The sequence below is a fragment of the Neodiprion fabricii genome, chromosome 1 (genome assembly GCF_021155785.1).
Source record: "Neodiprion fabricii isolate iyNeoFabr1 chromosome 1, iyNeoFabr1.1, whole genome shotgun sequence".
Taxonomy (NCBI): domain Eukaryota; kingdom Metazoa; phylum Arthropoda; class Insecta; order Hymenoptera; family Diprionidae; genus Neodiprion; species Neodiprion fabricii.
In genome coordinates, this window is record NC_060239.1 from 28,515,013 (window position 1) to 28,649,794 (window position 134,782).

General features: G+C 37.1%; 10 protein-coding genes and 2 long non-coding RNA genes across 28 annotated transcripts; 7 read left to right on the plus strand and 5 right to left on the minus strand.

Annotated features, from left to right (window-relative positions):
* Positions 1 to 8,853: 8,853 nt before the first annotated feature.
* Positions 8,854 to 18,693, minus strand: LOC124187775 (phosphoglucomutase). Its single transcript, XM_046579911.1, has 7 exons — positions 18,275 to 18,693; positions 16,756 to 17,194; positions 16,398 to 16,600; positions 15,779 to 15,980; positions 15,463 to 15,655; positions 14,966 to 15,149; positions 8,854 to 14,803 (listed from the first exon to the last, which is right to left on the minus strand). Exons 1-7 carry the CDS (start codon positions 18,521 to 18,523, stop codon positions 14,579 to 14,581), a joined length of 1,695 nt encoding a protein of 564 aa, XP_046435867.1. The 5' UTR covers positions 18,524 to 18,693; the 3' UTR covers positions 8,854 to 14,578.
* On the minus strand, positions 17,058 to 29,668 carry LOC124187777 (ATP synthase subunit C lysine N-methyltransferase). 3 transcript variants are annotated; one of them, XM_046579916.1, is made up of 5 exons: positions 29,356 to 29,665; positions 29,054 to 29,226; positions 28,615 to 28,803; positions 27,978 to 28,129; positions 17,058 to 17,194 (listed from the first exon to the last, which is right to left on the minus strand). In XM_046579916.1, the coding sequence occupies exons 1-5, from the start codon at positions 29,444 to 29,446 to the stop codon at positions 17,191 to 17,193; spliced, it is 609 nt and encodes a 202-aa protein (XP_046435872.1). In that variant the 5' UTR covers positions 29,447 to 29,665; the 3' UTR covers positions 17,058 to 17,190. The 3 variants fall into 3 exon arrangements, with proteins under 3 accessions (XP_046435872.1, XP_046435871.1, XP_046435870.1); XM_046579915.1 differs by lacking the exon at positions 17,058 to 17,194 and adding an exon at positions 22,515 to 22,653; XM_046579914.1 differs by lacking the exon at positions 17,058 to 17,194 and adding an exon at positions 27,356 to 27,658 and having other exon boundaries at positions 29,356 to 29,668.
* LOC124187774 (sodium-coupled neutral amino acid transporter 9-like) lies at positions 21,183 to 27,579 on the plus strand. 2 transcript variants are annotated; one of them, XM_046579909.1, is made up of 12 exons: positions 21,183 to 21,709; positions 21,867 to 21,982; positions 22,132 to 22,312; positions 22,485 to 22,656; positions 22,810 to 22,964; positions 24,767 to 24,924; positions 25,012 to 25,176; positions 25,296 to 25,355; positions 25,460 to 25,633; positions 25,830 to 26,032; positions 26,225 to 26,329; positions 26,454 to 27,578. In XM_046579909.1, the coding sequence occupies exons 2-12, from the start codon at positions 21,874 to 21,876 to the stop codon at positions 26,865 to 26,867; spliced, it is 1,896 nt and encodes a 631-aa protein (XP_046435865.1). In that variant the 5' UTR covers positions 21,183 to 21,709; positions 21,867 to 21,873; the 3' UTR covers positions 26,868 to 27,578. The 2 variants fall into 2 exon arrangements, with proteins under 2 accessions (XP_046435865.1, XP_046435866.1); XM_046579910.1 differs by lacking the exon at positions 21,183 to 21,709 and having other exon boundaries at positions 21,856 to 21,982; positions 26,454 to 27,579.
* Positions 29,669 to 29,888: 220 nt separating the features above from the next.
* On the plus strand, positions 29,889 to 32,420 carry LOC124187776 (protein cereblon). Of its 2 annotated transcripts, none has more exons than XM_046579912.1 (7): positions 29,889 to 30,054; positions 30,404 to 30,513; positions 30,671 to 31,000; positions 31,136 to 31,391; positions 31,531 to 31,676; positions 31,822 to 32,018; positions 32,181 to 32,420. In XM_046579912.1, exons 1-7 carry the CDS (start codon positions 30,000 to 30,002, stop codon positions 32,386 to 32,388), a joined length of 1,302 nt encoding a protein of 433 aa, XP_046435868.1. In that variant the 5' UTR covers positions 29,889 to 29,999; the 3' UTR covers positions 32,389 to 32,420. The 2 variants fall into 2 exon arrangements, with proteins under 2 accessions (XP_046435868.1, XP_046435869.1); XM_046579913.1 differs by having other exon boundaries at positions 31,139 to 31,391.
* Positions 32,421 to 36,230: 3,810 nt separating this feature from the next.
* LOC124187773 lies at positions 36,231 to 48,433 on the minus strand. Of its 7 annotated transcripts, none has more exons than XM_046579901.1 (16): positions 48,325 to 48,433; positions 46,553 to 46,635; positions 45,676 to 45,972; positions 45,006 to 45,147; positions 44,569 to 44,688; positions 44,025 to 44,290; positions 43,813 to 43,922; positions 42,374 to 42,988; positions 39,523 to 39,720; positions 38,652 to 38,989; positions 38,287 to 38,586; positions 37,910 to 38,180; positions 37,368 to 37,499; positions 37,006 to 37,259; positions 36,428 to 36,572; positions 36,231 to 36,302 (listed from the first exon to the last, which is right to left on the minus strand). In XM_046579901.1, the coding sequence occupies exons 3-16, from the start codon at positions 45,903 to 45,905 to the stop codon at positions 36,295 to 36,297; spliced, it is 3,129 nt and encodes a 1,042-aa protein (XP_046435857.1). In that variant the 5' UTR covers positions 45,906 to 45,972; positions 46,553 to 46,635; positions 48,325 to 48,433; the 3' UTR covers positions 36,231 to 36,294. The 7 variants fall into 7 exon arrangements, with proteins under 7 accessions (XP_046435857.1, XP_046435864.1, XP_046435863.1 ...); XM_046579908.1 differs by having other exon boundaries at positions 37,368 to 37,481; positions 37,985 to 38,180; positions 48,325 to 48,395; XM_046579907.1 differs by having other exon boundaries at positions 37,985 to 38,180; positions 48,325 to 48,395.
* Positions 48,434 to 49,104: 671 nt separating this feature from the next.
* Positions 49,105 to 51,914, plus strand: LOC124187779 (histone chaperone asf1). The gene is made up of 3 exons (XM_046579917.1): positions 49,105 to 49,446; positions 49,722 to 49,837; positions 50,555 to 51,914. The coding sequence occupies exons 1-3, from the start codon at positions 49,338 to 49,340 to the stop codon at positions 50,924 to 50,926; spliced, it is 597 nt and encodes a 198-aa protein (XP_046435873.1). The 5' UTR covers positions 49,105 to 49,337; the 3' UTR covers positions 50,927 to 51,914.
* Positions 51,915 to 52,665: 751 nt separating this feature from the next.
* On the minus strand, positions 52,666 to 55,412 carry LOC124187780. The gene is made up of 2 exons (XR_006872187.1): positions 55,058 to 55,412; positions 52,666 to 53,776 (listed from the first exon to the last, which is right to left on the minus strand). It is a non-coding gene; the product is annotated as an uncharacterized LOC124187780 (long non-coding RNA).
* Positions 55,413 to 61,511: 6,099 nt separating this feature from the next.
* Positions 61,512 to 63,986, plus strand: LOC124174474. Of its 2 annotated transcripts, none has more exons than XM_046553669.1 (3): positions 61,512 to 61,724; positions 62,305 to 62,796; positions 63,401 to 63,986. In XM_046553669.1, exons 2-3 carry the CDS (start codon positions 62,381 to 62,383, stop codon positions 63,726 to 63,728), a joined length of 744 nt encoding a protein of 247 aa, XP_046409625.1. In that variant the 5' UTR covers positions 61,512 to 61,724; positions 62,305 to 62,380; the 3' UTR covers positions 63,729 to 63,986. The 2 variants fall into 2 exon arrangements, with proteins under 2 accessions (XP_046409625.1, XP_046409626.1); XM_046553670.1 differs by lacking the exon at positions 61,512 to 61,724 and adding an exon at positions 61,745 to 62,027.
* Positions 63,987 to 66,428: 2,442 nt separating this feature from the next.
* LOC124174473 (E3 ubiquitin-protein ligase MARCHF8-like) lies at positions 66,429 to 74,671 on the plus strand. 2 transcript variants are annotated; one of them, XM_046553668.1, is made up of 5 exons: positions 66,429 to 66,458; positions 69,741 to 69,832; positions 71,713 to 71,893; positions 72,564 to 72,829; positions 73,362 to 74,671. In XM_046553668.1, the coding sequence occupies exons 2-5, from the start codon at positions 69,795 to 69,797 to the stop codon at positions 73,639 to 73,641; spliced, it is 765 nt and encodes a 254-aa protein (XP_046409624.1). In that variant the 5' UTR covers positions 66,429 to 66,458; positions 69,741 to 69,794; the 3' UTR covers positions 73,642 to 74,671. The 2 variants fall into 2 exon arrangements, with proteins under 2 accessions (XP_046409624.1, XP_046409623.1); XM_046553667.1 differs by lacking the exon at positions 66,429 to 66,458 and adding an exon at positions 66,467 to 67,905.
* LOC124174475 lies at positions 74,066 to 76,240 on the minus strand. Its single transcript, XR_006868939.1, has 2 exons — positions 75,958 to 76,240; positions 74,066 to 75,414 (listed from the first exon to the last, which is right to left on the minus strand). It is a non-coding gene; the product is annotated as an uncharacterized LOC124174475 (long non-coding RNA).
* Positions 75,404 to 85,323, plus strand: LOC124174472 (phosphatidate cytidylyltransferase, photoreceptor-specific). Of its 4 annotated transcripts, none has more exons than XM_046553662.1 (10): positions 75,404 to 75,657; positions 76,499 to 76,623; positions 77,312 to 77,408; positions 78,194 to 78,370; positions 79,076 to 79,278; positions 79,396 to 79,552; positions 79,729 to 79,884; positions 80,117 to 80,248; positions 80,339 to 80,473; positions 82,006 to 85,323. In XM_046553662.1, the coding sequence occupies exons 1-10, from the start codon at positions 75,586 to 75,588 to the stop codon at positions 82,114 to 82,116; spliced, it is 1,365 nt and encodes a 454-aa protein (XP_046409618.1). In that variant the 5' UTR covers positions 75,404 to 75,585; the 3' UTR covers positions 82,117 to 85,323. The 4 variants fall into 4 exon arrangements, with proteins under 4 accessions (XP_046409618.1, XP_046409620.1, XP_046409621.1 ...); XM_046553664.1 differs by having other exon boundaries at positions 75,405 to 75,657; positions 82,027 to 85,323; XM_046553665.1 differs by lacking the exon at positions 75,404 to 75,657 and adding an exon at positions 75,886 to 75,983.
* Positions 85,324 to 91,934: 6,611 nt separating this feature from the next.
* LOC124182019 (protein spaetzle 5) lies at positions 91,935 to 111,781 on the plus strand. Of its 2 annotated transcripts, XM_046568799.1 has the most exons (8): positions 91,936 to 92,238; positions 92,367 to 92,807; positions 97,705 to 97,859; positions 108,686 to 108,775; positions 109,132 to 109,281; positions 109,403 to 109,597; positions 110,121 to 110,393; positions 110,698 to 111,781. In XM_046568799.1, the coding sequence occupies exons 2-8, from the start codon at positions 92,775 to 92,777 to the stop codon at positions 110,867 to 110,869; spliced, it is 1,068 nt and encodes a 355-aa protein (XP_046424755.1). In that variant the 5' UTR covers positions 91,936 to 92,238; positions 92,367 to 92,774; the 3' UTR covers positions 110,870 to 111,781. The 2 variants fall into 2 exon arrangements, with proteins under 2 accessions (XP_046424763.1, XP_046424755.1); XM_046568807.1 differs by having other exon boundaries at positions 91,935 to 92,807; positions 108,686 to 108,779.
* The last annotated feature ends 23,001 nt before the right edge of the window (positions 111,782 to 134,782 follow it).

Sequence of the window (134,782 nt, forward strand, 5' to 3'; positions counted from 1 at the left end):
AAGTCTTTTGCCCAAAAAAAAAGTAAGGCTAACCCCTTTCCATTTTTGGCGAAAATTTTCGCGATTTTCGAAAGTGCTGGAATTGATTATTTGTGGCACTATTCCGACGTAATTTTGCGAGAAAAATCGATTGGGCGTAGTCCCAATACGCTGCGATCAACGCATCATAAGTTACAGCCAAAAAACCAGAACCTGAACTTTCGACATTTTCCAGCAGGTGCTTTTTCGCTCGCCATTTCTCTCCTGTTGGTCCTACGCTATTTTCGCTGCGATTTCTGAGTTCCTGAGGGTCCAATTGGTCAGCTAAGGGTCATTTGAATCGAATCTGAGACCGAAAGTTTTTTGCCCAAAAAAAAAGTAAGGCTAACCCCTTTGCATTTTTGGGAAAAATTCTAAGCTAAGGGTCATTTGAATCGAATCTGAGACCGAAAGTTTTTTGCCCAAAAAAAAAGTAAGGCTAACCCCTTTGCATTTTTGGGAAAAATTCTCGCGATTTTCAAAAGTGCTGGAATTGATTATTTGTGGCACTATTCCGACGTAATTTTGCGAGATAAATCGATTGGGCGCAGTCCCAATACGCTGCGATCAACGCATCACAAGTTACAGCCAAAAAACCAGAACCTCAATTTTTAACATTTTCAGCAGGTGCTTTTTTGCTCGCCATTTCTCTTCTGTTGATCCTACGCTCTTTTCGCTGCGATTTCTGAGTTCCTGAGGGTCCAATTGGTCAGCTAAGGGTCATTTGAATCGAATCTGAGACCGAAAGTTTTTTGCCCAAAAAAAAAGTAAGGCTAACCCCTTTGCATTTTTGGGAAAAATTCTCGCGATTTTCAAAAGTGCTGGAATTGATTATTTGTGGCACTAATCCGACGTAATTTTGCGAGAAAAATCGATTGGGCGTAGTCCCAATACGCTGCGATCAACGCATCATAAGTTACAGCCAAAAAACCAGAACATGAACTTTCGACATTTTCCAGCAGGTGCTTTTTCGCTCGCCATTTCTCTCCTGTTGGTCCTACGCTCTTTTCGCTGCGATTTCTGAGTTCCTGAGGGTCCAATTGGTCAGATAAGGGTCATTTAAGTCGAATCTGAGACCAAAAGTTTTTTGCCCAAAAAAAAAGTAAGGCTAACCCCTTTCCATTTTTGGCGAAAATTTTCGCGATTTTCAAAAGTGCTGGAATTGATTATTTGTGGCACTATTCCGACGTAATTTTGCGAGAAAAATCGATTGGGCGTAGTCCCAATACGCTGCGATCAACGCATCATAAGTTACAGTCAAAAAACCAGAACCTGAACTTTCGACATTTTCCAGCAGGTGCTTTTTCGCTCGCCATTTCTCTTCTGTTGGTCCTACGCTCTTTTCGCTGCGATTTCTGAGTTCCTGAGGGTCCAATTGGTCAGCTAAGGGTCATTTGAATCGAATCTGAGACCGAAAGTCTTTTGCCCAAAAAAAAAGTAAGGCTAACCCCTTTCCATTTTTGGCGAAAATTTTCGCGATTTTCGAAAGTGCTGGAATTGATTATTTGTGGCATCATTCCGACGTAATTTTGCGAGAAAAATCGATTGGGCGTAGTCCCAATACGCTGCGATCAACGCATCATAAGTTACAGCCAAAAAACCAGAACCTGAACTTTCGACATTTTCCAGCAGGTGCTTTTTCGCTCGCCATTTCTCTCCTGTTGGTCCTACGCTCTTTTCGCTGCGATTTCTGAGTTCCTGAGGGTCCAATTGGTCAGCTAAGGGTCATTTGAATCGAATCTGAGACCGAAAGTTTTTTGCCCAAAAAAAAAGTAAGGCTAACCCCTTTGCATTTTTGGGAAAAATTCTAAGCTAAGGGTCATTTGAATCGAATCTGAGACCGAAAGTTTTTTGCCCAAAAAAAAAGTAAGGCTAACCCCTTTGCATTTTTGGGAAAAATTCTCGCGATTTTCAAAAGTGCTGGAATTGATTATTTGTGGCACTATTCCGACGTAATTTTGCGAGATAAATCGATTGGGCGCAGTCCCAATACGCTGCGATCAACGCATCACAAGTTACAGCCAAAAAACCAGAACCTCAATTTTTAACATTTTCAGCAGGTGCTTTTTTGCTCGCCATTTCTCTTCTGTTGATCCTACGCTCTTTTCGCTGCGATTTCTGAGTTCCTGAGGGTCCAATTGGTCAGCTCAGGGTCATTTGAATCGAATCTGAGACCGAAAGTTTTTTGCCCAAAAAAAAAGTAAGGCTAACCCCTTTGCATTTTTGGGAAAAATTCTCGCGATTTTCAAAAGTGCTGGAATTGATTATTTGTGGCACTAATCCGACGTAATTTTGCGAGAAAAATCGATTGGGCGTAGTCCCAATACGCTGCGATCAACGCATCATAAGTTACAGCCAAAAAACCAGAACATGAACTTTCGACATTTTCCAGCAGGTGCTTTTTCGCTCGCCATTTCTCTCCTGTTGGTCCTACGCTCTTTTCGCTGCGATTTCTGAGTTCCTGAGGGTCCAATTGGTCAGATAAGGGTCATTTAAGTCGAATCTGAGACCAAAAGTTTTTTGCCCAAAAAAAAAGTAAGGCTAACCCCTTTCCATTTTTGGCGAAAATTTTCGCGATTTTCAAAAGTGCTGGAATTGATTATTTGTGGCACTATTCCGACGTAATTTCGCGAGAAAAATCGATTGGGCGTAGTCCCAATACGCTGCGATCAACGCATCATAAGTTACAGCCAAAAAACCAGAACCTGAACTTTCGACATTTTCCAGCCGGTGCTTTTTCGCTCGCTATTTCTCTTCTGTTGATCCTACGCTCTTTTCGCTGCGATTTCTGAGTTCCTGAGGGTCCAATTGGTCAGCTAAGGGTCATTTGAATCGAATCTGAGACCGAAAGTTTTTTGCCCAAAAAAAAAGTAAGGCTAACCCCTTTGCATTTTTGGGAAAAATTCTCGCGATTTTCAAAAGTGCTGGAATTGATTATTTGTGGCACTATTCCAACGTAATTTTGCGAGATAAATCGATTGGGCGCAGTCCCAATACGCTGCGATCAACGCATCACAAGTTACAGCCAAAAAACCAGAACCTCAATTTTTAACATTTTCAGCAGGTGCTTTTTTGCTCGCCATTTCTCTTCTGTTGATCCTACGCTCTTTTCGCTGCGATTTCTGAGTTCCTGAGGGTCCAATTGGTCAGATAAGGGTCATTTAACTCGAATCTGAGACCAAAAGTTTTTTGCTCAAAAAAATAGTAAGGCTAACCCCTTTCCATTTTTGGCGAAAATTTTCGCGATTTTCGAAAGTGCTGGAATTGATTATTTGTGGCACTAATCCGACGTAATTTTGCGAGAAAAATCGATTGGGCGTAGTCCCAATACGCTGCGATCAACGCATCATAAGTTACAGCCAAAAAACCAGAACCTGAACTTTCGACATTTTCCAGCAGGTGCTTTTTCGCTCGCCATTTCTCTCCTGTTGGTCCTACGCTCTTTTCGCTGCGATTTCTGAGTTCCTGAGGGTCCAATTGGTCAGATAAGGGTCATTTAAGTCGAATCTGAGACCAAAAGTTTTTTGCCCAAAAAAAAAGTAAGGCTAACCCCTTTCCATTTTTAACGAAAATTTTCGCGATTTTCAAAAGTGCTGGAATTGATTATTTGTGGCACTATTCCGACGTAATTTTGCGAGAAAAATCGATTGGGCGTAGTCCCAATACGCTGCGATCAACGCATCATAAGTTACAGCCAAAAAACCAGAACCTGAACTTTCGACATTTTCCAGCAGGTGCTTTTTCGCTCGCCATTTCTCTTCTGTTGATCCTACGCTCTTTTCGCTGCGATTTCTGAGTTCCTGAGGGTCCAATTGGTCAGCTAAGGGTCATTTGAATCGAATCTGAGACCGAAAGTTTTTTGCCCAAAAAAAAAGTAAGGCTAACCCCTTTGCATTTTTGGGAAAAATTCCCGCGATTTTCAAAAGTGCTGGAATTGATTATTTGTGGCACTATTCCGACGTAATTTTGCGAGATAAATCGATTGGGCGCAGTCCCAATACGCTGCGATCAACGCATCATAAGTTACAGCCAAAAAACCAGAACCTCAATCTTTAACATTTTCAGCAGGTGCTTTTTCGCTCGCCATTTCTCTCCTGTTGGTCCTACGCTCTTTTCGCTGCGATTTCTGAGTTCCTGAGGGTCCAATTGGTCAGCTAAGGGTCATTTGAATCGAATCTGAGACCGAAAGTTTTTTGCCCAAAAAAAAAGTAAGGCTAACCCCTTTGCATTTTTGGGAAAAATTCTAAGCTAAGGGTCATTTGAATCGAATCTGAGACCGAAAGTTTTTTGCCCAAAAAAAAAGTAAGGCTAACCCCTTTGCATTTTTGGGAAAAATTCTCGCGATTTTCAAAAGTGCTGGAATTGATTATTTGTGGCACTATTCCGACGTAATTTTGCGAGAAAAATCGATTGGGCGTAGTCCCAATACGCTGCGAACAACGCATCATAAGTTACAGCCAAAAAACCAGAACATGAACTTTCGACATTTTCCAGCAGGTGCTTTTTCGCTCGCCATTTCTCTCCTGTTGGTCCTACGCTCTTTTCGCTGCGATTTCTGAGTTCCTGAGGGTCCAATTGGTCAGATAAGGGTCATTTAAGTCGAATCTGAGACCAAAAGTTTTTTGCCCAAAAAAAAAGTAAGGCTAACCCCTTTCCATTTTTCGCGAAAATTTTCGCGATTTTCAAAAGTGCTGGAATTGATTATTTGTGGCACTATTCCGACGTAATTTTGCGAGAAAAATCGATTGGGCGTAGTCCCAATACGCTGCGATCAACGCATCATAAGTTACAGCCAAAAAACCAGAACCTGAACTTTCGACATTTTCCAGCAGGTGCTTTTTCGCTCGCCATTTCTCTTCTGTTGGTCCTACGCTCTTTTCGCTGCGATTTCTGAGTTCCTGAGGGTCCAATTGGTCAGCTAAGGGTCATTTGAATCGAATCTGAGACCGAAAGTTTTTTGCCCAAAAAAAAAGTAAGGCTAACCCCTTTCCATTTTTGGCGAAAATTTTCGCGATTTTCGAAAGTGCTGGAATTGATTATTTGTGGCACTATTCCGACGTAATTTTGCGAGAAAAATCGATTGGGCGTAGTCCCAATACGCTGCGATCAACGCATCATAAGTTACAGCCAAAAAACCAGAACCTGAACTTTCGACATTTTCCAGCAGGTGCTTTTTCGCTCGCCATTTCTCTCCTGTTGGTCCTACGCTCTTTTCGCTGCGATTTCTGAGTTCCTGAGGGTCCAATTGGTCAGCTAAGGGTCATTTGAATCGAATCTGAGACCGAAAGTTTTTTGCCCAAAAAAAAAGTAAGGCTAACCCCTTTGCATTTTGGGGAAAAATTCTCGCGATTTTCAAAAGTGCTGGAATTGATTATTTGTGGCACTATTCCGACGTAATTTTGCGAGAAAAATCGATTGGGCGTAGTCATAATACGCTGCGATCAACGCATCATAAGTTACAGCCAAAAAACCAGAACATGAACTTTCGACATTTTCCAGCAGGTGCTTTTTCGCTCGCCATTTCTCTTCTGTTGATCCTACGCTCTTTTCGCTGCGATTTCTGAGTTCCTGAGGGTCCAATTGGTCAGCTAAGGGTCATTTGAATCGAATCTGAGACCGAAAGTTTTTTGCCCAAAAAAAAAGTAAGGCTAACCCCTTTGCATTTTTGGGAAAAATTCTCGCGATTTTCAAAAGTGCTGGAATTGATTATTTGTGGCACTATTCCGACGTAATTTTGCGAGATAAATCGATTGGGCGCAGTCCCAATACGCTGCGATCAACGCATCACAAGTTACAGCCAAAAAACCAGAACCTCAATTTTTAACATTTTCAGCAGGTGCTTTTTTGCTCGCCATTTCTCTTCTGTTGATCCTACGCTCTTTTCGCTGCGATTTCTGAGTTCCTGAGGGTCCAATTGGTCAGATAAGGGTCATTTAACTCGAATCTGAGACCAAAAGTTTTTTGCTCAAAAAAATAGTAAGGCTAACCCCTTTCCATTTTTGGCGAAAATTTTCGCGATTTTCGAAAGTGCTGGAATTGATTATTTGTGGCACTAATCCGACGTAATTTTGCGAGAAAAATCGATTGGGCGTAGTCCCAATACGCTGCGATCAACGCATCATAAGTTACAGCCAAAAAACCAGAACCTGAACTTTCGACATTTTCCAGCAGGTGCTTTTTCGCTCGCCATTTCTCTCCTGTTGGTCCTACGCTCTTTTCGCTGCGATTTCTGAGTTCCTGAGGGTCCAATTGGTCAGATAAGGGTCATTTAAGTCGAATCCGAGACCAAAAGTTTTTTGCCCAAAAAAAAAGTAAGGCTAACCCCTTTCCATTTTTGGCGAAAATTTTCGCGATTTTCGAAAGTGCTGGAATTGATTATTTGTGGCACTATTCCGACGTAATTTTGCGAGATAAATCGATTGGGCGCAGTCCCAATACGCTGCGATCAACGCATCACAAGTTACAGCCAAAAAACCAGAACCTCAATTTTTAACATTTTCAGCAGGTGCTTTTTTGCTCGCCATTTCTCCTCTGTTGATCCTACGCTCTTTTCGCTGCGATTTCTGAGTTCCTGAGGGTCCAATTGGTCAGCTAAGGGTCATTTGAATCGAATCTGAGACCGAAAGTTTTTTGCCCAAAAAAAAAGTAAGGCTAACCCCTTTGCATTTTTGGGAAAAATTCTCGCGATTTTCAAAAGTGCTGGAATTGATTATTTGTGGCACTATTCCGACGTAATTTTGCGAGAAAAATCGATTGGGCGTAGTCCCAATACGCTGCGATCAACGCATCATATGTTACAGCCAAAAAACCAGAACCTGAATTTCCGACATTTTCCAGCAGGTGCTTTTTCGCTCGCCATTTCTCTCCTGTTGGTCCTACGCTCTTTTCGCTGCGATTTCTGAGTTCCTGAGGGTCCAATTGGTCAGATAAGGGTCATTTAAATCGAATCTGAGACCGAAAGTTTTTTGCCCAATAAAAAAAAAGGCTAACCCCTTTGCATTTTTGGGAAAAATTCTCGCGATTTTCAAAAGTGCTGGAATTGATTATTTGAGGCACTATACCGACGTAATTTTGCGAGATAAATCGATTGGGCGCAGTCCCAATACGCTGCGATCAACGCATCACAAGTTACAGCCAAAAAACCAGAACCTGAATTTCCGACATTTTTCAGCAGGTGCTTTTTCGCTTACCATTTCTCTCCTGTTGGTCCTACGCTCTTTTCGCTGCGATTTCTGAGTTCCTGAGGGTCCAATTGGTCAGATAAGGGTCATTTAAATCGAATCTGAGACCAAAAGTTTTTTGCCCAAAAAAAAAGTAAGGCTAACCCCTTTCCATTTTTGGCGAAAATTTTCGCGATTTTCAAAAGTGCTGGAATTGATTATTTGTGGCACTATTCCGACGTAATTTTGCGAGATAAATCGATTGGGCGCAGTCCCAATACGCTGCGATCAACGCATCACAAGTTACAGCCAAAAAACCAGAACCTGAATTTTCGACATTTTTCAGCAGGTGCTTTTTCGCTCGCCATTTCTCGCCTGTTGGTCCTACGCTCTTTTCGCTGCGATTTCTGAGTTCCTGAGGGTCCAATTGGTCAGATAGGGGTCTTTTAAATCGAATCTGAGACCAAAAGTTTTTTGCCCAAAAAAAAAGTAAGGCTAACCCCTTTCCATTTTTGGCGAAAATTTTCGCGATTTTCAAAAGTGCTGCAATTGATTATTTGTGGCACTATGTCGACGTAATTTTGCGAGAGAAATCGATTGGGCGTAGTCCCAATACGCTGCGATCAACGCATCACAAGTTACAGCCAAAAAACGAGAACCTGTGTTTTCGACATTTTCGGCAGGTGCTTTTCCACCCGCCGTTTTTCTCGTGCTAGTCCCACGCTCTTTTCGCTGCGATTTCTGAGTTCCTGAGTACCTCATAGTGATTACGCAAACAAGTTTTCTCAACAACAATAGGAGCCTGAATCTGATAACATTGACAGTATCTGTCAAAATTTCGAATCTATTGTTCAAACTGTTAAGTGTTACATATCCGTTAACGATTGTAAATTATCTCGAAGAACTGCTAAGAATTGCCTAGAAGCTATCCGGGGCAGATGACCAAATCTCCGCTAAAAACTGCAACCACTATGCATTCATGGCCGCAGGTTATAGGATGGCTTTCTTGGTTGGTCGAGTGCTGCACAGCCAAGCACCTTACCCATTTAGCCTCGGACCATGTTCAACTGGATAATTTGCCATATATAGAAACAAAAAATTGCGAACATGTTGATAAAATGAAATTTCAACATTTCATAGATGCTTAAAACCGAGAGACAAGGTTTTGCAGAAAGTTTCCAGTGATTGCGAGCTCATGAAAGTTGTCAATTATTTTATCTTACTGCCATGCCAAGTAATATCAATCGTTGATGTTTGTGATTTGTTCAGTTACAACTATTATAATGGCATTTTGCTGTGGTAAATATGTACTGCATTCGTGATGCAAAATACGACAGAATAAAGTTGTTTGCCGACATGCATTTATCATCCGTGCACTTCGAAAATGAGTTCCAAAAACTTGTTTCGTGTCGGAAGGCGCTACTATTTTGGGGATATAGAAAACGCAGGCGTGCATTCGCTTAGAGTTTTCTTTGGTTCAGATAAATTTTATTCCAATGCTTATCGAAATCAGCAAAAAAATTTCTGAAAAAATTCGAATTAATTAACGTTCGTTTTGCAGCTTTGGTACTCAAAAACTTTTTATCCTACAATCGATCTATGGAAGGTTTTTCCGACTAATTGGATCCCAAGCAAATTAACAAACACAATCAAAACGTAGAATGAACTGCAAACATACGAGAAACTTTCTGTGGTTGCCGGTTTATTTTTGCAAATCGATTGTTGCAACGGATTACAGCTGATCGCACTCATTTTTCCGTGAACCATCCGAAAACATGTATCGAACAAGTCATCGTAGCATTCTGCAAAAATCAATATTTTTAACTGAGAGGAAAAAGAATTTTTTTTATTATTTTAGTTCAGCAGAAAAGTTCCCATCGTTAAATGAATGGTCGCTAATCTACAACGCTACAAAGCGTACCGCCAACAGTAGTCTTTGCAAAGTACTCATTCAATAAATGGTGACGCACCTCGGGTGTTAAATTTCTTGTGTCGGTAAATCTTAAAAAATTATCAATTACTTAACATGTGGCATCTATATACGTGATGTCTTTATTCTCCAAAATTCAACGGCGTCTAATGTGTAGCAATAATAACAATAAAATACTCAACAAAGAAGTTGAATTTCTCGTGATACGACCATTACCATCAATTAAGAAATCACAGATGTTCACTACCGCATAAAAACACTTACCAAGGAATTCCAATTTATAATCACTACGTTATTCTGGTTTGCAAAAAAATGTACCAAGTATATTATAAAAACATACAGTAATTAGACATACTACTTTGTTAAAATATTCTGACCTTGCGTGATTTATAACTCTCCACTGTATACATTCCGTTGGCTTTATTCCTGGGCATATAGTTATCACTAATCATCATCGAAATATTTCAACAATCAGTCGGATATGAGTTAGGGGAATTGTGTGAAATAATATACAGCAGCTGAGATTTCATCAGGTTTGCATGAATAAGAAAAAGTAACTTCACAAATCGAGATACCCTCCACGCTAACAAGGTGAACCAGAAAAAAATGTTGTTCGCCATTTAGTAAGAGGATCCTGCTCACAGTACATATTCAATACTTGATAATAACAACCAATATTGTCAGGATATACGCATGGAGATACCCAGTCTATAATAATGTACTTAGAAACCTAAAAGTTTCAAGTATTTCACATCTCATAATTAAAGTTATATATTATTCTGACATGATCTCACTTTTTCTGTTAAGTGTGATTGCTGGATTACAACTTCTCTTCTCATCACTCACTTTGTAGAATAAGAAACGAAAAAAATCAGTGCTCGAGTGTTCGAATCCCAAGTAATTTTAAACAGTCTAGTTAGATTTTTTCCCTCTACATCGTACATGGAACTTCAACATCTATTTGCGATGTATAAATGAAGATTCCACAAATGTACCAAGTAGATGGTTAATCAGCAATCATAGCCTCTAATTATATCTTCCACCATTATTAAAGGTACTTAGGGTATGTAGCAATAGTAGAATCAGGATGATCAGCATGATACGATAGTATGTACGTGCATGCTAATGAAATAATAGTACGAGTTTGATTTAACATTCACCGACATGGAAGCGAAGCAATATTTAAGCAATTTACAAAGCAATTTACCAAGATTGGACATATCGTCTGTATTCAATTTCAACCTTTTACAATGAAATTGAAACAAATAGATCTGAATAAAAATTAGTAATAAATTATTCATAGACATTACGAATCATATCAAATGCACATTCCATTTTGCCTAATATTTTGACTTGATAAGTGCACTAATATAACAACTTTGTATCATGACAAAATCTTAGTAACAAATGGAATACGAGAGTCTACTAATGTAATTAAATGAATTGGGTGGAGAAAGAGTAGTTTGTACATCTAGTTAAACAGAAAATAAGTTCACATTAGGGATAATAACACGTATAGCTTTAGGCATTCACTCGAAAACTCTTAGATAGTAATTACTATAGTACAAATGTTATATGTTTATGTTTTATAGTACAATCGGCAGTCATCGCTGGTCTCTTGTGACACAGCTACCACATCACGACCTGAGACCATGTCACATATCTAATGAACAATTTATATAGATAAAAAATAATATATATCGACAACAATATGGATTTAGAACGTCTATCAATTCATTTTTAGATCTTACGTGTTTTCAGTTTCCTGCGTGACATGACAATATTTTTGAAGCTGTAATTACGGTGCAGTTACAAATCTATACATAGAGATGAGAGTGATTAATGAAAAGATAGTCATTTTTTCAGGTCAAGATTCTACAGGTCCACAGACCAACTTTGGAGTTGGAGAATTAGACTTAAGGCGAGAAGCTCATATATCTGACATGACTTCGTGGCAAAATACTATCATAATATTGAAAAGAGAGCATTGCCAATTTCCAATTGTTTTCCCACAATCAGTAGCAAGTTACAGGGTCAAAAACAAACCACAATTTCTGAATAGCAGTAAATAATTCTGAATTTTTAAATTAAGCTTCATAATACTCTATTATATTTTTGGAAACTTCAAAACTTTCCATTACAAAGTTACATAAGATGGAAAATTATCACGATTACTTCTACGGGTTATTTGAACATAGGTACAATTACATGATTAGGGCACCTCTTAATCTTGAGCTCAACAGAAAATAGAACACAGACGTTTGTCGCTTTAACGGCCAGACGTCTTTGCTGTTGAAAAAAATCATTTTTCTCAACCACTTCAAATTTTTCTCAATCAACATATTTGAAAAATTACACTTTTTAAAAATAGTTTTTCAAATTTCATGCCTAAATAAAAAGTTTTTCAAATGAAATTATTCAGTGAAAACTTTCTTTAGAGTGCGTTACTAATTTTCCAATTCGTTCAGGATTTTTAAATTGAATTGAAGTAGATATTTGTAAAAATAACGGTTTCATCATTGTAGCAAATATGCTACAGTGGCAGTTAAAGGGTTAAATACTTTCCAAGACAACTACGTGCAGATTGAATTGTGACATGGAGGTTTTAGTCGGATGGGAGCTTGTGTCGCCTCAGGTCCCCAAGTATCCTCCCGCTCATCATCGATTATTTACAGAATTCCATTGGAATCTTCCAGACGCATAATCTCAAAAAATTTCAGACCCACCTGAAAACGTCGTTTGCAAAAACAAAACAAAAAAGAAAACACAAAAAAATTAATCAAGACCGAAGATGAAAACTAATCAAAAATCTGCTATGTCAAATTGGCCATTGTACTTGAAAACGACGTTTTTCTCTAGGATTCTTCATCTCTTATCAAAACCTACAGTCCTTTACAAATCGAATTTTGACACAATGAAATGATAGTTGCAAACTACACAAGCTATTAACACTACATCATTAAAGGACGTATATTACTTTGTTGTCAAATACTTAGCGCTAAAACAAAATTGTTTGAAAAAAACTTTTAAGAAAGAAAAAGACTAACCTCACATTTATACAAGCAATATAGATCCCATTAGTGTGTTACATGAATGTATATATACATTTTTTTTGTGTTTTTTTTTTACTTATTTTCCATTAGCTGAAGCAACAATTAATAAAAGCAAAAAGTGAACTAAGAATATTTCTATCTGCGATTATACTCGTATAAACTGATTACCATTATACCTCTTTAATTATCATAAAATTGTTTTTTCTTTACGATTACTTAACGCTGTATTCAGTGGACTTTTAAAACTGTAGATAGTTGGTTTTTTGTTTGTACACTTCGTTGTAATGTACATTGCCATACCAATTAAATTTATTTCACAATTTTTCGGTGAATGTCATACTGACATTCACATTTCTTGAAATACTTTTAGTATTAAACTGTTTAGTATAACTTACTCTATGTATAGTTTTGTATGAAGAGACACGAGACATCACAAACAAAATGATGTCATTGTTAATTTTACATCACCATCACATTTTCATAACAAACTTATAGATATCTCTTATATTCAAAACTATGTCCAACCTCAGCGGTGTGGAGGGTCATTTTTTCAAACTTCATAGAAAATTGAAACTTTCAATTTTATCATTTTTCCTAGATCTTTGAAAAATTACTAGTATCCCGCACATCCATGCACTGACTAAAGTTTCCCATACAAATTAACTGAATATATATAATGTAAGCAGTAATTGATAAGGAAATACAAATTGTATGCAGAATAAATTCACTTTACTAGCAAGTTACTGATTGATAGAAAAACGTGATGAAAAATCATAGGTACCTAAGTTCGTAATTGTCTCGTGGATGTTTAAAACAAATAAAATTATATATAATTGTAAAAATAGAGTTGAGCATCTAAAGCATATGAAAAGAAATAAGCAAACTACCCATTTCAATCGTTGGCTTGATAGATTTTTTATCACTGAGCAATTTATGTCGATATACCAGAACAGCAGATCATGTCAGAATGTAGTGTATGCATGTTGATATACTGTTAAGTATTAATGATTAGAATGGTAAGAATGTTTTTCATTCTGAATACTAAAAGGTAAGCTGTATTGAACCCCTGCGGTAAAAATTGTGAGGAACTCATTATTTGCCACGAAGAGCTGGTTTTTGTCGTTCGATAAATTTCAAATTCATGTTGAGGCACTGATATTTGTTCAAATTGATGATTTGACAATTATGTCGTAAATTATTACATTGAATAACTTGTAGAGCTGGTAAACAGCAATATCAAGTTATATCTCAAGTCGCAATTTTTAAATACTAAAAGTAATTCGTATTGATATGATCACAATAGATATCTATCGATCTATGATAACTGTGTCGTTATTTTCTGTACAGTTAAGTTAACGGTAATATAAACTAATAATATTAGACCGCATTGTTCAATTTAGTTCTAAAGCGAATTTTTAACTGAATGTATTCAGCGTTTTTGTTTTATTACTTGGACACTTGAAAAGTTACCCCTTTTCAGGTTCATGTAAGTAAGTGATACTGTTGGTATGTCAAAACTTACAGACAGCCAATGACATTGATTTTTCGCCGATTAAAAATCATCCCTACCATTACTCCGCAATTTATTTGTACGAGAATGTAAAGTAATGTAGTAAAGCGTCTTTATCTTTCGGAGTAAATTTAAACCATCATTCTTTTATCATAAACTGTGCTTTTCGAGTAAGTGATTTATGTTAAGAACATATATAATCGGACTATAAAAATCTATTATTCAGAATATATAAATTTTCAGTATCGGCAAAGTTTGAGAATATAATATTTTAATTGCAGCATTCTCATGGATAAAATTGAGATGCTTCTTGTACATGAAAAATTCGTGTAAAAGTGAAAAAAAAAGTTGAGCAGCAATATTACTTTTCAGACAAATTTTTTTTCAGATGACAACTCAAATATCTAAAGCTATATAACACTTACTTCCTGTATGTAAAATTTCCTCATGTTAATCACTACATTATTGCTTTTTTTTTGGAATAAGAACATTTTGAGGAAAACAACTTTTAAGTTCTATTTCAATCTAATTGCAACATGGTTGTTAGCTGTAATAATCTTGTAGAAAGCATCCTCTTTTATCAAACAGTATTATGCATTTCATTGCAATTCTGCATAATCGAGTATACGATATAAATTCAAGAGGTGTATTTGGCATTGTAAATATCACAAAGGTTGCATTCTGCGGTGAGAAGTTCGGTAAAGAAGTTTATGATCGAGTCTCTGGTAAAATCGGACCTTCTTTTATCATATTGAACTTTAATTCAGAATTTTTTTTGATAAAATTAAAACTATTCAAATATGCATTGTACGTCTAACACAAAATTTGTATAATTAAATATACTATACATACTGCTGCGATGAAAAGTGCTAGGTACTGTAGAAGAATGTGGACTAGCTAATAAGTTTTATGTGATGACAGTTGGAGCGTTACGTCCAGTGTGCTCCTGGAGTTTACTCAATTGAAGAGCAATATTTAGAAGCGGAGCAAGAATTTTTTGGGGATCTTCGTTGTAAGTTGTTGGGTCAGACTCATAACTTTCAACATAAAGACGGATTGTAGCTCCAGAACTACCTGTTCCAGATAAACGAAAGATCACTCGAGAACCATCTTCAAACAACACTCGCAGACCCTGTAGAGAGGAGTTGAAAATAATTATGAAGGGTGGTCTCAACTCATCATATTTAGTAATTAATTTTGGTGCATCAATATATAATCCTCTCAGAGAAGCACATGGATTTCAGAGCGCACTTGAATTCATAACACTACCTACTAGTACATCATATGTCCAAACCTGTTTCTGAGCAACACTTCCATCAATTGGATCCTTGTACGCGTAATTGTCAGCATGTTTAACAACATACGACTTGTCCGCATTTGTAAGTTTTGTTCCTTTGAAACTTGGATTGCTAATATGCTGTTCAAGTTCGAGCATCATTTTATTTGCAGCGTCAGATGCACAATTTTCGTAATCATATCTGTAAAGTGAATCATGGAGATCAATTGAAATTTAAAATTTCATGAATCGTTCGTCTTTTGGGTTGTTAAATTGGTTTTCCGTCTGAAACTAACTCGAAATTCATATGGGAAGGAAAATATTTTGAAAAAGTCATGATTTTCCGTTCAAACAACATGTACCAGCAGTAAGCTATAATGTGACCAATGATGAGATAGATATTTTGACAGACTGTAATGGGATATTTGAAAACGGTGTTTTGTTTGAGGGGCTGATCAATATTTCGTTAAAGTGACAGATATTTCGATCTTCATGTTTACTATATAAAGACATACCTTGTAAAAAAGTTTCTACCATACTTGGTCCAATGTGCTTGCAGAATTTCCTCGACAGATTTACCTGAGTGTGCAATAATGCTGAGCCAAGCAAGACATGCCCAAACTCCATCTTTTTCGCGAATATGGTCAGAACCAGTTCCAAAACTTTCCTCACCACATAAAGAAAGTCTTCCTGCATCCATTAGATTGCCTGTCCACAATATAAAACGTTTAATTAACCATTCCAAATTCCAATCATCGTTTCATTTGATTCAAAATACTGTTTTCAAGTAACTGTAGAATCAAATTTCACACAAGAGATGTTTTCACTCACCAAAATACTTCCATCCTGTTGGCACTTCAAAGAATTCAACACCAGTTGCTGCAGCTACTCGATCAACAGCACCACTTGTAGGCATAGATCGAGCGTAACCTCTTACACCTGTCTTTTTAAAGTATGGAATAGAATCCAAATTCGCAGCTATGACTGCCAAGGAATCTGACGGATTGACAAAGAAGGCCTTCTTGCCTATTATCTAAAAATGCATTCAAATTTGTTGAATAATACACGCAGCCAACATAAATACTGCTATTCACTATACTAATTATGTGAAAAAAAATCATAATATTTAGAAACTTCTGGACACTGTTATTTGAAATACAAGGTAAGTTACATTAAACTTCACAAATAAAAGGAAATTAATTGAACAGTGAGCACCGCCGCATGGCTAGTTAGACAAGTGATCAGGTGTATAGAACCTTTTTACTGTAGAGTATTATTTATTTTCTTATTTATCGCTAATATTGAACCACCAATATTGACGTTACTTCAATGTAGTCTGATAACTCACTGATTACATTTGCCCTGAGGCGGCACCTAACGACCAGCTGAGCTGCATCTATTCTAAAAATTTAAAATGAGGCGCCTCACATGTATGATTTCAAAAACTTGCCATGTTTCTATCTCCATCGCCATCAAAGGCTGCTCCAAGATCGTAAGGGCCGTTTTTAACAGTATTCACAAGATCTACTGCGTAAGTCAAGTTAGGATCAGGATGAAGTCCACCAAAGTCTTCCAATGGAATGATATTTACTGTGTTTGCTTCAGCTGCGCCCAATTCGTCGATAAATATCCGTTTTACATATGGCCCAGTGACTAGTAAGACATTGAATGTAAAATTAATGATGTATAGCAGTGATGTTATTGATCAGTCATTTTACTATGACAGATTAGGACAGTTTTTCGTACGTTATTCCACACTGTAAATTCAGCTGTAGGTTAACAAATTTTTATTAGCAACTATATCTTACCGCCACTCATTGAGTTGATAAGAACTTGAAAAGCAGATCGTTCCGTGCTGCCTTGGATAAGTTTCTTAAGAGCGGCGAAATCAAAAATGCTCTTCATCAGTTCAACGTAATCGTTGACAGAGTCAATAACATCGACAGTAAAATTTCTTCCATCGACTTCTATATTCGTGCTCTGAATTTTAGATATATCAACGTTGATCCCTGAAGCAATTTTGTAGCTTTTCAAAGTTTTGGTTATATCATAAATTTTGTTGGTAACAGCATCAGGTGCAGGTCCGCCGTTTTCACAATTGAACTTTATTCCAAAATCAGCATCTGGACCACCAGGGTTGTGTGATGCGGTTAAAAGAATTCCCCCAAGAGTTTTGTACTTGCGAATAATAGCCGAAACAGCCGGAGTTGATAGGATCCCATTCTGTCCTACTATCAACTTGCCTACCTATTGAAAAACAATTCTCACTTTAATTATTCAGTCAGTTGCTATAGATTTCTCCGTTTACAATTTATTGAAGGTCATACAAGAATAATTCAAGACTTGTGATTTAATTTCCTTCCTATCAAATATAAAATGTCAAGTACAATTTTTGGTAAATGTAATCGAATTGACAAATTTTTTGAACAATATGAACTCATCTGCGTTGTATGTATAAACAATAATTTGCTGAGAAGTAGTTTCAAAATATTGAAAAATAAATTAAAAAGAAATATTCGGATGAAAATCAAAATGAGTCGAAAGATAATAAACAGTTAGAACTCTAATATCTATTATATCAATACTTGCACAAGTTTACAATTGTAATACAAATTTTACATCAGAATTACAAGTTTTCTTTTTAATAAGAAATCTAGGTATTTGAAATATAATCGTAAACCTAACTTATATAACAAAACTGTAGGTAAATACATAGATAATTATTTCGTAATTAAGTAAAAAGTGCTAGCTCATAGTGGCCCACGCCTGTTTTAATAATCTTAATGACCGCAGTATTAGATCTTTATCAATAGCTGATAGGCAAAGACAATACTGTGGTATGGATATACGATATCTGTATGTATATAGGTATAGCCTACGTATCGTGTCACTTTATACACACGTAAATTTCATAGTATGAACTACACGTGTGTATTCACAATTTGTAGTACCTTACAGCATGACTTCTAAAACTCATTATACATGTGTTATGCTGTAATTTTTACGTTCTTAGCAAAAAAAAAAAAGAACTAGAGTAACCATTTCTGAATTTTTATCTCATCTCAACTACACTGTACAAATTGAATAAAGGAACGTATTATTACAGCCCCCCCCCCCCCCCCTTGCCTAGGCAGCGAAGCACTCATACATGACATGCATTGAGATGCAAAGCTGTGAAATACACGTCACTTTTATGTGTGCATGTATATATACATATATATATATATATATATATATATATATATACATGTGTGTGTGTATATATATACACATATACATGACCAACAGAGAATTTTAATAACAGGGCAACTAATTCATTTGACATACCCCGTTAGCTGCAGCGATTCTTATGATTTTTGCAACGGCCTCCTTGCCGTAATATCGGCCGTCACCGCCGACGACCAGCGTGCACCCGGTCAAACGATCGCCAAGAGCTTCCAAAATTGATTGGATAAAATTTTCAGTATAATGCTCCTGTGTGAAGACTTTGACGGCTTTTCGTAGACCCGAAGTACCCGGCTTTTGACCCTCGTGAACCTTCGTGGGTACGCTTACGCTTGAAATATTCCCGGGCATAATATTTTTTTTAATGTAACAATGTTCGATGGTCAAATATACAACGGTGCGATTCGATGTTAAACAACAATTGTAAACATACGATTAAATACCGAGCCCAAAAAATGTTCGGTAGAATCGACCGCCAGTCCCGTCACCGCGGTTGCTAGCAGACTAAATTTTATCTGCCAATGACACACAAGGGCATGGATCCGACAACCCGTGTATTACTCACTCGGAAAACATTCGCCTTCAGGCATCGTGTCAACTGCTATCGCCACGGACTCATGGACGGAGCCACGGTTATCGCACTGATCATACATACATATGATATCGTTCGCAGCTCCGGAATATACATACCAGAATAATTTTCGCAAGCGCAAGAGTTGCTCACTCCCGGCATGAAAAAAATTAGAAACAAATCGATTCATTTATCAAGTTGCATATGCTACTTTTTTCATCACGATAGTACGGCTAAAAGATATTTTCGTCTCGAGAATTTTTAATTCGGATTTTACAGAGCTACTTACTACTTTTATCCTCGTCTCTACTGTTGCGCGGAATTAGATATTACAGTTCAATTTAACTATTTTATATTGTACTGTATTTTTGGTACGTAGAAAAAGCGAAGAAGAAATGTACATCCTTATGTTATTTGCATGTGTGCATGTATTTCTGAACTAGATTTGATTATTGAGCAATATTTAAGTTTAATAACTGCTGGAAGGTTGTAATAGTAAATTTACAAAAACGAGAAATAAAAATACAATGTTACACCCTGTCTCGATACCTACTCATTGTAAGTTATTCTCTTCCAGTTCTTAATTATTCGGTGAAGAATTTTCGTAATTCGAAAAAGAAGTTGCAACGCTTGAATCTATCTGGGCATTTGTGAAAAACTTCCTTATACACACTTCACTATAGCTTTCATGAAAATGTCTTTGAGATTTTATCCGTTTTTGAATAGTACTACCTTTACTTTCCTAAGAATAATTAACAACTCTCACTCTACATTACCGTATTCGACAAATGCATTGTTCTACAATTCTGTGATTGTTACATTACTCCGCATTCTCAGAATTTTATTAACTATACCGTGACACCTGCAATAAGTATGAATTTTGTTTATGCCTCGGCGGTATGTGCATATAGTACACAAATAATAATGTAGATAACCGATTGATTTTGGAGTCAACACAAATATAGGAGTAAACATATAACTATTCGCTTCAATGTGAAATATCTATGTTTACAAAGCAGATACCTCAAAATAACAAATAAGACAATACAGCAGAAAATTGTTTGGAACATGTCACAATGGAATTTTCAACTGTTGGCGTCCGGTTTCAGACGTTTCAAATCACTTTTTTCATGCTATACAGGACTGGAATGACAATGGCAATGATTATCCTTAAATATATTTCTGCTAAAAAATTTGACCTGATTTTCGTATCAAGTTTAAATTGCAACGTATCACACATGTTAATTATAGTTATCGTTATATTTGCAAGGACATGTTTGGAAAATTTTAGCCGTGAACTCTGAGTTATCAATACTTGATATTTGTAATAATATGTTCAAGGTCGATATAAAGTCTGCACGTTTCCGCCAGCTGGATATAGCTATCTAAATCATCTCTATAAATTCATCGAGCCTAATGTGGGTCAATCTGCTACTAACATAAAATTTAGTAGAATCGTATACTCGGTGAGAAACTTGATAACTGTCTACCTTGACTGTTTTACGCGTGGGGAGAGATAATAACGCTCTATTTTGTAACAGTGGATCTCGATCACAAGGTTGACGAAACTTCGAGAAAGCAATCTTTTGATAATAATCTGACGTCAAAAATACAAAACGAAAGATGAAACAGTTTGACCTATAATTCTAACAGTTGCTACTCATGCACAATAAAATCATTCCATAAGCCTTAACTAATACAAACTTAATTTATAGAAACCGTGAAACGTGAATAAATAAATAAAAAGGTAATACAATATTGCGCAACCTTTAAATGTTTTATATTGCAAAAGGATTCCTATCGTCTCATTAATGAGGATGTGAAATTGTTATCGGCATTTAAATAACACATAGTCTCTCGTGGTTTCTGTGCTGCATGAAAAAGCGATACTTTATTTAGCCAAAACAGAATTAAGGTGAACTGCGATTGTCTTGGCTCATGCTATATATGGAAATAAATAAGATAAATAAGATTGTTTTTTAAGAAGTTGTTAAAAGTAGTCGTACTGACTAGCAATTAATGGAAGTTAACTCAGTGCAGCATATTTACGCCACAGTGAGATGCCATAAAAATTGTTTAATGGTGAATTTAATTTGATGAAAAAATTCCGTTTAGATAGTGCAAGCAAAATCGTATGATAAGTTCATAGAAACATGTGTAAATCCAATTTAGTTGATAGTAAATGATAAACTTTCAAATTAATTATATCACATCTTTAGCTACCGACTTCATAGAATATTATTTTTGGCAAAACCTATTAATAAGTCAAATGTTATACTTTTATCGTTTAGTAATTAAATAAGTTTTTCTGTTGCTCAGCAGTTGTGAACGAAAAAGGAGATAATGACCAGCAGAGGGGATGATACTTATTACGTCACAAAACCCAGATATAATCACATGCTGTAGAAAGCATAGAGCTGAAGTTCTGCGAGTAAATCAGTCCGAGTTAAACCTTTAGTCAGGAAGTACGATTCATACAGTAACAAGGACAATACTTGGTTCAAATATTTAAAATCCACCAAATAATACCAAGTTATTTTTTCACCCAACGGGATAGCATAACACATATCATACTTGCGGTAATAAAATAAATTCAAATATGACTACGTACATACTAATGAAAGCCGATAAAAATTTAAACCAAGTACTTGTAGCAATACAAAAAAAATATAAGGTGTGTAAATGTTTTCGTACAATTGTCAGTTGTAAATAATTATTAGTAGAACACCGAATAAATTACTGCATATAACAGAAACAACGTAAAAGTTTGAAACAATAATAGCTTGTGAAGAAAAAAAGTATTCACAAAATGTGTATTTTCATACTCTGCGAGAATTGAACTTACTATCATTTAGGCGACCTTCTTATGTTAAATCATTTTTATAACGAGAACAAGATATTACATATTTGCTACTACCGATATAATCCCATATCAGTGACGAAAGGCAACTAGAATTCAAGAGCTGGTATGTATAAAGCATTATTGGTCTATTATCATTTTACATAGCAAATATTATTCGCTAGGGATTTACTACTACTTGGTAATAAATGCAATTATTAAAAAGTACTTGTTATAATGAATAACAAATGATTCGACGCAATTTCATGCAAATTTTCTATTAGGAGAAAAATGAAACCAAAAAGACAAGCTGAAGTAGCAAAGTTAGAAGCAGGTCTTGAATCTTTATTATCACACGCTACACTCTCCGGTGAAAATGAAACAGCTAAACAACGGCAAGGTAGACAATAGAAATACAGAAATTTGATTGCTAACATCGCTGATTCAAAGAAATTTTTAATGGAAGAATGTGATAAGAATTTCATCTGTTGATACAATTCAATTTAACAAAATGATGCGAAGTCTTGATGAATTATAAAAATAAAACAGGTATGTACGAGCGAAAACCAAGACGTGCGTGGAGTGTAAGTGACACATCTCCACCACAAGACAGTGGATCTGAAAGTGCACCCTTACTAAGCTCTGGAACTCATATGAGCTTCTCACCTATGATTTTTCATGACTCTGATACTAGTGACTTAGACTTCAGTCCTATTGCAGATTCTCCCAGGTAACATTCGTATGAAGTTATCAAAGTCACATCAGAAGACATCTATTTTATTGGCAATGTTTATAATATGGTTTTTGATCCTTCTACTTTGTGTTGCTTCATTTCTACTGTGAGTAACTACTTGTGACATTTGGTAATCGTATTATAGAAAAAATGCTATAAATGTTTATAGATATGGTAGTGCGGGAACTTCAAATTTTAACTCCATGGCAATATTACCAAGAAGAGTACCTCTTTTAGCACACGATAGTCCATTGATAACATTGCACCAAACAAATATTTCACCACCACCACCGTATTGCCGGGAAGGATATTACCAAATTCACAACTCATTGTCAGACCTGGTAAGAAATCAAGGAAAATGAAATCAACTTAAGAGTACAACCACATTTTGAACCTTTCAAGTTCTCATATTTGTAGTCTTTCAAAGATTCTATTGACTTGACAAAAAAATTCATCTGTTTAATTGAGTTATTGATAAAAATCAAATTCTATAGGTCATAGATGATTCAATTTGTAAAGACGGTGGCACACGACCAATCATAAAAGAAGTTGGTCGAGGTTTTTTGCCCGGACCTTTACCCTTAATACAGGATCCTCCGCCAATCACTTCCAAGTCCACAAAGCGAACACAGAGCTCTTTAGTGACAATGTAAGCCCATAACATACAGTGCAAATAAAACCGTATCATTTTGATGAGTGATAAACTTTTAACTCATGTTAACAATCTCGTGTACTTTATCTGCCAAAAATGTTTTAACATTGCCCAGGTGCCAACGGCAACGTTCACTGCATTAAATTGTTAAATCCATAGTCAATCTCGTTTTAGTACCGTCCATTCCTGACTTAAGTGAACTATAGCTGGTAATTCTCGCGAAAAATGTTGCTATTGTGGTAAGAATTTTTTTTTATAATATTCAATATTTAAGAGTCTAACGACTATGAATAAATACGGGAAAATATTTTTTCACACTAATTACGGACTACAGCAAATATAACAGGCTTTGATTTCATACACATATGCAATAAATAAGTATTGTTGCTGTTTTATTCATTATTTTATAGTCCTCTATCAGTATAACTTTAGCTGATGTATGAATCAACAAATGTTTCATCAGAATCACTGGCAGAGTATACAGGGTGTCACTTATTTTACAAATATAGGAAATTTCTAAAATTTTCCTCAACGGCATGTTATTTGTATGAATATGTATTATGTCTAATGATGAATTTTACACAAATAAAAATTTGACGGGTGTCCTGAAGTAAAATTTCATGAAAAATCAATGATAAAATATTTCTCGTATTTGATTGAAGCACAAAAGAACAAAACACAAAGCTTAATGCGTATATTACAGTTGCATAATATGCTTATGGTTCATTTCTAGCGTTTAATAACCTTGACACAACACTGAAATGTTGACGACTGATAAAACCATTAAGGAAAGAGATTAACTTACATTGCTAATCTTGAAGACAGTGTAAAACAATATAAGATGGTGTTTGCAATAGAAGCATTAAAACAGAGATAAGGACATTATTTTTTGCATAGCTAGAGATTTTTACCTTCACTTTGTGATACTTTAAATAGGATTAAACACTAGAATCACGGTATGAAATGCAGTGTAATCCGTTGAAGGAAATTTGAAACAACTTTCATAATCCGATTAGAAAACCACAAATATCGTATTTTCACCAAACATTTTATGAAAAATCTACGCAAAGAATTTAAAAAATAATACTTGTAAGCAGTTCAGACATTTTTCCTTTTGCTTTTACAATCACTCAGAATATGAAAATATCACATCACTGCACATGGTATAGATAATGGGAATTGAATATCAAGTTCTTTTCAAATTAACTATCGCAAATTTTAACACTTATACGCGAAATTATTGCCACACGTTATTTAATAACAATAAAAAATGGATAGATTTTAATGCGTAAAAGAAAACGTTTCTGACAATTTCTGCATATTCTAAAAATGCTTGGACGTAGCTTTGCAGAGGGAGTACAATTCACTGGCTGCTTTAGTTACCTAGATACACGCATATAAACCCCTGCCAAATATCACATCACCTATACTATTGTAAGCAGACTGTGGATAGAAGTTTTACACATTATTTGAATGGGAAACTTGCGAGACTGTAGTATAGTAAGGGGTATTGCTTCGTCTGTTGCCTAGGCAACTGTCTAGTCAGTTCACTGTCCCCTGCTAGGGTGGATACCCTTCTCTAACCAGTCAAGCACACGAGCGCGTTCGTACAAAAGATATACCTATACCAGCATAATGACCTATATTTGTCATATTTACACCCACGATCCGCACTTTCGACATTATTAGTCTTGATAGTTCATGTTTCGAGTAATACTATATGTTATACTATAAAGAAAAAAAGAATGATTACCATGTTACAAATTATGGATATTCAGATTGACAATAATATTTTTCAGATTTTCAATATGGAATACCATTCTAGGTTCCTCATTGTTAACTATGCCATGGGGTATAGCAATGGCAGGATTAATTCCTGGAATAGGACTTATGTTAGCTATGGGAGGTCTTTGCCTTTATACAGCATACAGGTTACTCCAAGTCCACAAGTATCACGGTAAAATTTTGAGATAAAAACTTAAAATGCAATTGAGCTTAAAGAAGTCGGTGTAACTTGTCCATCAATGACTATATTGCATTATAGGAGCAGGAGATAACGGAGAAGTTACTGCACTCAGTCGAACTCTACTGGGCTCCTGGGCAGAATATATTGCCAAAACTTTTAGCATTACAGTTATGCTAGGAGCAAATATTGCATACTGGGTTTTAATGTCAAACTTCTTGTACTATTCAGTGAACTTTTTATACGGTCTGTAATGAAAATGATTATTTTGAATCACAGCCATTGTTGTTCAATCAACGACATGATTATGATTCTTTTCTAAATCTTTATGTTGCCAATTACTAATCACTTTCCACCTGTTACAGATATTATTGCAGGACTGCCAATACACCCACCATTTACAAACGAATCTCATGCAACAGAAGGTGCATTTCTTTAAATTCTATTTTTATAATTAAATATATTTCGTAAAATTCAATTGAATAAAGACATTTTCATAGGTTAAATGGAAATTTTTCTTCTTATACAGTTTTGTGCCCAAAACAAGGATTGTACAATGATAGCAACCTCCACGACCATTCATATGATAACATGGGACCACTCTGGGACTTGTATAAAACAGTGCCTATAGTTTTGGCTATACTTATATTCCCTTTGCTCAACTTCAGCAGTGCAACTTTCTTCATGAAATTCAATTCACTTGGTAAGAGGAAGTACATTAAATAAATAACAGTGAAGTAATTAACCAGAAAGGGATTGAGACAGGATCCAGTGTTCACCATTGGCATGATGTAATACATGGACACAACTTTTACTTGGAACTATTGCATCTATTAGAATCGCATCATTTTACTGTAATGGCGAATTCATTTCATCTGACATGTTTTTACTTTTGATAGGTACAGTATCAATTCTTTATTTGATTGTGTTTGTCATTGTGAAGTCGACCTCCTGGGGTATTAATATGGACAATAAGGCATGGGAAAGTAGTTGGGAACTGAGACCAACTTTTCCTGCATTATCTGGTATGCTCGCGCTATCATTTTTCATACACAACATTATCATCACTATAATGCAGAACAATGAAAATCAAAAGAACAATGTAAGTACTTTGATGTGAAAGACATACAACAAATCTGCCCTGACAAAAACTGTACAGTAATCACAGCAGATTTACAGATAATGTCATGTTTACACAGACAAAGTGATTAATATGAGGATATAAAAACTGTTAATGCGCAACGACTTGCTTGTGTTGAGTGGTATGACAAAAAAAATTTTTCACTGCTTTCAGGGAAGAGATCTGACCATAGCTTATATTTTGGTTATATGCACCTACATTTTAATCGGAATTATGTTCTATGTTTGCTTTCCATTGGCCAAATCATGCATCGAAGATGTAAGTACTCCTTTCCCTTTGAAATACCGAAATATGTTATCATAAAGATCATGACATGACATTACCTAATCAATATGACTTGATAGTTCTTGAAATGTAAACATTAATCATGGTTTGATTTTAGAACTTATTGAACAACTTCCAAAAATGGGATGGTTTGACCATAGGCGCCCGAGTTGTTTTATTCTTCCAGTTATTGACCGTGTATCCACTAATAGCGTATATGTTGCGTATTCAAATATTATCGGCTATATTTAAAACTTCCAACTGTACCAAGAGCTATGTTTTGATTGTAAATATCGTAACGGTACTAATCTGTGTCTTGTTCGCTATATTTATGCCACGGGTAGGTACAATAATCAGATACACAGGTGCAATGAGCGGTTTCATTTACGTTTTCACTTTACCTAGTCTATTGCACCTAATGTCTATGTACAAACAAGGTAAAATGACGATGATATCAGCCATTTTACATTTGACCATACCAATTATTGGTGTATCTAATCTCGCAGCACAATTTCTCATCAGTGAAGACTAACTACAGTTTGCGAATTCAGTTGTGATTGTAGTTTTATTTTAAGGACACATTGTGCGATTCAGTTGTATAATATGTAATATTTTTAACTATCTAATACGTCTTTTAAATAAAGAATATGTAAGCAATCATCTTAATACGCTATTTCACCACTCAAATATTTCTTTATTGTCAAATTTCTGACAGTTGGTTACTAGGAACTTTATTTTGTAAGCTCGTTTAAATTTCAAATTCGGATTTTTGTTAGAAATTATGAGAATTATCCGATACACTACCACAGTTAGTATATGCAATCTTCAAATATCACGTTTGTTATTAACAGATGCAAACGAAAAATATATGTTTCACAATCAGAGAAACAAATAGAAAAATTGTATCTCAATGTGGCTGCTGAAAAATACATAATACCACATACAGAATTCAAAGTACGTATGTTGGAGATGTGTTTAAAAATTTTATGTCCGGGGAACTAAGTTACGTTTTTTAAACCCATACAGCGTGTCATGCCTTTTCTATCTGCATCTCTGAAATGTCTCTCTGAGCTAGGTAGTTTTCATCAGAACCTCTCTTACCCATGTGTCATTATATGCCACAGTTACTGTGTAGAGTCATGGAACAATTTTAAATATAACAATTTCTGTGATTATTAATTGACTTGTTTGTAAGTATCAAGAATTTAATAAAACATTTTTGGTACATTATTATCACAATGTATATATATGTATATTAGGGTGTTTCAAAAAAAGACGAATTTATTTTTTTTTTCTTATGGTGTCCAAAAATTGATAGTATACCTAAAAATAAAAATTTTAGCGCCAATATGAGCTTTAATATCAATAGTAAGGTTTGCCTCTATCCATTTCTTTATTTTCCATTTAAATAACACGGAAAATTTTTTTTTTAATTTTATTTTGTGTGTGTGTGCGCGCGCGCGCGCGCGCGCGCGTGTGTGTGTGTGTGTGTGTGTGTGTACACATATATACATATGTATATAAATTCGTTGAAAGAAAATTTGACTATTGCAAAAAAAAAAAGATATTTTTTATTACCCTCTCCTCATTTGTTGCGATATTAAAGTTATCTACATATTAAGTATAATGTATCTAAACTCACTTTGGTGAAGCTGCACTTTTGTAGACCCAAACAGTATCAACCCCATGTCCGAATATTGCAACAGGTTCCAAGTTGGGTAATGGAAAACGACAAGCTACTATCAAACTATCTCTCTTTAGTTCTGAGTTAAATTTCTCTTCCACTTCGTCCATCTGTACAGAAAGTTCATAACATTAAATTTTCAATTCATTGTCATTCATTAATGTTATTATAAAATAACAGCTTGCAAATAAGAGTGGAGCTATGGTGAAGCTGAAACTAGCAGCCAGAGTTAGAAGCGAAACGTCTTAAACTTGCTGGAAATAGAAAGATGCAGTTCAGTTTCATGCTTGTAATTCTATAAAAACAATGGGAGTTCAAGGCATATGACAAAATTTTTATTTTTGGACGTCACTACGGTATTCGAAAGAATATTAGAACGTTTGGCTAATACTTCTAGCTGCTAGCTTCAGTCTCGTAATGGAGCTCTATACAAGCCTCGCAACAAAATTTAAGGTAAGTATAACGGTTTTTATTTGAAGTTAAATATATGACACATAAGGCAAGATGGATCAAAAAAATGCAATCAATGCATGCAATTTGCATGCAATCAAAAAATTATTTTATGTGCAAATTAAACGATTATATATACACTTACCATTTGCTGCACTCCAAATATAACAACGTTATCGTACTTTTCCAAATTAAATTTCCAAAGATCTTTTCTAAAAAAGGTGACTCTTGATGATAATCCTCGCATTATAGCGGTAAATCGTGAGTACGCTATGAGCCATGGATTTAATTCGATACCATCTGCCTTAAATCCATTTTTTGCAGCTGCGAAAACCTGAAGCAAGCATCCATGTACAGGAATAGATTTATTTTTAAAAATAACTATAATTAATATATTCCCAAATTTTACTACTTTACAAAATTATTTTTATCGTTAAACTACAGGTGGTTAGGGCAAATAACGATTGTATCTGAACTAGATCCACATGGAATAAAATCATAATTTTGATAAAAATAGGACGCACGTTCTTGTTTCTAAAAATTATTTTAGTTCATTTCAAAAATCATCACATGTATTGACATACTATGCGTCCGTCTCCACTACCCAGGTCCACCAAGGTTCCTGAGCGCCCCTTCAATGCTCTTAGAACATTTTCAACTTGCTGAGTGGTTGCCGGCACATACGGTAAACAAACCTTGCGCAGTGCTGGACTCACAAACGGAAGACATACTGCACTGATGGCGACAGCTGCACCGCCTGAAAATATTAATTTCGGTTAATCGTATGAAGAATATTTGAGAATATCAGTACAGATAATGTCTCTAGGTTTGTGCTCGCAGTAAATCTGTTGTTGGTTATCTAATAAATCATGCCACATAACCTCACCAGTAAGTCCAACAAAGATTAAACCGATATTAGAGGTTCGTTTCTCAACGCCACTAGATAACTCTTCATTTCCTAACTGTAGTTCTTTCATAATTATTTGTATTTTTCACCGCGAGACTTAATTATTGAACAATTACTTCACATTTGTAACACGTCGCTGCCGCGAACCGGGAACAACAGGTTACATCTGTTTAGCAGCATGTCTATACCTCCATTGAACATACATATTACCGTACAGCTGAGAATCATCGCTGTGTTTCCCAAAAATACGCAACGCCAATCGTGCGTTGATGCGTACAATGATTCAAGAAACGATTTACAGAATGAGAAAAAATGATCCCGAATAAGACAAAACTATCATAAATCAGAATAATTAATATCCAGCTAATGAAGTCAAAATACGCGCGCTTTTCTAATCAATACCGTTAAAGAGGAATATTATGATTGGCTAGTATTCTCGTGGCATACAAATTTCAACCAATTGAAGTATCTGAACAATTTTTTGACACTTTTTATCATAACCACAAGTGAAACGGTGTGAAGAATTCGGCGTATATGCCGTAAATGAAACTGCTGAATTTAATGCAAGATTTTTCCAATTTTATCCAAAAATATTTACAGTTAACCACATTTAGAACCCAGTTATGAACTTTGTAATGGAGACAGACGAATCCAGTGCTTCTGAAGAGAATAATTCAGGTAAATGCAACAATAATTCTTCTGATCATGAAAATTTCCACTTGACATTCTGCAATAAGTTCAAACTGACGAAAATGTAATTCTGGCAATGAAACATAATTGTTGTCCTTTTGAAAATTCAAAACAAAAGGAATACTCGATGAACGGCTAGAAAATATTTACATCTATGTACCTTAATCTACGTTTTACTTTTAATTACGTTTTACTTTTACCTAAGATCGTCCCAATTCTTACTTCAAATTTCAAAGCATTAGGAATTTTGTAACACTGCATATCTTTCAAATATGTTGTAGACACTTTTACCAGGTTATCTATTTCAATTGTTTTTCCTATATTTATGATTTTACAGATGCATCATACATCGTGGAAGCATCTGATTCCGATGAAACCATCGAAGACGTGGTGTCACTTCCATCCACAGATAGCACGTTTGATTTAACGCTACCTGCAACTCACTCGGTAAAGTGATGCAAGTGAGACATACTCACTTTTAAACTTATGAAATAAATAACAAACACTTCTTTTCAAGAATGAGTGGACTCATAATTGCATGTTTTATTTGCGTCAAGATTTTTATCAGCGTCAATTTTCACCTTCATCTTTTTCACCTTCTCAGTATTTGGGAAATAACTTGGAGGAGCTGAGAGGTCGGACTATTTTGGATGATGGTATATATATGAACCTGCCGTTATTAGTAAAACAATCGGTCATTTTATTCCCTGGTCAAACACTGCCACTAACTGTCCATGGAAGAGATACTATCGAGATGCTCCAAAAGTGTATAGACAAGGATCGAACTTTTGGTGTTGTTTGCTTGGATCGTGACAAAATGATCCCTATTGGAACAACAGCTGAAATTTATCAATACAAATCAGAAATTCAATCATATGGGTTTAGGGTGAAAGCAAAGGGGAGACAACGTTTTAAAATATTGCGTCTAATACAGGTTTGTCTCTACCGAATTAGTCATATTTAACATCTTTACTATCTATGATTTACTGACTTCAATCGGTTTGTATAAAATTGTTTTCTGGCGATTTCACAACATAGATACATTATTGACAACATACTTTTCTTATGAAAGGGCTCGGGCAAGATATCTGCTGATGTTAAAATACTACCAGAAATATCACTTGGACCACCGTTATTCGACGAGCGATTAGTCAGCTTGGATCGCCTGAGAACACCTCCCACTAATAAACATCAAGCAAAAAGACGGCAAATATTAGAAAGATATGACGCAGTAGCAACTCCTTGGCCATCCTGGGTCTATAGACAGTACGATTCAAGAATACTTGCAATCAGAATCAGGCAGTTTTTACAATACATTGAAACACGTTAGTTTCTATGCTATTAGCATATGACAAAAATTATCATAACCTCTGACAGGAATATGATTGTCTTATAAATGGTTATTTGGACTTTATGCAAAGTATTTATGAGTACATCAATGTTGATTAAATTATTCTGGTTTAGAGGGCAGTAGTATTCCGGAAGATACAACAGAATTATCATTTTGGGTTGCTCAAAATCTACCACTGGACGACAGCGAAAGAATTTTATTACTGGCCTATAATTGTGCCATTCCTAGGTTACAATGGGAGATCAAATATCTGGTCAAGGTACATTAATATGGAGTAGTTAGAATTTTAACCAATGGAACATCACTAACCAATTTCCAATCGATATCTGTGAATTAATTCTGTCTCAAACAATTTACTTTTCTTATTCTTTCCATAATTAACGATACTAATTTGATTCATATAGGACCGAGTTTTCACGTGTTCCCAATGCAATGAATTCATTGGAAAACAGTCTGACATATTTCCTATGAGTAAAGAAGGGCCGCAAAATGCTTATTGTAATCCTGCCGGAATTATTCATGATACGGTGACTCTATACAAAGCTCAAGGCCTGGTACTTAGCAGAGAGGAGCCGTGTACAGATTTTAGCTGGTTTCCAGGGTACAACATTTGCTCTTATACTTATTTGTGCCAATCAATATTTTTCATCGGTTAAATAAAACTGCTTGATCTCTAAGTACTATAGATCATTCTGCAGCTCTTGCAACTACATAGGTAAATCCTGTAAATAATTCAAGTGAAATTAATAAAAGTTTTATTCAGGTATGCTTGGACAATAGCTTCATGCAACTGTGGTGTCCACATGGGATGGAAGTTCACAGCAGTTCAGAGTGATCTTAGACCTGTGGCATTTTGGGGACTTACTAGAAAAAGCTTACGATCAAAAAAACTTGGCGCAAAAGGACAACACTGGAAAAGTAGAATTCAAAGATATAACAATTCCGACGATTTTTTGACATGGTCTGAATAGTTAATGACAATCATAACCATAATCATATATGATTTAGTACTCAAAAAATTAATACAGATAATATTATATGTAAGGGTGAAAGCTGTAACTCATTCCGATTTTCCATTGATAAGTTTTTACCGTAATAATTGAAATATTTTTCTAACAAAAACAGAAGCATCAAGTGCAGTTTATTAGTATATACTACAGCAAAGGGTGCACCGTTATGGCACAGTTTATAAAAAGTTACGAATTGTTTTTGCGATAAAACGATGCTGAATGTAGGATAATGAAATATTACATACATTTTAAGCGAATGTTATACGATCAATTTCTAGTTCGCAGCATTGTACAGTACGTTACGATTTCTAGTACAGGTGGTGAAGTTATAACCCACAATTTCTGTAAAATAAAAATAATACTATATTTTTCGTCATAGTAGGCATAAAGTACGTTCAAATATGCACCATTTGCGGGCGTAAAGTTGAATTTTATGCCCTAGGTATGAAACCTATTATTTAACCCATTCGCTTTTTTGTACATTATAGTGTACAATCTTGATTTACGATTTTCTCGATATACATATACTGCATATTAAATAATTGTAAAGTATATGAAATAGACGTCAAATTTTCTGACAAATCGATTCCCGCTATTTATTTTGTAGAATTATTCTCACACTGCAGGAAAATCGCAAATTTGGAACCAAACTAAAGTTCTGAAACATACCAAATCATTTCGAAATCGTCCCCAAAAAGTGTTTCTTTATTTTTCTGTCTCAAATAATGGTATTTTGAGTAAATATTTTCATTTTAAAGGGAACGGGTTGATATATTTTAGGATCTATTCGTTCTGAAATGCTGGATTGAGTATCGCTTAATTTATTGTAGCTGCCGCAAAATATTTAGCCGCTCACAATTAGAACTTCGTTTACTGCAAGTATCTAAAAGTCGATACATTAAAAGTGATTTACGCAATTTGATACTGTTGAAAAACGTATGAAATTGGTGAATCTCAAACCCTTTGTAAAGTTCAATCACGTGGTTCCGTTTGTTAGTAACATATTTGTTAGGAAAGTGTGCAATATTTTGTACACAAAAAATCAATAAAACAACCGGTTTTCATCTGAAACAAGCAGTTACACTTATTAAAATTCTTGGAAAATCGAATAGAAGAGTGCAGATATCATTTTCAATTCTGTACAGCGCCGGGAATGAAGAATTTGTTGAAGTTAAAATTTATATAACAATCATTATAATAAAGTTTTTAAAAGGCCTGTAAACATCCTTGAAACCTTTACAATATAAAGATTTAAATTGTGTTTAGTTTTTCAAGTTTACCAAAAAATAAATCCCAGGAAAACATTCGTTATTCTATCTTATTAAATCCGTCGCTAGTCTACATTTCTCCCGAAAGTCAAATTCCTTTTATTACCTTTTATTGGTGGAAGAAGACGCCACCAGTAATAAAATTACAACATAGTTGCATAATCAATTTCAAGAGTTTGCCCTAAGACTGTTCCTAACAATGGTAGCGAATATAGTGATCTTTGAGTTAGCATAAGTTTTTCATCTACATGTATGTACAATTCGTGACTGTAAATGAACAAAATTTCATTCATCAAGGGTAAAGGTACTTTGACAAATACTTCGAATCAATCGATTAATTTTTGCTCTCGCATATCGTATATTTTTCGATTACCTTAAATCAATCAATAAATTTATAATAATCATATTTCAATTTTTCATTCATTCGCTTGTGTATCTATTCGTTTGCGACATGACATTAGTCATCAAGATCGCTACGCGCTCATTCAATATTGTGTAATTTCAATTTATAATCATATTAATAATTAGACGCTGTCTCTTGTTATTTTAATAATTTTATACAAATTGCGGACCGTGCTGGATGATTGTAGAAAGAAAAAGCTCAGCAGCTGTCCAATCTTTGCATGTCCAAAGTACACATTTGCTTTTTTTAGGTGCTTTTCTTTAATACCATATTTTTAAGAGGTCTTCATTTTGTTTTCGCTCGATTTTAATACTGCACAACTGTCCTTAACGTCCAGTGTGCCAGGTTCAAATAGAGCAAATCAAAACGAAAATTGTACATCGCGAATACAAATTGTGTTTCTGCCCTTAACGTTCAAAATACTCAACTTGAATGCAATTTGACCTCTCTCTTCATGCTCAGCGTGTTTTGTCAGAAACGAGAACACAGGGTAGTGTTTGAAATCAAGGAAAAATTTTCAAATCATAAGCCCAATGATTATCAGCTGTCAAAGTTTATCAAGTCTAAGCCAAAGTATATAGAATAGTGTTGGTTTTTTATAATTTTAAATTATCGTATAAATTTGTAGTGGTTATTTTTCTATGTTCTGTCAAAATTCGCAAAATGTATAACCTTGAGTTAATATCGTGATTCTAATAGTATGGCACTAAGTATCACTAGTGAATTGTTCCAAAATCAATTTTCCTTGATATTGTCCACTATAGCCCTGTGGTTTCCTGTTCACAAAACTTCTCGACAATTCTTTTTAAAATTAAAAATTTTCGGTACATAAATGTACAGTATACATATGCAATGTATATACAATATACACACATACTGTGCCCTCCACCGAATGTCACCACACACAGCTGTCTATATCTTTTCCTTGATCATTGGTGAAATCGCGGATTAAATTGGATAACTACTACATACTCTGATATCTATTATGCCATAATTTTGGATTCACAGGAAGAAGGAAAGGTAGGAGAGATTTTATGTAAACAGTTAGTCTTGATTAATGTCTAGAACCATGAATAAATACAGAAATACCACTAGGCTGCTCTGAATATTAAATCAGGAAAATGAGGGACAGGTACGTAGCAAATTAAATTACAGACTGAACTTATGCAGATCGCCACTGGAAGATGTGATGTTGTGTTACAAAATCAGATATAATAAGTGACCCTTTTTCAACCTTCGACAAATAAGCCAGTGCTTTCACTAACACTGTTATTCAATTCCTGTAATGGCTATACAATTAATTATCATCAATGTTTAGATTGAAATAAGTGCCGTATAACTTACAATTCAATTGTGCTCCTTCTTTACTGTTTTCACTGTTGAAATAGTAAAAATCTATTATACTTCAACTTTCTCTGATACTGAAATTGGCAAATCTGACTAGGTGATAATCTGTTTCGATTCTTTGTTGGCTTGTCACAATCAAAGCCGTGGACGTTCTTCACATTGTCAAAATTGTATCAAGAATTTGAATTTAAAACTGTCTGAAGACACGTTGAATGCGGAAAAAAGTGAATAAATAATCAAAATAAAATCGAATATTACTACTTGTTTCAAATTATGACAACTATTTTCTGGCTCTAGAATAATTTGCTGATTATAATGGGCTGAAAAAGTAATTGTGCTAAGTGTTTTGAGTCACTTGTGGCAATCCTTATTGACTTGAACTTGTGAATTATACTCTATTAATGACTTTTGATCTAGTAAAGAAATGCGAAAGTCTCAAAATGCTTGTAATAATGTCAATACAAACACCACTTTAATATTGCACAATCATCGCAAATGAAATCTCTGTTTCTAAACTTAGTTCGAATACCTTCGAGAATATGCAGTAAAATGTCTCAGGTGTAATATCAGTAATTTTGAATATACATTGTTTAAATATATATATAACCTTATCCGAAGGTGGATCAACATATGCTTGTAAATCAGGAAAAAAAAATTGCTAAAATAGTATTTCTATTATTTTTTGCATTACCAAATACACATTGGCTCGAAGCCAAATCAAATATTTCTGGAAATAGATATAGACATAAGTTAGAAAAGGTACGTCACCAGCCACTGGCTGTTTCTTACACTCTGATGCCTGCACTGTGTATCGCGTGGTATTGGTATGTCCGCCTGTTTTCATGATGTTTACAAGTCTGCAACAAGTGATAAACTCCTTTAATGACATGATATTTGATTCCACTGACCGTTATGTTACTAGGTCTATCCTCAATGGAAATTTTAGTTTCCAGTAGGTACAACATATCGTATAATAACTCACTTTCAATCTCAGATCCAGCAGAAATAAGTTTAGAATGCGATTGTGTCCCTGAGCTTGGTTGCTGACCATTGTGTGGCGCCGAAGACGATGTCGCAGCAAAACCTGGTGGTGGTTGCATTGCCCAGTGTTGGGGCTGGTTCTGCTCCTAAAACGAAGAATAAATTAATGTTTCAATATTTGCAAGAAAGTCATTTTCCAAGATTGGAGCTCAATAGACTCAAGGTGTGAAAAACTAACCATAGACTAGAGAAAATCGAGAGCTAATGTATTTGAGAATATTTTTCTATTCTCTTAACACATTTGGAGAACATTCCATATCATTTTATCTTACAATGATCGAATAGTTTTTAAATTCCGAACTCAGGTACACATATTTGTCAATAAGATCACTTACAAGAATCTCTATTGATTTCAAAATGTAGTAGGCAAGTGATAAGTATAATATTTCTTTGATTAATATCGGTATGTGATTCAATTTTTAATTAAGTTTAGCATTTTATGTGCCAAAATATCAAAGTAATTATTGAAAGCCAGAAGGTTATCAACATTTTTCGGTACATTATAGATTTTCAACAGACCTGTTGTGTTGTATGAGATGATGTGTGCGGAGACTGAACGTGAGGGAATTGCCAAGTAGCTGTCGCCTGGAAAGGAACTGGTCTAGATGAGCTAACAATAGCTGGATCAATTGAAGTCCAGTCAGCATTTGGTCCGATGTTATTCCACCCTGTCTTTTGGTGTAGAAGCTGTTGGTGGTATTGCTGTTGTGGACTGCCCACTTCGCACCAATCTTTTAAGTTATACACAGCATCGCCGGCACATTTACCAACGCCTGAATAAAGAGCATGGTTTTTTATTGTTTGTAAAATCATCATTCCGTAATGTCTACTTTTAGAAAGTTGAGAAGGTGAAAGAGAACAAAATAAGAGACAATCTATACCTTGTGAACGAAGTAGCGGGCCACCATTGGGTAGAAAAGTATTTTGCTGTGGAGTTTGGGCACCAGTGAACAATACCCCAGATGAGTGACTCATGAATGGCAGTATCTTACTACCTGCAGACATAAGCAACTCTGTAACACAAACACGAGTCCATGCCATTGTACATTTTTGCCACATTGTAAATATCTACAACTACAATGGAAATAGCAGTTTATTGTTAAGAGGTAATACCTGTATCTTATTGTCACAGTTTATATCTAAAATCACTTCAAGTATACAGCTTTCTGACTGTTTCAGAGTCGATGATGGAAAATGATGATCAAATAGTTTTCAGCTACAATTTCCAGAACTAAAAATTGATTGCCCGAAAATTTTGATTCTTCATAGTCAAAAGGGTCTGGGTCAGCTATAAAATAGATGCATTCACAGGGACAGAAGAAAAAAAAAACAAAGAAAAAACATGGAGCATGTATCCGTGGAGAATTTGACGATAGTGACGATTTTATTTGACACGCGCTAGCGAAAATTAATTATTATTTACCGGAAAGAACATTGTTTGTGGGAGCCGGTCGCGGTATACCCAAACCAAAGGAGTTCATGTGATTTGGAGCCGAACCTGGAAAGCCTGGTGGTGGTAGACGACTGCGCTGTCCAAGATTGGTTGATGTAGCTGCCGTAGGTGCAGGGCTTTGAGTACCGCTAGGCGGTAACAAATTTGGTGGAAGTCGAGATAACAGGGAATGTGATTGCTGCAATGCTTGAAGGTTCTGCATATGTTGTGCTTGTTGTTGCAAATGAGCAATGTGTGCCACCTATATTGAGAAAAACAAGAACTTTTAATGTTACATAAGAGTTAGAAATGAAAGCAAGAGATATTTCATTAGGTTAAAAAAGGTTTAAACTTTGAGATTTTCTAACCTGGGGGAAGTGTTGTTGGCCTAAGCTCACAAGGCTTTGTTGTTGCACTCTGCTTTGTTCTTCTCGTTCTCTTAGCTGTTGTTGTTGTTGCTGCTGTTGCTGAAACAGTCTCTGGTGCTGCAGCATTTCATTTTCCATCAATTCTGCTAATGCTTTTTGAGTCTCATGAAAAGGATCGAAACCCAAATCATCATCAGCCTTTATCTCTGTATTTACTTCACTATGATGTTTATTTAAGTCATCCAACGACGTCTGACCGTTTTGTTTTATGTAATCACAATTTTCTTGATTTTGTTGCGCCTGCAAATGTATGCAAGTGTCTGTAAGTAATGACCAGACAAATGTTTCGTATTTACAATAATTACCTGCATTACAAGCCTCTGTCTCAACGAATTTTGTTGAAAATCAGCCATAAACTTCGATGCTGGTGAATCTGTGAGAAAATTTGTAGCAAATACAGTTGCATTTTCAGCCAAAGTAGCATATCTCGAATTAGTGAAGACTTCTCCATCAATAAATTCCTCGGGATTGAAAGAGACACCTGGTGAACTAGACGGGCTTGGCTTATGTGTGGGGAGATTTGTCTGAGAAGGTTCGGGTTGAAATCCAAACGCAGCTTGCCAATCTTCACTAGAGTGGACAGTAGGTAGGGAATCAGGTATCGATACCAATCCCGTACTCATCCAATCTAAATTTGTGCTCCCTGTTCAATAAACCAATTTTTGTCATTATTTTCTAAAATCCCTAGAAATATAAACATAAAAGTACTTCTGTATTAAAAAATTAATACCACAATCAAATAATTAAATCTGTATCGTATGCTAGTATTGAATAAATTAGTTATAGTGCTTTTATACAATTACTTTGATTACCCAGATAACAACGTGCGTTCAAATTTGACAGCAAAATGACAGCAATGCTTGTAAGGTGTTGCCAGTAAAATGAGAACAAGGTGTGTCCGAAATTGCTATCAAAATCAGAAAAAACTATTCTGTGCAAGAGTTATCAAGAAAAAGTCGCTCAACACAAGCAAGCCTTGCCATATTACGAGATAACATGATTATTGCTTTACATTTGCTACGTAAAAATTATTCACAACAAACATTCAGTGAATTGGTAAAACGAATTGCAACTAGTGGAATAGACTTATTGTACAGACACACTGAATTATCTGGGTATCTGAATATTCAATATCAGTCTTACAGATAAAATTGGACAAATGCCTGATACGCATACCGGTTTGTGACGTTGGTGGCGTAGATACAGTAGATGATACTTTCTGAAATGTATTCGAACTAAAAAAGCTGTTGTTATCCGTTTGAAAGATGGATCGATGATTCAGTTGTATTTGCGACCCGCCATTATGCACACGGATACCAGGGGGCAGTTGCTGTGAGCCATCCTGAGATGAAGTCGTGCTTGCTGGTGATGTACCTAGACACGACACGTACAACCGCTACACTACGAGATGCGATCTACTTGTTTTAAGGTTCCTCCAGAATGCCAGAATAAACAGCTCCCAACAAAATGATACCAAATAATTTCCTCCATATTTTGTTGTTACCTTGTTTAAATGTTAGAATACTGTAATTGCTTTAATGCTATTGATTGCATCTTTGCCCAGAAAACTAATCATGTGATACAAACAAGGAAAATATGATAAATGCAAGAGAAGACTAGACAGATTTCTTTTATCTTGAGATTTTAGTTCTGAAACAGATACTGAAGTACGTTACAAGAATTAACTTCTTTCAATAACGTGCGACATGTGTCAAATGCAAAAATGGAAGAGAAGCTAATTTTCTGGTTCAAAGCAAAGATAAAAATATCACATATGGGATATCTTTCTCTATATTTTGTAAGAAACATGACTAGGGTAATTTTGGAAAAAATTATCTATAGTCAAATATTAGGATTATACAACAATGACTGAAGTCAGTTAACATCACCAACTCATGGGTATCTCTACGTGCGTGCCTGTGTGTGCGAAAAATTTCTATTTTTCCATTATTTGGATAAATCGGTTTTATTTGCTAAAGTACAGAGACCATTTGCATGTAAATTAAAAATTTTGCTGATGCGACATGAATCACAGTTCTAAATTAGATCGTTATCAATTTGTGTTATTATCTCGATCTAAACAGTGATTTTATTTGGCTGTATACAAAAGTTGACAGAGATCCTCGGATAAACCAATACAATCTGTCTACTTTCAATACTTACCTGACAATTTTGTTAAGAAAAAGAGCAACATGTCTACTAAAATCTCAAAAATTAACGATTTTCTGGGCAAAGTTCACGTTTATCTAACTAGCCTATTCTCTGTGTAGGATAAAAATAAGCACACACGAAGACACAACACGATCAATTTTCTGATTAACTCTCTTTATTTTGGCATATTATATTTTTTTATAGTATGTATCATTCTACACTCTTCAATAGGCACTTGGCATAAGTATTTACTCTTAAAACACATATTCATATTTATAGTATGGCAGTCTTTCCTGACTATTTAGATCATAAGATCCACATTAAAGCGCATAGGTACGTTTATTAGACACTACAGAGTATTTTAAGCTTTAAAGAATAAACTGAACATCATTTTCGGAAGACCATAGATGTTTTTTTAATTATACCCGAAGGCAAAGCCTGATTCTAACCGGAAATACTGATTCTTCAATTTACGAATTTAGGAAAGAGAACGGAGGAAATTTTACTAGTTACTAGTCAGTAATTGGCCAATCGTTTGGTTTTAAAATAACAGGATCATAACTTTAATACATGATTACAGTATTCAAATGTTTTCACAATGAACAAAACGTCTGAATTATTCAGTCAGTCATAACGTATAATTGCGACCAAATACGTTTGATCCAATTACGAGCTTTCAGCTTGCAAAATTGAATATTAATCGAGTTTGCATAGGTCCTATTTCACATTGATTTTTTTTTAAATATTGCGATATATTTCACTGCTATCGAATACAACTTCCCTTGCTCTACTATGAAGAACTGTGATTGAATACTTAAGTGATTCTTATACTGTGTTTCAATAAAATTGTTGTATTTCTTCAGATTGTATAAAAGAATATCAGGAAGATTTCTTTAAAATGTATATATTATATCTATCCTCCCCGTAGTTAGTAGAAATATGCATTTGTATAAATACAAAATTAATAACAATGAAAACTAATACTTTATGTTTTCATAAATAACAGCAAGTTAGTTGGTAAGTTGAGCAAAAAGCGTATTTGAAAATCAATTACCATTAAATAGAAGAAATTCGTGGAAATTGTAAGAAAGTCGACTACCTGTTTCTCACACGGAAATTCACAAGAAGGTTATATTTTATAGTACAGCTGAACAATAATGGCTCAATTTGACTTTATATCATCAAATGGAACTAAAAGCGGAAGTTTTTTTCAACTGCTAACCATTTCTCTGGGTCAAAATATGTGAAAAATGGTAGGTTTGAGAAACTCTTTTTTTTTTAACTTTCCTTAACCAAGTGAATAAACTTTTTATGGAATCTCTGGAATTAAACCTTTCTTAATATTGCCCGAAAATTTAAAAAATTTTTTGGAGTATTTTTTGATTGAATAAGACGAAGATATTAAAAAAAATAGCCAATTCCCTTCATGCCAAATGTGGCATGCTAAGCACTAAACGTTTAAATACTTGAATATCCGCACTTTATGTCCACGTACGCGTCATAGACTTTGAAATTCAATTTTCAATGTTATTTATAAAGTATGTGCAAGTGATTTTTCATATTCAAAATCAAAAATCACCATAAATGTCTAAAAACGTATGCTACTTATTCTACTAGTGTCTGACTAGTTTAAGTAAAAACTAATGCAGATATTTAATAAGGCTTAATTGATGCGTTTTTCAAGTGCTTTGATTACTACGAAAATTATGATCACTTTAATATGGCATTGTTCTGAATTGTTATTAAATCGACGCAATGGAAACCTTATATTTTAAGAAAGTACCCACTATCTGAGAAACCCACAGCGAAATACACAATCAGTTCAATAAAAGACAGTCGAGACAGACAAAAATAACGGCGAGTATAAAGAACTCACCTAACACAGCTACACTGCCAATTTCTTCGGAATCCACTAACCCTGCATTGAGATTTGTAGAATCTTCTGTGCTTGAAACGGTACTAGCTGGCGTACTGCCTTCCCTTGGAGGATCACTTTCGCTCTCAGATTGACTTCTTTCACCATTTTCAAAGACACCATTAATCTTTGGTTCGTCGTTCTGGAATTCCGATGGATTTTGATCCTTACTTTGTGTATTGTGTTGATCCATTTTACTCCTACAGCTCGACATTTGTGTATTTTCACTAACTGAATCGACCGAAGAATCGAGAGACTCCTTTTGCATGTTACTCTGCGTCTGTAAACTAGTTTGACCATTTGTTGAATTTGATTCAGACCGAGAACTTGTCCGTACTCCATGTTTTTCTTTATTCTGTGAGTTTTTGTGTTTGTTGCGTGCAGCCTGTGCTTTACTTTCACTATTACTTTTTCCTCTACGACTCAGACCTCCTTCGCCTTTGTTGTTGTTATTTTGTTGATTTATCGTGACAGCTGGGTGATTTTGCTGTATGCTTACACTTCCGTTTGTGCCATTAGATTGTTGCACCGGCGTATGCACAGGTGGAGATGGTTCTTTACTATTTGTTTGTGTGCCTGTAAACATTTTCCCATTTTAGTGGACAATTTGCATGTAATTATACTCAAAAGTACAAAAACGAAATGAAAACATGATATTTTTAATATCGATTCGACATGTAACGGTAATATAATGGAAATAGAAAAATAAAAGGGGCAAGAGAGGGTGTCATGCTGAGTCAATTGGCCTATAGAACTTGTAGTTTCCAAAGCATTGTTCATGAGATAAGACCAGTTGAAAAGTTGCATTAGGTGCCGGCATGTACCAGTATTGAATACACGGCAGTGATTGTTCAGCAGTCTGGTCGATAGGTGTGCTGGATTACTGATGCGGGTCCTACCACTTTCGAATTTGAGAATTTAAAACAAAAGTAATTTGGAAAAACAATTTACTACAAAAATCAATCGTTACAAGAGGTGCTGAAAGTTATAACCTTTAACTTGGATGCATAGTCGAGCTCAACGAAGTAGTGACTGACGCATTGATTCAAAGACATTATCCACCTAATCTGATGTTTTAAATATTCGTATCATGCGAATGGTATCTCAGAGACCTCATGTTCTATAAGCGAATTTAGTCAACTCGACACCCTCTATTACTTCCCTAAAGGTTTACAGTTAGTTTTGGGATACCCTGTTCATCCCATTTGCTTGTATGTTTTTTTATCAGTCATTCATTCCTTTCTAGCTTTAAAAAATTTTGACATATAATTTAATAGATTTGACATAGTTAGTTTAGACTGCTAGTTAGTTTAGCAATATAAACTCAATAATTATCAGATCACACCTAACTAAAGACAATAATGATAAAAAAATTAAATAACATAAAACGTTCGACTTACTATTTGTCTGCCCAGGTTGTAACGAAGGCCATGCTTCTTTTGTTTGTGTATTCACCGTACCATTCTCGCGAACTGTGCTACCTGTCACTGGTGGCGATGGCGTTGGTTTTCTGAAAAAGATGTATAAAATGTCAATCATAACAAGACGAATCTACTATTTTTTTTTTGCAAAATACCAAGAATGTAAACAAGATGCAAAAATTTTTATTTACCGTTGTATTGCAGATGCATGGGCGTGTAACGACTGTACAAGTTTACGCTCATACTCCTGGTGTTTGCCTTGATGCATTTCTTCCTTTGTAAAAGAGGCTTCCTGGTCACCAAAGTCATGAAGGTACATACAATCTGGTTTCGGACATGCCTGATTACGCATGAAATGCGAACAGTACTTTGTGGTCCCTAGTGACGTTTTGACCGTCCGCCCATCAACTACTATATTATTTACTGCTTCTATAGCACGCAACGCATCTTCTTGTCGCTGAAGTTGTAAAACATAGATAATAAAAAATCAGTTTAAATCGGAATTGATTGCAAAAGCACAGAGTATGATATGAAAGCACAGATAATATGAGACCAGTCGAAACAGTAAAAAGCATAGATAGAAGTCAAAGATTCTATTGATATGTACAGGTTTGGTGTACAATTATTAAACAAGCACATTTTTTTAATAATTGACGCCAGGGTTTCAAGAGTACTTTTGTATTCCTCTTATTTTGCAATGCCCTTTACATAAAACCCTGTAAAGTTGCGACTTACTTGATACGTAACATACGCCGATGCACTAGGACCCTGAGACCCTGCATAAGAGGTACTTTGATTTATTACAACTTTGTGAATCTTCCCAAACTTCCCAAAGTACTCGTGTCGCTTAAGAACCTACAAAAATTAAAGTCATGGCAGATACTGTACACTAATTTATCCCTACAAATAATGCAAAACTAATTAAAACAAATAATAAATCTTAGATGCCCGAGGATAGCACTTTAGGCGATAATATTATTAGAATATCATGAGCACAATATTGAAACACAAATTATTTCAGTTTGAGAAGTAATGACATCTAAATCTTAATTTTAGTAACTATAGACCCATAGATTTTTGTTAGGTGATTGAATAATATCGATTAAACAAAATACCATACTTCCTCGATTCAACCGTTTGTTTTAAGATATCAGGAAATGTTCAGCACTTACGTCAGCATCTGCCAGCCGCATTGGCAAACCAACAACAAAAACAAGATTTTTTTGCACCACCCGAACGTTTGCAAGATGTTTCCTGTTCTCAGTTACGCGTTGTTTTCGCTGCTGGTCTTTCAGTCTTTTCTCCGCCTTCAACCTAAATAAATATCGCTTATGTATCAACGTACATGACAATTTGTATAGAATATAAATAAAACATTGTGTTTTTACCCATTCAAAACTGTTAATTCATAATTCTACCTCATTATTGTAACACGTTTAACTTGCAATCTCGAAAATAATTATCAATGTATATTTAATGTCCTAGTATGTATGAAAATTAATCCAATTGTAACTTTTTTTTAGAGAACTGAGATATCAATCCTATGGTTCACTGGTCTGCTGAAATTTAATCTGACAAGTTCAGGACTTGTGCAAAATATCAAAGATCTTCCAATCAAACTGCAAATGGGGAACAAATAAAATCCAGTTTCAAAAAGAGTATGCTTCAAAGGACTGGTAAGCTGTTGCAATAAAACTGTATTATTCGAAATTTGGTTGCACACACCTATATATGCAGAAAAGCTCTTTTGGAAGTTGGATGTACAGTCATTTACAACATTCAATCATAAATGAAATTACTAAATAATCATCTATGTACTAAATACAAACATAGTTATTATACCTTGCTATTTCTTCCTTAGTTAGAGGCTTAAAGTCTGCAGGGTTTTCAGGATATGCTTTCCGACAAGCAGGACATAAACCATTTTCATCAGTACGGATTCTGTGCCAGCAAAAACGGCAAATTTGGTAACCACATGTGCACGGATAAAAGTTCAGATCGTCCACCTCCAACGGTTCCATGCATAGCGGACATTCAACCGCATCTTCTCCACTTTGATTCAAAACCGACATGCTCCTTATTGGAACTTTGCGTGATAAGTTTGGAAAAAAACTGAAGTACACTTCGAGCCTAGAGTTCCTAAAAAACAGACGCAAAATTAATCTCTTTAAAAAGTTATGAACATCAATATCTAGTTGAAAAATTTGGATTACTATAACAATACTGAAAGGTAGATTGATATATATATAAAGAAGAATAAAAGAAATAGGTGTATTATATGTAGTTATTGCATGATCTAAGGCTGTCTATAAAAATAGAATTCTAAGATTATTGACTACCAAATTATAGGTACGTAACGTACTGTTTAGAATTTCAATTTTGATCGCAATACATCTACCATAGAATGGAGATGTTTAGTAAAGGATGGATCTTTTACTTCGATCTCTCCTGGTCTACATGCACTTATATGTCTACGTAATTCAGTGCTTAGAAATGCTAAAATGTTAAAAAATAAGGCAATTACATTGGATGTACATCCAAATGGAATTGTGATTCTAGAAGTATCATATATTATACCATACCTATGCTCACTTATATGTTTCTCAATAACTTTATTACAATTAATTATATATTACTTTTGCTAACCGTTCAGTTCATCTCAGTAAAAGGCTATCACTCTGACTGCAATGTCTTATGAAATAATAATTTTTTTACTCACGTTAAAACGTATGCCAATTTTTTCTATACTGAGCCAATGGTAAAGCCTAGGATCCTAGATTGAGTTCTATTTCTGATAACTACCTGAAATCAAAAGATTGAATTCTAAGTAACAAAGTAAATTTCATACTATGGTATTTCGTAAATTTTAAACGATCAAGTAATGATTTTAATTAACGATTATTGCTTTTTAGATGTGAAAATATTTCATTCAGAAACAGTCTTTCACCTTGTTCAAGTAGGACATGAAATTACTAGAGAAAGTGAGCAGTTGTATCATTGTGCAACATGCTCTACAGTAAATTTTGATACACGTGGAATAAGAAATAAAACATAACTGGATGAATACTACTTTGTAAAACACCTCGTTATGTTAGGAAATTTAAATGTAAACCATGGTGCGAGTAAACTATTACTAAATCGCTATGGTTCTGGACAAAGTGAATTTCTTGGAAAAAATGTGTCATACCATCGTAGTGAATCATTACATACAAACTAATAATTCCAAGGTAAAATGTCATATTCAGCCTTTTAATTACTTTCAAACATATGACACAATATGACAAAAGTATTTAAAATTTTTTTATACACTTTGACAATATTGAGCAATTTATACGGATTGCTCATGATTGTCACTTGGATCATCATGAATCAAAAATGGGTTACCACAATATCATCATAAAATGCAAGGATTAACTTACAAAGAAATTTTATATTCACAAGAAGCAGCGGTATTACATGGTTCAGTAGCAATGCCTGTTTGTAATAATAAAAAAAATCTGACGAATTGATAGTTATTTCAGAGACTGTTGATTTTCAACTATCACCAACAACAAAGCACTATGTTTTAACACAAGTAGGGATGTGATTAGTGTAAAATCAGCACATTCACATAAAGATTACCAAGAACTGTCAGTTGCTCAGACAAAGGATACTGATCACTAACTGAAGATTTGACAAACACTGGTGGTGTAAAATGAGTCGTAATATGATTACCGAATTTATATTAAAAAACAAGGACGTATAACTCAACTTATTCAACGCATTTGAGACTCAAAGATGAGTTAAGACAACGTAAACAGCTGTTAAAACTGATGGGAAACGTCAAGTGAGAGGCACAGGAGGGGTGATAGGAAAACGGTGGAAAATTATAGAGTGGGGAGTGACACGTAAAAGAAGCGGAGGGCGGGGAAGGTAACCGAATAACACTGTGCAGCATACGAGGATAAGCGAAGGGTGGGAGGGGAACGAGAAGGGAGGGGAGGGTGAGAAAGAGGAGTGGTGGGGAACAGACCAATGTAGCTACGCGAATAACATTAACCCAAAGAAATCTCTACTATTTATTAAGACCATAAATAAATCTTGGCCAATCTATATTCCGTCAATATCCGTTGCGTTACGTTATCTACGCCCTGAATCTACGTCCGAAATCATCATTGGTGAAAATGGAAATAGCCAATGAAAGCCAATTGTTTCATGGAATTTCCAAATTAATATTCAGATATGTACGGGACGTAGTAGAAATAAGTCAAAAGTGGGACCCCTCCCACGAAACGAAAAGCGTAAACTCTTTGAAATACACTATTTTACTCGCAAAACCTTCATTGAGTCTTGAGAGCTCACTGTTTTAACCTTAACTTGGCATTCTTACCCTGAAATTTTCAACTTCTCTAATAATATCCGTGTAAATTTGGAACGGACACTTGCACGATCGTTTACCTCATTTGTATCTACCCTAAGAAAAGTTGTCTTTTCAATCAAATGTTTACTTACGTATCAACTTTTCCACTACAAATCTTTTCTTTACTGGGAAATTTTTATGGTCGACGAAAAATAGCCGTGTGCGCAGTACTGGCGCGCAGGAGCGGACGTTACCCCTCGATGAAGCACGTCAAAGCCCTCTATGGTCAAAACAAATACCAAACTCGACAACGAATAAAATACCGTCGAAATTCTGTGCTATAGTTTTTGCCACGGTCGTTTTTGTACACCTTCGGAGTCGTTGATATTGATAGAATATAACCCGCGAATGAATTGCTACATCGATGCATGTTTTTAAAATTTTCCCGTTCCCTTATTTTATCCACTGTGTTCATAGATTTGTCGATGATATTATTTTTCGTTTGCATTTAGCGCGCAACTCACGCACCAAAGCCGGATATTACTCAACTGATTGATGCGGCTGCGTTCATTGGCAATCTGTCAATTTATATGTGATTTTATTCCTGTTATCTTTCGATCTCAAACACAGCTAATTTGACACAAGAATGGCAATGTTATCACGTAATAACCCTGATTAAACTCTAAATACGGATCACGCCTCAATTTAATTGTAGTTGTGACAACTGTATAATCCTGGGGTACCGACGATTTTGTATCTATGACAAATGAAGAAATTAAATGATTTTTCATAAATGACCGCCATTCCTACTATGATGTTAGCTTAGTAATCTACCAATGAAGTGATTAATTGAAGGCCGTTACTCCAATGCCAGGAATGGCTGGAAGTAAAATGGATCCAATGCCAACCATCTTTTAGGCTGCGTTCACTCTTTAGATTATTCCGTGGACAAAAACAGAAATATATTTTTGTCTCATTTGCCGCCAAACCAACCTCCAAGTAGCGCGAAATAATTATTTGTCTGTTAAATTTATTAAAAAATATCCGAAACTCGTTTGATTTAACTTACCGTCTCACTTGAAATTGTTAGTCTCATCCTTTTGTGAATATCCAGCAAACTTTAACGCCGTTCATACTCAATCATTAGCTTTCTAAAAATTTAATAATGGCCAAGGTACAACTCGCTAATGTAGCCGTTTTGGATAATCCTTCGCCTTTCTTGAATCCTTTCCAATTTGAAGTTACTTTCGAATGCATCGAAGAACTGAAAGAAGGTATGTATTTGAAAACGACACTGACGCTGTTGTTGCATATATAGATAATTCATGAATATCTCAAAGCATGCTAAAGTTGTTTGCAAAAACCTGGCAGAACATAACGATGAAAAGTCAGGCTACAGAAAATCTGAACTCTTGACATTTGGCTGCGAAAGTTCAATCCCTCATTTCTGACATCCTTACTTGAGTCAACTAGGGCGAAAAAATTTTCGAAGCCAACTTTTATTACTGAGCTACTCAATGTGTAATTGATCTATTTCATTTTTCAACAGATTTGGAATGGAAAATGATCTATGTTGGTAGTGCAGAGTCGGAAGAATTTGATCAGGTTCTCGATACAATTTACGTGGGACCCATTCCTGAGGGAAGACATATGTTTGTTTTTCAGGTAAGATTTTGTAAAATTCTTGTTTAAAACCAAATAAACACTCGGATGGGTTATTTTATAATTTTATTCTCCATGCTGAAAGTGATAAACGCTTAAAGCGGCTTACCGTTTGGTAAAAGTTATGAAATAACCACCCTCGGTTGAAACCACAGTACTAATCTGATATCGGTTTTGAATATTTGAAATTTGTCTACCCGTATGTGATTAACAAGATTTATTTTTATGCATCTTTCACAGTAAGTGGCAATATGAATATCCAAAGATTCCTACAGACATGTTTTTGAAATTTTAGATAGATACTTTGTTTGAATGTTCATTGAACCAAAAAAATGTATATGTTTAATAAAAATGGTGTGAAATAATAATCCAATCCTGAACATTTGTCACAATGATAATTGAAGTATATACAATTGCTTATTCAGAATTTCCTGTATAATTGCCTTCCTCATGCGATAAAATAAAGTCCGGAGCCCCCCTTTTTAAGAAATTATATTTTACACTTAGAATGCCTGATATCTTTGAAGAAATTCTTATGACAACATTCTTATTTTATATCGGAACCCTATAAAAATGGTGTTAACTGAAGTGAGTTACTTTCTTAAAAATTGCTACTTCTCAGTTGAATCATTCACATTCAGCAATGGCATGTAATTTGTGTGAAATGAAAACTTGTCGATTCGATGAAGAAGAATCTTAATGCTAAAATGTTTCCTACAGGCGGACCCACCAGATGTCAGTCGAATTCCTGTAAATGACGCCTTAGGAGTGACTGTGGTTCTTTTAACGTGTTCATACCGGGGTCATGAATTTGTTCGTGTTGGTTACTTTATCAACAATGATTACACAGACACAGAATTGCGTGAAAATCCTCCCACCCAACCCCTGTTTGAGAAAGTTCAGAGAAATATACTTGGTGACAAACCACGAGTGACCCGGTTCAAAATAAATTGGGACGATGGAGTGAATTCAACTAGTGCCAATGTCTCCGATAGTATGGCAGAGCAAACAATGGAAGAAACTACGCAAGATACCCCGTCGTCTACCTTAGGTTTCACAGAAAACACACAAAACAGTATGGAAGTGATGTGAAATTGATGCGCTAGAGACAGAACATTTAGGTGTTTATCATTTATCTTTACCAAGCTCTTTATCTGCTAATGTACATTAGTTTCAACTGTTTTCGAATTTCGCGCAACTTTTGTATTGTTTTATTCCATATAGTACTATACATTAACAAACATTGATAGATCTATTCCAGAAAGTTATACGAAACTGAGAAAAACATATTTGAACAGTACAAGGTTTACTAATAAATTGTTAGTCGTAAATATTGAATGCAATGGACAGTTATTTAGCGCAATTGCAATAGCATGTACACATTTGAATTACTGTATGAAACGAAATTTTCTAGTAATCGATGACCGACAAAGTATTAAAATTTGCCTTTCTTTGTAATGAAGAAAAATGGTTTGTTGGTTGGGGCACAGATTATAGTTACCTTAACTTGTCATTGGCCACATCTGCAAAAATTGCCCTAGTCTTATTTGCAGACCCGTCTTATCTAACTGATTGTCAAACAACACCCTTTACTTTTTGGTTTGTCATGTATTCTATCAGAGAATTTCTTGAATGGACCAGAAATCATTTCTTCATAATCAAAAGCACAAGTTTTTCAGTGTTGAAAGGTTACTACGTTTCATCATTTATCAAGGTAATAATTGAATTGGTCGTCAAAATGCTGTGATTCAATAATTTGCAAGTTAGTTCTGGAACGTGGAAGCCATGCAGTGATGATGGAAATGTGAATTTTTGCACCAATTTGGTTTTAGATTCTTCTGTGAAGATATTTCAACCGAGTGGTGTTTATTCTTTATTTCTTTATTTTTTCGAAATATTTGAGCCTGTTGACGCTGTTGAGACAACTTGCTTAAAATACTATTTCCCATTTAAGAAGTAAAGTTTAGTATTTAAGCTATAGTTTTGTTCGTTCATGTAAATACATTGAAATAAAATGTGATGTTATCTTTTCTACTTGAACGTAAGTGATAAACATAATAAAACTATTTTTTATTCTTGAGATGTAGTTGTAAAGGGTAATTTTTTCATGTTCGTTATGATTTCTGCTATTCACAAAAATAAATCGAAAACATCACTGTTACTGCGAACTATTAGATAAAAGTTTATTAAATTTTGAATTCTCCATTGAATTGTTATCAATACACACTTTACATCATCGACTACGAAATATATTTTGAAAATCGGAAGGTTCTCTGACCTGGTAAATTCACCAGATATGAGGGTTTTCCCCAAAACTGGCCTTGGCATCGCATTCGAACATTTGAATATAGAATGTAGCGGTAAGAGAATTTACTATTATAAATATTGAGTTGGTAAATAGCTTAGTTCGGTATTTACTTCGGTCTCGGAATACTAGTTTATTCTTTTTTATATTCGTATTCATACACAAAGATTTACATCATTTGACGCAATTGTTAAATTTAAACAAATTACACATTTGTTAAATAAGTGTATGCGCACTATTGAAAATCTCAAAGTACTATGTAAGTCGATACAGATCGTAAAAGTTAAGACCCTTTGCTGTTGATGTCAATGAAAGACACATTTAGGTATCACGTTGATGCCACCATAGTTTTGAATATTTCACACCGATAAATCTGTACTTTCCAGTCTGTGAAGAAATTTTTTAATTTAATACCGCACTTTTTGCAGTACATCTCGAATCTGGAAATTCTTCACTACGATATATAACAAAATGAAGACAACTAAACATTACTATTATTATACAGGGTGAGTTTTTTGGCTTGAGGCATCAAAATATCTCAAGAAATACGCATTGTACAAAGAAATGTTCGAGACTAAAACTGTTTGATTTTGATGGGGAAAACTAACCCCGTAAAATTCAACCCTCCACCCCAACCCCTGAGGGCGTGAGGGGTAGTAACTTTGAAATCTCAAATGGAAACCACTATTTTTTATTGCAGATTCAAATTGTCCATGAGAAAATACACAAGTTTTATTCGAAATTTTTTTTTTCGATCGGATACAGATGGCGCTGTAATTCTTAAAAATCAAATTTTTCATGAAGCAGTACGTGTTAAACGGTTCCAAGAGTACGATTTGGAAACTATCGGATTACTTGTTTTTGAATGATCTTTCACATCATGTTCTCAAAGGGGTGAAGTTTATCAAGAAGTGCCAACGACTCGTGAGAACATTATTCAGCGAATCAGAAATGCTTGTGCGAAAATAACACCAGAGACACTTCTCAGTTGTGTACAATCATTCGAAGCGCGGATCAACAAATGCATCGAAGTGGAAGGTCACCATTTTGAGAACTTGATGTGAAAGATCACACAAAAACAAGCAATCCGATAGTTTCCAAATCGTACTCTTGGAACCGTTTAACACGTACTACTTCATGAAAAATTTGATTTTCAATAATTACAGCGCCATTTGTATCCGTTGAAATAGAAATTTCGAATAAAACTTGTGTATTTTCTCATGGACAATTTGAATCTGCAATAAAAAATAGTGGTTTCCATTTGAGATTTCAAAGTTACTACCCCTCACGCCCTCAGGGGTTGGGGTGGAGGGTTGAATTTTACGGGGTTAGTTTTCCCCATCAAAATCAAACAGTTTTAGTCTCGAACATTTCTTTGTACAATGCGTATTTCTTGAGATATTTTGATGTCTCAAGATAAAAAACTCACCCTGTATATATGTCCGCCCAGTATTTTTTAACGTGGCATCCCCAGTAGGTCTATTTCACCGAGAAGAATTATAATAGCCGTAAACGTAGATGACGTAGAGCATGAACTGCTCATCTCTTCTACCGTCTATGGTTTGTCTGTTGTACGCCCGGTTTGTAAGACTGAACGTATACCCGGTCAGTCTCAATCCATCTGAATCTCCTATTGCCTGTGTACATAAGAGAAATATAGATATTCTTACCGCGATTCGTTCTATCTTTTGTTACAGTGGCACGCATTTTTTGCCTAGAACAGCAATCTATGCTTACTGCCTGTACCTACTAATAGCATTTTTCGCACAAGATCAGGCAGAGAAACAATAGCTGAAACGCAAAGGTAAACAGTTAGTAGAATAATCTGGCCTGAATCGTTTCAAACCCTCGTTAGCCTTATTTTTCTGTCGGTAAATGCTTTTGCTGGATCCTGAATAGCTCCGATTATTCATTCAGAAATTACAAAAACATTGCGACCAGTTCAGCTTCTGCATTTTGTTTTCAAAAATCAAACGCCAGGGTCAAAACTAATTCAGATATTCACTAACTTTGATCAATCTAGTTGCAATTTATTTCTATAATCAGTTGTAAGATCACATCATTTTATTAATTTTTCGTAATCAAAATCTATATCCCCTGTGTTAAACACCTGCAATTTTAACGTTATATATTATGCCATCATTGGAAAATATTATCGATTACATTATCAAGCGAGAATGATTTGGATTTTTTCATACCTGTTACTGTTCCGCAACAAACTTATTTGTCCAGCTATTGCTGATGTCTTTCAAGATTCATTAATTAACAGGGTCTTTCAATTCAGAGAATCACTACAATCAATCAACGTTATTGCAGTTTGTTCCCGTAATTAGGTATGATATTTTATCCCGTATTTTATTAACAAGGTAACTTTAAAATCGATCGAGTCAGCATTCCAATTAGACTATAGTTTGAATTCGTTTTATCAGAATGTTAGAAAGAAAACCGCAACAGAAGATTATCGGAGAATTAAAAGTCCGCCCGAGAGCAATCTCAATCTGTCAGTAACGCTGAAGCTAAAGTTGCACGAACGAATGAAATTCGGAGACTGTTTTGACTTTAATAATTCGTTTTTTCACAAGCAACACGTCTACGATTCCGATATCAATTACCGAGTGTGAGTTTCTCGATAGTCACTGACTAAATTACGCCAGGAAAGTGCCAGGCGAGTTGTGCGCAAAGTACTCAGATGCTTATCAAATTCGGCTGAATACAAATATGCGTATAAATAAATGAAGAATGAGTAAATATTGTTATGGACCCATAAATATTTTATCTATCCAGTGAAATATATCGGATTCTTTCTCGATACGATTGATTGGAAACGGTGAATCGTTTGGGTAAACCCAGTTCAGCTTTTCGACGGAGATACAACTAGTAGATGATAGACAATTATTTGCAGCAAATTTTGGACTTACAAGGTTCACCAACTTCTTATTCATGCGAAAGTTTGTGATTTGTTCAATTTCGAGCACTACACTGGCACCTTGCTATGGTAAATATGCTCTGCATTGTCCACTGCTTCCGTGATGCTTGACCGAGGATGTACATCGTAAGTGGTAGGAGAATTCAAACTTCGCCTGACGTCGCATGTTGCGGTAATCCTCTAAACATTTGATCGCTTTGCGCGTAGCTTACGTGGTGTTTTCACCCAGTCGTTGAGACCATAGAGATATCTCGAATATTCCTGTAAATGACGCGTTAGGAGCGTAAGCAACGGCGTAAGCATCCCGTAAACGGATTTGAATCGGTTCTCCAAAGGACGGAAGATAATAATTCTCTCGCCCCTCTGTCGCTCTACTCATGGAATGGCGGCCACGAGAGGGGAAAAATAGCTTGGCGGGTGCGTGCAGCTACCCCCACTCCATGGATAGAGCGGCAGAGAGGGCGGGGCGGGAGAATTGTTGTCTTCAGTTCTTCAAAGAACTAACTTAACTCTCTTCTGAGCGCCGTGCGGCATCAGTCGTTTCCAAGGAATCCGAGCGAGATCACGCGCTCTCAGTATCAGTTCGATATTCAGACCGCGTTGTTCAGGTTGTGATACGTTGTTCGATCAGTGTATTTCCACAATACTAATCTGTGAATAACACATGAGAAGCACTGTGTAGCCTGAAGAAAAACCGAGTTACTGAAACAAAAAACATCCTGCAAACTTTGACAGTGAATTTCGTGTCCCGAGTTTTCATTGTTTTGTGTAACTTCAGATTTCAGTGATGTCTCTCTTTGACTCTGTGCGCCGAGTGTAAATTTTCTTATTTTTTAGCTGATTTTCGGCATATGCGCAGCTGCATTCTTTAGCAAGTTTATTCAGTCGGTTCAAACAGACCAGCTACAGCACAAAAAGCAAGTGTAAAATCGAGTGTTATTGTGGTGCGGATTTTTGGATTATAAGAGATTAGTGAAGATCTGAATTATGTAAAAAGTGCGTCACTTCATCAATAAACCTGAGATCCTGCAAGAACCACTACATGTAAAAGTGTGAAGCAGCCCAGAGTTGAGGTAACAATACTTATTTTAATTATTGATTAATAATTCAAAGTGGTACATATAAAGCCGAACTTTTGTTCTTGAATAACATGCAATGCATAAGTATGAAACTAGACAACAGTAATAATTAATTTGAAAACTGAAATGCCAATTTGCTAAATTAATTCAAGTGTTCTGTTTTGTTTTTCCCAGATTTAAGCAGAGACTTCCGAGTAACTTTTCCATTTCTCGGCAACGTAGGTGAGTTTGCACGTATAGGTTACGGGTATTTCCCTGGGATTCCTCTGTCACGTGGCGTGGCGGTAACAATTGTTACACAAATCTTCGATTTCTTAGCTGCATGGATAGGCTCTTTCGCGATCGCAAAGTGCTTTGACTTTTTAAAGTTAGAAATTTTTCACGTTGCTAAAAATGGAATGAGCATCGCGACAGGTAACCATCGCTTACACGGCACTCGCGAGATCAAATTGTGTTTCGTAAGTGATGTAATAATCTACGTTTGAATTTACCGATGATGTCGTTTAAGTGGTGGGTTCACCTCAGGTTTGAACATATTCAATTCTTCACATTATTCTTAAATCGGCCAAATTCCAAAGTCTGGCATAACGTAACGTAATCAATTTGTATCTTATATATCATTTTTAATTTTTTAACAGCCTACAAGTATTGATCAACTGCAGGTTTAGCTCGCTTAGAAAAATGCTACTTGGCATACAGGATGTTTTTAATCAATTTTACAAAATGTTAATGTACCGATAGTCTGCCAATATTTAATAAAATAATACGTACAATATTAGGGTTGGCGGGATACAACCGCTATACTGTATTCTGAGTAGGCAGACTATGATGCAAAAACATTTTGCTCCCAACAGGTAACCAACGAAAATGTAAGTCAGTGACCACGGCGCAAATGATGAAGACTGATGTGTGTTGGAAAAAATGGAGAATCGTTTAGATCGAATATAGGTAACCGGGTAGGTAGGTGGACGTTTTGGGATGCGTCGCGGGGTTTATGCATGTGTGTGTGAGTCTCCTTTCCGTTGGGCGGTTCCGTTGTGGGAAACAGGCAAGGGTAGGAAGGTCGCGATGTGCCGTGATGTTACAAACTTTTGTAATCTACAGCGTCAAACGATCATAGATATTTTTTTCCCAAAAGACTCCGTATTCGAATCTCTCGACTATCTGTAAGCATTTGAATATTAATGAAATTGAATTTCCTATTTCTTGTCACTGCAACCATTTTTCAATGGTTATTCAATTCAATTATTTAGTCATTACCGATCATTATTCCATTAAATTGATCTCTGTGATCGTTTGAATGGGCAAAACGCATCTCTGGACCATCTATCGCGTTCCGTGGTACGCTAGATGGGGAGAGATGCTGAGCTCGAAGACTTCGCGTCGAAGAGGACCGCCGACCGTCACGCCACACAATAATGCATGCCCTCCTCCAACCTCACTCCCAATTTCGATTTGTAATCTGAGAAGAACAATCCACATAGCAATGTATCTAATTCAAAAAGATGCAGATGTGGATTGGGTTTCTACAGAATTTTTGGGACAAGTCCCAGATAGTACAATTTTTTTGACAGTTTAATCTGTCGCGCCTTTTTGCGCGTAGATTAATCACAACAATTGGACGCAGCTTATTGCGCGTAAATTAATAACGGGAATCAGGCACGATTTTTGCGCATCGATTTTGCAACAGATGTGCTGATCTTTCAGCTCATAGGTCAATTTTTTGACGAATAATAATGTTTTCAGGTCCACGCAGCCTTTTTGCGCGTGGACTTGATACCTTTCAGTTATGAGAGAAAGCGCGGCATTCGAAAACCGGCGCTCATCGCGCCGAAATACTCGTTTAACTGATCATATTATTTTCTCTTTCAGGGCTACAAAACCAATTTTTTAACAAATGCACTGAGAATTATAGATTTTTCAGTCGGAAAAGATATTCACTTTAATAACTCAAAGCAGAAAGCGATGTCAATTCAAAAAATTCAGAATTTTTTGATTCATCAACACAATGAATAATTCAAGTAACGAATATTAGAGCGAATATCATGTCGGATTCGACCCATTTTTTGTCATTGTATGGACTTATGTGATTGTGCTAACCATAACTTCGTCTGTTTAAGTTAATGAAATTTTTTCTTGTCTTAGATAATCACTCCTTTGTCCAATCTAGCTAATCGTGTTTCAGCTAACCAAACTTTTTGTTTGTTTCAGCTAATCAAACTTTCGATCCATTTCAGCTAATCAAACCTTTTGTCTATTTCAGCTCGTAAAACCTTTGTCTGTTTCAGCTAACCAAACTTTTTGTCTGTTTCAGCTAATCAAACCTTTTGTCTGTTTCAGCTAATCAAATTTTCTGTTTCTTTCAGCTAATAAACCTTTTGTCTGTTTCAGCTAATCAAATTTTCTGTTTCTTTCAGCTAATAAACCTTTTGTCTGTTTCAGCTAACCAAACTATTGTCTGTTTCAGCTAACCAAACTATTGTCTGTTTCAGCTAACCAAACTATTGTCTGTTTCAGCTAACCAAATTATTGTCTGTTTCAGCTAACCAAACATTTTGACTGTTTCAGCTAATCTAAACCTCTTGCCTGTTTCAGCTAATCGAATCTTATATCTGTTTCAACTGATTAATTTATCTCTTTTTTCGTCAATAATATTTTTTATTTATCTAAGCTAAGTATATTTTTGCCTGTATCGACATATGTCACTAATTGCATTTTCATCCGTTCCAGGTAACTGAATTTTATTGACTATACTGAAAAGTTAAAGTTTCATTTTTTAGACTTAGGTCTCGTTTAGGTCTGGTTCAGGGTCAGTCATCTTGTTCTCAACGATATATAGATTTAGCGATGTAGTTCAGAATAGTCATGATCACAAAGTGTGGTAAAATTTATTAAGCTCTAATTTTTTTTCAATGGTTTTGTAGCCTTTTATTCTCGAACGTTTTAGTGTCAGTCTTTTTTTCTCGAGTCGCTCATAGGTCATGTTCGGTTTGTATTTCACTGTAGAATTATATAGATCTGTCATATTTTGGAGGTTGTGCTTATTCTCTTACGATTTGTTTCCATTTTCTCAAAGATTTCTGCATCGTCTTCCGATAGGGAAATGACAACGTCATACAGCGATTCGTGTTTTCTATCTTGGTTTAGTTGTTAATTGTTTTGCATATGTACCAGGTTTCCCATTTTAGTGATTATCTCATACCTCATAAGAAAAAAAAACTCCTGCTCGAACATCCAAAGTCAATCACCGTTCGCCTACAAGATAAAAACAATTACTCTTTATCCATAATTAAAACGGTCATCTTTCATCGTTATGTTATAAGGTTACATGAACTGAAAAATTTCGAATACACTGCGAATATACGCGAGAACTAATTGATTGTGAAAAACAATTTACCATATTTAACATGTGAAAAAAGCCATCTGCAATTTTTCGAAGAACGTAAGATCGATCTTGCAAGTATTCTTCGTGGAGTAGGCCTACTGGGGATACCACGTAAAAAAAAACGCGCTAGGTGCTCTACCGCTTTCGGTGGTGTGGAAACGAGCATAAGTGAAATTATTTTCACTGGCTAAATACTAACATATTGTAGTTTTTCAAATGACAATTTTATTCTTGCGTGAATTTAACTCATTGTCAATAAAAATCATGCTTCGATAATGTGTAACGCATGTGCAATCGTAATACCTCAGCGGATAGAGTCGCAATCTAACCAGCTAATATGAGTAAAAGTTGAAAAAAGAATCTTGATCATTTAAGGGGTTATATACAGTTAGAATTTTCAAAAAATCGATTTTTTTTTTATTTTATTTTCTTAATGTACATATATTTAAGAATACACACAGAAAATTTCATATCGTTCCGGTGAATATTTCCGAAGTTACACGCAAATTTGAAAAGGCGTTTCAGAGTGCTTGAAAGTGCAAGGCCGGAGCGAAAGGGTTCACCTGGAACGCTGTCCCTTTTATGCACCTGCCTATCGTAAATGTTCCCTTCTAATATATTTAGATGCGTAAAGCAACAGTGTGTTATTGTTTTTTTTTATACCTGAAAGGTAAATTTTTATTTTTCACTCTCCAAACTTTAAACGCGTTTTTCTCAAAATGGTGTTTACAAAGTCGGTGATCAACATTACTCGAAAACGGCTAAACCGATTGGTCTCAAATTTTAACACGAGCTTCTTAAATATATTTTTTAGTAATTAATCGAAGATTTTTTCTCACCGATAAATATATTTTTTTTTATAAACAATTTAGGGCCGAAATTTTGGTCAAAAATCGATTTCTTTTTTTGAGAAACCGCCACATTGTCAAAAAAATTTATTTTGCTTATTCCTTCGATTAATTACTAGATTTAACATTACTTTAACGAAATCTGTTTGGTTTTTTAATTTCTGAGGATCCAGTTCAAAGATATAGTGATCACCGCAAAACGTCTTTTTTGAGAGGAGCTCCCGGAGATCAGCTGTAGCTCTTTTCCAAATAAATATTTTTACTAATAGTAAGTCTTAAAATACAGTTAAAAGAAAGCATAATATGTGTACAAATTTTCAGATCAATAAATTTGAAAGTTTTCTCAGAAAAAAAATCTGAAAAATTCGCTTTTTTCGGCCTTCTAACTGTATATAACCCCTTAAAAAAACTTTTAAAATTAGTTTTGTGCTAATGATTACCTGAGGTTCATCGGGTTTGTTACAGCATGGACTCAAACATTAGTAACGATCGAGTCTTGCATAATTTCCAAAAAATATTTACAAGTAGTATTTTTGTGTAGAAAGGTTTGGGTTCTCCACTGTAAATAAACTGTATTTATCAAGTTAAGAAATAAAAAAAAGTAATATTCAGTTAAGAAATTATATTTATACGTCAGCTGCATCTTCTTTTGGAATGAAGATACGAGCGTTGACTGAAGATACACATTATTATATTCACTTAACGGTACGAGTTAAGCATTAAACATGTGTACTGAAATTACATAAGGTACATACAGGAACAACTATATATCTCCATCCTTTGATCAATTTCTTCGACTATGTCTCCCATCCTTTTTATCAATTAGAAAAGGTTTCTACCTCGGTTAACAGTAAACCAAGTTTATGTTTATTGTGCATCTATTTAGATAAAAATTTTTTTGTCGATCCGTTGGAGTGAAATTGATATTGCTGAATTTTGCTCAAATAAATTTGCGTAGTTGAAAAATATACGGCGTCCATACGGGGTTATATGAAAATTTCAGTCTGTACCTTTCGTCATTCCATAGGCATAATAATATTCGACTCTGCATTATCTCGATACGTATTTCGCGTCAGAGGGCGTTACTAACAATAAGTCGGGGACAAGAAAAACCCAAGTGAGGCTCTCTCAGGCTCTGCACTCGTTCAACACAAACTCTGGTTGTGACACTCCGTTCATACTCCTCCTGACTTTCCTTGTTCAATGCATGTCACATGAAATACGCACACACACACCATATCTGCAGCTGGCTGTTTCGTGAATCCCTACTGAGTCATATTGTATATTTGACAGTTATTGGATGCATGGATTGGATGGATTTGGGATTTTGGACATGACGCAATTTTGGTAACTAAACAATAAAATAAAGACGTTGGAACGTAGATAAGCCATGGAGAATATGCTAACGTTAGAAGCATGTCTAGTGCGCCTGGGGAAGTCTCGTAATAACAGTTATATCATTTCATTTCTAATAACGACAATAACAACGGTAGTCTAACCTCGAAATTCATTGCATGTATTTTTCCGGGTATACTAGTAATTAATGGCTCGAATCACTGCGTGGTTTATTCTGGTCTTATCAGTTACGTATAATTTAGAGCCATTCTTCTACCATATAAAACTGATGAAACAATAATCTCGGACATAGAAGTAAGTATGTTTCTAGTTAATGTCACAATGAGCGTAAGTACATTTATATTTCTTGATTTAGAAATTTCATGCCGTTATCAACAATACAACAAATACACAACCACTGTGCCTTTATTCCTGACCTTCAAAGTTGCTTCGTCTTGTTGCTCATATTGAAAGCATGTTACAGAACTTGGAACAGTGTGTTATGATTTTTTTCCTTAAAGATTAGCTACATTGATCAGGAAGATTCATTTTGGGTAAAATTAAAGTGGAATTATGGCAAATTGTTTTTCAGATTCCAGTTGAGATTGAAGCCATTGACAAGAATTGATCGAAAAGTGATTACAAAGTGACAATTATTACGCACCATAATGGACAGAACAAGGGTATTAGATTTGTCACGCCCACGACTAGATTCCACGAATGAAGTTATTGACCTGACTGGTGATTCTCCAGTTATGAATTCAGTGCAACCGAGAATTATGCATACTCGTAATACCATGCCAAGACCATTACGAACACCATTATCGCACTACTTGCTGGGACGGTTAGGGACATCTGAAAGTCCACCTAATATGCCAAGAAACATGTCTAACTTTGAAGGACACATACCAATATCTCAGAATAATCTTGAGGATCTAACCAGACCGCCGCGAGATGTTATCAATTTCCAAAGGCGCTTGTTGCCACCCCAGGAGCCAACAAGTCTTCCAAGATTTATGCCTCAGCTTCATCTCTATCCATCTTATACAGAAGGAATTTACACGCCGGATGATCCCTTCATTCAGTGAGTTGTTCTATTCAGTCAGTTCAATAAGTCATTGGCAACGAAACTACGGTATAGACATGTATCTAATCATGTTTTTTCTCAGAACTTACACTTATCTTTATTTTTCACCTCAAAAAGAGTTATATAGTGATCAAAGACAATAAAGTTTTGTGAGAAGTTGGAAGCCATAATTAGTGAATAGTTTGCATAACAACAATCAATACTATTTTTGGGTATTACTTTTACCTTGCTTCTGTTACAGATTCAATAAAGACAAAATTTTTTAGCAGAGCTTTCTAATCAATTATAATTCTGTTCCTTTGCGGTATATGTTGGAATCTTAGTCTTCCAAATTTCAAACCTTCAGATCTCATTGATCATGACAAATATTCGAACTAATTTGATCGTTTTCAGAAAATTAACCCTATGAATTCTTACTATGCATATTGTCCTTAATTCAAAAGTAGGCAAAAAAAATTTGTATCTACGTTATGATCTCGTTAAATTTCTTATCAACAAAGCTAGACATCATTAAATTTCTATCCAGTTCTAATTATCTGTATTATATTCACCATTCATTTTATGGTGTCCAGATTACTTACATTCAATATTTTTATTACAGAGTTATTGACCCAGAAGAACCTCAATCAGCAGTTAATTCAATTGCTAATGAAGAAGAGTTCAGAGACATCAACAGTTCACCACCATTTGAAGAATATAGCACAACTGTACCCTGCATAAATGACTCCTCCAGCGGAGAACAAACTGTTTTAAGTTGCCCAATTTGTTTTGAACCATTATGTGCACAGCAAAAACCAATGACTACAACATGTGGGCATATATTTTGCGCAATGTGCCTGAAAAAGACACTCCACGGATCTAGAAATAAAACTTGTCCTAAATGTAATGCACCCGTTAAGATTAAATCTTGTATCAGACTTTATTTTTGAGTATGTTTGCAGGAATGTAATTATAACATTTAAAGTTGCTTCTGAATGATATTAATTGCTATTTGCAGATCTTTATTGTTATTCGTATTATCTTCATATTGACAAAAAAAAAAAATCTTACAGAGATATAATACAAAATTTTATAATGTACATTAAATCGTAAGTTCATCGTTTCTTCGGTATGAATTTTTTTAGAAATATCTTTTCCGCGGTGCAACAAGAAAAAGGGTATTTCTACCGATCTGATTCATTTAGTTGTAAATAAATTGTTTCTTTCTTGAAATTTTTATGTTTTATAATATACCAAGCTGATCGTAAAAATATAATATGTATACTGCATACGGTACTATTTATGTTTATTAAACTTGAGTTTCTGATTGTATTATAGTGAATCCTGATAAATCTATTACGAAATTCAGCTGAAATGAATACACCACAGTGGCCATTCGTCAGGGAAAACCTTAAAATTAGAGAATTTTTTCCTGTTTTTTTGTGGCCACGATGTACACGCCAAGTGTTACCGAATTTCATGTTGCTTTATTATGACTTGTCTGCTTCTTTTAGTTTTGAGATTAACTCGATTTCATCTTTGAAAGATCATTGCGCGAAGTAAAAGTGTACTAGCATATCCGAACTACAAGTATAATTGCTGATAATTCATATTTTTAAAATATTATTTTATACCTTACAACATCACCTGTCTGTAATTATATCCTAGACTGTGCATTACTAACAATAAATTTAACACGTGAATATTGGTTAATAAATTCCTATACATCAAATTTCGCTACACTTAAATATTTCAAGATTCTTGTACCCAGACGTCTCGAATTTTTGCTAATATATTATAGGTCTGAGAAAAACGGATCGGCATGTGTCCTTGCTGTAAAATGTATGTTTATAAAATTCCTGCGTTGCGTCATATTATATTTGAGCAATAGTGTGGTGTTTGCGCAATGGATCATCAATTAATTGGACACGTATATTGCAATGCGAATTTCGTTATATGCATTTGAAATATAGAGTAGTGCAAATTCATTTCACCTTGACATACTAAACTTCGATTCCACGTCTGCGACCCACATTTGACATCTATTTCAGTAAATGGAAAAATATCTCACAATCAAACGTATTGAGAAAAGATAATACCACCTGACCTTCGTCGAATGTAATTTTTCAATTGACTGAATTTGGCAAATTTCTAGCCAACGATTGTAATGATAATGAATCCTGTTGTATCGATAATTTTTTAATACTCAAATTGACTGATCAGCTTCAGTTCGTTGGACTTCGAACTGGATTTATCGGCATCAGATCGATACTATTTTCTCGACTAAATTTATTTCAATATCGAACTGAGATTCGGACGAGATTAACAAGATATTAATCTCATCGACTAGATTTCGGGTAACAAAAGGAGGAGGATGTAGAAAATCACATTTTCTTCGTGCTGACAAGCATTGCAATAATCTTCCAACCAATAAACTGCAGATTCAATCTGATTTAATTGATGTCAATGTTCCGTTGTATATACCACCTTCGATTCATATTCTATAATCGTCTTATTATTACCAGACGCAAAGGAGATAAGAGTTCTTCGTTTTTGCCACTCACCGTTTCGAAATTAGATCTCGCTTGGACCACGATGATATTTGGAGTACGTAACGTACGTCTTCATTTCGGATGTAAATAATACGATATTACACCTGATTTTATAAAACGCGAAATTTTTTATCAAAATCTCCAACTCGAAGTAAAGTTTCTGTTTCAATTAACGACGATTTCCAATAATTTCAGATTTTTGCTAACCAATTGCTTTACGTTTCAAGCTTGTGATTTCGGCACTGAAGATATTTCTAACAAAATATTTTTAATAACGTTTTAGAGTAATTATTCGAAAACAATGCAAATCCAACTTATAATCGGCCGACAAGGTCTCTGAATGTTCGAGTACCTAAGAATATAAATATGAAGTACTTACATTAAAAGTTCAAGTAATGAAGTATATTATGCCTACACGTATCGTCACATATCTTCCTCTCGATAAAAAGATGATAACATAATACGCGCCTTCTGAATTTGCTAATATTCGATCGAGCGAATCAATCTTAACTTAAAATCCGTAGTCCATAATTTTGCAGATGCTTAGTGTATCTGTCTGTAATAATGGTCGTAACGGCGAAAAGCTATCGCAGCATGAGTAATAGCGTTTGACCTTACAGATAGTGAGAAGCACAGGTCAAAGTAACATTTCTCGCAGGTCGTGAAACAGTGGAATTACTATAGGTATATTATTATGTATTTACATAGCGTACGTGTAAATGAGAATAGACTCGTTTAATAGTAATCAAAACGTGACTGTACGCGATCTAAAATCAAGCACGAGTCTTGTAATTTTTCATAACGATTTTTACGAATGAAATATCTATCACAGAAAGTGTACGATCATTGTAGAGAGTGATTTATCAGTCACCGTAACGATCAGCGTCTACGGAATAACAGCTGATGGTCAATAATCAATGTAGGGAACGTGTAGTAGGAGCGCTCTTCAATCCGAATGTCACCGATAATGTTGACTTTGAATAAATGCCGCGTTAGCATCGCGACTTCTAGCGCCATCGTAACCATATCGTAACAGCTGATTGGCGATTGTTTTACCACGCCCACACGCCCTAGCGGTGCAAAGGAATAATATCGTCGCTAAGGAAGGATATTGCTCGCACTTGCGGAGTGAGTGAGCTTGCTTTTATTATCGTTTAATCGTTGCTTCGGCAGACCCTCTGTAAATAATGCGTGCAGATAGCGCCAGTGCCGCTAATTTGGCATTGGAACAAATAATTAATCATTTCATTTAAATGCGAGCCCTGAATATTCAAACCCGTAAATGTCATATCTCTCCGGGGAACCGTGCAGTCATCGACTCTTATTCGTTGTGTCAAATCTGTTTAGAGTCTGTGATGTGTACATACGTATGTACATGCGATACATGCATGCGATACATAATCTGTAATGCATATGCGCGTACGCACGTCTCCGAAGTGAATTTAATGAAGCTGTAAATATCTATTGTGAGGAAATTGTTAAAAAATAAATACAACAAAATCAAAATCAGAAACATCTATTATTAGCTTACGCTTCGTCGTGTGTTGTTCGGTTTGTTCAAAACGCTTAAAAATACATATTGTTGCCAACTGCTCGTTGGTGATATTTCACGTTTTTCCAATAAAACGTCCGGTCAGAGGAAATACAAAAAACAGAACGCAATAAACCAGTGAATACAATGTTTTTTCGCCCTCATCTCGTTCGCGAACGCGCGTTGTGAACGTAAATACGCTTTTTATAAAATTTAATATTGTGTACGAATAAGTGTGTCATGTTCAGACCTTCGTGTCGTTAATTATCCAGCGTTTTGTAATAAATGCAATATAACTGTACTCCGCGGTCAAACAGTCGGCGATACCGACCGAAGTATCCGGGTTTTAATTCTTCGCCGACGACTTGCAGGGGAGCTTCAAGTTTTGTGCCGAAAATTGTGCTTCAAACTTCAAACTACAAACTTGTATACACACTTCACGGAGTTCTCTGACGACTGTACATAGTTTACACATACTGAATGTATAAAAATTTGACAACTCGTTGTCATCTGAAGATCCGGCTTCAACGGCAAAACGTCAAACGTCGGATGATAAATCTATCCGCGTCATATAATGCAGAGGCGGTAAAGCGGTAGAAAAAAAAACCTTATAAAACACCGAACCGTACGGTTCACGGAGAGACGTTGCTGTTGAAATCGATAAAAAGGAAGGTTCAATTCTATCAACGGGTCAGGATACTGCAATAATTAACAATTTCACGACGAGCTGTCGGCCGTTGAAAGGTTATCATTTTCAAAACACGCGCAATTTAAGTTAAAATACGACGACGACGATGACGGTGATGATGAAGCTACGAACAGGGACGAAACGAACGACGAAACGTTCGGCATGATTACCTTGTACTTAAATCGCTATAATACCAACAATAAGTTACACGAATGTTCGTCTGTGGTCGGAGCGCAATGCCAGTGCATCAAATCAATGTTTATCCGCCTGATTGGCAACCCCAACTTCCTCCTCTAGGTCCATCCAGCAACGTCAGTCCGGGAAGCGGGGAGCCTCCTCCGGAATGGATACCAAGGGTATGAACTCGTTTAGTTTGGAGATTTTCTGAAAGCGTGACACCGTCCGAAATGCGCGTTCTTCGACCTCCGATACGATGATTTTCTTTGCGGAAATTTTCCATAACGTCACGTGTTTGGAAATAATTCAAAACAAAATGTTACAAAATCTTCTGTAGGCTATTCTCGGGATAGCTAATTGATGGATGTCTGCATGTACTGTAATTAGATTTTGATTCACACTCTGCGAATCAATTGAAGGGGATTCGTTTGCTTTCAAGTTCAAAGAATGTAAACCCCTTCTGACAAATGACAGTCAGCATCCTTACATATGATGGGGAAGATGTTTGAAACGTTAGAAACGTTAGCAAACAAAAGTTGATATTAAGAATGTCACGGCATAAATAATCAGAGTTGAGTAATGTCTGTTTGCAAAGGTTTCAGCTGAATCCTCACTAGTAAAGATCGCTAGGTTTCATCGTCCTTGATGAGGTTTACTTTGATTGCGTCGCAAATTGGAGAAACTATTTTAGGCTGAAACCAAATCCGGATGCAGAATTTCCTTGTTATGATTCGTGTTATGGCTGTGCTGGTTAAATTCTGACTCAACAGATGTTATCTGCGTCAGTCTGTTTAAATTATTTCAACAAATGTGACGACATGAAAATATTCCATTTTCAGATTTACATTACAAGTGAAAAAACTAATTGGCAAATTGATTTTGATTCATAATATTAAAGAACAAATCTAATTGGATGTTGTCATTATTAAAAGACCAGGTTGTGCTTTGTCAGATATTCGATTCAAGTTTCTTGAGTGGTTAAGAAAAGCTATGAATATATGGCAGTTTAAATTATTTTTAAGAATAGAGGTAGAAAGTATTCGTATTTCTTATGGATACATCATTTTGATAATAGTATGGAAACGTGTTAGATGTTCTCAGAATAAAATTAGAATGTGATTCACATTGGCCAGCTGCAGGCCAAGTCCTACCAAAATAACTGTGCTATGTGAAATTGAGGACTAATGGTCTATCGTAGGTGAACATGTTTTTATCTTTTCAATCCCTTTTCATTTTTCTAATACTGTACGCACAGTAAGTATTTATTTAGCGGAGTATATTTGATCGATTTAAGATGCAGAATTTTTATGATCTATTAAAACTGGTAATTGAAAACAAGGATCAAACACCAAGCAAGTTTCTCGAGTACAAAGTATAAAGTATAAAGGGAATGCTTACAAGATGCTGCTTAAACCTCACTGGTAGATATCTGAACCATTCAGGAGCTGAATAATGTTTGTAATATTTATAAGCAGAAATTGCTTCAGTTGCTATGTTACTCATTACGACTTCATAACTACTCAAGTCCACAGGTTGTTGTGACATCCGGGTCTGCAGTTCCAAATAATTTTTGTCTTTGTACTAGTTGTATACCGTTCACATCTTACTTGCCATGTAACGCAATAAGCGAAGCAAAAACGAATCTACTGTAGAATTACATTTAAGAACAGGTTAGTGGTGTTTTGAAAGGAAGCTGTATCCGTGATCAAATTTGTACCTTGAATAAATGAATGGCATTGATTTGTAGAAACTGATAGGTATGTGCTTGATTTAAATTGTAAAAACGTACACTGTGTGGAAAATTGTGAAAATCATGTGAAGTTTAATCAATTTGAAATTTCGTTGACACATAAAGTATCTTGTACAGTTATAAAATATTTTTCATGCATAACCGACAATATCTTTCCACTTTTATGTAGAAAATATACTTTAGTTTTTTTTCCTTTATATGTATGTTATCTTAATGATAAGCATGCATGTAACATGACTAATGACGATTGTTAATGTCTTTCAGGAACCGGCGTATGCAACAGCCGTCACAGTTATACGTGATCATTCGCATTCTTCGATGAGTACCTTGTCTTCAAACAGTCATGACATTTGCCGGTAAGTTTTCAATAGGTATGAAGTACCTCGAGATTTGTACAAATTACAAACCTGTTGTAAGCATTCGTTACATGAACTTTTAAAAAAATATTTGGATGCATTTTGTATTTATATTTGAGTTGGACGATACATGAGTTTCATATCCATAGATGACTGGTTAAAATGATTCAGGAATAATTTGTAGTTGTGTTGACGAAATATCAGAGGAATAGTTTGCGACAGGTTTTTTCTGCGATTTGAAAATTACGTGTGCCTTTCAATTTGTAGAACTTCCTAAATTTTCTTTATTATTAAACTCCGATTGAGGGATATGTGACACGTAAATGAAAGAATCCGTCAGAAGATATGTATACCAGTACATTAATATTTGATTATCCGAATATCTATATAATATTGTATACATTATCTCTGTGATCTTAAGTACTCTGTGTTAAATTTCTTACGCAGCAATAAAAATGTAGCATTTTTCTATGGTTTGCATCGATATGTTCAAATTTATTTATTTGATGGACCAAAAAACGTATAATGGTGTGGTAAAGGTTTTTAGCAATGTAGCGACCTGTTATGCAAACAGTTTTGATATGTACTATTTTTTTTGCCTTATGCTGACATCACTAGTAAAGCCAAATATAGAGGCTAGCTATAGCAGCGTCTAGGTTAATAGAGAATACAAGATTTTAGATTTTTTATGAGTCGTCTACAAAGTAAAAAGATATCAATGCTATTAGCCATAAGATAAATATAAAAATGACCACAAGTTCAGTAATTCATATTTCATCCTCATTGTTGCTCAGCCAAGAAGTATAAAAATGACATTGGTAGAATTGAACAAAATGTTCGAGATACTGTCATGTTGAAAAGACGAATACTAATTAATCCAATTGAAAATTAACTAAATTTGTCAATGCGCATAATGTTGTGGTGAAATAAATGCATTTTATCACAGAACAGCTTCGTGTTCTTGACCGAAGGTCGAATTGTTATTCGTAACAGACTCATGTCAAATATTTGCCAAAATATTCAATTAATATTTTCGGAGTATTGCCCGAGTACGAAGGGGGCATTCTCATTTTGATTTAAACAGCTGCTTCTTGAATCCTCAACATGCTAAGCTATTTATATCTATCAAGTCTTATTTAGCAAACAGTAGTGTTTGGATGGATTGTGCAATTGTGCGTAGGGCATGAAAACTTTTAATCGCTCATTCTCTTCTTCTCATTGACTTATAGGTTGACGTCAGCTTGTCAGGTTATAAATAAACAATTATCATAGTTCAATGTACGATTCTTTGTTTTGTAATTACGATGATCGAAAAATAGTAATAATAATTCTGAAACAGATGCACATTGCATGCTGAGCTACACTAAAGAAATTATTATCCGTTAACATGCATGCTATACCACACACAACTGAAACGTCATTTAAAAGCAGTAAACATGTTTGTTCAACTGTGGGGGAACTTGCAATTAAAATGAGATAGTCCAGTTGATGTAATTTAATCCGCTTCCAAGTAAAAATATTCCAGAGAAAGATCGCTTTCATTAAAATATGATACAATGAAAGGATTCAATTCAAATTTTGTCATAATAACACCTGGGCTCCACTCAGTTTGCATTTGAATTTAAGTGGTAATCAATCTAGAAACTGCTCTGAATCATACATTTTTGTATTTCTAAGCACTTGAAATAATTTCGGAACACCTATAAATGCTGAAAAAAATATCACAATATCGGCAGTTGTATATTACAGAACGTTGCTTACAAAACTATAATAGGCAATGCAAAAATTTGTGTATAAAAATTCGGGAATTGAAGTTTTACACTCATACATTCGATAGGTTTCAAAAAAGACAGCATTTAATTTTCATTTCTTTTTGCTAGAATATGCCACTGTGAAGGTGAGATCGGCGCTCCTCTGCTGGCACCATGTTATTGTAGTGGAAGTCTACGTTACGTTCACCAAGCTTGTCTTCAACAATGGATAAAGGCTTCCGACACACGCGCCTGTGAATTATGTAAATTCACTTTTATCATGCATGCCAAAACAAAACCATTTTCAGAGGTAAATTATGTGTACATATACTTTTAAAAAACACCTCGCATTTTATATTTATGTCGAACAATTACGATTATCGAGAGTAATTAATTACACTTTGAGCTCTTAGCCCCAAGTGCTTAAATTTGAATAAAACATATGATTCTTATCTGTAAAGATGTTAACATCATTAGTCACCAGATACTAAAAAGAACATATCTTCATTAATTAAGTGATTCATTATCTTTGATTAGTAACGTTGAAAGTTTTCGTCTTTGATCACTATCGGCCAGTTTCTTCATAAGTAAACATTACGCCACACCAAATAATCTATTTCAGTTCTGAAATATCGGTAACATAATAACAAGAACGATATTCTTTCTCTAAGGTTATCACTCTTATCGAATATTTGATTCTCTCATAAATCAGACTATGCAATGAACTTTTTTTCATGAAAAACAAATGTATAATGGGTGAAGACTTTATTCAAATAGAGTTGCATGTAAGAACTCGTATACAAATTTCAAGTTTCTAATAAAATCTACCCCATCTCCATGTACTTATAACTATTGAAATATCATTTGTTCTTACTTTATACCAGTTAATACTTTGAAAGAAGTATTCTAGTACGAATGATTTTTACCGAGCGTATATTTCAGCAACTATTAAATCTCTAATTCCAATTTTCTATTTATAGTGGGAAAAACTTGAAATGTCTGCACTGGAGGTGCGAAAATTATGGTGCGCTGTAGCTTTTAACGCAGTCGCAGCATTATGCATTGCATGGTCGCTGTACGTACTTGTAGAACGTTCTATTGAGGAGGCACGGAGAGGGTCCATGAATTGGCCATTCTGGACAAAAATGATCGTTGTTGTGATTGGCTTTACCGGAGGCCTGGTGTTCATGTATATTCAATGTAAAGCATACATTATGCTTTGCAAAAGATGGCGGGCATTCAACAGGTATAATATTTGATACGAAACAAGCTTTTCCGTGTACTCTGCCTTTTAGAAAATTAATGTTAGTTGAAAGTATTTTACTTAAAAGGAGGTCAACTAAAAACATTCTTGTTATTACTGCTGTGGAAAGTAAAGTCTTGTGGTTTGCTATTTCAGGGTATCGTTATCTGATCGGTTATCTCGGTTATGGTTAATTATGACGACTGTTATTTTTTTTTATACACGTTTGAGTTATACTTAGTATTTTCTTCACATTCAGTTGAAGAAATAATTTTCCTTATTCAAAAGATGTACATTTTAACAAATGTATAAATTTTCATCATATTTCAATTATTACTACTCAGCTTACTATTAGTAGCTTAAATGTGCTACAAGTAAATATGGTTTTTTATTTCTCCCCGAGACTGGTATTAAATTGTGTACAATTAATCATGTTACATTCTAGAAGCATGAATCGATTATCATTTTGTGGACTTGAAGAAATGAAAAGAAAATTAAAAAAATCGTTTATCATTTAATTTCTCATTTGTTACAGAGTGATTTTCATACAGAATGCCCCAGAAAAAGTCGTGCTTCCACCGTCTCCTGCAGATTCGCTCAGAGATGTGACGATGCCCTTAAAAGATCCAACAGTCTCTATGTCTGAGCAGAGTCACACTTTGTTACCGCGCACCGACCCGGCTGGTGCATCACAAACAATGAAATCAGAATCCACACCACCCCCCCAAAAGCATGAAGCTCAACTTAAACTTTACGTATTTGACAAGCTATCTACATCGGAAGACAATTTGTATAACAAAAGTGATAATTGCTAAATAAGTGACAATTTATGAATATATATTTAATCGGTACCTAATTGTGACCCCAAGAATATAGTGAAAAGAACGAATATTCTATCGGAAACTAGATTTGAACAGATCAAAGGGCTGTGTTTATTAATTTGGTAGTTTTGATAGTATAAAATGACAAAATTAGCTATGTATTTATTATTATGATTATTATTATTATTACTGTTGAAAATACTATACGGCGATTTGTTGTTACTTTTTTTTATATAATATAAAAATATCATGAACAAAGTTACCATTTAATACTGTTTAATCTATTCTAAATGCACAATGGATACGTAGGGTGCAAACTAATGGCAATTTTCTGAGAAAATTGTTACGTGTTATTAACGTTCTTACAAGTTATACGTGTATGCATATGCGTATGTACTTGTGATTTTTGTCAGTGCACCTACCATATCGTTATATTAATTATTGCAATCCTAAAAACCATCGTTAACCTTACTACTTGCAAGGAGAATGTCAGACCTCTGAATCACAGATTCTGCTGAAACTGAGGGATGTATCCTTGGCTCAAATTATCGAGTTACTCATGCGTAGTTCCAGCTATTTGGGCCCTCTTTCACTCAATTCACAATAAATAAAATTGTCGAAAATTCGCAATTTATACTTCACTATAGCTCTGAAATAATAATATATCCGTTTACACTAGTATCTATAGTATCTTGTCACTTATAATGGCATTTCGCTCACCAAACTGCTAATTTAATTAGTTTGACCTGGTGTGAAGAGTCCTATGTGATGAAACTACTTATACAGGTTTTATATTTTAGGCCAAAGAATCAACCGTAGAAGTTTGAATACAATTCATGATTCAGAGGTCTGATACTCTCCTTGTTAGTATACATACTTTATACTGTATTCTTAGTCGGAATTTGGTACTTCAGTACTTAGATTGACAGCGAGGTGCTCCAAAGTTCGAAGCGGAGGTCTCGAACAAATATGTACATAATTATTGTATCTGTGATGTTAATAAATAAACTTTAAGACATTTCAATTATTGCATCACGTATTTTTTCGGTGTTTTTATGCCTCGTTGATCGCAAATCAATTTCACCTCGATACAGACCCATTACGGCAAAAATTCTTCTGTTTGCCTATTTCTAATATGGAATAGTGGTAGTTTTCAATGATGAATTTTGCTGCAAAAATGTCATTGAAAGCCACTTATTTCATATTAGAATTACATTTTATAGCTGCATTTTTCGCTTTACATATTTAAACGTCAATAATGAAGACTGTGCCATAAGTTGATGACTTGTGAGTTGAGTCTTATAAATTTGGTAAATTGGAATCCGAGTTTTGTGTACCGATTTGATATTGCCCAACGCCAGAATGAATTTGAAACTAGCACATGTTAATTGCTGATGATATGGTAACCAGCCGTTAACCATTACCGTTGAGGCATATTTCGGCGATAAATGAATAAACCCGTGGATGTTTAATAAAAATCGAAGCATTCCAATAAGGTTGAGCTCTTTCGAACAAATTAGAAAATAATAGCCGAGTGATACAATTATTCGGTCATACAATTATCCCTTGGGTAATTGGTATAACGAGTTGTGGGCGCGTATTGAGTAATTTGGGCTTAGTGGTTTTTTTTTTACAAGCATTTGTAGCTGCTGATTATGTGTACTACGTATTAGTTATAAGTGGGACTTCGGGTAGCTGGTTCAAATCGATATTGAATACCCGAGAGTGCCCGACTGCGTCCCGAAGATCCCCGAATCCGATGTTAACCTGCAATGTGCAAGCCGTGAAGTCGGTAAGCGCGATTTGATGTATCACGTCCGCTCGAGTTGTTTTCGTAATTATTCAAACAATGTAAAGGTATGCAATTAACGTGTACAAGTCAGTGATCACCGGTGCTTGATCAAGATATATAGTTTTACCAAATCGTGAAATATTTTTATGAATAAAATGTCCGAGGTACGAAAACGGGCGATTGGAGATGTGGCAGCGGGAGACGTCAACGACGATCACGTAAGCATGTTTAATCGAATCTCTTGTAACTGAATAATTATTGGCTATTCATGCAGCCGATGAAATAATTTTCAAGCCCGTAAATATCTCCAGGTGCGATTTTTACACACGTACTACTTTTGACGAAAGGTATCCAATTTATTTGAAATTTTGTCTATTCAGTCATCTGTCGTGTTTTGTGTTGAAGAAATGTCAGAGAGCAGGCAACGCACTCGAGTTTCGATTGTATGTTCGAAATAAATGTATTAAGTTTAACGACAAAGTAATCGCATTGAAATAATAAGATGAAACGATACGAACCGATATCAGTTGTTAGACTCAACGAGGTAATAAATTTCACTTCTCGATTAATACAACACTTTATTATTAATTCCCGCGCATGACTTCGCACTTGACGATTCATCAGCGCGTACAAGTTCTTACGTACAATACAACGCGTCATGGTGTATCTTTTGTCATTTTTCGTGAGATAGATATAGCACGTAATGTTTATGTTTACGTGTACGTATGTACATCACAGTGTCCAATGATACTTCTTGACATAAATAAAACAGATTCAATTTATACTACACAGATTGTGGAATTTCATGATATACCTATGCACAAAAACAATTCATGCATTATGCATATGTCATTCGTTACTCAGCATCGGTCATTTTATGGCGATTAAATAGAACAGAGTGCTTTAATTCAGTTGTTTCTCAGTGTCGAAACAATTAAATTATCGGTTTTAAACATTGCTTGGATTAACTTCTGTCATTTTGCATGCCATGAAATATGTAGAAACAATTCTAATAATTGACAGAAAATAAATAACAGTCTGCACGAAATCATGTTGCAGAGGGAAGATGCGGAGTCGGAAGAAGACAATAAGATCGAAGTTGATGAAGTGTCCAAGACTCTGCCTCAAGGGACTAATCATACACCAGATGCGCTCGCTTCCGCTCTCTCTGGCATGTCGGATCGGTAAGTTTGAGGAGTGATAATCGGATCCATTGAAGAAATGATTTCGAACTACCTTCGTGCCACTTTCAACCATATACACTTTTCCTCATGTGTAGTTGTCAAAGAACATCTTGAATGTTAAACCGGATTCTGTCAATATCATAAATATATCAAATGTATTTGCATAATCAAGATATGCATACCTATTGCTTTGTTGCCAAAGCTTTCGCGCCAATTCGTACCTTGTCATTGGTCCAAGCTGATGATCATTTATGACGAGGCAAAGAAAGTGGCGGAGATTGTTTGTCTTCAAATTTATGTCACTGAAGAAGACAATGAAATATTGTTTTGACGTATTCAAATCTGCCCAAATACGTATAGAAAGTAATTGAAATCCATAGCTTCTTCTTTTCTTGATTGTACTTTCACGCTGTTCGAATACTTCAAAGTATTTCAGTGTAACTTTTATAGCTTATGTACTATCTATTGAAAATTCGACTGTGTTGAATTCTGTTAGAGGTGATTCATTTTAAACTGTCATTCTTTTTAGTAGGACAAAGAGTTTCCTCTTTCTGGTAACAGGCACTAAAAGCCCCACAGTCAAAAATTCTTTGACCAATATTATTCACTTTTGGGTGTGTCATTTTCGTTTGATTCACTGTATGCCAAATGTTCATGACATATTATAGTATATATCGTTTCGATGCAGCTGGAGAAACTGGATAATTCGGGGCATTTTTACATGTTTAATGGTGACAGGGTTTGGTATTATTATCTATGGAGGGCCATTAGCACTGATGGTCACGGTACGTATTATGCACACTCTTATAATTATTAAATTTAAAAAAACCACAGAGTTGATTAGTGGTTGCAATAATTCTAATGGTTTTTTGAATAAAAATGTTTGTGTCATTCAATAATTTGCTGCAATATTTTATCAATCCTCCGTTGGCGGCAAGTCATTTCTTGGAGTTTGTACCAATTTTATAATTCAGTCGTTACTTTAGTGAGTTAACCATTCCAGACGTTAATACAAAGTAACAAATATAAAGTATATGTAGGATAATTTTCAGAACATTTATGTTTTCAATACTGCACAACTTGTCTTTATCTCTGTTCAAAGATAGGTGTCTGAACAGTAACTCATAATCAATTTTTGTAGCAAAAAGATCACTCCATTCCTCAATCGCCTTGTTACTCATTACCTCTATTTTACACTTATCTTTTATTTCACGATACATATTTTTGTTTCCATTTTTTTTTTTATAATGTGCAAATTCAATATTAAAGTACAATATATACAATGTAATTAACACTGGTAATCTGTAAACAACACGCTTATTGCGAAATTTACGATGCATAAGTTTTACCGAACGCGTGCTACATACATCCCTGTGAAAGACTGTGATATTGCTTGAAAAAAGTATTTGACAATCGAGGATGATGGATGATTTAATATTTTGCAGAGAATTTAATAATAATAACAACAATAATGATAATTTAAAATGTTTTGAAAAATGCAACTGAGCATATTAAGCTTTCGGGTTAACATACGTTCTGAAATAACACTGCTGTTTTGGTTTATTAACAGACTTTAGTTGTACAAGTGAAATGCTTTGAAGAGATCATTAACATTGGATATACCGTGTATCGAATTCATGGTTTACCTTGGTTCAGATCTCTTTCGTGGTATTTCTTGATTACTTCCAATTATTTCTTCTATGGAGAGAACCTGATGGATTATTTTGCAGTGGTAATAAATCGGACGGTGAGTTATAAGAACAGCTGAGTACTCTTTCAACTATTTTGTAAAACTAGTATTTTATTTATTTTAAACAGAGTATTCATTTAAGTTGAGGAATTTTTGTTTGTTATGAATTCCATGGACCCTAGTCGTTTAATACCTGAGTAGTTTGTGGATTACTCTGAGGGTGTTCCATTTAATCCTAATTGAATCCTTTGGGTTTTAAGGAAGTTTTTATGCATTACCTTATATTAGGCGACGACAGAAATAATCACACTTGATGAACACAGCTGTGGGCAGGGCATAAAATCAATAAGCTTTTCTTGAAAGCAAAGCTTTGCTGTGTTTATATGGCTTCATTTTCCATCAAGGCTTTGAATATCAAAAGTGATAGTTTTAAATGGGTCACTTTAGTCAAAACTTTTTCCCAGCCCTCAAAATCTTCTGGAAAATTGCTAAATTGCGGCTTATATGAATGACCTATAACTTCATAGCGAAAATATTTTGGCATGGAAGCTATCTCGTTTCTGCTGAAATAAAACCTAGTGTAGTAATTGGCTCACTATTCAAATACACGGTATCAATTGGAACACTGTAGTCACATTTAACAATGTCATTGGTAATGCATATATTAAAACCACGAAATACTACTTTAGTTCTTACATCGAATGATTTGTGTCAGTTGTAATTTGAGGCAGTATTACTAACAGTTTAAAAATTTTTCCATAGGACTACCTACGCGTTTTAGTAACGTATCATCGATTCATCTCGTTCTGCCTGTATATTATGGGTTTTGTTTGGTTCGTACTATCTCTTGTCAAAAAATACTACATGAAGCAATTTTCTCTCTTCGCATGGACACACGTTGCGCTATTGATCGTAGTGACGCAAAGCTATTTAATTATACAGAACATATTTGAAGGATTAATATGGTAAGTTTGAGGAAACATCATCGTCTGTTAGTACTAAGATTTAAAGTATGCTTATAATAGGTCCGAATGTTAATATTGGATACATACTGAACAAATATATTTATTTACCTATTTCAGGTTCATTGTACCTGTGAGCATGATTGTCATAAACGATATAATGGCATACGTCTTTGGATTTTTCTTTGGTAGAACTCCATTGATAAAATTGTCCCCAAAGAAAACTTGGGAAGGCTTTGTAGGTGGTGGTATTTCAACGGTCATACTTGGATTATTGGTCAGTAAAACTTTCAACAAAGTTCTTTGTATTAATTTACTAATCAGTTCTAGAAACGCTAATTTTCAGTTCTCCGATTCAAGATTCATATTGTCCCAGAGTGAATATTTCGTTTTCAATGACCCATTTTCCTGCAGAATTATTCTAATATATTTTTATTTCATACATTTTATCAGATGTCGTATGTCATATGCCAGTACCGCTACTTTGTGTGCCCAATTGAGTACAGCGAAGCCTTGGGTCGAATGACTATGGACTGTGAACCATCCTATCTTTTCAGACCGCAAGAATATACTCTGCCTACTGAAACCTTACAAAATTTATCCAATTGGGTAAGTCGGAATCTGGTCATATTTATTCATAACCAGATTTCCCCTGTTGTCACAATGCTAAAGATACTAGGAAATGTACAAAATTGTAAAGTTTTTAATAGTTACACACCTGTTACTACTAGCACTCTTATTTTACATAGAAATGTTAATCAACTTATGAAGTAAAACTAATTTGAAGATACAGAAATACACTTGAATAATTACTAATTCACTGTTTTTAATCTGTTGACAGCTCGGTTGGAAGGGTACAATAACAATGTATCCTTTTTTGCTGCATTCACTGTCAATGTCTGTATTCAGTTCAGTGATCGGGCCGTTTGGAGGATTCTTTGCTAGTGGTTTCAAACGAGCTTTTAAAATCAAGGTGAATGAATAATAGAATTACCAGTAATGTTAGTCCCATAGTCAATTAACTTTTGGCTGTTGAAAAATGATTCATTTTTCATTATCGTAGGATTTTGGTGACGTGATTCCTGGTCACGGAGGAATAATGGATAGATTTGACTGTCAGTATTTAATGGCAACGTTTGTCAATGTTTACATCTCATCATTCATCCACACCGCCTCGCCCCAGAAGCTTCTACAGCAGGTAAGCCTGATGCTTTCTACTTCCCTTGTAAAGTATTCAGTTGAATATTTGAATAATTTATGTTTATTACTTTTTATTTTTATTTCATCGCTGAACTCTAGTCAACTTTAATGAACAAGTAGCTAGCTTAACTCATTAGAGTTGGGATTCTTTTGAACAATTTTTTGGTATCGGATGATAATATGAATAAATAATGAAATACCTAGTTTTGTACACCCGTGCGAATGGTGAAAGAGAGTATAAATTTTATCCATTTCACAATACATACCTAACACTTTAACTACGCCACAAAACACCGTATTGGTCAATTTGTGTCCAATTTTACTCATGTTATTATTCGTGGACAATTATACACATTTTTTTTTTTTGCATGAGTCGTGAAAGCAGTTCCTGAGATAATTTTTCTTTCATTTCCAAATCTTATTTAGAATTCAAATATTTTTTGCACATTGTGAACAATAATGTTTTAACGTCATATGTGGCGGTGACCATCCAGAATCCTCTTGCGACGAAATCTCCGTGAATAAAATCTCGATAAAATCCCCAGGATAAAATTACGCCGGACAAATTCCCCGTTGGACACAATCACCCCTGAAAAAATCGCCCCTGGACAAAATTCCCCCGAATAAAATTTTCCCAAATAAATAGTTATTTAATTGCACGAACATTAATAGACGTATAATAATATTTGGGAACGGGAATTTTGTGGAGGGGAAATTTTGTCCGGGGGATTTTGCCAAGGGAGGATTTTGGCGAGGGGGATTTTGGAAAAAGAGATTCTGGATGGGAACCGATATGCATGTAATAAATTTTGGAACTGGAAGTTTGTGATAATTCGATATCGTAATTCAATTGTCCAAATTATGAAAAAATTTCTCGTAAAACGTGAAGAATTATTTGTAAAACGCATAAAGATAGGAATCTGAAAGACGCCGAAAAAAAATATCATTTTCTGTCTTCACGATCTGTAAAACTGGTTTCATTTGGACACTTACAATTTCGTAACAACCCTAAATTTGAAAAGTGGTGTTTATTTTTGTATGTCATATTTTACTAACGATTTTACTTTTCTTACTAATTTCACAATCATACAAAGGGCTGGCTTGTGCACCGTAAGCACATCCTAATTGTTTAACTTAATATCAGTAATATTTTTTCTGTTTGCACCAATTACCATTTTCACTGATTATCCTTCTTCAATTTCTTTGATTTAATGTCTCCTCCATGGTTTACGCATTCTTTAATTTATATTTACAAGAAGACTCTTTGGATTTTGGATTTGAACTTGTGTCAAATTTTTGCCTAAACGATTTTTTTGTTTCGGGTGGTTACAAAATCATGGCCAAAAATCTAATTGCATTGATACAATCGAATATAATACAATATTATCAGCAGCTTTGCATAAGGTATGAATGTATTGAGTCGATTCTGAGTCTTGTTGTACGCATGGTATTATTTTTGCATGTTTTACGCTTCTAACCAATTAATCTTCAAGCCAGCCCTTAATACAAATTTCTGTACTCCACGTACAGAGCGACGGTATTTTGTCGCAGGTGTACAACTTGAAGCCGGAGCAGCAACTGCAGCTTTTTTACACTTTGCGAGACGCGCTGGAGCACAGAGGTATTCTAAATACGCCCTAAACATTACCACCTACGTCAGGTAGCGTGTGGGTTATTGATTGGGCGCCAATTGCAATGCATTGCTATGGGAATCCGAATAAATTGAGACATATTTTTCTGAGATTTACTTAACATCACTACAAAATACCCTGGTCTATTTCTGTTCACAAAATTGACAAATACAGCGACTGAAACGTTCGTAAAGGACAATATTCCTTGGTAAAAAGGAAGGCAGGTAGCTTCACGCTATCCATTATTACCAAATTTATGAAAAAAAGATGTTACCAATGGTAAATGTCGAATGTGCCACATATTATGCTTTTACTCTCATAGCAAAGCAGGTCATTGGATTAGGAAATTTATATGCTCGTTATTTATTTTGATTAAGTTTCATTCTGAAAGTATGTGCGTGATGTCCCTGTAGAGTATGAATCATACAGAATATAACTTACTTATTAACAATAACTTATTATCTTCACATCACTGAATGAACATTGAATTTTTTTTCACAATTATCGACGTTTTACTATTTTTTTTATTAAGTACGTGAAATTACTTCAACGTCCTGGTTTAAATATAAAGATAAATCATTGGACAATTACAGTCATGTATAGATCGCGCATTCCATTTGCTAGGTAACTACGAAAAGATCCATTTTGCAAGAATTCATCAATTCGTTGTTAAAATAAAAGGCACGAAACAATCAAATAAATTCCATCCTCGTTAAGTCAACTTGACGCTGAAAGGGCGCTTTATCCATCAATTTTTGGAATACAAAAGGCAATCCACGAGTTTTTGCTTCCTGGATAATTTAATTGTTTTGTGCCCATTTCAGAGAAATTGACAACATTAAATGATCATTATATTGGTTAGTATTTTATGTATCACACTAACGTACCTCTTAAGGAATCTAAGTCATTATGTTGTTAATCATTTCCAATTTACTAGAACTCAAAATAACCCTTTTTTTAATTTAAACAAAATTCATACTATAGCGATAGTTTCATATATCTAGTTATCGTTATTACACCTGACTTGAGTCTTTATGTGTCTTTCATCATTCTTATAGTATTTTACGTAAGCAAATGATCATAAATCTCTTACAATTTTCAAGCCACTCGAAATGTTTCCAACAACTCTTTCCATAACATCTATTGATTGAAGATTTAGATCTTACATCCATGTATGTTCACACGCACTTATATTCTGCCGACTTGCCAAGTTGACGCCTGTATAGCTTCAAATATTTCTTTTATAATACGATTTATTACTGTTGAAACAATGAAGATATTTCGAAATAACGCTGTTTTTATTTCACACTTTTCGCAATTATCATTTATTTGTCTACAAACCCACGAGGTGCGGTATTCTCTCGCCATGTCGTGCATTGCTGAAAAAAAAAAATACCACATCATATGTAAAGCATTCAACTACTTTATTATCCCAGATTCATATTACGGCATCAAACAGTTATTTTCTGACGTGAATACATTTTTTTTTTTTTTTGCGAGTACGGTATACACATTTAGTCATAATGAAATAATAAAACGTGTAGGGATTTCACTCCTGCGCGTCTCACGTAGCAATACTTGCGTGTGTAGCATAATTGAATCAACTGATAAGAAAATCCTCTGTCACAAAAAATAATTAAGTACAAATGAATTGAAGAGTAGAAAGAAAATATATCGAGTACGAAAGCATATAGCAAATAAATTGGACTGTAAATTAATCAAAATGCAGAGTGAGAAAGAGAGAGAAAGAAATATTGACGTTTTATGTAATATAATACTTTGTTTTTTGGATTAATTATTTATTGTCGTTTGCCTTTATGATTGAAGCTATAGTTAGTATACTTGAAAAAGAAAAAAAGAAAAATATATATATATATATACATACATACATACACTAGGCACACATGCACACATAGGTACCCTATTATATTGACTTTAATGATGTGTCAAATTGTTGTTGATTTGATCTTTCTAATCGTAAATCAGGATATATGTATGATTGTATTCTGTGTACTACCAATTGAAGTAATATATACATTATATTAAATTAATCGATAAGTATATATTATCAATGGCTTCCAATCAGCGTCTTTTATTTGTGGTATAAGAACAATCACTAGTACCGTTTGAGGGATGCTTCGTCTTACCAGATTTTCAAGAGTTCAGCTTCTGCGTAACGATTTTGAAAAATGTAGAAGCTCTTTACGTAAACGCCATAAGCGCAGCTGGTCAATACCACTTGAATTCGTAATGTTGGCAAACCGGAATTTTTTTTTCGCTCCGGTTTCAGATTAACGATTCGGCAAAAACTTGCTTTACCGTTTTATTATAGTACATCAGATCTCATTCGCTTGAAAAAGTAGAGTTTAAATTAACAAAGAGTCTGCAGTCCGTCAATCGTTACCAAATTAGAACGCAGGCATGTTTCCACGTATCTCGATGATTTGACTAATTTGAATTATATTCATTAATAATTTCAAATCTAATTATAACTCACTCGACTGGACGAGCTGCGCTTGTTGTGATTTGGATCGCTGAATCATACACAATACACGTGCATATATCTAAATATTGTTGACGTATAAACAGGTATATATATATTGGAAATCCTATGAAGTTGCAGCAAATACCGACCATGTTTTTTGGGTGAACCATTGTTGGCGTTTACTCGCCGAAAGTGTATCGTTGAATATTATACTATTAGCGTTTATTGACCAGATTTTGCTTGAAAAGCCAGTCTAAACGGCTTCGTCTCACAGTATAACACAAAGTACTATTTACGACGAGGTGATTTTTACAGAGATATATTTGTGTCGCACCTCTGTGAAATCTATGAGGCGTGTTTAATTCATTTCGTGGAAGAAAACGAGGGAGCTATTGATTCTATTCAGTGTTTCTTAACTAAGTACAGCTAACCAGGAATCCGTTGGATTGAGGGCGTCAGTATTTGCATCAAGGTACGGCGCTATTAAACTGGCGTAGGCAGGGCATTCGACAAATGTTATATAAAAAACATCTGCGTTTTGATTATAATAATGTTATATATTGCACGCGGTTCCAGTGTTAATGTTATGTATAAATTGGTTAAGTATTGTAGGTAAATTAAATTTAATGTTTTTTTTTCAGACGATTTATTCCCCGTTATAAATAAATGTATTGTCTAACAGAAAAAAAAACAGATAAATAAATAAAGAGAGTAAAGAATATACTGACGGATTTCTGGATCACTTAATTTTTTCCATTTTCCTTCATTCTTCGATGTAATTCACGTTAGAAGGCATATCGAGTCGCGTTTTGACTATTCAACCGACTCCAATTCAATCCTATCATTACTGGAATTTTGACATTGCCTTGGTATTCCGGTTCTCGCGATCCGCAATAAGACTATTCGAGAAAAAAAGGAGAAAAATCAAAGAAACAATTATAATGGGGCTAGGGTATTAAACCGATGTTTGTTACGTGAACGTCATTTCGTGTTATATTGCTATCCTGAGCGATTAATCATAACTCTGATTGTTATGCCGCGTCGAACTGACATGACAAAGGCTAAGGAGACCTGATATACTTATTTATCACACTCTCAGATTACGATCAAGATAATATGACGGTTTAATATGTATCCTGGATTACTAACTACTGCCACTTCCTCGAATATCTACTGCACGGTCCTGTTAATTAGTACTCGAACAGAGAACCGACGTTGTAATTTCTGACACTTTATCGAGGTCCCGATCAATTAGGGCGTCGACTATGCAGATCCAGGAAATCCTGGAAACTTTGTGATGATATTAATAGTGCGGAAACATGTGATGTTTCGGTTTATAAGGGTCGATGTAGTTTTGCCAGATACCAATTTTACGCACTCATTCAAGTTTCTTCCGCGTCCCGCGCATCTTCCGTATCTAGAATAAATGTGGTAAAATTTTTTAAATATATAAAGTATGTATAAAGATATGATTGCTTGTATTAACAATGAACGATTGCTGTCTCGGTATTTGAAAAAGCACACAGGTCACAAGGAAATTCGTTTTTTACAAACTTTTGCGAAAGAATCCGAAGTTTGACGTTTCAAATGAAACAGAAGTTTCAAGTTAATCGCTGATCCGAGACCAATTGCTCCATTCTCGAATTGTTCGGTAAAAAAACATCTATTGAATGAACAGAGGAAATTTCGATGAAATTAGTTGAAAAACCACGTGGTTGAAGTTAGAATTATTGTACTATTAAGCAAATTACGACTGTCCGAAATTTAGTAAACAGTAATAAAGCAAAATATACTCATATTTCCAGAACTCAATTCCTTAAAAGTTGTTCGATAATGAAAAAACAGGGATATTATCCTCTGCCGTGCCGTTGCGTTAACGCTCACACGAGCTTCAACCTCGTAGAGGTTTTTTTAAAATTGTTGAAAAAAAAATCCACCTGTCAGCCTTTGCGAAGTATTATTCTCACAAACTTGCCATTCATTGTTAATGAATATTCGGACTACGCTAAGGTCTTAAGTTCACTGTTTATAAGCTCATTTGATCCTACAGCTTGTAAATCTAATCAATAATAGCTACCGGCTGCGAAAATGCGAATATTTATCTATGTAGTTTACATACCACAAGCATTTTATACACGCGTGCCTCTGCTGTCCGTTCCTTACAAACAGTGATCACTAATGACCGAAAAATTGAAGGGAAAAGATGTATCGTACACACGTGTTTAAAAATAGGTATACATGGTCCAATGGTATGTGAACCGGATTAATGTTCGTTTTATTTTGTACCGCAATTTGCAGAATATTGCGTCCGTGATCGGCAATGATTCTGTCTATACGTGTGTCTTGAGTCGTGTTCCGTTTGTTTGATCAGATATAAATAAACGTACAGTTTATATATGTATACCTGTTAAGAACATGTATAGTTATACAATATCTACAAGCTTGCTGCCGGATAAGCGTGGGAGTTGTGGTCTGGTAACAAGTAAGATAAATCCACGCTACGCATGGAATACTTTGTTTATTAATGAGTAATAAGTTGTAACGGGAACGAAGAATGTCGGGGATGGCGTAACTGATGTATTTCGTAGAAATCTAGTGTTCAACCTGTTTTTTTTTTTTTTTTCTTGCAAATTTTACACTTTTTCGTTAGTCGAATAACACCTAAATACAGGCTACAATTTCCTGAATACAGGATCGTCGTGAAAGTCATGGCTGTCATTCGATTGGCACGCAGAATTGGCGAATCTGCATTTATAAGTATTTTATAGTAATTTAATTAATAATCGAACTTGAAATGATTCGGGAATTCCTACCACGTGCACAAAATCCCCAATCACGTCTTACCAATTGTCAGGCTTATTTCGATAAGTTACCACCATTGCGAATTCGTGTCACTTGTAAATGAGCATTCCAGTAATCCTGCATACATTCCTAACGCCCTGCGGCACACGCGTTTCTTCCTTCGTGCGTTTATTTTTCATTATTTCGGTGTTTTCATTTTTTAAATAATTTTTCTTTACTTAATCAGTTAGCAGAATCGCTCGATGAAATACACTAATTTGATTGCGGTGTCTCCAAAACCGGGTGGAATCTCATTTGCCGATTGATTTGCACAATCCTGAATCCGTGTTGAATTTTCGCGAATCAATTGCTTTACCCAGTATTCAAATGCGCCCGTTTTTACACTTTTATCAAATATTATTCATTGTTCATCGCTGGGTTTGCATGTGCAGTGGCCATTATTAACAGAGTAAGATTTTATATGAATAATAAACATGATGGTAAATACAGGAACGGATGACCAATACAGCTTTATTTGATAACGCAGAGAGGTATTTTTGTTGTCACTTTACGTGCTTGGTGGTATTATACACGTTAAATGCTAGCACGAATTTTAATCGGACAACACGTATACCTGTTATAAGTCAAGTTTACTGGCGTAGGTACGGCAAGGCTACTCGTAACGAACAGAGACGTCGGAATATGTCATTACTCGCTCGTTTATCTCTATCTACCAATTCGAACTCAGTTACACCTACCGTCGCTCGATCATACACCACTGCAATGTCGTTTATCTCACATTCCGAGCGTAGGGTACGAAAAAATAAAGAAATTAAAGTATCTCAGAACGTTGTATAGGAAGTTCTGCATATCATTAGCTGCAAATTGTACCGATTTGATCAGAGGATAATTATGTATATTTCATTTATAATATGCCTGCGTACCAAGGTCTTTGACCATTCCTTGCGACGACCTTTTTATCCTTCTGCCTCGCAGACTTTTATCATCGTTAATGACAGGTACGTTGATGGGTAAGTTTTTACAGCGTTTCTGTCGCGAAAAGCATTGAAGATTCAAAAATGCTCAAATCTTGGCACTCGTATCGGTTTCCGGTGACGCCAGGATGTTGTACCTACGCACTCGTAGTGTCCTTGATAATTTCGTAAGTGGGTTTACCTGTACGCGTAGGCAGGAAGTCTCCGGTACTTTTTTTGGTTCAAACTCGATTGAGCCAGCCTTCACGGGCTCATATGTGACTTCGCAATGCAATTCAAGCTTGAAACCAATTCCCTTGGACAGCCAGCGAAGGTCCGAGGCCGGTAATTCTGACTTATGTTGTAGAAACGCAGTTCATCCCTAAAATTCGTCTGCCTATAACAGATCTTTGAATCTTTGAAGGTAACAAGGTTCTGAACTTTGTATGTATAACATTAAGAGATATTGAAATACGAAGATTGACATATCCTCCGAGGTTTTAGCGATCATTGCCATCGGCAGTGACGCGACAAGGTTTCCCTTGATTTTTTCCATTGAATCGATTTATTGTATACCGACAGCTATGATTTGCGGGACTTTCCCACATTCTGTTTACCGAGACGTGACAATTTTCTCCAACGAGGTGTTAGCATTTCGGATTCGCGGAATTAGAGGAGTTTCTTTCTAGCACGCCACCGCAACACTTCCGGCGGGGAGAATATTTTACAGCGTTTGCTCTTTTGCTTGCCCCATGATGTGTAACGCCTGGGACTCGTTAATTGAAGATTGCAGAATGAGTTGAGAGTTTTTTGATCGTTCGATCCTTGAATCAGGATTATTTTTTCAATCGCGACAAGGCTGGTGTCGAATGATTGTTTCAGCGAAAAGCGTTTGAAAATAATAGTAGTAATAATAACGATAATAATATAAATGACAGAGCGGGGACTTCCAGATTCTTAGATCCCGGATGTCATCACTGCGTTCCATTTGTATTTCCGGTTGATATGAAAAAAAGAAGATGAAAACAAACAGTGCATGTAAGCATCCTCGATCGTGAAGCATCATACCCGCAACGTGACGTTGCAGATTGCCCCGAAGTTCAAGTCGTGATGTCGACTATGACTATTTTATTTCACAAGTATGTCCGTGGCCTCTCTATAACGCAGAGCGCCTTTCCGAAGTAGCACTCATTTCCTGTACGCCTATACGTGCAGTAAAGCAAACAATAAGAAGGAAGACAAAAAGAAATCCTGCTTCCCGGCGTTTACTTGACGTTGCAAAAATCTCTCTAATCCGCGATGATTCAGTGTAAATTTCAGAAAATCAGATCTTAAAGACGTGTTCGCTTCTGCTGCAGCTTGCTCTTGCATAAAATCTTTACGTTATGTTGTAAGTTATGCGATCTTTGTGTCTTTATCAGGAGCTCGAAAGCAATTATGTTACAAGTACAGTACTCGTGAGCTTTACGGATCTTCGCATAAACAACAATATTTTAATATAACTTATTTTGAATACACCAATATCAACGAAAAAATTTGCAGTGGAAGCTCAGTATTCACTGAATAACATTTAATTTAACTAAAGACGCCGTATTTTCGTTCTTTCGTTCGGTGCAGATCCTGGGAGATAAGATTTAATTATATGTAAATTAAATAATTTGCGACAAGAGAAACGGTAATATACCTTCTAAACTCAGACAGCCAGTCCGCACGACCGAATCAAAGATTTATTACATCATCAGATCGAGGTATGTGCACACGCGACGAAAAGCAGTGCCCATTCTCTATCGGTTAACAATCAGGGGTGTGTGTCCTTGACGTTTACGGTAACAGTCTTTAAGCAGACCGCGAATGAAAAAGTTACCGACGTATATAGCTTCCATAGATGTAAACGTCGCCGATGCGTTGAAAGATTAATTAGAAATCCAAACGGAGCTTGAGCAATGCGAAAAAAGGTATCAAGGATCCACCTTTAATTTTGCTGTTACTCATATTCTAGCTGTATGGACACAATTCATCGTTGAAATTCACGTCGTATCGATACATCGTTGCAGCTTCGTCAACGATCAGTCGAATCCCGTTGTTTTTTGGAGATCGGATGATTTTCGAGTAAAACAAATAAAACGTAGAAAGCTAATTAGCCAATTAATCTACATCTCCGTTTTTATACAGGACAGGAATGACGCGAATCACAACGTTTGATCTCTTTACTCTGTCATCCCGGGGATGGAGGTCGTTCGGGGAATGAGTTGGTTTCACAGTGCGATGGTTCTCTTCATTCGCCAGAATCCCAGATTTGCCACGCGGAGTTAAGTTCGCTCGATTATACGAAAAATAATGGAAAATAAAACTGGGTCCTACCGTTTAGAAATCATAATAATAGTGAAGTTGCACTTAGCTCGATTGTATCGTAACAACTCATTAGGTTTCTCATACCGTTAATCCAGTTGTCCGTGCAATGAATGACCAAACTGCTGCCCATCATACCGCATCATCGCGTGAAATTAGAGCAAAGTGTATGACAATTTGTAAATACATATATAGAACGACTGAGTCTGACGGTCGAATCTGTTTACCGACGATTAGGATACACATTGACAACTATGCTTGAGTTTTGCAAAAGTGACGATTTCTAACCCGAAAAACAGGTTTCGCTGGATCCGATAATTTCGTCGAGCGTGAGTTGTAAAATGAAACCATTAGAGTAGACGCATGATTGCGTGTCAGCTAAATGAATTAAGTAATTAATGTTCGTTCCTACGAACTAGGTATTGATGATTTAATCGATTGATGTTCACGACACACTCGCTTTACATTTCACTCCTCGGCGACAAAAGTAACACGATAATTAGAAAATCGTTACTTTTCAGATACCGCAGACCCATAGTAGTGAAGTTCGACGTATCTCAACTATTTTAAACGTCATTTCGCAGGTTACACAGACGAACTTTCCGACGTGGAAACTCTCCATAAATATTCCATGGGTGCAGGTTACCTCCTCTAACCTTAGATTTTTCCAAGAGGTGTCTCACCGGAGGAAAAATAAACACCGTGATTACGTATTACTCAAATTTTACAGAGTAATTGCGAGAGATTACTTGGATGAATTTTTCTTTGATCACGTGTTTTCCTCATGATTTCCAACACTAAATTCCTACTTTTCGAAATGATTTCTCACAACCACCAACGATTACCCCGATGCTTATTAACGCAGAATTTTAATTCAACATCAGCGATTTCAGTACAATGATTTCGGAGATTACGAAATGATTTTTTGTAACGTTGACACCTCAATCGCTCCGGTACGACACTCCCTTGAATTTTTTCCGTTTAAATTTTTCGTCCGAACGGGAAAGAAGAAGAAGAAGAAGAAGAAGAGGAACGAGAAGTGGAATCGTAATGCCAGTCGAGGAAAGACGAATCAGTGGAAGTTGACGAAACGAAGAATGGGCCATCGGACACGAATGCGTGAGCACGCGTAAGGCAGCCGGCCGGCGATGGCAGTGAAAGTGCTCGACGTTCAGCCCCACCCTGGGCCTTTGGGCCCCGTCGGACCGGGACAGAGAGCTGTGACGAGGTGCGACCCGGTCGGCTCTCGGCTTCCCGGCTTTGGCCCGTTCGCGAAGGGGCTCAGAAGCACGGCTCTTATACGTTACACGCACAGAATCATCTGGGGCACATCGCGGCAGACCCCGGACATAGTAACATAAGCTCGCCCGGCGTCGCCGATCGTGATTCGCGTATTATCACCGTCGATTTCTCGATCGACACACGTACCTGTAACAAATACACGCCCGGTTCCTACCGCTATTTCGCACGTGGAAAAGGGGATTCCTAGTTATACAAATTCACGCGCGTTTCAAAGTTCGAGCCTGTGTGTTGTAGGCATTCGGTCTGGCTCGGTGTCTAGTCGATCACTTCAGTCACGTTCATTTTCCGTTTCTCTCTCTCTCTCTCTCTCTCTCTCTCTCTCTCTCTCTATATCTCTCTCTTTCTCTCTGTCTCTAATTATAATGACAGTATAGTAACAACGAAGGAATGTCTAAGTGGTGAAGAATTGAAGTAAAAGAAGAAAATCAGTTAGTAAATAACAGCCGGTGAATTTCCTAACTTTTTTATTCAGCCTTCGGCACCGAGTTTAATATTATAGTTGCTAGAGAGTTTATTAACGGGACGTGCAATTGGATACATTGAATAATCCTTTAATTTTTACCGCAAGCCGCAAGTCGCATACCTCATTTAAATCGCCCTAAATCGTAGACTAACTGTCAAGATATGTAACGAATTAAACAAAAAATTTAAAAGAAAACTTTTTCTCCGAGTGTTGTGAACAGGTAACAAACGAACCGACCTAAGGTTTAACCGCTGCATGCGATCAGTGAGTGTTAGTGTTGTGGGTGTAACTCATTTAATCTTCGACCAAGCAACATGATACTGCGACTTACAGGTGTTTTTCTAACGGTAAGCCTGTCCACTTAAAACACACGTGTAGATTAGCCTTAAAAGTTTTACAAAATAAATGATAAAACGGACATATCGCGAGGATGTAATGCGGTGGTTTTGCATTGCGCCCGTAGCACACGCGTAAGTCTCATAATTAGTTAAGAGTTAAGTAACAGTCGGTATGAATTTGCAGATTTAATACTTACAGGGTTGATTGTGCAAGGTTCGTGTCTAGTTGACTATAAATCTGCATGGCAGAAGTATTAGTTAGATTTTTAAGTGACACGTCGAGTGTTTCATCTTCTACGTTGTCATCCGCGTTGCTGAAGAAATTATATTCAACCACATACTAAACAACTTTCATTTACCTGACCTCATAAGTAAGATCACGATTCAAGTCTTCCGGCTACGCACGAACATCGTTTACATACAAGGTACCGTAGGCGAGATGCGATATGCGTTTGTGTATAGATTTTTCTTCGCAAAGACGTAATCTTGGGGAAAACTATTAAACAATTATGCTGGCTACGAAATCAGGCCTGCAGACACCACAGTCAGCCTGAAAACAGTCGTTGACATTGTGCAGCGTGAAACCTTGGCGTTCATATTTCAACCTTCACTTGAAAAGTGGGAGCACTGTGCCGTGCAAGCATGACATATACACACACAAACACACACACACATTGCATTGTCGTGTCTGTATTACCGGTAAATTTATTCAACTCGATCACTTTTCCCGCGCGTTTTTGTCGCCCACTAATTGTATCGAGTTAATCACTATCTGACAGACCACGAATTGGACTTCCCTAATCGCTTACGTTCAGTAAAAGCGGGTTCTAAACCTTCGAATCACAACGCGAGGATATAAAGAAGTAATTTGCTTATTGATAATCTAAGCGTATATGAGTATAATTATAAGAGAACGGGAAATTCTTTGCAATTGAATTTAGTCGCGCTGTCATACGGTCGCTATGTAGTTGGAAATAATTCGTGATAGATGAACGATTGGAAGCTTACGTTGAAAGTCACATGTTATGAAAGCATACTTGTGGTGTACATTCTTCGAATTATTAGCTGCGGTAACTTGTTTAAATGAATTTTGCACATTCCAACACAATTCACGTGTCAAATCAAGATTCTTACCGTTTTCTTTTTGTTTTTTTTCCTTCTTTCAAAATGACACAAAAAGAATTGATAATTGTTTCACTGGTAGGTTACAATAGGGAGTTACCGGATGCTGCTGGAAGCTCAGCGTTCTGGCCACAGAGACAATAGTTGGGCTGTTTTTCGATGTAAGAACAGTATGGAAAAATCTTACCGAACGAGCTTTACTTTTTTCCTTATAACGAGTTTCACTTACATTTTTATCGCACGAAATTATTGTTACGTTTAATCTCTGGCGTATAATATTAATTATACAGTAAAATGTAATTTTATTAATTCCTGCTTTGAGGATAAGACCTTTGTGGAGTTGAAACTTTGGAATCATGTGAAATTTTCAACGCATTCTACTTTCGAAAGTTGTACATGCTTTACCTCCACAGGCTTGTTGGATTGGCAAAAAATTTTCACCGGTCCATTTCAAATATCCAAATAATCACTCGAATCTCACATACATATACGCAGTGTCAAACACGTAATTTCTCAGCTTTGAAATGCGAGTATTATACACATATAATACGAGGTGTCAGAATATCCGTCGTGTCAACGAAAATAACAAACGTCAATTAACGAAGAATGTTGGAAAACGTCCACCCGTACATTAATTTTTTTTTTTTTCTTACTATCAATCTATCTGAAGTAGATTTACACGAGTGAATGCTCTTTAACGGGATTTGACGAGGAGCGTTCCGTGTCAACGTGTCCTACGCATACATCATACTCACGATCGTAAAGTGTGTCCCATTTAAAATGTCTAGTACAATGAATCTGGAGGTAGTTGCATGAAGTACAGAAAAATGTTTCAGGGAAAAGTGACGATTCGTTTAAAAATACACCAAACTAATTCGAAATCGTTCAAATTTCTCTAAGCGTCTTACATGGGATATTTCAATTGGATAATTTGGAGTCAATGACCCGAAAAATAAACGGTTCGTGGACTTCGTGTGAGAATTACTGTACCGAAAGCTATGCAGAACTTTGTTGATTCTACGCAACTGCACTGCCTTGCAACCAAGCAACATTTCCCTGAATCCATGCTACATTTGGAGGCAACCCAGTGGGCCGATCGATTATAATGGGACACCATGCATACATACGCGTAGGTCACACCTCGGTACATATAACATAAACGAGGCGGAATGCCGCGCGACTTGCTGACGAGAAAGTTTCGTACAAGGTGTGTACGATTCACCGAAACACCTGCGAACAGATAATGAAAATTCGTGTTTAACATCGGTTATTAGTAGTGATAATCATACCCGACGTCTGCGCGTGCGTATCGTTTAATTTTGAATGTCAAGGTGGCCTCATCTCCGAACCTCCGAACCTCCGACCAACTATAAATCCTCGCTATCAAGTATAATTGGCGTTGCGCGTCTACGATGCGGATTCGTACGTCCACAATATACGGTATCCATTGCATGGGGCCTGACTCACCGATTTTCGTTTAGAAATATTTCTATCGTCAAGTTAGTGGCAACGCTGCGATGGTCAATGATGCGGTCAATGGAATGACTAGACCAGTTACTTTAGTCGCTCTGGGGTCGCGAGGCTCGTGCCAAGAGGTCAATCGTTTGGCTTTACGGAAAGTAGAAAAAAATGTAATCCAGAGTGAATTCCGAGTGATTGTAAGATAATTTGTTATGCGTAATAGTCGTAAATTATAATTTGTGTCTGTGCAGTTTAGGTTCGTCATTTAAATATTTGTCGATAAATTTTTACCCGATTATCACTAATCGACATACTTTCCCCACTTGTAACATAATATAGGTACCATTTTATTTTTTAGAATTTATTTTTTGCATGGTAGATAGTGGCTTGTCCTGGTGTGAAGTTGGATGTAATTTAATTAATGTTAGAAAAAAAATTGAAAAGAAATTTGCTGACTAGTGTGCATAATACGTACGTGATTCAACTCCGCAATTGGCGGTATAATCTCAGATCTGAGATAAGGGTACCGGCGTTTTGTCCGAATAGCAACTTTCTATGATTCGCAGTATTATATGCGTCTGTGTGGTTCAAGCTGCAAATGTTCTCGAGTACGTAGAATATATACAGTATATACGTCTAGTCGTAATTTCCGTTCCAGATTTAAAGATCATTTGAAGTATGTAATATTTCACGCAACGATTAATATACTTTGCACCATACCGTGTTCATAAATGTATATACGGGGCATTCCGTGCCAACTCGAGTAACGATTAATTTCGAATCTGATGACTTTTTTCCTCCAACAAATATTGTCTCGTAGTTGTTTCAGTAGTCATTTTGGAAACCACAAATTAACATTCGCTAATGGTATTTGCCGGATAACTGCGATCTTCCGCTATTTTCAAAAGTGGAATTAATTTCCTTCCATTTAATGAACCGGTGTCGAATAATGATTTTTTACAACTGTATATTATACGTATATTAGTAAAAAATGGAGAAGTTTTATATCATACTTTAGTAGTGTAGAGAAAAATATTTTGGTCATGTCTTTCCTTTTTGTTTTGAAACAAACTTGATGCAGGTAGAATGTATCATGCAGGTATGCTAAGTATATAAAGTAACTATATAGATATATATAAAACAGCCAAATTGTAAATAAACAATTTCTAAAATATCAAAATTTTCAATCGCAATTAATTATTCATTGTGAACATTAAAAAAACAAAACGATCTTGGAGTACAATGCTTTGGTTTTTTTTTGCAAATCACTCATTTCTAAAATACCATGTATAATTAATTATCTACCAACAAACCAACAATTCGTACATTGATTTAAAACAAAATCGTAGCATCCGTCTGCTTATCAATGGATACAAGAAAGAATAAATTCCATTCTCAGAAATGGCGAAAAATCAGCTAAACGTTGGGGAGTTCGTAGAGAATGCCCCGTATAAAACATTGTGTCCTACGGTGACATTTCTCAGCCGTACGGAAGATTTATTATTATTTAATATAACAATGTGGTAGATATGTACCATGTCTCTTTTCATCATTACATAATATTATCTACACATCTATCTGTAATGTAATTCTTAGTAAGAGTTTTTTCGCTAACTTGATGTTGCCTACGTTTCAATAGTCTCATTAATCATGGTGTTCCATGGCATGTTACCTGTAATCGTGAGAATATAAGTGAAAATCCTATAAATTAGAAAAGAAAAAAACAATCTGAGATAGGATGAAAATTTTTCACACGAACATTAAAAGCCTCGGTGAAGCAACAAAAGTGTTTCATTGTAATATAATTATAGAAAGCATCATATTTCAACACCGAAAGCGTGATGGTGTCATGAATCAATGGAAGATAAAAAAAATTAATCAATAATCAGATGACCTATTTAGGTGTCTTACGAATATCAACAAACAACGTACGTCTGTATCTGTAAATTGAATAGATATCTGTGAATCGGGACATTGAAATTTATCAGTTAACGGATACGAACTGCGTCCCGTACGATGATGGCTTATACAGGAAATAATTAATCCGAATATACGCGATGGGATATTGGTATAAATTTGCAATCGGTAAACATGGATAATCAAGTCAGACTTTCAAAAGTTAATAGGCCCTCCATTTCTTTTTACTCTCTCGGATTATAATTTTTTTTTTCTTTTTTTTTCCATCCCGAGCGTGCAACAAGTATTGAAATAAACGAAAGTTGTCGACTAGCGGGCAACGCTACTTATTACACCGTACGTACCTACAGCTCTGAGGAATGTAGGAAATCTCATTTAATAATGACAAACGTATCCTCGATTACAGGTCCTCGTGATGGCCGCGAATCCTGAGCCCTGCTCGGAATACGGCTGTCCGCACCCTCCTCGACACGAGCCCTTCTTGCCAGCTCTTCCTGGACATACACCAAGATGCGCAAAACCCGGACAAACCTTCTGCGAAAGGCTGGACCACTATCCTCAGTAAGAATATTAAACAGCATAGAGACTAGACGTACACGTTTCAAATTAATCGGTGTATTATGCCCGCAGAGTTTATACTTTTGCATATAGAAACCTGTTCATCTTTGTCTTTGTCACACGCGGGCGTTACAATAAATAAACATTATCTCGATGAAAAGTTCGAACATGAAATTCTGATCAAAATTCAACGCCACGATGCAACGTGTCTTCGGCTTCGTGCCGCGGAAAGTTTTCACTTTTCTAACACACGGAAGGTGACAGAGCTGTTTGTATTATCAAACCTGTCAACAAGGCGTTTATAAATTATCTAATTTATCGGCGGAAGATCGGTCATTAAAAAACAATTATTATATAATAACAAGACATTTGGAATGGAATCCTGAAACATCACAGTGTCGAATTTGCATCGAAGCATGTTAAGAATTTGTGGGATTGAAAGAATCAAAACAATAAAAGAGCTTATAGCTCGTTATAGCTTTGATACCTGCACAGTTCATTTTTAAAAATATGCTTGTCTCGAAACAAACTTTGTTCCTCCGTCATCCCCATTAATTACAAACTTATTCCAGCAAACTGTGTTGAGGTAAATATTGTATATGTAATAGCTCAAGTAGGTCTCAAAAAATTATGTGCCTCTGGTACTCGGTGAATATTATTCAACTATTGGAGGTGACGAATGAAAAAAAAAAGAACATTAATAAGTATTCAATTTCATGAAACTTTCTAAGGTAACCTAAAAGTCCACTTGAAATTGTCATTCGTACGCACAACTTATAATCATGCCGAAAAATTTCGACAGCGGTTGAATAACGAATTTGGTGAGACCGTCTTGCCGACCCTACAAATCGGTTCGTTCATTTTCTCAGATTTTTTGGAAACAGATCGATTGAGATTAGACGTAATTTGAATAATCGAATGACCTCGGATTAACAAACCAATTACAAAACCATTATACTCTTACTGTACATGAGGCATTCCACACCAAGCCGACCTATCCTGTTTTGCTGAGAAAAAAAAAGTATAAAATATAAATTTATATTTTTGAAATTGATATTTAATTCAATTTTTCTCACTTTTTAATCACTTGTTTCGCCTGCAGCTCGCACACGTCTAAAGATTGTCGTTTTTTGGCAAAGAATTCGTGAGAAAAATTCAAAGCCAATCGATTTGGGCTATTCGTTCGAAAATTGGGATTCTGTATTTTTGGGAGCAGTTAAAATCACACCGTGGTCCAAAAAGTCTAAAGCCCGGTGGAAGTTTTTTTTACACTCTACGCCATACTTAAAAATAAATAATATCGCTGATCGTGAGGGTCAGACGTAGGTCAGTTTGGGGTGGAATGCCTCATACGCACCGTGACTCCGCAACATGGGCCACTGATTCACAACACTAGTATCTCTTAATATTTTTCCACTCGACTCGATATTCTCAAATTTACTGTTAACACCCTGAAGTAGTTTCAAAACAAGATAATTATAGAAAACAAACGTTCTCAAGTCGTAGATGAAGTCAATTCCTTGTCATCTAAATTTGATTGAAACAAATAAAATGCAAAGTGCACTTATGGAATACTTTGATCTTTCTACATGGAATCGTGTGAAACTGGGATTTTGTACTTCAATTTTGCAATAACAAATTTTTTTTCCGTGCTGAAAAAACACTTTTTGCAAATCGAATTACCATCGATTATTCTTCAACTTCGCTTTCAGAGTTCTGAATTTCATTTAATTACGCGAAATAAAAACGAATGGATAATATCAGATCTGCAGGATCTGATTCGCGCCCATACATTGTCTGTACAGGATACAAAAAGTTATTCTGTCGATTCATCCGCCCGAAACATAAAAAAAAAAAAAAATCTTTCATTTTGCATTTCCGTAGAGAATAAGCGCATCCGTATAAAAATATGCGAATATTTCCCGTGCGATTATAAAATAATCACAAGCTTTGGCAAAACAAACGGTGATGAATCGCAAGCCTCGATAACCGTTTGAATTGGCGCGAGTTAATCGCAGCCTTAAACTTCCGGTGGTTATAACACCACCCGCCTGATGTGCAGAAAAATCCACGCAAACTTCACAGCGATATTTTACGATACGGATTCACTGGCTTGTTTACGATTTAGCGTGACACAAGATCCACGGTAATTGCGAAAAAATTATCAAGCTCGTGCTAACAGCGGTGAGCACAGCGGCATTTGGGCGATGGTATTATAAGGTGCAGGTACTTAGACCGAAGGTAATGAACTCTCGGCCGAGGCCGACGCTCGGTATTTTAGCGCAGACGGTTTTTAGTTTGCCGCATGACTCCTGGATCTTAATTTTATGTGCATAGCCGGATGATTAAATCAAACGCTTCGGAGCCTCGGGCAGTTTCTTTCATCCTTACGCACATCTTAATGTGCCTTCAACTTGACCCGACGTCCCGAAATATCGCCGATCGAATGGCTAAAGTCTCCGGCTACACGTGTTGATATTGCGCACGGCCAGAACTGTCTTCACCAACGATGAAAGTACGGAGCGCCAATCGCCGCCAGCTTTTTTACACGTGTTCTGCTCAATTCCGAACTCGGGATTCGTTGGAACAAAATCTTACCTCGAAGAGAAAATATCCATTCCTGTTATTTTACTTTCCTCTTCTCTTCGTTACGACCGTCGTGAGTCCGATAAGGAATTAGCTTTTCCCTGTCATACCAATTACCTATTACACATCGAAATTTGCATGTATCAATTTTTAGCTGTTGGACATGACATATTTTGATTGTTACGAAATTTTAGATCGCCGATAGAATGAGCAGAGTAATGACTTTTTCACACCTCGTTTATCCGAGAGTGTACAACGTACTCGGTTTCGACAGAATATCGCCGAGTATTAGAAAAAAAGGATGCATCATATTTGCTTGCGGATGTGCGGAAGGAGAAGGAACGAAATTTCGATAGAATGCCTGCAAGTAAATCGACAATTACCAAATTCGAAAAACCAGTATGAATAAAATAAACATTGAATTCAAACAGACCATCGTGTTCGCCTCGAACCCAGCGGGTCAATAGTCTTCAAGTACCCTGATTTTTTTTTCTCTGATCCCAAGTACAATTGCAAACTTGATAAATTAACAGGACTCACTCAATTTTCGGGCAGTGTAGCATGTATTAGGCAAGCATAAGCGTGAGTGGCATGATGTACGCGTTGACTTGAAAGTGAAATTTAACAACGAAGTTCTCACCATTCAAGAATTTCAAATCCGTACGAGTTACTTCTTTCCCTTGTGCAATAAAAACCCGTTGGTACAGCACACAAATAAACACGAATTGTTTTCGACCGTAATTATAATTATTATTATTATACGGGAGATGGCACGCGTTTCGGGAATACTGCAAGGCAAGCGGTATTTGAGTCGGCGCGGTTAATTACGAAGTTGGCCTTATTTGCGAGTTTGCGAACTAACATATCACAGTCTGGTTTCAGCCGAGTCAAGGAGCCGGGAACAATTAATAACTCGTTCATACGCGACAGGCTCAAGGCTCGCCCCGTAATGTTGTGTCACATTTGCGCGTGTGTAATAATAAGGCCCAGCAAAAACCTTCGAGCGAATACAAGTTCAAATGGCGATTAAGCCGCTTTCAGGGTTGCAGTCTTTGCCTCGCTCCGGCGCCTGGCTCTCAATATTATCCAGGTATGACTTCATACCTCGGAGTGAACAAAAGGGTGAAAAAAATCCGTTCCTCATTACTGCTACCGATTTAATCCGACTTTGTCATATTACGTTTCGTTCATCGTGTGTGCAATGTTCCCGATTCGAAATCACGGTCGCTAATAACAGTCATCGGATTTGCCGGATGTTCTATCGTTCCAATCAAAGTAAACTCTAAGCAGCCGTAAGCTGGCTGGACAATTAAATTCGAGCACACGTCGGATAGTTCGATATTTATCGGTGCATGCTCCGCGTCACTTTCAACTGGGATGATCAAACGGCCCCTTATTAGTACGTAGAAATGGCACGAAAATTCTAGAAAAATGGGTACGCTTCGCAATAATGGTTTAAATATTATTGGAATTACAAGAAGATACAGTACAGGTCACTGTTTAGTTTAATTACTATGGCTGTATGTAGTTACGAGAAAATATAGTTATGGTGAAAAATGTTGATAGTCGAGACTACGTAGTAACGGTGACTACAGATTTTTGTTTGTACAATAGTTGAGGAATAGGTAAACAGGATGTAATGCGAGATGCTTGCTCTACCATAACCGTGGCCTTGCAATCACTGATACATATACAGAGTGAATTCGCAATGACTGCACCTTCCGTCGTCTGCTCAAATGTAACGCGCACGCGCTATAATCTGAGAGCGACTATTTGCCAGGGTGACCAACCGCATAAATTTAGACGATAGTTCGCCGCGTTGTATGTAAGCCTGAAAAGTTTTTACAGTTGTCGGTGTTGAGCACAACTGCCAGCGAGAACTGTCAACGTTTTTGAGGTTACATTTATTACGGTTGGTCACCCTGGCGAACCGCCGCTCTCGGATTGTAGCGCATGCGCATTAAATTTTAGCAGACGACGGAACGTGCAGTAGTTAGGAATTCCCGCGGTAGAATACGTACGAGATGCGTCATGATCTTTAAAGGAATAAATCGATTGAAGTTTGACTGATACTTGTATTCGATGTTATCTCTAACGCATTGCTACGCTCGCCTTTGATCTATCGTACTATTCGTTCGACGGATTTGAAACAAGGATTTGTATTTGTAGGCAAATGTAGACTGAGAGTGAGGACAACTCAAATTCAGTGTTTCAATCCAATCTTGGCAAATTCATGTTTTGTAATTATGGGTGTGCTCCGGGGTGTAATATTTTTATAATAACTTTAGCGGAGATAGGTATTGGATTAGAATGTCTTGGAATGAAATTAGTTAATTCGGGAAAGTTTGGCGTAGCGGAAGCGAGTCGGAACCACGTGCCACGTGACATGGGAATAGAAATGGAAATGACCTAGTTTCCACCTTGAACAAAATACCCAAAGACCCTCCGTATACGTGTACCTGCTGAATTTTTATGCGGAGCAACTGTACAGATTTCAACATCCGTGTTTCAAATGCAATATGTGAGTTGGCTGTGATAATGATATATTTTATAAGATTAAAAAATGTGTGTATTTACACGTGTTGAGGAAAGTTAAAGACGTGATCGGTTACGCGATGAGGCTATTTCGGATGATTTTCGGTACTTTGAAGTTGGAATATCTTTTAAAAGCATGACGCGTGAAGGGCTTGGATAAATAACGAAATATTGGCTTCCACTTTCTTTCGCGCTGAAATCTTGCCTTTTAATGTCTAGAAATATAAAAATTCGGGCATTTTTCATAAGTGAAAACATCAAAGTTCACCGAGTAACTGTGGTAGGATGAATCAATAAAACCGTAATGCGTAATATTCTCGGAAATATAGTAACACTCATTATGCTCTCTAAATCGTTTCAAGTTTTCACTGTCCGTATTAACAGCGTTAGAATTCTTCGATCACACATAATTATAGTGTTACGCTTAGTAGTGTAAGTGTGTATAACTTTTATTGAGAAATGTGTTATTTGAGGGGTCAAAAGGCCGCGGCAGTTACGTGCCGCGTTTATGACTAACAAGCGACTTGTTTCAAGCAGCGTACAACAAATAAAATTTCGTAATTTAGAAATTTGGATAGCATTAGGTACACGCCGCGGCTTTGCGCTTTGGCATCGAGAATATAAAACAAACATCCTTTATCTTGGAATAGAATCAAGGATGCATTATACATCAGAGTTCTTGGACATTCGTGAAAAACGACATCCCGGAGGATGCCCGTATGCGAGAACGAGATGGGCGAGTCGAACGTGCGTAAAATCCCATTTAAATGTACAAACCTGTACGTACGTTTATACTCGTATACAGACAAACCACCTGCAGACATCAGTAATTCACGTTGAATTAAAAGTAGTCGGTATTACGATTCCCGCAGTTTGGTGCGTAGAGTGAAAGTCGCCTATCGATATATCGCGGTTAAAGATGCTCACGAAAACTTTCGACTTCGATTTTGGTACGGTGTCCGCGCGGATGGTCTAAAAATCGGTGAAACCGTATGAAAACCGCGACCCACGCAGCGAGCAAGGATGTAATAATTGATATTGTTTTCGGTTGCCAAATAATTTTCACCCCATTTTTTGTGCTCCGTTCAAATGATATTTCCACGATATATCCGTATTCGCGTTTTCCAGCGCTGATTGTAAAAAAGAAATCAAACAAACATCGAAATGGCAAACGTGATTGTCACGGCTCGCGTTTTAAACGAAAACGAGGATACAGGGGGTTAAAAATTCAGTACGCCGATTGGGGATTGGATGCAATTTAGAAATTTGTTTGTACGAGATACCTACCGCTGGATTGTTTTGCACTGGTGAATAATACTTGAAAGCCATACGCTGGTGAAAGGCGTACGAAGACGGAACAAGAATTTGGTGTTTGGACCGCGCCGGGATTTCCGAACACCAAGAAAAGTCGCTGAGCATTAATGATGCCCGGAGCGCTGTTACACGTGCAGAATGTCCGAGTCTTTGCAATGGTTGTTCAAATGTTGACTTAACGTTTGAGGGGAAAAAAATTAAAGTAAACAATCTTTTCTCGACCCCTTTGCGAAACAGTCGCCACAAGATATTAGGTCAGACTCGTATAATCTACAGACATTGAAAAAGTGCATCTCTGTAGTAAGCCTCACGTTTATTTTTCCTTGAAATGTGCGACTGATGTTATATTTGATATGCACTTACATTATTGTACGATTATTTTCCCGCTTACCTGTCGATTATTTTTTTTTTTGTTCAAACTGTAACAGCTCGTTTGAAAATTAAGAAATATTTTGCCGACACTAAAGCGAACAGAGCAATAAAATTGAGAAAAATTATAGGGAATTGAAATGTCTTCAGTTATAAATTCGAGGATGCGGTATTCATTGATTTTTTTCGTTGTATAACAGCTTTTGGGGCTGCCCAAGTAGTTAATTTCGCTTCTGAGTCTGGGTTCGCCAATTTACCGATGGCTCTATAAATTTCTAATGCTCTTTTAATTTGAATTGGTTCATGTGTGGTATATCACATATTACGACGGGCGATCGAAAGCGGCCGGTAAAACCCGGGAGAGCTCATTATTTGCTACAACGCGGGCTTGGATGATCAGAGAGCGGCACCTGCAGCGATTATTAATATACCATCTCCGATCTACGTCGGGAAAAGAATTATATTGACAAGAAAGATTCGACACATCGTTTGAGTTGGACTGAAGCTAAGAACTTGGAACTGCAGTTCCTTTTATCCAGAAATAATGAATAGCAAATAAGTGTCGTAATGAAGTAATGGTGATGCATCTTATACTCGTTTATGTTTTTTTTCACCTCAAAATCATCGTACAGATCCTTTTTCGTTCCACAATTCCACCAAGTTTCGACGGAACGAATATCGAGTAGTAGTTTTTCACTTTGAAACGAATTGTTTCGAGGACGAGGATCGTAACAATGATGCCACATTTTCGCGAAGAAACGTGTCTCTTGATTAAAAAAAGCGTGACGAGACCCAACGGATCGCAAATTTAGTCGTTGTTAAAAGCAGAAGAATGACCTGTCGACTTTACACGCACGTTTGGTAAACGCATACATGGACAGAAATCGGTGCGTTCAGGAATAAAAGATTCACGCTGCAACTAGGAGTGCTGTTATAATTTTTTGCAATTATACCTATCCCTGAATAAACATTGTTAAAAAAGTAGTTTAAAATATTCAAAATTAGAAATGTCGTCGTAGGGCAAGAAACGTCGTAGGCATTAAACTTCAGATTTGCCTAGCCGGCGTAACGGCGAACCGATTGCGCAAATAAGTTAAAATTCCGCCAGAGCGTCCGAATACGGAAGAGGATCTGCACGATGGAGAGTTCGGAAATGACACACGTATCTTCACGGAGCAAGTGGTTTGCCCATCTCTAAAGGACGTCCGTAAACTTTCACTCAGCCTCGTTGTGACGACTTAACGCAGCATTTGCGCAGGCTTACACCTGCGTTATACCTCCACTTCTGCCTCGATACGTTTTCCCCGCACGAGGCGTTCTTTATATTCAATTCCTACGTATATTACACACTTTGCATATTCCAGCCACGAATCACCGATTCATTAACTTTTACGAGCTTAGTGTCACTTATATCTGTGCAGTTATAGGGTGAGAATCGTTTGATATCTTAATACGTGTAAAAAATTTATTACCTTTATACGGCTGTTTTTTAATGAAGAAACTTTTCACCAAACGGTGCAAAGATTCGGAAATAAGATGTGACGTTCCGCACAATCGATACTTGTGATTCGTACAATCGAACAATCCGTCCATAAATTCGTTTTCAATTACAAGTAAGTTTACTATTCGGGCTTTGTTATTATCACGCCGTAGCTATGGAGTTGACCGTTATAAAGAACTGTTATCCGGACGATATTGGAAGGTGCAGGGTCTGTGCAGAAACCACTCCTGTTTTTCCATTTCAATTTTCTGCTCACATACGCGTCCGGCACATCACGCATTAGTTTTTGGTGGCAGCATTTTTACAACGTGGCACCTGTTTCGTTGCAGACATGCTCTGAATTTCTGAATTTAAATCGTTTGCATTCTGTCCGCGGGTACTGGCAAACAATGACCTTTCTCGCCATTCCTTTGGTACATACAAATTTCTTCTTTCTTTTTTTTTTTTTTTTACGTACATACATACGTGTATATATATACGGACATTATGACGCACGTCAGAATTATATACCTATACATATACATCCATATGGATATAACTAGTGTAAATATATTTGCGCCATACACAAAGACAGATTTTTTCAGGAAATACTAATTATTACTTCTCCCCTTTGTTTCACGGAAAATAATTTTTTTCATAGATATCGTTTTTTTCGGCAAAGTAGGGATTATCAAAGAATATCCCTGTAATTCTGTCAAAGTCACCGAGAAACTTAATAATTCACACAGTATTTGCAGGATCGTATTAAAAACACTGCAAATGTTTTGTAGAAAGATTTTTATCCGTGGTGTTAGATTATTCTATATTACCTTGGCAAATCCATGATTCTGTGTGGATTTAAAAAAGTTGATTACCCAAGTACTGAACTAAAATTAGCTTGTAGGTTTCGCATCATAAACCACTGCAGGTGTTTCGCAACGAATTTCATAGTTACGAAAAAAGACTGTGGAGAAGACTAATATATCGTGAAAATATAATTTCTGCCGCATCTTTGTATATCAGAAAGACGTCAACCACGCCAGTCTTTCGAGCCGTGAAAATGAATCTATTTCTTCCTAATCACGAATAGACGACGAGTAAACATCAGGCTTTTCACAGGTACGTGTGAAACGTAAAGCTCAAACATACGTGCAAGACTGAATGAATTCGTATCGAAAGTAAACATGTGCTCAAAAACCGTAGTCCCGATATGATTACGGTTATCAAATTTTACATAGATTTACATAACTACCGTAACATCAAAGATCGATTTAATTGGTCAGAATTTGAACAAACATATTTTCCGTTCCGTGTACTGCCAAGTTTATGGAATGACGTACGGCAGTTTAGGATTAACGTAGTGACAAGTTAGAAAAAAGCTGAATATTCACCCTGAAACTCTTGATGGGAGATAAATCATTCGCAAACAATCTGCGACCTATCAAATTATTTTAGACATTTTTTAAACTATACATAGATATCCGAGAACGCGAAGATGAATATCTCGACAATCGCTGAACATCACACACGAAATAGTTTCTATGATAATCAGCATTTTCGGATTATTACATCACTATCTTGCACCGCGAATTCAAATCGGATTCACGGTGAGTATCCGGATACACGTACACAGATAATAACGTGATCGAGAATATTCGTTTACGTATGTAGGTGCGTGTAAGGCAGGTGGGAGAGCTTGGTGAACAAGGTGAACTCAGGGAGCACGTGTAATCGGTTAAGGTTAAGGGATGTGGGGTTTATCATCGCGTCCCCCGAGACTTGGTAATAGTTTCAATCGAATAAGCAATTCCTAATTAGCATACAAAGTGTCGTCTTAACCCCGAAAATTAATTAACGTTAACAACTAGGTCGTTCCCGCCACTACGAACAATATCTGTCTCTTATATGTATACCTATAATATACGAAACTAGGTTGTTAGGTATAATGGAATCGGCTCGGATACGTGTTTATCTCCTCGTTCCATCCTTGCTAGTTCGAGCGATCTCGATGCCCCGTATAACAGAAAGCACCGGTGAAATTACTTATTTAATAGATACATAGTGATCGTCCAAAGGATGATTGTGTGATATAAAACTTTACACCCAACCAGAATCCAGGTTTCCATTTTTAAATCCGCAAACTTGAAATCTGATGTCAAAAATAATCAATCATGAAAATTTATGTCCCTGATTATTGTAAAACCTTGAAAAAAGTTTGAGTATGAATTCATTATTCAAAATTAAGTAAGTTAGATCCTTTCAGAATTGTACCAGCATATCGAGAATTGTAAAATGCTGAAATCGATATTCAATGCGAATGTGCGATTTTCTTGTTGTACAATTATAAACTTCGTAGACAATAAGTAATATCGAAAACATTTAAATCCAATCTGTCCCGGTCGTGAAATATATTGCATAAGGTGGTAAGAAGCTGCAGTTGGTAGTGTTTTGAAATAAAATCTTAAGACAGACTTTAGAAATTTTTCTTCAGACTTTAGAAAAGTTCATTGCGATCTAATCGCCATTCGTGTGTTTTCAATTTCAGACAGCTGATCAGGTACCTAATCGACAAATGGAGTTTTGACTACAACACGCTATTAATCGACGAATCTCGGGACGGCTTCAACTCCTACAGGTCGGTGGGTTTCTACTTTTGTACATAATCACTTGTAGGGTATAAAGTATCACCCAAAAACGGCAAATACGGTTGCGCTTGAGAGGTCGAGTCCAGTAAAAAGACTGATTTGTGCCATACCATGATGTATAAGTCACGGATTCTCTGAAAAATCCAATCGTTTAGTAGAGAATTCATTCGAAGTAAATACTATTATAAAATCATCGACGTATACATATATCGCTTCCGGTAACCGCGTATGCAGAAACTAGTATCCACGATTCGGTTGCCTCGCGAGCGAATTTCTCAAGCTCATCTGAATTCGCGGTTCTGTAAAACTGTTAAAATCCGAGCTAACCGCGAACCGCGATTTGAAGAACGGAACCGGAATACCACGGAGGTTACGACTACCAACGACCGGAAGTACCTCAGCTGTATCCACAACCGTTACCGTTCCTCCCATCGCAATACCCCTTCGGACCACCCGCACCAATTTACGGACCTCCGACCAACAAGTCCCAGCAGGGGTAAGTTTTGAGAAGTGGTATCAGAGCTTGGAAGATCAAATCACCCCGCATATCCGCACCCCTCCTTGATTCACCGTGCCTTTCGATTGTCTGTAAAAATGTATGTACCTTTTTGACGCAGGTACAGCTATCCGACACCGTCCAGGTCGCCGAACAACCCGTTCTTGCAGCCGGCTCTAGGAGTTTCGCATCATCCGCTATCGCCGCATCTTCCGCAGCATCGTCATTCCCATCAACAACAAGAAAGTCCGTTCTTGTACTCCCAAGTCCAGGCTCTAGATCCCCTTGGACAGCCTCAAGGCTGGTGGCCAGACAGGTAATGCGTTCACTTACGGTATACCTACGGGAAATTTGACCGTATTCACCGGGATATTCTTCGGAGGAACTTGTTGCAAAACGTCTGTCTATAACGCGACGTGAATTAAAACAGATTTCGAGTGATTTCTACTGATTCCTACATCATCAACGATGATTACCAATAATTTTTTAGAGTTTTACGGGATTTTCAGTGACTTTCCAATTCGACAGAACTAAAGAAAATCGCAACAAATCACAGGAAGCAACAAAATGTTAACGATTCAAAACCATCCGGCGTTTTTCACAAGCCATTCAACGATTTCTGTAACTTCCAACACTCGCCGTGCGATTGCTTCGGACTATCACGTGATTTCAAGTAATTCGCAATGATTTCCGATCATCTTAGTTACCTCGATCGATTCCTCGTTATTCCAAATAATACGTCAGTCGATCAGGTTCCTTGGGTTTACAATTCGATTTCCAATCGTTAAATTTATGACTTCCTTGAACGAATGGCCCCTCGACTCGAACCCAATGTTCAGGTACACTCGGAGCAACGCGAAGAGCGGAGCATTGAGAAAACGTCCTCGTCGATCGCCGCGTGTAAATCCTCTCCTGGAGTTTGCCGCCTCGAAGAAGAGCAGATCTCGTCGTCAGGCGAACGCCTCGAGCCAAGCGACCCCGCTTTGCCTCACCAATTCGCAGTTCATCATGCCCAAAGCAGCGCTGAACAACCGAGGCAACTGGATGTACGTGGTGAACCTACAGGAACAGGGGGACAAGTACACCCAGCTGGTGAAAAGCGAGACGTGCGCGTAAGTCAGAGTTCAGCTGCGGAGAAATAATTTGATTGCAGGTGCTAACGAGGAGGTTCATCGCCTGAGAATTGCTCTTATAATTCAGTCGGGTAAAGAGAAAAGTTTTCAATCGGATTTACCGGCAAACAAACTGGCTAAAATTTATGAAACTTTAACATCGACTTGTTCTCGTCAAAAATTAACCGACGAGAGTTTATTTTGCAAATTTTCGCTGGTCGTCCTCGGCGAAGATGCCGAACCTTATTCAGGCATTATTACGTCTTATCGCGTGCCAACCTCATGCGGATTTTTGCAACTTCAGATCGGATACCTGCAACGGCTTGTGCACGCTACCAACCGGATACACGAGTAGATGTCAACAGCAATACGTGCAGAAGAGGCTTGTAGCTTTAGAAGGCAGCGGGGACCGTCTTTATACCGACGTTTTTTGGTTTCCACATTGCTGCACATGTCAGATCACCTCGAACAACTGATTGTTAGAAATAATTCAATCAATCAACTGCGATGTCTCGAAATGTATAATAAGAATGGGGAAGATTAATGTTCCCGAAGAAAGTTGATTTTATTTTTCCGAGGGGACGTCATTTGCCATCGATCAAATTTCTCCAACTCAATCTGTCCTCCAGAAATTTTAATTTCAATCCTTTTTTTTTTCAATCCTTAGATAGATGTTTCGTTTCAATTCATTGTTTAGCTTTCATTTAACAGATTGCAACCAAACCGAGTAACATCTTCCTACAGTACATTTCCTGTATATACGTTTACTGATTTTGGAAATATTGCAATGATTGATTGAAATGGGACATTCTGTACGTATACGTGATCGTCGATACGGTTGAACGTTTGTCAGAATTAGAATATAAAGACATATAATAATAACAATGTTCCTCAGATACGACACTGTAGAATCTCAAGAGGATTTGCAACTGCGTCTGAGAACTCAAATACGGTGAATCACTAATATTTAAGTATATAATAATTTGACAATACGAAACAAAAATTGGAATGAGAGAAAAATATTACAAATGAGATTTTGGAATTTTATCTGCTTCCGAATTTTTTTTTTTTTTTTGTTTTCTTTTACTCACTTTCTACGGATCAATTCGAAACCAAATTCGAATCACTCAATTTTTACAGTCGGTAAAATGAAAGTCTCATGTTAAATTTTCCGGCGGCTGTCGATAAGTTTGCCCTCAAGTTGTCCTACAGGTTCAACGAAACTTTCCCGTAGATGTCGCTACCGTAGTAGTTTTATCTTGAGCTACGTGAAAAAAGAATCTAGGTAAAAAATACTTCCTGTATTCAATTTGACGAAGAATCCTCAAGTTCATTGGCCTGATTTCCGTAAGTTGTGAAGGGACGAGAGAATTTAGAAAAAATCATAAGAAAAGAAAAATTAATAGATAATTTTTACGAGCGTATATACGAAGCGGGCACAAAAATCGCTAAGCCGCATAGAACGATATTTGAGGTTGTAAAATTCTTTGACTTTCACAGAAACACGCGTGAAGCGCAGATACGTGCATATGATATACGCATATACGTGTATTAAATAAACGAACGCGTGATTAAATTATTATTAATGGTATTATTACGATTATGATTACTTTTTTTTACTCTAATTTAAGAAGATATAACTTTATTGTTCGAACGGATACTACGTGAATATAAATATTCCGTTATCGTATACAATTATTGTAATTGTACTTTTATTATTGGATTTTTATTTTGTAATATGTCGACACGTTATTGCACTTTCGCGCTGATAATTGATAATAAAAATACATGTGTAAAACAAGAAAGGTAATAAAAACGACGAAACGAAATAACAAGTCCGAATAAAGGGAGAATAACCAGACGATCGTCGAACAAAAACATGTTCGCGGTGTAATGTCGCGCAGTCGCAGCTTTGTTACGAAAATTTAACACGTTATAGGTGAATTGTGAATAATTATTTGCGTACCACTCGACACCCAACGAATGAAAATTATTGCATTATGCATCTGAATCATTCCGCACCATTAGAAACCATGCAATGCATCGATTGTGGTAAAAGATGAAAATAATTAAGGACTGAGCGGTAACCGGAACTAAAAATTTCTCTCGGTGTGTGGAAAACGCCGCAAGTATTAGCCTGCTGCATTTTATGCATAGCTACACATGTAGTATCGTATCGGTAGGTGTGCATACAGATGCATAAAAAGAGGCACCTCGTCGGAGGCATTAACGGGTTGCTTTATACGTCGGACAGGTGCCACTGTTCGGGATACGGCATATAGGAGAGAAATTCGAGTCACAAGCCGCACGTAATGTACAAAACATCGCGTGACCGCCGGTAAGTAGGTATAATAACGTTTGATTTAGGCAACGATGACGGATTACGTTGTTATTTCAAGGCTCAAACGTGGTCAACCGCCTCGCTGTTTATAATAAATACTGTACTGGGTTTATAACAATGGGCAAAAATTCGGTTCGAGGAAATTGTTCGGGACCGTTGTGCACGGTTCGCCGGTAAAATATATACGCGAGGTTGTTACCACGGCATTATTTTACTTCCGGATACGGTCTGCAAATCCATTTACACGATATTCTATATTTTACGCGTACACGTGTAACGGTAAATGCGACGTCACTCGATCGAGGTCTGTGATTAAGGATTTTTGTATCGTGTAAAACGATGCCAAAATACGGAAAGAAATACGCAGAGGTTGAAACGCGCGAAATATTTTCATTACGGGACCTGAACCCACGCCAAATTTAGGTAACAATACGTACATTTTTTTCCATCCAATTAATGACATTTTGATTACACCAATTACACGATATCTTGATCTACAAATGGGATTATAATTAAAGTAAAAGAAAACAAAAAACATATAAATATATGTGTATGTATGTATATGTATATATATATATATATATATATATATATATATATGTTGTTCGCAGTTACTAAAAATAATACCAATCATTTTATAACATCACAATATTTCCGGGGATAAAGTGACAACGATTATTTCATTATTCAGGTAGAAATTTTAAACAGTTATTTTATCACTGCGGACAACTTCTCAAAGCAATTTGTGGCCTTATCTCATATTACTCACAGCTCAGATAGTAGAATTTCAAGAAACTGAAAAGAATTAATAAATTTCAAGGTAGTAATGAATGTGAAAGATGACGTGTCGAAAAAAATCCAGATAATATCCACGATTCGAATGATTCTAATGGTGTACGTTCGCGTTTTCATACTCACGCCAACTGTGACTTCTAATAGTTACGAGCGAGGTCTGCTAATTCATATATATAATATTGAAAATATTGAAATTATGTGGAAAGTTTTAAGCCTGTTAAGCAGGGATTAATACCGTCTAGATTTTCATGCCCGGATGCGTTACTCGGTGTAATTCAAATATTTCTCGTAACACTCGCGTCACACTCGCAACAAGAAAACTTCCGAACTGTTTCATTTTCTGCATGCCAAGGTACTTTAAAAGTTCAGTTACTGATAATAAAATAAAATAAAAAAAAAAAACATTGTTCATCACTTTAACGCATCGTCAAAAAACTCGAACAATTTTTGCGTTTAATTTGCAACTAATTTCTTCCGAGCATGTTATTAACATATTTGAATACCGTGTCGATTGATCGAAACGTTCGGAATAGCGAAATTTTGGCATTTATTTTTCACACATGACAACGGCTCGCCTAGAATAGTCGTACCGAAAATAAAAGTGCTCGAGGATTATGTAACGAGGCGTATAAGACCGCGCTGCGAGCGAATCTTCGAAGAGCAAGGGGCTAATGTCCTCGTTAGAGTCACGTGGAAATATTGAACTCTCGGAAAAGCAAATGTACTACGAAAGAAACGTGATAGCGTAATAACAGCCCTCGTCGTAATGCGGAAGAACGAGAGAATAAGAGCGGGGAGAGAGAGAGAGAGGGAGAGAGAGTGCAAGAGGCGACGAACGAGGAAGTAGCTTCGCATTTTGCAAAGAGGTCAGACACGCGCATATGCCGTGGCGCACGTCGTTCCACGCATCAAAACAAGCCGAAGACCCTAGGTTTTAGGTACGTACCTACACCTCTTCATCTCAGGCGCCTCTTCCTCCTCTCCTACTTACTTACAACCTGAGCCTGCAAAAGCTACCGAGAAATTCATTATTCAAATGTGCTAAATACCTGACGAAAATTTGCTACGCAGCGGCAGCTGTGCACTGCTCGATTCTAACATGTTGCTCCGTTCGAGGGGATCGTTGGGAAAATGCAGTTTTTCATTTTCTACTGATTTTATCAATAATGTTCCTCAGTTGACGAAAAACTGGAGCGCGGCTGGTTTTTTGTTTAAATTTTAGGCTTCTCCGACTGGTTTGTCTTTTTTCAAAAAAGTTATTTGACGGATTACCGGAGTCACTTTAACGTTATTGCAATTATGGGTTATATTACCTTAAATTAAGGCCGATTGCAATTTTTACCCTTTTTTTTCTATCGGTGTACAGTCGCGCGAAGAAGAATATTATCGTTTATCTTTATGGTATAAAATGATCTAATCATTCGGACCATTTTAGTTAAAACTTTCGCGTTGCATTCTGCAATCGATGATATTCAGCACTAAACTGAAATAAAAGGATTGTGCGGTAGGTAACGAATGACAATTGCCATACTGGTGGACAGTTGATTTTATGCGAATAATTTTTCCTGGCACTTGTCCTCTCTTTTACCAACTACTTGCCACATCTGCTACATTCGGTTTGAGAAATTCTTTAGATCGGCCTACGTATCACAATTTTCTGCTGTTTGGATAGCGCGTGAAACGGTTGGCCATTTTTCATCCAGCGAAACTTTGTTAGCAACAATAAATCGCGAAGGAATTTACAAGAGAGTATTAAAGAGCTTAATATATTTCCCTCTTACATAATATCCTTTTTTCAATAGATATAAAATATTTATTGAAAAAGTTTCGTTCGCTGTTACTAAACTAAACTCATTATTCTGAAAATCGTTGAAAAGCAAATAGGGAAATTCACAGGCGCGATTAAGAAACACGTAGAGAAAAAATTTATTTTCGGTGTTCCACGTATTGCAATCTGCAGAAACGCACGAGTTGATTGAAAATGTCTTAAAAATTTGATCGATGACTCGGGCAACGAAAAGTAAGGCAAAAAAAAAATTCTCATATCGTACTTGGGTATTACTCCGAAGCACGCTAACGAATTTCAAGATGGACAATGCAGCGAGGAACGTAGAACAGGATGGGAAATGTGCGTTCCTCGATCTGCGGCTGCTGCCATCTTCTCCCTCGCCGAAACATCCGCCTTCTCGTTTTTCGACAGGCAACGCGAGACTAGCTTGGTTTCCGGGCGTCACGACGCCCGTTCTAGCTCCCGGCATGCACTTGTCGGCGTCCCTCCCCTACTCGCCAAGAGCAGGGAAGAAAAATCACTCGCTTCTATACGCGAGGGGGTGCAAAACTACGTTCAAAGATTTTTTTCCTATTTTTTTTTTTTTTTACTACAACGTTACGCGTCGTTTTCCCGGATATATTACCGTTCGAAATTCATTAGACCGAAATTACAGTGATCGTGATCCGATTGGCGATCGGTTTTGAATTTCGCACTGCGCGATTAACTTTGCTGTAAACCGTGTAACTAGTAAACCCATGATAAATCGCTGTTCAGAAAATTAATTTCGGAAATCCTGAAACTACGTCGTTTCGTCGAAGAACAATGCTTTTTCGGAAATAGTATTTCAACGTCACCGAATCTGGGATCGCGCGTCGATTCCTGAACGTCAAGGCTCGTCCCCCTTTAAGGTGAAGCTTTTTCCACCGACCAGCGTATTCACGGACGGTGTATTTACGCCGATGGACGAATGTGCGTGGGTAGGTGAGCACATAGGCGAATGGCGGTAAACAGGCGCGATTCCCTCGCAGATACCACGCGTATACCCGACGCACTTGTAATCCGTGATATCCACGCGGAATTGCATCGTGCGCGCACACGTCGATCCGAGGAGCATGCACGCACAGGGCCTCTGGAACAGGACGGGGACTGTACTTGAAGGGTTTCCATTATGCGTGCACGCACCCCGGGAGTCGAGTTGAGTCCTGCGATATTTTTCCTCTTGCGCTAATAGGCTCCGGGTACCTGCGTACGCAATTATCCTGCAAGTGCACTGGCGGACTTGCGTGCGTGAGTGCGTAGTGGGTGAGCTTATATGCAGCAGGCCTTCTCCACCCTTGGATACCGTGCCCTTCTTCCATTCCGCTGTTTCATGCCTAGGGCTGCAGGAATCCAAGCACCTGGGTTCCGGGCGTTATCGTGTACCCTGTGTGCGTCGTGTGGCGTCTCCTGTAAAGGAGGTTCTTTGCCCGAAAATCGATACTTTTCGGTAATTTCGGAACTATATGGATGGTCCTACGTTGTGTATTCGGTGAATTGTGATATTTACAAGCTACGAAGATCTCTTTAAGCGTACAGAAATATAAGGTAACGGGATAGTTGAAATAAATGGTACTTGTTACATATCGATGCTTTGTTTCAGAATACTTCGGATTGTGTAAAATGTTGTGAATTCGTTCGATATCACTTTGCGATGGCTCGTTTTATTCAGAAGACTGTATCGTCGACAAAATTATTAGAAGATTGTTTCGCTATCGTTTTGGCGTTTTTGAACATTTCATTTCACAATATTGAACTCGCGATACCGATTACGATCAACAAATTTGGCAATATTGAATCGACCGTACTGAGATGAAAAAAAAGTCTGTTTCAGTCGCTACGCAGAAAGTGAAACAGTTTTTTTTTTTTTTTTTTTTTTTTTAATAAAATGGTCCATCGTGGAGTGAAATCGTACGAATCGACCGGATTTTTAACTATTTTGAAACGATTTGAAATGAATTTTGATAAATGCTCGCCGTACGTCTATCTATTACGAAAACTAATCCAGTATTGATTTTTGACCGAGCAAACTTCTCGAAGGGATGTTCGGAAGGGCTGAATGAAAAGCCGAAAATGTAAAATAGAAATTTGGAAAGCATATTGTTATGTTATTTTTCATATTTTCGCCATATTCGTTCACTGCCTTATACAAGCTAGAAGCAGAGGATTAAACAGGGTGAAAATATAGCTGTGCGCGAAAACTCCTGTGACCCATATTGTCCCGACGCATTGTTGGCTCCGTCATGCCGAGGTCGTGGACCCGCGAGACGAGCGGGCGTATTTCGGGACGAAAAGGAGCGAGGATCACCCAAGAAAGATAAAGAACGAAGTGAGAAATTCGCCGTAGCGGAAGGAAGGTCGCGAGAGTAGAATTCGAAGGCGGAAAAATTTCGAGTCAGAGGGTTAAAGAAACCCCGGCCAACGTACAATCACTTTGCCGAATGGCGGTGGGTGTAATTTTCCTTTTTGTCTTTTTCCTTTGCCCTCAACCCGTCCGGACTGCTGCAGCGCTTGGATAAAGTCACGAGGAGCAGTAATTATGAACGATCGTAGCGAAGGGGAGAGAGAGGATATAATTGTGATTGATGGAGGGGGGACGAACGGGCGCCGGGGAACGGGGGATGACTTCCTTTTAATCTCAAACCTAACCCGTCCATTCGTTGGCTCGTTCACTCGCTCGTCGATCCATCGGCGTGTCCGATGCCTCCAGTATCAGCCGGCGGGTTACTGGCTAAAAATTAAATCTTAAGCTGAAAATAATCAACGCACCGATTGATCGAGTCCAAAAACACAATCGAACGCGACTCGATCGAATCGGTAAAAGTTAATCGATCGATCGATTCTTTCGTATTTTTTTCAAGGGGTGCATACGAAACCAAAATTTCGTAAATTTCAGTACGCAGTCATAATGGCGAAAAAGTTTTTTTATGATTTATAATTTCATTGATTCGTGTATCCGAACTCTCGATAGTCGACGGTGACTCGTTGATGCGATCCGGCAAATATACTTCGTTGTGAAAAGCTAGGTGATCGCGAACCGGTAGATTTTTATACCGTGGAATTTTAATTAGTCAGTCAGCTCACCTCGGCGTGATGTCGTTACGTCATCGATTTCTTATAACAAGGACTCTTGAATCGTAAGGAATATGAAAGATTTATTTCACATGCGGAGATGCAAGATTGGCAGAAAAGAATGTATTCGATAAAATTACATATCGTCAAATCGTTCGATTTTCCGCGTAAGGAATCCTCCGATAACGAGCTTTAAAGCTTTTTCACTTCGATTTCTTGTATACGCACAACGAGGCCTTCCAATTGTAAGATTGCCGAGAACGGTATACCGCAAGCAGCCTGAAGTGCGAAAGAACCGAATGTGGGGAATGAGATAAGTGCTTTCGAAGGGATAACTAATTGATCGTAACACGGTATTTCTAATCGCGGTTTCCGAGCGTGATAGGAACCCCCGAGAGCTGTTAGATAGGTCAAGTTTACGGTTTAGCGCCGGGTCGCAATTCCATAAACCCTTGCCCTTGTCTCGGCTGGGTCAACGTCTTGCTTGGCTCCGACCCACCCGGACCTGCCCCGACCCGAGGGATGACCCCCCACCGGCCCATTAGCATCGCACGGCATCCCGTGCTCGGGAAACCTCCGGCTACTGACCTTCCGACGTTCATTCCACCTTAGAATTTGCCGTATGTGCTAAAACGACGTGCGTCACGCGATCGTCCGGCAGTGCCGTCGTTTTCATCACCTTCGAATCAGCCGAAGGAGTGGCAAATTTTTATCTTGAAAAAGCTGCCGGCTTTCCTGAGTATCTTTAATTTTTCTTGCCGCACTGAGAAAGATTTCATTTGTTACAGTAACTAGAAAAATTCAGTAAAACAGGTATCGTTAAAAAAAAAAAACTGAATATTGTCGGAATTACGAAAAACGAGGTACGCCTAACCATTTCGCGCTATTGTCGATCCTTTTTTGGTTATTGCAATGAAAAATTAGTTTGTCTGGTTTACTCTACTTTTTTAGTTAAATAAGGCTTTAACGTCAATTTATTGTTGCAAAAGCGTTAAATTTTGGCAACGGCTACAATAAAATATAGTAACAGTGAACGTAATGAGAAAGAATAATAACGGATACTAGACTTTCTGGTAAGAGCTCAAAAACCAATTTTCATTTTGTATCTGGAACTATATTTTTCGGTTGAGGTAAAAAATGAAAATAGTTAAGGAGTGAGCGGTAACCGGAACTAAAAATTTCTCTCAGTGCGTTTTATGTTTATCTATGTGCATTTATCGATGACATTCGGAAACTGAACAAAGCTACCAAAAGCAGTACGACAAAAGAAAAAAAAAAAAGAACTAAATAATGATTAACGCTTCAGAGACTTCGGATTATAGATACTAACATGTTCTGAACGAAAATTGTTCGTTAGACTACGAGATTTTTGTTCACTTCTTCCTTTTTGTAAATACTTATCCGGATACTGGATACTTTGTCCGATCAGTCTGACCGGCATAGAGACGAGATCGACTAAGGGATGTTTGAAGGGGGAGAATTCGGTGGAATACATGAATTCTTCAAGGTCGAAAATTGGCACTGAAGATTGTTTTTATTTATAAGGTATGATAAAGTGTCAAGATTCTTGTAAGGTATCGTTTTTCGAATACTCCCAATACGATTCGATAAATTTTTTTGACATTTTCTTCGCCCGCGTATCTCGATCCGTCAGAAATTTCTTGGTGATGCTTTCGAATTCGCCCATAAAATGAATATTTAGCAAGTTTGTACCTTGTAAATCCACTTCCAAATATCGGAGCGAAATCAGAGAAGTCGAGGTAAGCTTTGAAGCGCTACGATGTTTTACATCGACAGAGAATGACCGGCTGGAGGGAAATTAACAAACGTAATGCGTGGAATAACGTTGCGCTTTTGACACAAAGGCTCATATATTAAAGTATAAACTAATAATAAAAAAGTGGCAATATCGATGCAGAAATTAGCTCTGCGATGATCTCTTTGTGAAAATAATATGTCCGCCATTAGAAATCGTACTTTCACCCCTATTTACATCCTCGCGTGGAATGTCTAGTAACTTTGTAAAGAACAAATGGGCTAATCGTAAGTTTTGAACTTTGAGCTTCAGAATTGGTATTTTGAGACAAGCAAATTTAGGTTACGATGGAATTATTTACAATACATTCGATTTTGACTACTGAAAAGATGATCTCGTACATTATACCTTATAGATCGAACAATTATACGAAAAAGGGAATAAAAAATCTTGGCAATATTGTGTGGGGAATTTTGCAGTCTGTTCGAAAAGATACAGCTGATCCTGGACTTGAGCCAATTGCTGTATGAACGGCGAAAATTCTGGATTCCAAACCGAAAGGAAGACGCCTACGGTGAGTGCTGACAAAAAGGAAGCGATAATTAATAGACACATCCTTAAAAGCTAACGAACAAAGTACCTGGGTACACCTACCATAGAAAACCATTAGACAAGTATTTTCCTTCACGTACTAATTCTAAAAACTGTCCCTATAATCGAGTGAACCCTAAGAAATCGAATTTCTGGGTGTTGCGAAAATGACGAAAATTTATCCGATGAAACCGATCGAACATTATTCATTGTCAACAATCGATAATACGTGCAGTATTTTTACCCTCAGGGATCGCGTAGAATATTTTTGGGGGGGTTTTCACCTCTTAATGTCGTCTGACACACGATAAAACACCTGCATCGCAGAATGAAGAAAATCGGTAAGGTAGACCTCGGGTACCTTCCTCTCAAGCATAACAATCAATTATCTAACATCCGGAAAGATAACACAAATACTTAGATCCGGCGGACGATCAGTTTCGGGGGTGAATAGGGTCTGGGTCGCTGGTCTGTTAGCTTCTTAACCGTCATGTAATAGGAAAACGAAATAATGACGTCACCGGCAACGTACCTATCATTCCTTCGAGGAGTAACCGTTACATCACAACGCAACGCCGTCGGCAGGAATGACGTATGCGAGGATGTACGTAAACAAACGGCTCGCTGGAGCGGTGAAGCGACGTCAAAGGGTAAAGAAATCCGATGGAACTGTCGCGTTTCGCGATTACGTCGATTGGCCCCGTAACCGAAGAATGTAAGGTGCTCGCAACACTTGGCCTGTATTGTAGCCACCCGACGATCACAAAGGACGGCGATTGCGTAAAGCGCTAAATTCTTGTATTCCATATTCCGTGGAGTGATAATCCTGCGTTACGCTGGTTTAGCCGTTATACGCCGGATAGGTACAAGGGTTGCAAAGTGTAACAGGTATTGCTACCTAGGCGAAGAAGGGGTAGAGAAATTCATCGTGACGAAGATTGAAAAAAGTTGTTGGAAGATTTAAAAACTAAGATGAAAATGGGCTAATTGTATGTAAAATACAATTGGAATCGCGTCCCGGATAATTTCGATAAATTCTTCCTCTCGCGACCCTAATTAATGGCTTTCTGAATTTCTGTGGCATCTTTTTCCGATAAAAAATCGGTCATTTTCACGAAGTTCATAATTTATTGGCTGGTACGTGCTGCAACAGCTGGCAACGCTCGGACGTTTTAAACACGCGCCTCGTACATTAGCATTTCTAATAAAAAGAAAAAAACTAATCGAACAAACGAAAACGCTTCTCTTCAAACAAATTAAAAAAGGTAGTGTTACAGCAATTTTTGAGAGTAACTTTGTTGCTTGAAAATAACTCGATGATTTCTTACGTTCGTACGATAGACTTGATTTTACCGCAGAGTCTGAAGATTCATAGAATCGAAATCTGCGACAAAAGATCAACCAAATAATACCTTACGGAGATACGATATATTTTTAACGAAAAATTTTCAATTAACAAATTAAAATAAGGTTAATAAAGTCTGAACTTTGAAATCGCGTGAAAAACAAAGTTTTCGCAGAAAATAATTCCAGCGTGTCAGAATCCGTTCTTTGCCCATTTGTCAAAGTTATAAGTCGTTCACTTTTCAGATTTAACGTAAACTTTCGTGATTTTGTACCACACCCGGAATTCGGGTGACAGTCCCAACAACGAACACGAATTTGAATCAGCTTTCCGCATCCGCGTATACCAGGAAGACTGGAAGCAGGTCTGGAAGGAAGATGACTTTGACGAGGGCGAAAATCGCGCGAATCTGTTGCTCGCATTTCGCGCGGAGTGTGCCGGGAAATATTTCGTTACTTCCGAGAAACCGCCGGCGCATAAACAGACGCTACTAACGTTCCCGAAAATGTTCAACCATAACAATAAAGCAAATGTCGTGCGCGATAAGGAACGAAGCACCCGCACGCCCGGCATCCTGCAGGACCGAAATGGGGGATGCCGGGGTAAAGAGCCCCCGCGAAAAAAGAAGAGAGAGAAGAAGAAAAGTAAAAAACAAAGAAAAAAAAACAAAAATTATAAGAAGAACTTTAGACTCCGAGTTCGCTCCGACTAAAAGAAGATTTCTCCTCTTTTTTTTTTTTTTTCTCTCTCCCGTCTTTTTGTCTTTCCGTTACGTTTTTTCCTTGCTTCCCGCTTCCGTCTTTTATTTGCCTTTTTTTTTCACTCCTCCTTTTCCTTATACTTTCTTTTCTTCTCATTCCTTTTTTCTTACCAAAACTTTTTTCAACTTTAGCTTAGCCTGCCACGTTCAAAGATCATCTCCTTGAAACATTTCGAACAAACTGCGATGTAATGTTTAGTTTCACACATGTTGTTCCGGTGCAAGTAGGTACCCGAGTATTCAAACGATCGATTGCAATTAGTTAATGTTGACGCGTTGAATTTCGCGAGTAGAATTTGGTTGACTAAGAATTCTGAATACACCGTCCGATCCTAAGTTTCTTGGGTGCAGAAATTTTACCGCCGATAAGCCGGCAGTCGAGTTCTTGCCTCTCCCTTCCTGACTCTCGACGCTGAAGCCGAACTGTATGGTTTCAATTTCGAAACGTATTCGGAGCTGGAGATACATAAAAGTATCGGGACAATGGGTGCAAAAAAATAGTTTGAAAAAGGGTTCCAAGTGGTTGAAACGCGACAGAAAAGTCGAAATGATTCGACGTCGTTGAAAACTGGCAGGAAGAAATCACACGCATACATATAATTTACATTGTAATATACAGATCAATTGTTTTCACCGCTCGACGGAGATAAAGGCACACATCGAATGAATTTTGATACCCAACGTTTCTCGATTTTCGAAAAGTGGGAAAATTTTACGGGACTTCATTTTTCCGGAACATATAGTTCGAAAATCATTGGAATAGATTTTACCGAATTGCAAAAAAACAATATCGGGTAAACTGCTACCGAAATAACACTTTCTCGGCGAAATAAAAGATTCTCCTTTTCTTCTTCAGAAAAACGTCTCAACTCGAGGATTTCATGTATTTCACGGGTCATGTACAATTTATCGAATAGGTAGATACTGGTTTTTTGTCGCAGTTAAAATTCCAAAGTATCATTTTCATGCTGCAGTCTTCACCGAACGCATGAAACGTCACTTATTTTCACTATTATCAAACCCTAATAAAATCCTACAGTCAGCGGCAATTCGACAAGCAATGCTAAATAAAACTTAAGAAAAAAGGTTTTCTTTTATCTAACAATAATGCCAAGAAATGCATTTTTGCAACAAGATTACCACTTATCACTGATATAAATCTCCCGGCGTTATCCTCGCACGAAATAATACAGTATTTGGATATTTTCGTACATTATCGGCTGTAGAATTGCTCCAACTTCGGAATTTTCACGTCAATGATGCTCAGAACTTTGATAATAGAGATAACAAGTGACATTCTACGCGGTCGGTAAGGACTGACTACAGCATTCTCTTATGGATTCCTCAGGTCATCGATTCGCCCTGGTTTCCGAAACAACAACAACAACAACAACAACATCAACAGCATCCGAAGCAACGAAGTTTCATCGTGTGGTGAGAATTGCACGAAGAGGCGGAAGAAGAAGGAGAAGGCAGAAGTAGTACGCGAACTCTACGTGTTTGAAAACGTGGGCAGCTGAGCAGTGCGGGCAGGAGAAAAATCGCAGCGTCATACAACGGTGCGAGGTACGCACGTACATACACGTATATACGTACATATAACGCCTTGGGGAAAAGTTTTCGGCTGTTTACAAAACCCTGCGCCGATGACGCGGCCCACGCACATGCGGCCACGTGTTTGTGTTTGCGCGTGAAAGTTGGGAGAGCTTTGGATCGATCGCGCGCGTAGCTCCGACCGCGCTTCGCTTCACTTTCCGCAACGGTCGATTCGTTCCGTTCCGTTTGCCGGCCCGTAGTCGTCGCGTCGGTACGTAGGGCAGGCTTGCCTTCCGTCCGTCCTTCCGTCATCCGTCCTCCTCCTCCTCCTCCTCCTCCCCCTCCTGCCGTATCCGCGTTTCGCGGTGCGCTCCGTGCGTGCGTTTCGTTGCGAGGCGCTCGCTCTCCGCTCTCTCCTCCGTTCGCTTGAAGCCTAGCTTTTCGAGCGCGCGGTTGTCATGGCAACCGCAGTGCCACGCATTGATCGCAGACTCCCGGTGGTGGTGCGGTGCGTAGAGTGCGTGGCTCGGTGGAGTGCGTAGACGAGGACGGAGCGTCGCGGTGGAACGGCGTGGCAGGGGTGAGGGGTGACGGGGCGAGGGGAGGAACGAGCACCCCGAAGAGCACCGTAACACGAACGCGTTTACCCCCTCGACGCGATACCTGCACACGCTTATACGCGTCACGTATATAGAGACGCGTGGTGCGTCGTGCGTACGACCACACGACCCAATCAACCCCGCAGCCCACATACTGCCTGCGGTATAACTTTTACACGACATTCGGGATATGGATGAACACGTTCTTCTTGTTCGTCAAATTTTCCGCGATTCGCCGGATAAATTGAAATTTTTGTTTTTGATATTTTCTTTTTCCCTTATTTTTCTTCTTCTTTTTTTCTCTCTTCTCTGCCATTTCGCAGACGATTTTTGCGTGATTAAAACTTTATTTGAACGGAGATGGAGATTGTGAATGAATAAAAAAATAAAATCAATAATAATTTTAAAAAATTGATGAAATTTTTGACAGAATCTGTTCGACGCGGGTAAATTGATCACCCACGATTGTTCAAAGTACAAGCTTGAGGTGTTTAAGAGTCGGGATGAAAAAATAGAACCGTTGCACACTGGGGGGATCGCAATATCAAAATTTATTACACCAAGATTTAATATGTGTAATGTCGAGGTATAGAAAAGTCGAAGTTTAGAAAAGTAAAATACAGAAAGCGAAAATTATACCGATATTTTGTCTTCTATACTCTGAGCCTTCATGTTTTCAAAATCTACGAATTGGATTTTCGGCCTTTGGAAAATTCGATGTTTGAAGCCTTTAATCGTGTGGCCATTCCACTATTTGACCGTCACCTCTTTTAGTCTAAGAAATCGATCGCTTTTCAGCATCATCACACATACAATTATTTGTAAATTCATGACAAGGCCAGATGTGGCGATTATCGGTCAGCCTTTATTTTGCATGCGATCATTGTTTTTTCTTGTTTGATTTCAGCTTTATTTTCGTACTTTTATTTTGACGAATCCATTTACCAACGATTCCCCGTTTTCGACGTGACGCAATTAATGCCCTCTTGGACAGCCGCGAGGGTTGGCCTCGAGCTTTCACGCGTGGTTGAAACTTCAATTTTCGAGTTAATTCCGCTCGATTCAAGGTCAGGTTCACATACCCTATATCAAATGGAATTGCCGTACCAAAATTTTGTCCAGGATAAACCGGGGCGTTTGCCACTGAATTTTTCGTAATCAGTTTTCGACGCGAATATTGATGTCGATTTATTTTTTCATCGAGATGAAAGGGGTTCCAAACTGCAGAGTTAACAAAAGCTCTGGTATTATTTATTTTTAGATATTAAAATAGATATTTCTTGAGAGCTTAGCTGAATTTTGTTAAAGAATGACGATATTTTGTGTGATTGTTCTTTGAAATTTATTAGACATATACAATGCGCTTTTGCAGACCGAACACACGTACGTCTAAAACTATCACCCTTCCGAAGCTTTCTTTTCGCGACATGTTCACGACTCTTTCATGTACTCGACATCGACGCGGATACCGAGATATGAATTCATACGTGACGGTCATGAAGTTTCTATGGATCAGGCGATTCCCCCAAAGGAGTATACAGCCCTTCAAAGGGTTCTTCTGGCCTCGACGTGAAGTGCCTGAGTGTAGTCCAAAGTCACACACACCTACGTTCGATGTAACGATAACGCCGCGAATGCCTGGCTCATTCTCTTTAGAATATGAACACAAGGGGAAAAACAGAACTGTTCGAATCACGACTGAATAGGTACCGCCAAATGAGGTATACATATCACCGCGTCGAGATTGTTAAACTTTATAACAAAATAGATTTAGAATTTGGAATTTTCGACATGAGAAATTCTACGTGAATCAACCCAAATTGTACGTGGTTCAGCCTATACTGTACAAAATTTTTGTTACGAATCGTTCAACACCAAATTTACGATACCAATTCGGCAATGTATGATCTTAGTTCTTAACTATTCGATGCGGAATTGTTTCATCAACTAGACTTGTCAAATTTAAGGTCAGCACTTGTTTTTCACTGCTTCTTTGTAGAAATATGTACTCTTGTGGTCTTGACTTGTCTGTGAGAGTGAAAACGATCCTTGATTTCTTCTGTAACTTCATTGAGAAATCTTTGATTGACATTTCGTTAGTATGAAAGTTGATGAATAAAAACAGTAGCAACGTTTTTCGTTACCACATGCGGACTGTGTACGTAACGCAGTTTGTTATATTCGACACGGGAGAATTTGGTCTGGAAAACCTGGAATTCCTATTTGACCGTAGGCTGGATGTCGTGAAAATAGGTTCTTCCTATAATCTATGAAACGAAATTCCGAATGCACCGTTGACCGAAAAGAATCCACGCTTGTTGTGGATTCCTGGTTAGAATGTACACCGTTTCCCGTATTATTATATCCTTGGGATGGATATGTGTGGGAACGAGAAGTCCGTTCTCCGAGGAACCCGGTTTTCGTCATCGTCTGCGAAGGCACGATTCTTTTTCGAAGAGCGGTGCAGGACCTGCGCGGGATTTATTCACCATTACATATGTATGTACGCATAGGTATATAGGACGAAGGATACAGATTCACGTAAGCGTAACAAAAGACTGTTTGGCGGTGTGCTAACACAAGACGGTCTTGGTCCACACAGTTTCCTAGGGATAAAGCTTAGTGCACACGTACCTGCGGACCAGGTACAGATGTCCTACAGTCCGTTCACTTTAAGCTCCTATCGATTCTATACCTCCTGGGATTCGGGAGAAGTAGTGTAGGTATGCCTGCGTACAGGCAGAGACGAGGAAAGGCGGACCGGTGTGTAAGGAACTCGATTTGCGGATATATATATCGTACATACCTTTTGTTCACCGTCGGGTAAGAATTTGACTTTGCAATTCCACCGACCGGTAAATTTATCTGGCGTAAAGAGGGAAAGAAAGAAAGAAAGAAAGAAAGAGGTAGGGAAAAAATGAACGGAAAACAAAAAGAATTGAAATTCGCTGAACGATGTGACAAGAGCTTCCATTCTCACCCTGACGAAATCACTCGATATTCCAGTTTTTTCAGGCCACAGTACCAGCCACCCTGACGCGTGTGAGAAGGTGAATCTGGTGATGCAATTAAAGAGCTTCACGAGTCATTTTGAAAATGAAAATTGAAATCCGTCTCGGCCATTCCCTGCAGGAGCCCGGAGGGATTCGGCTCGTAAATATATCGAGGACTAAGCGTCAAATCCCAAAACAATAATAATTCACACCAACTTCCTCCGCATCTGTTCCCATTTCCTCGACACATATGTAACGCACGCCGCTGATGCAGACGAAGCTGCGCAGGACGCCTTGATCACTGCACAACGTTGCCATGCACCGTGTGCAATGAACTATACGTGCACCTATGATGCACGTATACGTATGTGTACTACACGTAGCCGCATAGACTCCAGATGTGACACGATGTAGCGAACGATGGCGTTCAAGGCTGGCGCCCACCTTTCATCCCCTGGCCGCATTCGTGCGGTAAACTTCTGAACTGAACGTCGAACCGCGTCTGATCGGTGCCTTTTCGTCGCCGGACTTATCGGTGTAAGAGTAAAGGACAAAAAAAGAGCGGGTTGGGGGGGGAGGGGGGAAGGAAGAGCGGGGAGAATGCACAGGATTGCCGGAAGATGCGTGCCATTGTCAAGAATCGAGCAATCCTGGAGCGCGAAGAATGATCGTAAGGGAGGAATGGTAATAATGATGATGAGGAAAACTACGAGACAAATAGAAGAGAAAAGAAAAATGAAAAATACATGTACTTTACATACAGCGCTGACTTTTGGAACATGTGGTGACGTTGGTATTTAAAATTCCAGGCAGCTGTTCAGGGACCTAGAAATAAGTAATGCGAAGGAAGGACCGAGAGGAAGAGGGGGAAACGGGGACGGAAGGAGAGGGCAGAGAAAGATGAGCCGTACATCCATACGTGAAGGCACAATGAATGTGCAGGGGTACGTATACGTCGGGAAGATTTTGCCAGCAAGATTGTGCCCGCTGAAAAACGGCTGGGCTCTGCACGGTGTTTCGGTGCAGCAAGAAGTACTCCGATAGTATCGCGTGATGATGAATCGAAGTTTTATTTACCGAAATCATAGTGATAATAATCGTCGGTTAGCGTATCGAATTCTTACACCTGCTTGCCGTTGGTACACCAAAACTGCTTCATGGTCCCGATAGAATCAAATGCGCGGTGTTCATCGTCCTCCGAGGCGATGGAGAGTTCGGGACACGCGACACGACGGATCACGGAAGGAATTCGTTAAATTGGAAACGTGAAACTGCACCTTCTATTCGTCGAAGGACAAGACGTAAGGGCAGCAAAGAAAAGGTTCGGAAGCCAAGGGACGTCACTCGGATCACCCGGGGTGGATTAGCTGATTCTTAGGCGACTCGAGACTGAGATTTGTTAGGGGATTCCGTGACTTCCTTAGACGGCTTACGCGCTCGACGCAATGACTTAGCAGCCCACCAACTGGATGTAAGTACATTCGACATAGGCAGAGGCGGTACGTCGGTGCGATATTGATCCGTCATATATTACCAACACCAAATTCCTCGACTCGAATCACCGATCATGGATCCAATCTTTGACGACCGAGAGGCCGACTCAACTCCCTCTGCAGCAATCGCGATCCTACATCATCGGGGTCCAGCAACACCCACGGATAAACTCGAATCGTGATCACCTGCGACTTGTAAAAGTTCCGTTACATGTTCGCGGACGGTTAGCAGCGCGGAGGCTGGCTTGTCCGAGTCCCGATCCGGGCCACCAATCCATTGCGTTAACTACGGGTGTTGCCAGGACGATCATCCCCTATTAGTGTCCGGCGTTGGACCTCCCTCACCTTAGCACCCCGGCAACCCCTCAGGAGCTGTTGTACCTTTCCACCCTCTTGCAGCTCATTTGGTAGAAATGAACCTACTCCGCTCTTTTACTCTGCCAATTCTTCTTCCTCTTCGTCTTCCACCGCCCAGTCTTCTTCTGCTCTGTGCTCCGGCCGCTCTTTCTCTCTCTCTCTAGATTTCTCTTGTCAAGCAGGAGGAGAGGAGAGAGACCACAGGCCGTTTCACCGGGTCTTCAAGCCCCATCTGTTTCTGTATGTATAGAGTCGTTGGTACACATGCACCCAAAGTAAAGATTAAAATCAGGTCCTCCCGCAGGACATCCTTTTGTCCCGACGTTTGCTCTCCGAAGAAGACAATACCCTCGCTCTGATTGGCTCCGGGCCACGCGCCGATATATAAGGTATACTACTCTAGGCCTAGAATCGGCAGATGTTCTTCACCGGTGCAGCGACCCGGCTTCGAACCGATCAAATACTCTGGCTGTGCGACGCTACAGTTGGTTCACTCCTCAGAAGCGACTGGTGAAGATTCGACAAACCGGGGAAAGGTGAACCGAGGAATCGCTCAAAGTGTGGGGGTTTTTCCTCTTTTAACCCGCGACAAAACATACCTTCACTCCACGTCGCATTGGGCTGCCCTTACCCTGCAGTGCAAACCTCGAGGGTGATGACTGCCATGATAGGTACTGGTCAAAATTAGGGGTGCACTGCGCTGCACCGCGCTGCGCAGCCCCAATTTTTAGCGTGTGCCCCTTTCAATGGTGGTGAAGTCGATGCCCTAGCCTTTACAGTCAGGAGGGGTTAAATGCTCTTTTCCTATCTGCACCCATGGCGCTTGGAGAAGCACAAGAAGCACCTGCGTCCAACCACGGTTTTCACCGCTTGTCGATCAGGCATTTTTATCTTACGTTCGTCTTCACGAAAGAAAAAGAGATGCCTGTAGTCAGATTTAAGTCAATAATCTGCGTTCCGAAGAGCAGGCAAAGTGGACATCTACGACGTCTCCATCCCGCAGACCAAGGGTCAGTCGGTACGAGAACGCCATGAAACGACAACATCGTTTTTCCGACGGTTGCCCAAAGTGGCAACTCACCGCGGCAGCGCAGAAACATAAGTGACGTTCGAAGCAAAGATGGACGAAAAGTTGAATCTCAGGTATATTTCAGGATAGGCACTGGCTAACAAAGGCACGTTTATAAAGTATAGTGCAATCTGTGCATGGTGCGTGGGAAAAAGAGAGCTGGATAGTGGGGGGAGAGAGGGGCAACGATTAAAAGGATCCTTTCGAGGAGGAATTCACCGGGACCTCTGAAGGTCCTGTGCTCTGGGCCAGGTGGATCCGTCGAGCTCGGACAATTTTTCAATTTCCAAAGTCTCGGTGACAATGAACGCGTGTCCCGAAAGTTACAGCTGCAGATGCGGCTCTCGCTTGCTTCGATCCAAACGGACACACGGTCGAGGGCTAGGAGTACCCACCATAAAGAGTATCCAAGAGTAGCCGGCCAAACGAGGCCAAAGATCTTCTTGGTCGGTGCTTCGTGGCCGTTGCTCTACGGAGTTGGGCACACGCGTCCATATTTTTTCACTCAAGTGTATAGCTGCAGCTGTACTGATTGCAACGCCGAGGGTGACGCAAACCGTGAGGAAGGTGCGATCGTGAGAAGGGGATTTCCAATGGTCTGCCCAATGTTGATAATTTGTTGATGTTAAAATTGGTCGTTGTAGAATTTTACATGGAACAGTTTTTTTTTTTTGTCAATTTGGAAATTTAACATCCGCGCAGATGGTGTTAAATTGGCAGCAATTTATTTGTTCCTTATTCACTTCACCTATTTTTTTCATTATTTATTGCGGTGAACACGGCGATAGTCGTCAGAAAACAGAAAATGGGAGGAAAAAATAGAAAAACAGACGGAATCCTGAGATTCTCTAGAGAATTCTGTCTAGCTTCTTTAAAATACACTTATCGCGTGTATTTTTACGCAGCCACATGTCGCTTCAAATCATGGCTCCGTAAACTATTGCTGCATCAATTTATTTGGACTGTAAGTTTTTGTCGATGTAGAATATTTTCGAAAATGACGATGATAATTGTTACGCGCATTGTAGAAAATAATGGACAATACCGATCGAGAATACGAGAATTACGCGTGCAATCAGTTGCTAGGGTAGGCATACACACAGCTTTTAGGTAGGTAAAGCGATATGCCGAAACAAGCGGACAAAAATATAATGGGAAATTTTTCAGGGTAAAAGTTTCGTTCGTTGCGCACATCAGCCAATAATTCAATCAAGCCTTTCCCCCCTGAGTAATGCTTTTTTACACTTTTTTTTTTTTTTTTTATTGCTCTCGTTTTGTTTCGTACAGTTTTTTGCAGAGCTACCCGTGCCGTAATTCTAAAATGAAGAGAGAGAGAGAGAGAGAGAGAGAGTGAGTAGGGGAGTCCGGAAAAAGGCTTCATGGTTTTGCAGTAAATCAAAAAAGTCGTATCGGTATAGGAAGTCTGGGTTGATGATGTTTTTTTGGAAACTATTCGAGAATTGGGAACCGTTGCGGGCACGGATCTTTACAATGCCCGAGGAGGGCCGATTCCTATACCCAATACCCAGAAAACATTCTACCTGGTTTCGATAAGCTGATTTATTTTCGCATTATACTATATCGGAATATACACTACATGTGGATACATGTATATTATATATATACAGATCCGTGTGTGTATACGTACGGGGCTACTCGTAGGTTTGTAAGGCATGTGTGCGTCGAATTGCATCTGCCGGGATTTGCCGGATGCTGAGAACTTAATGCATGGGAAATCTTTTCGAACCGTGTAAACAGTCGAATTTGTTACAGGATGAAGCTCGGGATTAATCTCGATTTGGTATTCATTTTTAGTTACATTTTGGCAATTGCGACGAATTATTTGCAAACTGTGCGTTATTTCGCACGGATTTAGTTCAGTATAAAGAGTTTTCGAAAAAAATTAGCCTCGCGTGACGGCAAGCTGATGTGTCTATGGATAATATGATACGTGAAAGTGAAGATCAATTCATTATTTCACAATTTTGTACAGTTATTGCAAATTGAGCGTTAACAATAGTAATTATAGGTTCGCGGTGTAAATTCACGTAACATAAAGTTGAACCCATATTAGTTGCGTGCGTGTATATCCCATCCTGCAGAAGGGATGGAATTGAAATTTTTTTTGAAAAGATCCGTGCTCCAGAAAAAAGAGAGAAAGAGAGACAAAGAGGTGAGATTAGGTCGGATTACGTTTTTATTATACCATATATGGGGAAAAGCTGACTAGTCGCAACGTAAGAGCGTGTAAACCGGTAAGAAAAATGGGAAAATGTTTTACTTTATTATTTTTCTGTGTTTCATTTTACATCGAATTGCATTCACGTAAATTGCAAGAAAAATAGAAAGTGAAAATTAGTGTTACAAGTTCTTAACGCGAAATGTTGACGGAAATCTGAGAATTGGACCGGGGTTCAAAGACTTTTCCTTTCCGCATTCAACTTGATTTTCTCAGCCCTCGTTCGGGTTCACTCACCTCGTCCCGAAGTTGGGGTATACACCTAAAGCCGCACCGCGAGGAAATTAAATTCTTGCGAATCCGACGTCGCCTTCTAATTCGTCCTTGCGCTAAAGATAATCACGTGCAGGTAATTGGGAAAAATAATCAGGGCCCAGCTCTCGCAAAGTGGAAATGAAACGCTGATATAATCTGCACACACGTTAAATGTATAATATATATGTATACGTGTATTTTCTTTATTTTCACCGCAGACGGTCTGGTTCCTCTGCTCACAAGCTAAATGTAATCGGGAATTACTCGGAGCAGATGAGTATGATACAGCAGATGATACAAGTATCACACGTATTCGCGTGTTTCAGCTATACACAGTACGTCGCATGCACGCATCCGTCAGATTAATACGAGGAGTAATAATTTATTTTCTTTCCCGCGTAGATGCATATACGTAACACGAGAGTAAAAGCACACATTCATTTTTGAACCTCATATGGTGCAAAGTAGGTAAACAACAGCGGGGGTGAATTTTGTCCCAGTGAACCCTGGGGACGCGTTACATGCCGCTTCCACTGGCCTCGTGCTGCAGGAGTCGGCCAGGAATAGAAGGGGTAAAGCGGGAAACGAGCGGCGGAAAAAGCAGAGGGAGGTGAAAAAAAAGGGGGAGAGATAAAAAACGAGTGATAAAAAAGGGCGAAAACAAGGAGAAAAAACAAAAAACAAAAAAAAAATAAAAGAGGGTTTGAAAAAAAAGGAGAAATTGGAAAATGAAAAGCGAACAACAAATCGAAAGTATAGGCCGTTCCAAACGATTAATTACACGCGTCACGTCGGGACGAGACAACGAACGACGCGGTCCGCCCAGCAAGACGTAATTAGCAAATTGAGCGTTTATAAATTCAACACTTGACGAGTTCTAATTTCTCGCGATTGTCCCTGAACAACTTTTCGGGGTTAATTACGGTATTTCTATGTATTTATGCATATTAGCTCTTCATTGATGTATCGTCAGCGTTGAAACCACAAAATTACTCGGAAAAATAATGGACGCCCTAATCTACTTACCACCACGCATAATAATTAATTTCTTTAAACGAGTTTCACCTTGTTTCAATAGCTTTATTGTAGATACGCTCGTCCGGGTGACCCGTGAGAATATTTGAACCTCGCGGTAGTGAATATTCGCGGACAAAATGAAGGGCACGCGAGATTCAAGCTTAGCCCCCGTCGTCGATCGATGCAATCCCACCGATATCGATACCTTTTATCTGAAAACACGTGGGTAGCCGGCATATGACGGATTTTATTCGCATGGGACCGTCGCATCAATTTTGCCGACCGCTAAAATAAAAATTTTTACAAAACACCGATGAGGCGTTGAGCGGACGGGAGAAATCACGGTGCCTGCAAATTGCAAAAT

Excerpts from the sequence above, each read along its gene's own strand:
- LOC124174473 (XM_046553667.1), top strand. The coding sequence starts at position 67,762 with ATGTTCGTCTGTGGTCGGAGCGCAATGCCAGTGCATCAAATCAATGTT. Across the intron at positions 69,833-71,712 it reads AACAGTCATGACATTTGCCG|AATATGCCACTGTGAAGGTG; the intron begins GTAAGTTTTCAA and ends TCTTTTTGCTAG. Across the intron at positions 72,830-73,361 it reads AGATGGCGGGCATTCAACAG|AGTGATTTTCATACAGAATG; the intron begins GTATAATATTTG and ends CATTTGTTACAG.
- LOC124187777 (XM_046579914.1), bottom strand. The coding sequence starts at position 29,446 with ATGAAAGAACTACAGTTAGGAAATGAAGAGTTATCTAGTGGCGTTGAG. Across the intron at positions 28,804-29,053 it reads GTAGTGGAGACGGACGCATA|GTTTTCGCAGCTGCAAAAAA; the intron begins GTATGTCAATAC and ends TGCTTGCTTCAG. Across the intron at positions 27,659-27,977 it reads AAAAGTGCAGCTTCACCAAA|GTATACTATCAATTTTTGGA; the intron begins GTGAGTTTAGAT and ends TTTTATTTTTAG.
- LOC124187779 (XM_046579917.1), top strand. The coding sequence starts at position 49,338 with ATGGCCAAGGTACAACTCGCTAATGTAGCCGTTTTGGATAATCCTTCG. Across the intron at positions 49,447-49,721 it reads CATCGAAGAACTGAAAGAAG|ATTTGGAATGGAAAATGATC; the intron begins GTATGTATTTGA and ends ATTTTTCAACAG. Across the intron at positions 49,838-50,554 it reads GACATATGTTTGTTTTTCAG|GCGGACCCACCAGATGTCAG; the intron begins GTAAGATTTTGT and ends TGTTTCCTACAG.
- LOC124187773 (XM_046579901.1), bottom strand. The coding sequence starts at position 45,905 with ATGTCGGTTTTGAATCAAAGTGGAGAAGATGCGGTTGAATGTCCGCTA. Across the intron at positions 44,689-45,005 it reads TGCGGCTGGCAGATGCTGAC|GTTCTTAAGCGACACGAGTA; the intron begins GTAAGTGCTGAA and ends TAATTTTTGTAG. Across the intron at positions 38,587-38,651 it reads GACAGAGGCTTGTAATGCAG|GCGCAACAAAATCAAGAAAA; the intron begins GTAATTATTGTA and ends ATACATTTGCAG.
- LOC124187775 (XM_046579911.1), bottom strand. The coding sequence starts at position 18,523 with ATGCCCGGGAATATTTCAAGCGTAAGCGTACCCACGAAGGTTCACGAG. Across the intron at positions 17,195-18,274 it reads GAATCGCTGCAGCTAACGGG|GTAGGCAAGTTGATAGTAGG; the intron begins GTATGTCAAATG and ends GTTTTTCAATAG. Across the intron at positions 14,804-14,965 it reads GAAGTGTTGCTCAGAAACAG|GGTCTGCGAGTGTTGTTTGA; the intron begins GTTTGGACATAT and ends TCCTCTCTACAG.
- LOC124174474 (XM_046553669.1), top strand. The coding sequence starts at position 62,381 with ATGGACAGAACAAGGGTATTAGATTTGTCACGCCCACGACTAGATTCC. Across the intron at positions 62,797-63,400 it reads CCGGATGATCCCTTCATTCA|AGTTATTGACCCAGAAGAAC; the intron begins GTGAGTTGTTCT and ends TTTTTATTACAG.
- LOC124174472 (XM_046553662.1), top strand. The coding sequence starts at position 75,586 with ATGAATAAAATGTCCGAGGTACGAAAACGGGCGATTGGAGATGTGGCA. Across the intron at positions 75,658-76,498 it reads GAGACGTCAACGACGATCAC|AGGGAAGATGCGGAGTCGGA; the intron begins GTAAGCATGTTT and ends ATCATGTTGCAG. Across the intron at positions 80,249-80,338 it reads AACGAGCTTTTAAAATCAAG|GATTTTGGTGACGTGATTCC; the intron begins GTGAATGAATAA and ends TCATTATCGTAG.
- LOC124187774 (XM_046579909.1), top strand. The coding sequence starts at position 21,874 with ATGAAACCAAAAAGACAAGCTGAAGTAGCAAAGTTAGAAGCAGGTCTT. Across the intron at positions 22,965-24,766 it reads CAGAGCTCTTTAGTGACAAT|ATTTTCAATATGGAATACCA; the intron begins GTAAGCCCATAA and ends AATATTTTTCAG. Across the intron at positions 25,177-25,295 it reads TTCAGTGAACTTTTTATACG|ATATTATTGCAGGACTGCCA; the intron begins GTCTGTAATGAA and ends CACCTGTTACAG.
- LOC124182019 (XM_046568799.1), top strand. The coding sequence starts at position 92,775 with ATGATACTGCGACTTACAGGTGTTTTTCTAACG. Across the intron at positions 97,860-108,685 it reads AGGCTGGACCACTATCCTCA|ACAGCTGATCAGGTACCTAA; the intron begins GTAAGAATATTA and ends TTTCAATTTCAG. Across the intron at positions 109,282-109,402 it reads ACCAACAAGTCCCAGCAGGG|GTACAGCTATCCGACACCGT; the intron begins GTAAGTTTTGAG and ends TTTTTGACGCAG.
- LOC124187776 (XM_046579912.1), top strand. The coding sequence starts at position 30,000 with ATGAACTTTGTAATGGAGACAGACGAATCCAGTGCTTCTGAAGAGAAT. Across the intron at positions 30,055-30,403 it reads TTCTGAAGAGAATAATTCAG|ATGCATCATACATCGTGGAA; the intron begins GTAAATGCAACA and ends ATGATTTTACAG. Across the intron at positions 31,001-31,135 it reads AAATATTGCGTCTAATACAG|AAGGGCTCGGGCAAGATATC; the intron begins GTTTGTCTCTAC and ends CTTTTCTTATGA.